At 54.2% G+C, this 103,263-nt stretch overlaps 5 protein-coding genes and 1 long non-coding RNA gene across 25 annotated transcripts in view; 4 read left to right on the top strand and 2 right to left on the bottom strand.

Moving 5' to 3' along the window:
• Positions 1–15,867: 15,867 nt before the first annotated feature.
• On the bottom strand, positions 15,868–33,464 carry IL12RB1 (interleukin 12 receptor subunit beta 1). Of its 2 annotated transcripts, none has more exons than XM_019963856.2 (16): positions 33,280–33,464; positions 32,079–32,141; positions 31,059–31,176; positions 30,493–30,662; positions 29,089–29,228; positions 28,645–28,678; positions 27,819–27,941; positions 26,977–27,059; positions 25,901–26,138; positions 22,473–22,640; positions 21,662–21,799; positions 21,024–21,179; positions 19,288–19,422; positions 18,020–18,125; positions 17,633–17,714; positions 15,868–16,882 (listed from the first exon to the last, which is right to left on the bottom strand). In XM_019963856.2, the coding sequence occupies exons 1-16, from the start codon at positions 33,338–33,340 to the stop codon at positions 16,517–16,519; spliced, it is 2,181 nt and encodes a 726-aa protein (XP_019819415.2). In that variant the 5' UTR covers positions 33,341–33,464; the 3' UTR covers positions 15,868–16,516. The 2 variants fall into 2 exon arrangements, with proteins under 2 accessions (XP_019819415.2, XP_019819416.2); XM_019963857.2 differs by having other exon boundaries at positions 30,955–31,176; positions 31,904–32,141; positions 33,280–33,403.
• Positions 33,465–33,509: 45 nt separating this feature from the next.
• Positions 33,510–41,936, top strand: LOC139184038 (uncharacterized). Of its 2 annotated transcripts, XR_011567462.1 has the most exons (4): positions 33,510–33,654; positions 34,168–34,305; positions 35,923–36,058; positions 41,179–41,936. It is a non-coding gene; the product is annotated as an uncharacterized lncRNA (long non-coding RNA). The 2 variants fall into 2 exon arrangements; XR_011567463.1 differs by lacking the exon at positions 35,923–36,058 and having other exon boundaries at positions 33,511–33,654.
• A 318-nt stretch (positions 41,937–42,254) lies between these two features.
• MAST3 (microtubule associated serine/threonine kinase 3) lies at positions 42,255–83,690 on the top strand. Of its 17 annotated transcripts, none has more exons than XM_070792528.1 (29): positions 42,284–42,344; positions 48,467–48,498; positions 51,636–51,725; positions 60,026–60,114; positions 60,203–60,272; positions 60,462–60,482; positions 60,979–61,057; positions 61,510–61,670; positions 61,854–61,929; positions 62,236–62,445; positions 62,556–62,657; positions 62,938–63,070; positions 64,575–64,642; positions 65,053–65,138; positions 65,910–66,118; positions 66,806–66,944; positions 71,517–71,649; positions 71,800–71,965; positions 72,801–72,902; positions 73,588–73,710; positions 74,803–74,912; positions 76,765–76,904; positions 77,427–77,671; positions 78,125–78,331; positions 78,817–79,043; positions 79,282–79,404; positions 80,167–80,303; positions 80,417–80,598; positions 81,613–83,690. In XM_070792528.1, exons 1-29 carry the CDS (start codon positions 42,306–42,308, stop codon positions 82,143–82,145), a joined length of 4,032 nt encoding a protein of 1,343 aa, XP_070648629.1. In that variant the 5' UTR covers positions 42,284–42,305; the 3' UTR covers positions 82,146–83,690. The 17 variants fall into 17 exon arrangements, with proteins under 17 accessions (XP_070648634.1, XP_019819410.2, XP_070648629.1 ...); XM_070792526.1 differs by having other exon boundaries at positions 60,200–60,272; XM_070792527.1 differs by having other exon boundaries at positions 42,291–42,344; positions 48,470–48,498; positions 60,200–60,272.
• Positions 83,681–91,682, bottom strand: LOC139184037 (uncharacterized). The gene is made up of 3 exons (XM_070792538.1): positions 91,517–91,682; positions 90,335–90,412; positions 83,681–85,124 (listed from the first exon to the last, which is right to left on the bottom strand). Exons 1-3 carry the CDS (start codon positions 91,572–91,574, stop codon positions 84,421–84,423), a joined length of 840 nt encoding a protein of 279 aa, XP_070648639.1. The 5' UTR covers positions 91,575–91,682; the 3' UTR covers positions 83,681–84,420.
• PIK3R2 (phosphoinositide-3-kinase regulatory subunit 2) lies at positions 84,776–97,461 on the top strand. Of its 2 annotated transcripts, XM_070792537.1 has the most exons (17): positions 84,776–84,914; positions 86,710–87,453; positions 89,149–89,304; positions 90,198–90,290; positions 90,625–90,666; positions 90,772–90,903; positions 90,993–91,206; positions 91,681–91,766; positions 91,916–92,024; positions 92,103–92,201; positions 92,339–92,519; positions 92,624–92,749; positions 94,000–94,142; positions 94,376–94,552; positions 95,516–95,587; positions 95,771–95,941; positions 96,254–97,461. In XM_070792537.1, the coding sequence occupies exons 2-17, from the start codon at positions 87,132–87,134 to the stop codon at positions 96,459–96,461; spliced, it is 2,331 nt and encodes a 776-aa protein (XP_070648638.1). In that variant the 5' UTR covers positions 84,776–84,914; positions 86,710–87,131; the 3' UTR covers positions 96,462–97,461. The 2 variants fall into 2 exon arrangements, with proteins under 2 accessions (XP_070648638.1, XP_019819413.2); XM_019963854.2 differs by lacking the exon at positions 89,149–89,304.
• A 2,472-nt stretch (positions 97,462–99,933) lies between these two features.
• IFI30 (IFI30 lysosomal thiol reductase) overlaps positions 99,934–103,263 on the top strand; it is a 3,393-nt gene continuing 63 nt past the window's right edge. Inside the window, exons 1-7 of the mRNA XM_019963855.2 lie at positions 99,934–100,114; positions 101,128–101,310; positions 101,398–101,472; positions 101,727–101,819; positions 102,633–102,785; positions 102,912–102,965; positions 103,055–103,263. The exon at positions 103,055–103,263 is cut by the window's right edge and continues 63 nt beyond it. Coding sequence (XP_019819414.1) covers positions 100,001–100,114; positions 101,128–101,310; positions 101,398–101,472; positions 101,727–101,819; positions 102,633–102,785; positions 102,912–102,965; positions 103,055–103,117 — 735 coding nt within the window. The 5' untranslated portion in view covers positions 99,934–100,000 and the 3' untranslated portion in view covers positions 103,118–103,263. The remainder of the gene's footprint in view (positions 100,115–101,127; positions 101,311–101,397; positions 101,473–101,726; positions 101,820–102,632; positions 102,786–102,911; positions 102,966–103,054) is intronic.

Genomic DNA, 103,263 nt, shown 5'->3' with positions numbered 1-103,263 from the left:
GCAAAAGAACTCTGCAATGACCTATGTGGGAAAAGAGTGGATATATGTATACATATAGCTGATACTCATTGGAAGGACTGATGCTGAAGCTGAAGCTCCAATACTTTGGCCACCTGATGCAAACAGCCAATTCATTGAAAAAGACCTTGATGCTGGGAAAGATTGGAGGCAGAAGGAAAAGAGGGCGACAGAGGATGAGATAGTTGGATGGCCTCACTGATTCAATGGACATGAATTTGGACAAACTCCAGGAGACGGCGAGGGACAGGGAGGCCCAGTGTGTTGCAGTCCATGGGGTCGCAAAGTCAGACACACCTGGTGACTGAACAACGACAACAGTCGCTGCTTCACTCTGCTGGACAGCAAGAAACTAACATTTTAAATCAACTATACGCCAGTAAAAAAATTTTTTTAAAAGAAAGAAAGATAGGGAGAGAGACACACACAAAGAGTGAGACAAAGATCGTGAGAGACAGACACACACACACATAGATAAGGAGTGAGAAGGTGAGAGAGACAGGAAGAGAGATATGGATGAGAGGCAGGGAAAGAGAGAAATGAGGAGAGACAGAGAAATGGAAATAGAGAAACAGACAGTGAGAGACAGATGGTGGAGAGACAGAGGGGAAAAAACAGAGAAGAAGAGAGACAGAGAAACAGTAGGAAGGACAGGGGGTGGGGAGAGAGATTTGGGGACATTAATCCCACCCTCCCGCATCTGGCCTGTGGGCACTTCCCCAGCCCCAGCCAGACTGGTGCCCCTTTGACATACAGACGGGGAAACCGAGGCCCCAGCTCCCGACCTGCCGCTGTGACATAGGCTGGAACCCTCAGGATAGAGAGGTGCCAGTAGGGCCCCAAAGGCTGGGAGGCAAGGAATGAAAGGGACCCTACTGTCTGGTGAGTTTCAGGGGTCAGGCTTGTCCTGTAAGAAGAAGTTCACATCTTGGATGAGGGGCATGACCTTAGGATAAACATGAATCTTATAAGGTCACGGCAGGGGTGGGTAGCGTCATGGACATGGGGAGAGTGTGGCCTGCGTCACTGTGAATCTGGGGATGGCCCTCGGGCCACTGTGCATTCTTAACTGTAGGGCACGTTTGAAAGTTTCCATGACACAGAGTGTTTTTAAATGAACTCTGGGCTCCTGAGGCTGATCCCAGGCCTGATGTCCAGGATCAAGGAAAATCTCAGCTCTTCCTGGAGACTGGCCCAGAGGCACCAGAGTGGGGGATGCTGAGAAAATTCTGAGAATGACCAGGGCCTGAGATGGAGGCGCCAGACAGCCTAGAGGGGGTGGCTGGGAATTCTGTTCCTGGCATCCCCCCACCCCCGCTGTGGCCATTGCAAGAACACATTATGCACACCCCCACACCTGCTGGCAGGGTGACCTGAGCAGGGGGCTGCCCCTTACCCCTGGGGAGGCACTTGCAACAGACAGAGTGGCCCCCCACCTCCCATCAGCTGCCTGCCTGGGAGATGCTGGAAGGGAAGCTGGAACTAGTGAAGGAGGGGAAGGGAGAAGTGGTGGCCTAAGGTTTCAGGGGACTTGGGGATTCATCTCATTGTCTGAGACTGGGGTACTGCAGCTGGCCTTATCATTGAGTGTTAGGTGCTCAGTTGTGTCCGACTCTTTGCAACCGCATTGACTGTAGCCCATGGGATTCTCCAGGCAAGAATACAGGAGTGGGTTGCCGTTTCCTCCTCTAGATGATCTTCCCGACCCAGGGATCAGACCCAGGTCATCTGCATTGCAGATTCTTTACCATCTGAGCCACCATTATTGTTGATGTTCCTGAGAAAATGGGCTGGAATCAAAAAGATCAGATTTGGAGAAACCCATCATTTCACGAGGAAAAAATTCTGAACCATGGCTTCCACTGAGAGCGAGGGCAGAAGGTCAGATAGGCCCGGAGCTTAAAATGAGCTCGAAGTGCATCCCAAACTGGGCAGGAAAATATGCCGGCCATGTGAAAGTGGGCCCATCTGCACAGAACAAAGCAAAATTCAGAAAAGAAACAGACAGAAATAAAAAATACCACGCATGAAAACAACCCTCAAAGTGAAAACAAGTAAGCTGTAGTAAAGCAGAAAATCAGATGGAGGGCCCGCTGCATCACGGAAGAGTAATAAATGAAACAACTGATGTTCTCAGCCCTTCAGGGAAACATAAACAGCAGTACTGAGATTCTAAGGAAGTGACAGGGATGGTGGGTGTACCATATTCATGGACAGTGAGATTGAGTCTCAAGATGCTGATTCTCCCCATCTGAAGTTTTAACAGCCCCAGTCAAATTCACAACAGGATTGTGACTCCCCCCTGGAACTGGATGAGTCAAATTTTTATCTAGAAGAACAGAGTTGCAAGGATGCTTCTACAGAAGAACAGAGTGGTGTTACCTGCCCTACCAGATACTGAGAGCCATTACAGAACCTATAATTGAGTAAGAGGCACAGGGAGAGACACATTGACAAATGGATTGGAATGAAATGCCTTCATACAGCCAATGCAGGTCAGAGATTTTGTTCCAAAGTGGAGAAGGTCTGTCCTAGTAGTGGGGAAGGGAGAGTATCTCATAAAAGAATCTGGGAAGTGAGAGTCCAATTAAGTTGGATCCTTATATCACACAAAACTCAGCTTCATGTGGGGGAAGGGACAATATGGGGGGAAAGAGCTTGAATAAAGCTTGAATGTCTTGGTAGGAAATATAGGTGAACTTCAGTAAAGAAAGATTTCCTTGTAAAGAGCACCAAGGCTCTCTATGTACATGTTAGTCACTCAGCTGTTTCTGAGTCTTTTGCGACCCCGTGGGCTATAGCCCATCAAGCTTCTCTGTCCGTGGGATTTCCCAGGCAAGAATACTGGAGTGGGTTGCCATTCCCTTTTCTAGGGATCAAACCCAGGTCTTCTGCATTGCAGGCAGATTCTTTACCAACTGAGCCACCAGACAAAGCCCAAGACATTGTATACTGTACAACAAAATATTGATCAACTTGTATATATTAAGACTTTTTGTTAATCTTTTTGAAGAAAGTAGAGACAAATTGTAAACAAGGGGAAGATATCTGCAACGCACTGGACTGACAGAGGAGTAGTATCAAACATATATAGGGAACTCCTATGACTAATCATAGAAACGGTTCCCAGGTGGCGCTAGTGGTAAAGAACCTGCCTGCCGACGCAGGAGACACAGGAGACGAGAGTTGGGAAGATCCCCCAGAGGAGGAAATGGCAACCCACTCCAGTATTCTTGCCTCAAGAATCCCCTGGACACAGGAGTCTGGTGGGTTACAGTTTATAGGGTTAAAAGAGTGGGACTCAATTGAAGTGACTTAGCATGCACGCATGCCTGACTCATCAAAAATAGTAGGAAGAAGCCAAAGAGGAAACCATGTGGCGAGATGTTCAGAATCGATAGGAGATAAGGAAGATGAAAACTGAAACTCCAGTGAGATGCTGTTTGATTGACAAAAGCTACAAAACCCAACAAAACCAGTGTTTCCCAAGTCACAGATTCACAAGAAACTCAGACTTTTCGACACTTTAGGAAACCATCTGGAGTTTCTACAACCCTGAAATCCCCAAAAGACACGCCTCTCTACTCCTGGTCAGAATGCCCCAGGGGTAGACACCCCTGTCTCAGGGCTGGGAGACCTGCGGGAAGACAGGGAGCAAGTTATTTGGATGAGAGGAAGTGTGGGAGTTTCCTGGGGAGAATCTGTCCAAGGCCTCTCTCCTGGCATCTGCCTGGCTGGCAGCAACGCTTAGCATCCCTTGGCTTATAGCAGCATCATTCCAGGCTCTGCCTCTGTCTTCTTTGGCTGTCTCTTCCCCCTCCTTTCTCTCATTTTATTGGGACACTTGTCATTAGATTTAGGACCCATCCTAATCCAGGATGAGCTCATCTCAAGATCCCTACCTTAATTATATCTGTGCTCAGTTGCATCTGACTCTTTGAGACCTTATGGACTGTAGCCCACCAGGCTCCTCTGTCCATGGGATTTTCCTAGCAAGAATACTGGAATGAGTTGTTATTGCCTACTCCAGGGGATCTTCCCCACCCAGGGATCGAACCCTTGTCTCCTGATTCTCCTGTACCAGCAGGCAGATTCTCTACCACTGAGCCGCCTGGGAAGCCCTGCAAAGACCTTATTTTCAAATAAGGTCCCATTCATCGGTACCAGGTAGACATGTCTTCCAGAGGATAACCATTCCGAGTCTCAGGGGAGACTCTCAATCTTCAGATCACACCCTAAAGTGAAACAGCCATCAGCCTGAGGTTCAAAAGCTGTGTCCCTAATATTGTAATTCTTGTTCCCCTCTGTGTCCCCAGCTCCTGGTGAAGACTTGGCACAGAGCAGACTGGAGGTGATTCCAGGACAGTGAAGTGAATAGATCTTGGCTCCAGCAGGCTGGGGGTTAAGTCCTAGTCCTTCAAATCAGCGACCTGATATCTCTGTGCCTCAGTTCTTTGACGTATAGAGTTGATAATATCTGCTTGGAGAGGGTTGAATCATGGTCCCCCCAAAAATATATCTACCCAGAACCTCCGAATGTGACCTTACTGGGGACAAGGGTCTCTGCAGATGTAATTAATTGAGGATCTTGAGACAAGATCAACCTGGATTAGGGACTTCCCTGGTGGTCCAGTGGTTGGGAATCTGCCTGACAATGCAGGGGACACGGGTTCAATTCCTGGTCTGGGAAGATCCTACATGCCGCAGAGCAACGAAGCCTGTGCACCACAGCTACTGAAGGCCGCCCACCTAGAGCCTGCGCTCTGCAGCAGGAGAAGCCACCGCAGTGAGAAGCCCAGGTACTGAAACTAGAGAGTAACCCCTGCTCCCTGAAACTAGAGAGAAGTCCATGCAGAGCAACAAAGGTCCGGTGTAGCCAAAAATAAATAAGTACATAATTTTCCTAAAAAGATCAACCTGGGCTAGGGTGACCCTAAATGCAATGACAGGTGTCCTTCTAAGAGACAGAAAAGGAGAAGACAGACAGAGACGGGGAGAAGATGGAGACAGAGGCTGGAAGGATGCGGCTGCAAGCCAAGGAATGCCAAGGGTTCCTGGCGGCCACCAGCAGCCAGGACAGAGGCAAGGGGTAGATTCTCCTTCAGAACCCTCAGAAGAAACCAGTCCTTACCCCAGTCCACACCTTGATTTCAGACTTCTGGCCTCCTGAACTGTCAGAGAATACATTGTTATTGTATTAGGAACCAGGTTTATGGCCACCTGTTACAGCCACCACAGGGAGCTCAAACATTGCCCCAGAGGATTTCGGGATGATGTTTAAGCGAGTGAGCACCGGGTACACAGCCTGGCATGCACATAATATATGCTCACGGGGAAAATAAAATGTGCCAATACAGCAAACATGAAGTATGCGATAGCTGTCGATTGAATGAAGGATCGAGGCTGAATGAGGATGAGGGGTCAGCGCACCCCCAGGCTCCTGACCCCTGACCACCCCCAGGCCTCAGCAGCACCCTGCCTCTCTGAGCCAGTAGGTTAGGTGTGCCCTTAGCTCAGATACTCTCCTGTAGGCAGCTGTCCAGCAAAGCTCCCCGGCTGAAGCAAGCAGTTGGACCCGGACGCTATTTGCAAACTGAAACCCAGGCCTGCGGCTTTAGCCACCCACTTGTGCAACCAGCTGCTGCTGCTTCTTCCTCATGAGAAAGTCCCTTGGTGAGGCTCCTCGGTGGAAGGGCAGGGCGCCTGGAGGGGGCGGGCTCTGTTCCCAGGGGACAGTACCTCCGTGCCTCAGTTTCCCCATCTGCAACTGGGCCGCATGGGGTGTGTGTGGGGGCAGGGAAGGGGATTTCAGGCTCCAGGCAGGGGAGATTGGACCTAGGGAGGCTTCTCTTCACATCTCTGAACCTCTATTTCTCTAGCTGTGAACGAGTAAGAGATACCCTGCCACCAGAGTGAGCACACGCGGTCACGTCTTTACCTTGGAGACACAACAGTCCTCTGCCTTTGCCCCCTGAGATTCTCCCAGGGTGCCTGCTTGCTTTTTTTTTTTTTTTTCTGGCTGCACTGTGTGGCATGCAGGACCTTAGTTCCCTGACCAGGGATTGAACCTGTGTCCCCTGCATTGGAAGCGTGGAGTCTTAACCATTGGGGCCAGCGAAGTCCCCACTGATTGTTTCTAAGGTAAGGACCATCACCCTGGGACTTCCCTGGCAGTCCAGTGGTTAAGATTCTGAGCTTCCGAGGCAGGGGATGCGGGTTTGATCCCTGGTGGAGGAACTAAGACCCCACATGCTGTGCGGTGTGGCCAAAAAAAGACAAAAAGAAAGACCAATAAACTCCCCATGGCCCTCAAGGTCCCATGAGGTCCAGCCCTCCTGCCCTTGCCCCATCATCTCACTCCACAGCCTCCTTGCCAACAAGCTCATTCCCGGGTCAGAGTCTTTGCCTCTGCTTGGAACCTTCTCACCACACTTCCTGCTCTCTCCTTCCCCTCATTCAGACCTGGACCCCAGTGTCACCTCTTCCAGGAGGCCCTCCACAACTGTTCATTCTGGAAAGACCCTCCCTCTGGTCCTGTGTCCCATTTTATCCGCTCTGTCCACCTCTCTCCCTTCCTCCAGATCTTGAGTCCCACAGGAGCATGGATGCCTCCACTGTCCCCAGCTACCAGCCCAGGCTTGACAGTAGGCATCTGAGTTGTGAGCTCATTAACCTGACACTGCCATGAAGAAAATCAAGACTCCTGAAGGCAGGAGAGGAAGAAAGGGCAGGTGGGCAGGAGTTGAGCCAAGACCTGAAGGAGGTTCAGAAAACACTTGAGTGACTCTGGGAAGATGGTCCCAGGTGGAGGCACTGCATGTGCAAAGTCCCTGAAGCACGAAAATGCCAAACTTATTGGAGGGGTTTTGAGGAGCCCGAATGTGACCAGAGCTTCTCTGGTGGCTCAGCAATAAAGAATCTGCTTGTCTATGCAGAAGACCTGCATAGGTTGGATCCCTGGGTCGGGAAGATCCCCTGGAGGAGGGCATGGCAACCCACTCCAGTATTCTTGCCTGGAGAATCCCACAGACAGAAGAGCCTGGTAGGTTATAGTCCATGGGGTCGCAAAGAGGGGGACACGACTGTGACTCAATCAAGGTTAAGGGGAGAAAGGAAGTGGGAGCAGCAAGACCAGCAGGGCCTTGCCATCTCAAGGAAGACTTCGGCTTTTACCTTGAGGGAGGTGGGAGTCATGGAGGTTCTGAAGAAAGGAAGGATGCGTCTGACTCGGGAAGAGACTACAGGGGAAGACGGCAGGAGTGGGGAGGACAGGGACGCCTGCGCTGGTCCCATCAATGATGGGGCTGGACTAGGTGGGGTTGGGGGGACTCTGGAGCACTTCACTGGTGCACGGGGGTGGGGGATGGAGAGTCAAGGATGCCTGCTTGGTCCCATTTCACAGATGGGGAACTGATGAGGCTCTTGATCTGAGTAAAGGAGAGGCTGAAAGGGTCACCAGGAAGTCAAGAGGCAACCGAGTCTGGGAGGGAGCCTTACACCCCACCCTCCTTTCCCAACCAAGTGTACCAGCTTCCTTCTGATGCAACTACTCTCTTTCGGTCTCTGATTTTATCTCTATAATTTCAAACCTTGTCACAGGAGGAGGTTTACCATTCACAGTTGAAGACAGGCCTGACCCAGCTTCACACAGATTCACTTACTCCCACAACAACCCTGAAACAAGGGCACCATGCCCATTTTACAGATGGGCAAACTGAGGTTCCGAGAAGCAAAATGGCGATCCAAGTCAATGAGTGACAGAGGCTAGATGTGAACCCTAACTTGGGGCTCCAGGGCCTGGGCCTGGGACTGCACCCCCTCCCCCCCCAAAGAAAGGAAGGATGCGTCTGACTCAGGTCTCCACACGGGGAAGAGACTACAGGGGAAGACGGCCGGAACGGGGAGGACAGGGATGCCTGCACTGGTCCCATCAATGATGGGGCTGGACTAGGTGGGGAGGGGGGAGGGTGGGGTGCAGATGGGCTCGTGTGTGCTGCATGCTTAGGTGTGTCCAACTCTTTGCAACCCCATGGGCTGTAGCCCACCAGGCTCCTCTGTCCATGGAATTTTCGAGGCAAGAATATGGGAGAGTGTTGCCATTTCCTCCTCCAGGGGATCTTCCCAACCCAGAGATGGAACCCGTGTCCCCTGCATCTGGTGACTTCCTGGTGACCCTTTCCTTGGCAGGCAGATTCTTTACCACTGCGCCACGTGGGCGGCCCGGGGGCGCAGACACACACCGTCAAATGTCCTTCCCTCCCTGGAATGTATTATTCACTTCAGGCTTCAGATGCAGGCTACAGTGGGAGCCCCTGGGGGGAGAGGGACGCTAAGAATTCCAGCTTCAGTGTTTAGGCCTACGTTTCCATGGTTCCAGGATGCATGTAAATCACGCGTTTGTTCACTCATTTGCTCACCGAGCCACCGTCAGGTACCTGCCTTATGCGGGTCAGTGTTCAAGGCCCCAGCTTGAGAGAGTCCCGGCCCAACACAGATACCCCCCGCAGGGGTACCTATGGTTCCATGGGGTCAAGGCCAGCCCAGAGGGACGTACTCAGAGCTGGGGGTCCCCAGGAGTTTGGGAGGCAGCGGGAGATGCTTCCAGAAGAAGGGACCCTCAGTCTGCAAAGTGGCTCCCTCCCTGCCCCACCCCTGCACACATCATGATGAAAGCCAGCAAGAGTGGGAATACTGTGGGACCCACCTCAGACCTCACCCTCCGGTCCCCATTTCCAGCTGGCACTAGGCAGCTGCCAATGCCACTGGGACACAGCCCGGGCCATCGGCCAGCTCTGCCACCGGGAAACCAGCTCTGGGAGGTGGGAGTGTCACTGCCTGGCCTGTCTGGGTGGAACCAGGTCGATTACCATTCACCGGGCAGGCCAGGGGCGGGGTGAAGAGGTGGACGAGGGGAAGGGGAGACTGGAGGGCCGCCTGAGAGCCACAGACCCTAGAGGCTGGACAAGGATGATGAGTGATGGCCCTGGAGCTGGCGGCTCTGGACAAGAGTCTTCATGATACAGGCCTTAAAGTCAGTCACTCAGTCGTGTCCGATTCTTTGTGACCTCACAGGCTGTAGCCCGCCAGGCTCCCCTGTTATGGGATTCCCCAGGCAAGAATACTGGAGTGGGTAGCCATTCCCTTCTCCAGGGGGATTTTCTCAACCCAGGATCTAACCCAGGTCTCCCTCATTTACTATCTGAGCCACCTGGGAAGCCCTATACAGGCCTCAGTTTCCCCATCTAAACGAATCATGGGGGAGGGGGAGTCGGTGTGTCCAAGACTGTGGGTTTTGATCTGTTGGGCTTTGGGGGGTTAGAGAGAGACTCTTAAGTCTGTTTGGGTGTTCCAGGCAGCAAGTGAGGGCCCCAAGCTGCCTGGATCCTCACCCTGAGGCCACGGGGGCGGGAGTCGGGGGCGGGGGGGCGGCTTCAGGGAGATTAGATTGGACCTTGTCTCACGGAAATGTGGGCTTAAGACACTGGTCAGGCTTAGGCTGAGCTGGCTGATGCAGGCCTGGTCTAGGGGATCTGGAGGAGATTTTAGGGAAAGCCAGAGACTGTGAGAAATACAGAGAGACAGTGAAAGCCAGAGAAATGAGGTTGAGAGAAATAGGGAGAGATGAGACAGAAGAGAAAGGGAGGAACTTGCCTTGTGGTCCAGTGTCTAAAACTCTGGGACCCTGATGTGGGGTGGGGTGACTGGGTTGGATCCCTGGTCAGGGAACTAGATCCCACGTGGCAACTAAGGAAAAAGAAGGAGGAGAAGGAGGGCGAGAAACAGGAGAGCTGGGTAGACAGAGACAAAGAGAGAGGGAGGTGGGCAGTTAGGGAGACACAGCTACCCCCACCTGGCCCCCTGTGCTCTTGAACAAACCAAGACTTTCATATTATTGAGGATGAGGTTATGGACAGCTTCCTAAGGTGTGTGCTTCCAGAGCCAGGCACCCTCTTCACCTCTCACAACACCCAAGGAGGGTTTTCTGTGTGTGTGTGTGTGTGTGTGTGTGTGTGTGTGTGTGTGTGTTAGTCAGTCGTGTCCAACTCTTTGCAACCCCATGGGCTGTAGCCCAACAGGCTCCTCTGTCCATGGGATTTCCCAGGCAAGAGTACTAGAGCAGCGTAGCCATTCCTTTCTCCAGGGGATTTTCTTGACCCAGGGATCGAACCAGAGTCTCTGGCATTGCAGGCAGATTCTCTACCGTCTCAAGCACTAACTACTCCCATCCCACCCATGGGGAAACACGGCTGGAGAGCCCCAGGCTGCACAGCCAGCTGGAGGCAGAGCAGAACTCGGCCAAGACCTGAAAGACGTTTCTCGGTCTTCTGTGTGACACTGCACCCCTCCAGCCTCCCACCTGAGAGCGCACCAGGCTGGTAAAAAAAACCTGCCCCGCCCCCGCTCCCCGCCGCCCGGCCCAGCTCGCCCGCCGCAGATTATTTTTCTTCTCTGCTCCTGGATGTTACGGTTTCATCCGGAACCGCCTTGCCCGCAGGCGGTTCCCGCCCGCCAGGGTCAGCCCAGGGCAGGGACCTGAGCCAGAAGCAGCTTGAGGGGGGCGACCTCCGCCATCACCCCAACCCGGGGACCAGGCCGGTTCCCTCCTGCTCCCTCCGTATCGTGGTTTCCCCACCTGGAAAGTTGCGGGCTCCCACGCGCGGCCATGGGGGAGCGGCGCTCGATGTGGCCAAGGGGCGGGTGCCTGCGGGCGGGGTTTCCCGCGTGGCTGCCAAGGTTCTGAGCTCTCCGTTATTAAGCACTGATGGCAGCTGCCCGGGTCTGCCAGGAGGCCTCCCAGTGCGGAGACAGGGTTGGACGGCTGATGCCCCAACAGGAATTGATGGGGGCGGGGGGGGGGGGGGGCGGGGCAGGTGGTGGGGAGGTCAGCGCTGGCCAGAGGGAGAGGCTGCACAGCGGTAAGTGTGTATCTGTGTGTGTGTGTGCGTGTGCGTGTGCGTGTGTGTGTGTGGATCAGTCGTGTTCAACACTTTGCAACCCCATGGACTGTAGACCCCCAGGCTCCTCTGTGCATGGGATTCCCCAGGCAAGAACACTGGATTGGGTTGCCATTTCCTTCTCCAGGGGATCCTCCTCACCTAGGGACCCAACCTGCTTCTCCAGCTTCTTCATCGGCAGGTGGATTCTTTACCACTGAGCTACCTGGGAAGCCCGTGCCTGCAAGAGGGGGCGTCAAAGACAAGGAGAATTCTTAGATACGAACCTAAAGCGCAAGGGACCAAACGAAAACACATAAATTGGACTCCGTGAAATGTAAGAGTTTTCTTTGATAAAGGACACTTAAGAGAGGGAAAAGCCAACCCACGGAATAGGAGAAAAGATTTGCAAATCATACATCTGACAAGAGATTAATATGCAGAATGTATGAAGAACACTCATAACTCGATAATAAAAAGAGAACCCAGTGAAAACTGCACAAAAGACTTGAATGGACATTTCTCCAGAGAAGATGTACAAATGGCAATATATACATGAAAAGATGCTCACCATCATTAGTCTTTGGGGAAATGCAAATCAAGCCCCCTGAGATACCACTTCACACTCACTAGGATGACCAGACTCAAAAAACAAACAAAAAAAAACTTGGAAATAATAGATGTTGATGAGAACGTGGGGAAATAAGGAGCCCTCACACACTTCTGATGGGAATGAAAAATGTGCAGGCACTTTGGAAAACAATCTGGCAGTTTCTTAGTCATTTAAACATAGAATTACAATGTGATCAAATAATTCTGCTCCTAGGCATTTACCGAGAGAATTGAAAATAGGTTTTCACACCAACCCTTGTATGCAATGTTCATGGCACCACTAGTCACAATCGCCAGAAGGTGGAAATAACCCAAGTGTCCATCAGTAGATAAATGGATAAACAAAACGCAGCCCATCCATACAACGAAATATTACTCAGCCATAAAAAGAAATGAAGTGGGGAATTCCCTGGCAGTTGGTTAGGATTCCAAGCTCTCAGGGCTGGCCTGGATTCAATCCCGGGTCTGGGAACTAAGATCTCGCGAACCTTGCAGTACCGGCAAAAAAAAAAAAAAAAAGGAATGAAGTTCTGATATGCACTACAGTGTGGATGAACCTGAAAAACACCAAGCTGAGTTTCTTTAACAAAAGAACAGACACAAAGATCACATATTATATGATGCCATTTATATGAAATGTCCAGGCAAATCCATAGAGACAGAAAGCAGATTAGCGGTGGCCTGGGGCTGGGGGAGTGGGAATGAGGGTGACTGGTCATGGGGTTAGGGTTTTCTTTTGGGGGTGATGGGAATGCTCTGGAACTATATAGTAATAATGGTTCCATAACATTGTGTATGCCCCTGAATTTTTCACTTTAAAAGCATAAGGGGACTTCCCTGGTGGTATAGTGGATAGGATGCCTGCCGGTGCAGGAGACACAGGTTCGATCCCTGGTCCGGGAAGATTCCACATGCCTCAGAGCAGCCATGCCTGTGAGCACAACCCCCGAGCCCCCGCTCTAGAGCCCTCAAGCCTCAAATGCCCTCATGGCGCAGCTACTGTAGCCTGTGTGTCTAGAGCCTGTGCTCCGCAACAAGAGAAGCCATGCAATGAGAAGCCCGTGTAGGGGAACAGAGAGTAGCCCCCACTTGCCGCAACTAGAGAAAGCCTTCGCACAGCAACAAAGACCCAGTGCAGCTGAAAAAAATCAATCAATCAATAAAAGCGTGAGGGAATCCCCCAGGGTCCAGTGGTTAGGGCTCTCTGCTTTCACTGCAGGGGGCATGGGTTCAGTCCCTGGTTGGGCAACTAAGATCTCCCATACCTCGAGGCCAAAATAAATTTTAACAAATGGAAGGAGATTAGATTTCCCTGGTGCTACAGTGGATAAGAATCCATCTGCCGATGCATGGGTTCGATCCCTGGTCCAGGAAGAGTCCATATGCCGTGGGCGACAAAATCCTATGAGCTGCAACTACTGAAGCCCGTGTGTGTCTAGAGCCCATGCTCTGCAATGAGAGAAGCCCCCATGATGACAAGCCTGGGCACCACAGTGAAGAGCAGCCCTGAGCACTGCAACTGGAGAAAGCCCTTAATGAAAGGGTGAATAGTGTGGTATGTGGATACAGCCTTAAAAAAAAAAAGATGAATGGGCAAAGATGCACAGTTAGGGGAAGGGCATTTCATTTCAGGCCAAGGGCCTGGCATCTGCAGGGTGAGGGCAGGGTCACATAACAGGCCAGGCCAGGGTTGTTCTGTGTCACCTCCTGCACCCCAGAGATCCCTGATATCCCAGCCCCATCCTGGCTCAAGGGAAGAGGCAGAGACAACATCTCTTTATGACCAAACTACCCAGAGGCTGCTGGAGTGACAGAAGAAGCAGGTTATCTGGGGAGGTAAACTGAGGCAGCCTGTCTCCCTGATGGAAATGTGCATCTTGATTCATGGGGGGATAAGTCTCTTTGTCTCTTGAGATCCTTCACCTCTCTTGCTCCAGAACCTCCCCTCCAACCCCCCACAAACTTAGGTCCCCAGGCCGCTGGAGGCTGTGACCTCTATCCCCACCCCCATCTATTCCCCACCGACCACATCTGCCACAGGGCCTCTGCTCCTGCTGTTCTGGCCTATCTTCACCATGTGGCCCCAGCACCACCTCTTCCAGGAAGCCCTCCCTCACTTCTCTTCCTCACACTTTCACTTATCACTCGCCCAGGTTTATTGTAACTCTCTTTGTGATGATTAGATTAGCTTTTGTCCTCCCTACCCAACCAGGAGCCCCTTATGACTAGATCGATTCTGACCCGTGCAGAACAGGAACTGGTATACGGTAGATGTGCGATACTGATTTCCTGAATCAAGGAAGGAAGGAGACCATGAAACAGGGTCTACCATAGTCTTGATTCCTGGAACTGCTGGGAGCAGCTGAGGAATCAACACTCAGAGAAGCCCTAGAATGATGAAGACACAGCAAGTGCTCAGTTAACACTGGGCCAGAGCTCTGCTAAGTAGGATCGCCCAACCCACGGAGGTAGGGCCCTCAAGCCAGTGCCCTGAGCCCTCTCCTATTACACAGATGGGCAAGTAGAGGCCCAGAGAGGAACTTCTTATGGGTCATTTTCTAGCAGCAGAAACAGAGCTCAAAATGCCTTTAACAACAAGAAAAACCAGAATTTTGGGCTTCAGGCATGGCTGGATCCAGGAACTAGGACGCCATCTCTCTGCGTTGCTGTCCTTTCCACAAGCTTCTCTTCCAGGCATGTTCAACCTTCCCTGAATACAAGCAGGGTGTTCATTTTCTCCATTCATTTCAGCAAGAATTTCCAGTGGTGCTCCATAAATATCAAACTCCTAACTCCATGGAACCAGGAGGTGAGTTTGCCAACTCCAAGGGCCACCTAAGTGGGTACAATACTGGGTCCCATACTGGGACGGCCAGCATGGGGGCATTTAGTTCCCTGAAGCACCATGTACATGTGTATGTTGGGTGAGGGAGAGGGGAACTCTGGACTTGAGTTTGGTAGCTCTGAGCCTCTGGGGGTCGGGTCACTCTGGTCTTTCTCATGAGGCTGCTGACCCAGTATCCCCTCTATCCTGTCCACTTGGTCCTGCCACTGTCCAGGCCTCCTCCTCAGGCTGCAGCCCAGCCCTCAGGAATGAGGAGGGCTGATCTTTAGGGGAGGGTTTATCTAGGGGAGGGTTTATCTAGCGGAGGGCACAGGTTTCCCCATCCAGATGGGGAAACTGAAGACCCCAAAGAAGAAGGGCCAGGACCTCTTGATTCTCGACCCTACCGGCTGCCAGACCTTCTTCACCCAGAGGTCTCATCTTTTGCCACAAAATTCAGTGGTTCTGAGTTTTAATCTCTATCCCGTCCGTGTTTAAAACCGGAAGAGTGTGTTTTGCAAACTCTCTGGGAGGTGGGAGGGGGCTGGGCGGACTGGGCGTGGGAGACACGTGCTGCTGCTGCCACCTGGTGGCCATAGAGGGAATCAGCACCAACTTGTTTAAGAATGAGGGAAGGTCTGGTCGGGGAAAGTATCGGAAGCTGTGGTTTCAGGTGTGTCTGGGGAGTAAAAACTCTGCTGCAGGTGTTCGATGTTAGGATGAGCGAAGAATCCCAGGTCTTCGCCGGAGCCCTGGACAGAGGAATGGGGTTGGGAGCTACCAAACCTCCTCCTGTTATTTATTTATTAAGCCTTAGACACCCCCTGCCCCACCAGCCTGTGAGGTCTACATGATCATCACCCTTATTTATTTTTTAATTTTTGGAGTTTGGGTGAATTTTATTCTAAATGGGGTAAGAAAACTGAATAGTAACAAAAGCAGTTAACTATTAAACTTAATTACTGATTCAGTAAGTTTAAAATCCTATCTTTTTATTTTTTTAAAATCCTATCTTTTTAAAATCACTCAATGATTTTTAATATTTAATACAATCAAATCCAGTGAAAGCTCTTTTTATCTAAACCTTTAAAATGACTGGAAAACTAAAACTTAATTCCCATTCATGACTGCATTGCATTCTTTGCTAATGCAATAATCTATAGCTTCCTAAAGACGTTGTGGCTTATAGCAAGGTAGTTTCTTCCTCTCCACCCTAGGTTTACTGAATTTTCTCCTTAGTTTTCAGTTTTTCATTTTCTCTTACAATAACTTCATATTTCTCTTTCAATTTTTCCAGTCCTAGGCAAAGCAGCTCTATTTCTGGATTTTCTGGGGTAGCAGCTCCCGAGTGATGCTTTAAAAAAAAAAAAAAATCCAAAGCACTATTAGGTTTCTCTGGTTCTTCATATATGTCCAGGACTCCCAACTTTTCCAAGTACCTCTGGAACTGCTCAGCAGTTTTGTAATGAGATATAGTGACAGCAGCAGCGACCTCCCCATTTTATTATTATTTTTTATTTTATATTTTCACCCCCACTTTACAGGCGAGACATCTGCGGCCAGGGAGGGGCCATCACCTCCCTCAGAATGTTTAGCCTTCTTTCCCCCACATCTGGGTCATCCAAGCCTGGAGACCCTGCAGTGCAACAGAGAATTCAGCACCCAGATTCCCCATTCAGACAGGACACCCAGCCCAGGATCTGGGATCACCCTGAGCCTCTTTGGGCCCCCCTTCAGTCTATCCCACACCCCCTCAACAGGCCAACCACAGCGCCCTACTCCATGGATGCCAGGTCCTGGCCCTGGGCAGCAACTTCCGTTTCAAGGTGGTTTTTAAGGTTCCCACCATAGGATTGTGGCAGCTGGTGCTGGGCAGAGTCAGCGTCTATGGAGGGGAGTGGCTCCAAAGCCCGGGGAGTAAGGATGGAGTCTGAGCCACTGGGCGTGGATCAGAGTCTTGCGTGTGCTGTGTGGCCCCAGGCCAGCCACTAGCCCTCTCTGAACCTCACTGAGGCTCACTAAACTAGGTCCATAGGACAGCCATGTCACTCAGGGGCATCACCTGAGTGTCTGGAAAGAGCAGGCTGAGTATGCAGTAAACAATAATCAGCCATTGTGGCGGCAGTCGTCAGGCTTCTCTGTAGGAGGAGGCAGACGCTCCTGTTTCTCCCTGGGAACCGAACCTGGGGGTCCACCCTAGGCCCCCCAGGATCAGCAGTGGGGACCTAGCCGCCTGGGCAAGGCTGTCCTCCACCAGACCGTCCTGCCAGCCAGGCCCCGGAGCCCCAGCCTCAGGGCATCCTTGCATCTGCTTCCTGTCCTTCAAGTCCAGGGCTGGCTTAGGGGCATGCAGAGGCAGCTCCGTCTTCTCCTTGAGAGTCCCAAGTGTGCCCATGTCAGCTCCCTCGCCTTTTTCCCAGGATATATTCACCATCAGGGCCTCTTGTGGAGACACCTCCTCCGGGAAGTCTGCTGGGCTGGTCCACTGCCAAACCTGGAGAGGGAGGGCGGGGTCAAGGCTGTGGGCGGGGCCTTATTTCCCATCCACACAAGGATGGAGTGGACCAGGTCCCTTCCGGCTAAATTCTCTAAAATCCTGAGGCCAATTCAAGGATCAATAGGAAGGGCTCCCCATTTCTCTTTGGAAAACTGTCTCTCTTCCTCTGATGAGTGATGTGGTTGGGCAGGGCAGTAGCCCCAGGCTGATTCCTGCCATCAGCATGTGATCCTGGCCCAGTCGATCAGAGCATTCCAGCCCCCTGGTTCCAGTGATAGGCTCACGGATGGGCATGTGACCCAAGCTGGGCCAATCAGTGATGGCCCAGAATTTCGCTGCAGTTAATGGGAAAAAGGGATACCTTGTTTCCACAAGAGGAAGGCTGAACCTGCCTGGAAAAGAAGCCTGCAGGGAAGCTAGCACCCCAGAGAGATGGAGTCCTAGTTCCTGGATCCAGCCATGCCTGAAGCCCACAACCTTAGAGTTTTTTTTTCCATCAGGTTATGTTGTGAAGTCATTCGAGTTCTGTTTCTGCTACTAGGAAATGATCCACATGAGGGTCACTTTGGGTTTCTATTTGCTTGTCTATAAAATAGGGTAGGGTTTTTTGTTTTTTTTTTTTTGAGTCCTTGCACCAATGGTTTGGAAAGAATAAAATGAGTTAACACATGGCCACTACTCTTCAGAGCCCTAATCCAGATATGGACCCAATAAACAAGACCTGGAATTAGAAAGAGGGGCCCTTACCTGCTTCCCCTGGCTGCCAGAGAACTTGATGGCAGTGCTGGCACCAGGTGTGGGCAGGGGTGGGCACAGGTGCCTTACAGCCCTGAGGAGAGAGGGGAACCAGTCAGTGCTTCTGTTTGTTCTTACTTTTTAATTGTTCTGACTTACTTTTTTCATCTCCATTAGGTTACAATAAGGGGAGTGAAGATGCGGCTGAGAGGTCAGAGCAGAGGGAAACTGGCAGACCCAGGTTGAAATTCCAGCACTGCTGGATGCCCTGGGCCTGACTATCTGGGCCTCAGTTTCCCCATCTTGAAAGTGGACATAAAAACCTATTTGGGGCTAACAATGATTATTATTCATACTATCACTATTACAGATCATCTCAGAGGAGGGGGTGCAAGTTACCTGTTCAAGCCGAGGTACCCAAAGATTCCCAGGAGAAGGATGCTCACGAAACTCCCCAAAGATGCGAGGAAGATGGACAAGTCGGACAACTCAGAAACCTGGACTTCTAGGAGCAGAAGAGCTTGGGCTGAGGGAGACACACCTTTTGCCTCTCGCTGAGGCGGGGCACTGGCAGGGGCGGGCCCCCCATCAGCTCACTGCTGACCCTGGCGCAGCGCGAGCTGCTCTGAGCCTCAGTTTCCTCCTCTGGAAAGCGGGGCCCGGCCTGCCCTGTGACTGTGGGATAAAGCCCTGGGACACTAAGTGCTCAGGACACCGTAGCGATGATCACCTGCAGGTGGGGCTCGTGTGGTTGTCCCCCTGGACCCAGACCTGTCCACCACACACCTAGTCTGACTCACTGCTTCTTTTACAACCAGATTTCACTGCGAGGACAACAGGTAGGGACTATGGCAAGAATAGGGGTCATTCGGTCCCCAAATCTCCCACTTCCACATGCCCCAAGACAGCAGAGCCCACCGACTTCCTTATGTTTATGATGAGACATGTTCATTCATATGCATTCATTCCCTCAATAAATACCCACCCCTGCTCCCTCCCTCTCCCCAGTAGCTCCAAGGTTGGGGGAGGCAGAGCCCAGAAAGACACCCCCACCTGCTCCCAAGGTGTCAGGCTAGGTAGGCGGGGCAATCACAGCTGGAGGGGAGGGGGATGCCGCAGAAGCAAGCCTGGAAGGCTTCCTGAAGGAGAGAGCTTTTGAGCTGAGTTATGAAGGGTGAACAGGAGTTTGACAAGGAGACAAATATTCTAGGCAGAGGCCTGCAAGGGCAAGAACATGGGAGTGTGAGAAAAGGTTTATGGGAGGAAGATACAGCAGAGGAAGCTGGTGAAGGAGGTGGGAGCAGGTTAGCCTGTGACTTGCTCCTGAGGGAGATTCATGGGGAGCATGGAAATCTGGAGGGTCAGGGCAGAAATGCTTGTTGATGTGGGATGTGGGGCAATGCATGCTGGGTGAATACAGGGTCCACCCCCCACCCTCCTCCATTCAGGCTTCCCTAGTGGCTCAGATGGTAAAGAATCTGCCTGCAATGCAGGAGACCCATGTCCGATCCCTGGGTTGGGAAGATCCCCTGGAGAAGGAAATGGCAACCCACTCCAGTATTCTTGCCTGGAGAATCCCATGGACAGAGGAGCCCAGCAGGCTACAGTCCATGGGACTGCAAAGAGTTGGACATGACTGAGCGACTGTCACTCACCCCCTCACTCACCGATGGTGAAACGCAGGGGCTGGCTCCAGGCGCCCCTCCGCTTGGCTGTATCTGCGCGAACCTGCACCTTGTAAGCTGTGCCAGCCCGCAGGCCTTGGAGGGTGACCTGGGTCTCTGTGGGCTTCACGTGCAGCTCTGTGAACGGGAGGCAGCCGTGAGTTCCCAGACCCCCTTTATTCTGGGCTCCACCCTGGGAGGTGAGGATGGGGGTGGGGGCTCACAGACATTTTGTGGAAAACTCTTCCCTAAATGCACCCATTCACCTCGAGTTCATTTGGAAAAATATTCTTCATCAGAATCTTCAGCAAACAATGCTGTTTTTCTCAAATTCTGACCAATACGCCCTTCCCCCACTCCTAGCCCACTCTCTGCCAGTCACGTGTGCCTTCTCCTCAGAGCTCCCTAAAGCCATCAGGTCCCATCGTCAACCTCAGGGCCTTTGCACTGGCTGACTCCCTGGCCGCGTTTACCCTTTCCCCCATGACTACATGGTTTCCTCCCTCACCTCTTTCCCATCTTTCAGGTCAGGGTCGAGGTTACCTTTGTCTAAGTTGTTTCCGCACAGTGTCCCCAGCACCTTAGCACACAGTAGGACCTCAACAATTGTTTGTGGAATGGGCTGACTTAAAAAAATAAAGCACCTTATAAAAATCTTTAAAATGAGAATACCATTGGTGGTGGTTGTCCAGAAGAAAAAAATTCCTAGAACCCTAAATCCGTATTCTTTGTAAATATCCACGAGGACTATTCTTCAAAAGAAATTTCAGGGAAGTCGGTACATTTGGCCAAATGGGCAGTTGGTGCATGAATCTTCAGCAATTTGGCTTTTGGCAAATCGGTTTTCAGCAAACGGGGCTGTTTCTGGCTGTGCCGGAATGTGTCACCAACTCCCATTAGGCTTTGTTTATCCCCTCTAAATCTACTTGTTGGAGATGCAAGAGATGCGTGTTCCATCCCTGGGTTGGGAAGATCCCCTGGAGTAGGAAATGGCAACCCACTCCAGTATTCTTGCCTGGAGAATCCCACGGACAGAGGAGCCTGGCGGGCTACAGTCCACGGGGTCGCAAAGAGTCAGGCACGACTGAGCAACTGACAGTGCATGCGCGAATGCACACTCCCTCTAAACATCACAGGGTGACCAGACAGGTGGCAGGACGTCTACGTCTGAATCTGGAGAGCCCCCATCCCCCCATCCCCCCTCCCCCCTCCCCTACCCCTGGCATCATGCCTTGCCCTGTGCTGGGCTTGTGCAGAGAAAGCAGGAAGTAAACCCATGGTCTTGCTGGCCTGTTGCTGCAGGAGATGGGTGGATGAGGCTGTATCTGCAAGGCTGTGCTACCCAGTGGGAGAATGAGGCTCCCAGTGCAGGAAATGACAGGAAGATCCAGCCTTGGCGAGACCTGCCCTGTACATCCTCATTTCTTTCCCTCTTACGGGGCAGGAAGGGGCACCTGAGTTCAAATCCAATCTTGCTTAACCTTTGGGCAGGTGAATCCCAGGTGGGCAGGTGAAACTGGGCAGGCCTCAGTTTCCCCATCTGTGGAATGGGGACAGTCATTCCTGCTCCATGGGAGTTGCCGTCAGGGTCAATCAAACGCTGAGTCCAACTCTATCATTTTATGGGTGGGGAAACCAAGGCCCAGAGAGGGACAGTGAGGTGCCCAGGGTCACATAGCAAGGCAGACTCCAGCCCAGACCCCTTCCCCTGCAAGCCAGGCCCGTGCTGCCTCACCTACCAGATACTTGGTTGCTGTCCTCCTCCTGGCAGCACACAACATACTCCTTCAGGACGCCAGGGCAGGTGCTCAGCAGAGATGGTGTCCAGTCCACAGACACCGAATCCTGGCTGAGTTTCCTCACCGACACGTGCTGTGGGCTTCCGGCCTCTGAGGCTGCAATCACACCATTGCCACAGTCATTTCCAAGGGTGCTGGCTCAGCATGTTCCGCCTGCCCAGCTGGTACCGTCCGGAGACCCAGGGAACCATGACCACCAAGTCAAGTGGGTCTGGGTTCAAATCCTGGCTGCACTACTCTGGTACCATCACTTCCCCTCTCGGAGCCTCAGTTTTCTTACCTATAAAATGGGGCAGTGCCTTTTGGGGTGTCTTAGAAGTCAGTTGAGTTGACTTTTTTGGGGTTTTTTTTGGCATGTGGGATCTTAGTTTCCTGACCTGGGATTGAACCCACACCCCCTGCAGTAGAAGCAGAATCTTAACCACTGAACCACCAGGGATGTCCTGACTGAGCTGACTTCTAAGTGGCTTTTGGGCAGCCCTAGATAGACAGTAGGTGCCTCTAAATGGTATTCCCCATTCCTTATATCCAAGGACCACTGCTCAGTGGAGACCACCCTGCAGGTTTGGGCCACTCACCATTGCCTCCAAAATGGTAGGTGGACAAGACCGTAGACCATGAGGTTGGCTTCTCTGGGTGTGCAGAGGCAAAGATGGTGATGCGGTAACATGCCTTCTGTTCCAATGCCCCAGATTCTTGGCTCCAGCTGTGAGTTGCTGGAAGAATAAGCAAGGGCCAGGCCAGTATATAGGTTGTGTCACCATCTTTGCACCTGTGCCATCTACCAGGAACTTTTAGAGCACTCCTACTCATGCCTCAAAACCCTTGCACCAATGTGCCTTCCTCCAGGATTCCTCCAGGATTCCTTTGTTTTGCCCTCTCCCAAAGCATCCCAGCACAGCTCTTACTCTGTGGTGCCAGGGGTGTCTGTGTCCAGCCTGTCTCCCCTGGCTGGAAGCTCTTGGAGGGCCAGGCTAAGACTGAGGATTTTGGGGGACCTGGCCAAGACCAGGGCAGAGAGCAAGAGGCTGCCTGGGCCATTCAGTACCCCCTCTTTCCCTCCAGAGGCCTCATTAATTTGCCACTAGCATCTTGCTAGTTGCCACCTTTCCTGGCACCAGTGAGTGTTTACAAACACCCCGGGACGTGAGACTCATTTCCTGCCAGGGTGCAACCTGCCCAGGGCTGAGCCCTGGCAAACCAGGATTGCAGCAGGAAACTCCAGACTTGTGCGAGTAGGAGGGTCTGACAGGTCTTGGCCTGTCTGTGTGACCTTGAGAAAGTAGCAAGAGCTCTCTGGGCCTCAGATACCCCACATGGAGGATGCCTATAGGTTTGAGTTGACTGGGAGTGGTAATGGAGGATGCAGGGTAACCAAAACTACGGTACCCGTCCCAGCAGCGTCCGGGTCCTGGGGGGCCGTCACGATGCAGGCGGCAAGGTTCTCCTCCTGGCCCTGGAGCTGCCACTCAATGCAGTACCTCATTCCCTGGGCCCGGGCTGGCCACCGTATGGTAGTCCCGTTGGCTCCGGCACTGATATTCAGAAGCCCTGGTTCTGGAAGAAAACAAGGGAGGCGCGTCAGACCAGGGGTCTTATGCCCCGCCCCCAACCACCCACCCAAGGCTCTGAGAGCCCCATCCCACTCGCTCGGCAAACTCTAACCCCCAGGGGGCCGGGAGTGTTTGTATCTGACTCTGTCTCCCCGCGCTGGGGGCTGCCGAGTTAGGGGCTGAGCCCCAAGGGGACAGCAGCGGCCGTTTGAATGAATCGAGTCCTCCCCCAGCCTGACCACGGGTTCTCTGCCAGGATGCCCACCATCAGAGCTCCCTATGCTGCCACTTCTACCCTGCCAGGCTGGTAAGCAGACGCTCCAGCAGATGCCTGGCCGCCCACCACCGGCCTCGCGCTGCGGCAGTGGGTGGCTGTGGTGGGGGAGGGGCCTCCTCATCGGACCAGCGCTCAGAGGACACACCCACTCAGCCCTCTTGGGCTCATCTCTGCCACTCCCTACAACAGGGTATCAGCACCAACCTGAGAGGTGGGTACTGCTTCCAGTTCTAGAGAGAACAGCTGTCATTGACTGAGTTCTGACTGTATGCACCAGGCCAGGGCTGTTTTACAGTCACCATGATCAATGATATAAATCGTATCACTATCATGCCACATCAATATCAAATTATATCAATGATATAAAAACTGAGGCTCAAAGACAGAGAGCCACCAGCTCAAGGTCACATAGCAAGGCCATGGCCCAAACCAGACCAGGAACTGACAGACTCCCTGATGTGCCGCCCTGGCAAAGTGGCTGCATCTGTCTGAGCCTCAGTTGTCCCATCTCTGGAATGGGGCATCATCGTAATCACCCTGCTGGGTGCTCAGCAGGATCATGACTAAGGTGAAGCAAGCAGGGCACTTATCTTGGGCATGAGATTTAAGGAGGTGTCAAAGAATTCAGTTATCAGTATCAATGTTCTTTTAATGCAATATTTTTTAAAATAGAAATGAATGGAAAAATATGTACTGAGTATTGTTCAGGGTTGCCAAACAATGGAAACAGCTTAAATGTTCATCAGTGGAAAAACAGATAAATGAAGTGTGGCCCATCCACACAGTGAAATATTACTCAGCCATAAAAAAGAATGAAGCATGACACACGATACAATGTAGTTAAATCTTGGAGACATCAGGCTGAGTGAAGGAAACCAGACACAAAAGATCACAAAGCATAGGATCAGTTTCTATGAAAAAAGCCCAGGAACATCCACAGAGACAGAAACGAGATCAGAGATAATCAGAGGCTGGGGGAGGGGATGGGAAGTCACAGCTAATGGGGCAGGGTCTCCTTTTGGGGGTGATGAAATGTCCTGGAACTAGATGAGGTGATGGTTGCATGACACTGAATGCGATTAGTGCACCAAAGTGTGCTTGTTAACATGGTTCATTTTGCCATGTGAACCTTTCCTCAATAAAATATATGTGTATATACATACACATAAATCTTGATTTTTAAAATTTTAGATTTATTTTTTATTGCAGTAATGCTGGTTTATACTGGAGAAGGCAATGGCACCCCACTCCAGTACTCTTGCCTGGAAAATCCCATGGTGGAGGAGCCTGATAGGCTACAGTCCATGGGGTCCCTAAGAGTCGGCTGAGCGACTTCACTCTCACTTTTCACTTTCATGCATTGGAGAAGGAAATGGCAACCCACTCCAGTGTTCTTGCCTGGAGAATCCCAGGGACAGGGGAGCCTGGTGGGCTGCCGTCTATGGGGTCGCACAGAGTCGGACACGACTGAAGCGACTTAGCAGCAGCAGCAGCAGCAGCTGGTTTATAATGGTATGTTTCATGAGTACAACATTATATTTCAACTTCTGAATACCCTACTGTGTGCTCACCATGGAAAATTTAGTTTCCATCTGTCACCATAGAGTTGATCTTCTTTACCCCTCCCCTCCCCCGTCTCTTCCCCTCTGGTAACCACTACTCTTTTCTCTCTGCCTATGTGTTTGTTTTGGTTTGTCCGTTTATTTATTTGGTTAGTCAGTTAGTTTGTTTGGTTTGTTGGGTGGTTTTTATATGCCACATCTGAGAGAAATTACAGCCTATCTGTCTTTCTCCATCTGACTTATTTCACTAAGGATAATATCCTCAGGGTCCATGCCTGCTGTCACAAATGCCAGCATTTCACTCTCTTTACGGCTGAGTGGTTCTCCATTGTATACATGCACTGCATCTTTTTGCTCCATTGATGATCATTTAGGATGTTCTCATATCTTGGCTATTGTGAATAACGCTGCAATGAACATAGGGGTGAATATGTTGTTTCCAATTATGTTTTTCTTTTCTCTGGATAAATACACAGAAGTGGAATTGCTGGATCATATAGCTCAGATGGTAAAGAATCTGCCTGCAATGTAGGAGACCTGGGTTTGATCCCTGGATTGGGAAGATCCCCTGGAGAAGGGAATAACTACCCTCTCCAGTATTTTTGTCTGGAGAATTCCACGGACAGAGGAGCCTGGCAGGTCCATGGGGTCGCAAAGAGTCAGACACGACTGAGCAACTAACACTTTCACTTTTCATGGTAGTTCTAGTCCTAATTTTTTGAGGAATCTACATACTGTTTTCCCTAGTGGCTGCACCAACTTACATTACTACCAATAGTGCGCAAGGATTCCTTTTTATCCACATCATCACCATTTATTTTTTCATTATATGTAAATATATGTATATGCCTGCGTGCATGCTAAGTCGCTTCGGTTGTGGCCGACTCTGTGACCCTATGGGCCATAGCCTCCCAGGCTCCTCTGTCCATGGGATTCTCCAGGCAAGAATACTGCAGTGGTTGCCGTGCTCTCCTCCAGGGGATCTTCCCAACCCAGGGATCGAACCTGCATTGGCAATCAGGTTCTTTACCACTAGCGCCACCTGGAAAGCCCTTAATATACATATACCTGTATATAAAGTGAGCAAATTGCCTAGATTTTAAATGAAGACAGGATCAGCCCTGTTCTTGTACAACCCTGCCTCACTTGACACCCTGATCCTGCCTCTGGTCCCAATAAAACTTTATTTACAAAACCAAATGTTTGACCTGAGCTGTAGTTTGCCCGTGAGATTATTTTTTGAACCATTCCATTATAACACTATGCCTTTTTAAAAACACTATGCATTTTTGATGACTAACTTTTGATACACTCCTAAATTAGACACCCCCTTAAATTTTTGTGCTTCACTTGTCTGACCTAGTCTAGCTGAGGTTCAGATGCGCTCAGCTCCAAGGGGCCCTCCCACCACCCAGCCAAAGGCACCTGAGTGGATGCAGGCAGGAATGTGCCATGTCTTATTGGGGCCGAGGCCAAAGCGATTCCGGGAAACGACGGCCAGATCATAGGCAGCACTCGAGAGGACAAGCTTTTTCTTCAGGCGCAGAGTCCTCTTGGCCCTGGTCTTACATGGGCAGGACAGCATGTGCAGATGGATGTGGTAGGTCACCTCCATCCCAGAGTCAGGCCCAAGGCAGCCTTCCGGAAGCTCCAGTTGGGGCAGCTGTCATGAGTATGAGAGATGGTATTTTGGGGACCTGAACATGCTCCTTGTCTCCATGGGTTGACATCAGGATTCAGCCCATGAACACAGACTCATCCACAGGCCCAGGTGATGACTTGAGCAAAAATTTACAAACTAGTAAACCTCAGTGCTGGCAAGACTGTTGGGAAACTGACACGTTCACTGATCGTTGGTCTGGGGGAAGGGGGGAATAATTTGGCAAAACCCACTGAAAGCCAGGGGGAAAAAAAAGTTTCCATCTTTGAACCCAGTTGCCTCAAGTCTGGAAATTTTTTCTAAGAAAAAGGATTCAAATTATAGGAAACCTAGGAAGAGAAGGAGCTTCCCTGTAACTTCACTGTGACAGGTCACTGGGGATCTGGCTGAATCAATTATGGTGAAATCAGAGGTTGAAACATATGTTTTTGCCCCTGACTCAGGCAGAAGACTTTTCCTCTGTACCTCGGTTTCCTTCTCTGTAAAATAGGTACATTTGACTATACTTAATGAATTGTTTGGGGGACTTCAAAGAAATTATCTCCCATCCAGACCAACTACAGTCAACTACTTCCTGTCCTCCCAGCTTCCACCTGAGCCCCCCACAATTTATTCTCCCGATGGCCACCACAGGGAGCCTGCGGACACCCGAGTCCAGCCATATTCTCAGCTCACACATCTACGATGGCTCCCCATTGCCCTCAGATTTCAACCTACAGTCTTTCCGGTCTCAGTCACCTTCATGGTTCATCTCCCTGAGCTTTACACATTTCCACTCTAGCCTCCTGTTGCCTTCTCTCTCTTCCCAGGCTAACCCACAGCCCAAGGACAACCCTGTTACCTGCTCATGCAGGGTCACCTGCCTCCTCCCATCTGGGCGAAGCTGCTCTACTGAGAACCTCACCTCAGCCTGTGGAGGGGTTTCTGCAATGAGACAGCAAGACGGTGACACTGGGGGTGGTGCCCTGGCTCACAACCTCCTGCAGACCCTGGATGAAGACATGGGACCTTTTCCCTCCCTCCCATGAAACACAGGATTCTGCGGGTTACATAGTTTTCAGAATCTGCAAACATGGAAATCCACCTCATGAGGGTGACTATACTTGATGCAATTGGCTAAAAATGGTTCAAATGGTCAATTTTATATCATGTCCTTTTTTTAAATACTACAGATTTTTTTAGACAAATCTGGAAACAACTACTGGAGCTGTTTCCCAGCAGGTACACTCTTGGGCTGACAGGAGGAAGCTCCAGTTCAAAGGGTGGGGGCCAAATATTGACAGTCACCCCTTCTCTCCCTTGCACCCCCACCTTGGGCTACATGTCCACTCTGGAACTGCCCAGCCTCCAGCTTCCCGTGTTGTTTGGGAAAATCCATCTTCACAGCACAGCTACATGCACCCATCAACTCCCTGTTCAGCTTTCAGAGAACAAAACCCACCAAACTAACCGGAAGGAGAGAAGGACTGAGAAATGTTTTCTTTTGAGATGACAGGTTGGCTGCATTATATAAAGTGAAACTCTCTCACTGCCCTGTCACCTGGCACCAGGTTCCCCTAATTTGTCCTGCCACCTTATTTCCAACACCCATCACCTTATTGCTAACACTTGCCACCTTATTTCTGATCCCACTACCATCTTTCGGATGCCTGTCTCCCTTCCTGTGGCCCAGGGTTTTCTCACCAGGGGGGATGCACACAGGGCTGCTCCAACTGCTCCAGGGACCTCTGGGGACCCCTGGCCCCAGACGCCGCCGCAGCTGGAATTCCTGGGCCATGTCCATCTCCAAGGGGCAGAGGCATGACTCTGAGGAGAAGCAGAACAAACTTCAGGCCAAGGGGCTGTCCCACAGCTAGCAGTACCCAGAGCTTGGGATGGTCACTTAGCCACCATGTACATATGAAGCGCCAACTGTATGTGCGCTTATTGAGCATCAACTGTGTCCATGCACTTATTGAGTGCCAACTGTGTTCATGCATTATTTGAGAGGTACCTGCGTGCCAGACCCTGGGGACAAGGACAGTCAGAATAGGCCAGGTCCTGTGCTCTGGGGCCTCAGGGATCACCCACTTCTTACACTGTCTGGGGTTCAAGTCTCAGCAATACCATTCCTTGGGATGTGACCTTGGCCTTGTTGGGCTTCTCAAGCCTGTGTTTCCTCCCCTGTGGGAATCATCCAGCATTGAACTACAAGGGGGCACAAGTCTACAAAGAATTTAGCACTGGGCCTACGACACAGTGGGGGCTTCTCCAGTGGCTCGGCAGTAAAGAACCTGCAGTAAAGAGATGCAGTTTTGATCCCTGAGTTGGGAAGACCCCATGGCAGAGGGCTTGGCAATCCACCCAGTATTCTTGCCTGGAGAATCCCATGGACGGAGGAGCCTGGTGGGCTACAGTCCATAGGGTCGCAAAGAGTCAGACACAACTGAAGCGACTTAGCACTAGCACACCGTGGGTGCCTAATTAGTGCTAACTTGCTGCTGCTGTCATTATTCATTATTATTCTCACCGAAGCCAGCATCATCCTGATGTCCACAGTCACCCTAAAATGAGATCACATTTATCCATGATTTTACATTTGGTGTTGAAAATATTAGTTAGCTCTTTTGAAATCTTCAACAATTATTTTGCTAAATGCCACACAGAACCCTGGACTGGATCTGGAACAGCGAGAGGACATCCTTGGAAAAGCAAATGAAGGACTTCCATGGTGACCCAGTGCTTAGGAACCCGCCTTCTAACTCAGGGGATGCAGGTTCAATCCCTGGTTTGTGTGAGCAAGGGCAGTCGTAATCAGATCTTCAAGTCAGAGACAAACCCCAGAGGCTAACTATGGGGCAAGAGTGGAGGCCGGGTGGAAGGGGTGATAGATACAGAGACTGCAAAGCTGATGGGGGAAATGTGAAGGTGCCCTGTGCCCTGTCCAAACCGCTGATCCGGGGAATAAACTCACCAGCTTCCACGGGCTGCCAGGTGTGCGGTGCCGGAACTGTACCTGGGCACCATCCTGGCGGGCTGGGGTCTCCCATTCCATACGCAGCTTCCCTGCTGACTTGGACACCTTGATGTTTTCTGGGGGAGGGTCGTATTTAACTGGAAGCAGAGGTGGGGGTTGGGGAAGGGAAGCAGGCGTGTGTGTGAGTTGCTGGTCCTGAAAATCCCAGAAAACCTGCACGTGATCCTCCCGGTCCAGAGAAAGCCCCAAGGCCCACCCCAGCAAGACCCCTCTATGCCTGGGCTTCTATGAGTCAAAGAGTCAAGATTCATACACAGGATCCTGTTAGTAAAAATATCTTTAAAATATTAATACTCATTGCTGGCAAAGCTATGGTGAGACATATTTCTGTAAATTGCTGATGAGAGAGTAATTAATTAACTGGTTCTATGTTTCTGGAGGACTATCGGGGAACTCTTGCTAGCTTTTTAAACTCACTTCAGGGAGCCTGACCTAAGGAGAGACATCTGTCACCCTTCCTGTCTTTTGGTCAATGGTGTTTGATTCTACCTCAGGGCCTTGGCACTTTGCTGCCTAAACCACACTTCCCTATCTTTATTCCTGCTGGATCTTTTTCATCCTTCAAGGACTCAGCTTGAACCAGGGGCCTTCCTGCTCTGCCAGCAGTATCTCATCATGTGTAATGATCATTCCCTGTCCATCACCCTATTTGAATCTGGGCTCCATGAAGCCTTGTTCATCACCCTGCTTGAATCTGGGCTCCATGAAGCAGGGATAGGGTTTGGATTAGGGTGAGGAGAGTGAGGCAGGGTTGTACAAATACAGGGTCAGATCCTCTCTTTATTTAAAATCTTGATATTTTGTTCGTCATGGCTTCTTTTTTTTTTTGCGTCAATATTAATTTTTTTAAACATTGCATCCTGATACCGTTTATCTGGACTACTGAGGTTTTTCGCCACCACCCCCCCTTAAGTTCTGTGGCCAAGGAGGGTGCCTCATTCACCCCTCCCTCGTCCCAGCCCTGGGCTCTGACCTCCTTTGGCCTTATCTGTGTCCTTTATGACTGAGCATGGCACACAGTGGCAGCTCAATACATCTAAACCAAGCGTGTGTTGTTGATTAACAAAAACAGATTCTAAAGACCCAATAGGATCTTGGGAGCATTACGGTATCAAGGAGAAACCAGAAGCTACCTAAATGTCCAGTAGTAGGGGATCGGTAAGGGAACCATGAAAGACTCTGCCAAGTCATAGGGCAGTGTTGGATGGGAAAACAGCTGGCACTATCCAACCCCTTGCCAGAGACCCAGAATCCCCCCAACCCCGGCTCAGGTCTTGGCTTGGGGACCAGAAGCTTCTCTGGGTGAGGAGAGGGTCGTGGGGAGGAGAGCAGGGTGCTGACCTGAGCTGTAGAGGTTCAGGGTAACGTTGGGGGACTTCTCTGTCCGGTTGGCGGCCCGGGATTCCACCCAGAGAGTGACATTGTGGAGCACGGATATGCCATCCTGGTCGGAGAACTGCAGCTTGGTGGCCGAGCCTGTGGCAAAGTAGCAACAGCGGCCAGACTGGAGGCTGCGGGAAGGAAGGTATTGATGCTGGGTCTCGGCGGCCGCGGTGGATGACGTGCATCACAACCCACTGTCCTTTCCTGCCCCTTCCACCCCTCCTCCCAGCCTGGGGGCTTCTTGGGGATCAGCCTGGGACTAAGGGTTTTAGAGGACCCCAGAGTCTCCTAACAAAGCCTGTCACGGAGGGAAGGAAGAAATGAATGGGTGGATGAGTGAATAGAAGTATGAGTCAGTGAGAGGGCGAGGAGGAAGGAAGGACAGAGGGGTCCTAACTGCCGCCCAAATTGGGTACCCACCTGTGCTGAGCGCCCACAACACGGAGCCCCAGCCAAGGCCCAGGAAGGGGCACAGACCCCGAGAGCAGAGGCAGCCGTTGCGGAGCAAAGGGTAGGGTCCTCACCAGCATCTGAGGAAGTGGCTGACTCCAGCTGCAGGGCCCTCGTACTCCCAGGAACATTCATAACCAGCGCTGCTGAACACCCGGTAGCAGCTTGGGGCCCTGGGGCCTGAAGCTGAGCCTGGAGGTTTGAGAATAGGCTACAGTGTCAGGGAGGGGTGTCCCCACACTGACTCAACTCAGGGAGGTATCTTTGTGACACTTATGTAACCCAGTAGTACCCCAGCTTAAACGCGCTGTGGCTTCCAGCACCTTCCACTGCCCTTCCCACCTGTCTCCTGCCATCTCCCCTGCACTTCCTGCTCCAGCCACTTCAACCTCCTCCCTGGTGTTCAAACGTATCGGACTCACCCCTACCTCGGGGCCTTCGCATGTGCTGTGCCCTCTGCCTGAAACGCTCTTGCCCCAAATCGTCACATTCCAATTTCTCCTTCAGAGTCACCGCCTCAAACACTAGGTTATTTGAAGCAGCCCCTTCCCTCTCCACCTCCCACTCTGCTCTGTTTATTTCATAGCACATCATTATACACAGGATATGCATTAGTGTGACTGTCGTCCACCCCCTGCACTAGGTTGTGACCCCAGAGGACAGCTGGGTTCGCAGCTGATTCCTTCACATCCAGGACTGTGTCTGCACATAGTAACTGTTCAGTAAATATCTCTTGAACAAAAGAATAGATGAAACGCCTGCCCAGGGGCAGATCAGTGAATTTGTTATAAGCATGAGTGTTCCAGCAATGCTTGCTTCAGGGGAGGCAAAATATTTAGCGGCTGCTTAACCCCACATGCTGACCAGTCCGGACAGACACACAGTCCTGTGACTCTGTTAGGGGGCAGACAAAGCTTACAGAGGTGGATGACTGCACTGAGTTTGATGAGGACAGGCTGTCAGGACGTCAGGGCAGGGCTCCCAAGACCCCAGTCTTGGGCTGAGCAGGAAGGAGCTAAGGGAGGGGCTGCTAGGGAGGAGTCAGTCAGAGCCCAGCAGCAGCCCTCCCTTCCACGATGGGGAACTGCCCAGACCTGAGTCTGCATCTGGGTATGGTGGGTTCTGAAAACAGCATCCGACGGTACTGCAGGCTTCAGCTGCAAAGGCAATGAAGAGATAATGACAGTCTCAGCCTTTCACTGCAGAGGGAGAGGCGCTCACCCAGGGGTCATCCACACACCTATCCACTTTCCCACCTATGCACCCCCCACCCATTCATCCAGCTTTCTATCCATCTGTCCATCCTCCCATCCACTTATCTATCCATCCAGTCATCTATCCGTCTTTCCATCTACCTGCACATCCATCATCCATCCACCCACCCACTTGCCTATACATCCATTCATCCATCCACTCATCTATCCATTTACTCACCCATCCATGCATCTGCCCATCCATTCATCCATCCATTCAGCCATCTGCTTCTCAGGCTGCTCCTCTAAAGCAACTCGGTGTCCTCTGCCCCCTCCCTTTTGCTGGTCTCTAGGCCTGCCTGACCTCCAAAAGTCCCAAAACCTTGCTGATCTCCAGTTTACAGAGAGGGAAACTGAGGCACAAGGAAGTTATCCAAGTTTATGCAACAGCAGAGTTGGGATCGGAGTCCAGACTTGGCTCTTAGAAAGGGCTGAGTCCTTTCCCGTTGGAGTCCACAAGATGGAGAGAGAGTATGTATGTTACATACACTAGATACATATCTATTATATACATACTTGCTCTTTTTCCCTTCCTTAGCTACTCCTCACTAAACTCTGGCAAGTGGGAAAGATTCAGAGATTTAGCCCACTCCACCATGGTAGCTCAGCTGGTAAAGAATCTGCCTGCAGTTCAGGAGACCCTGCTTCGATTTCTGGGTCAGGAAGATCCCCTGGAGGAGGGCATGGCAACCCACTCCAGTATTCTTGCCTGGAGAAACCCCAGTGGCAGAAGAGCCTGGCGGGCTACAGTCCATGGGGTCACAAAGAGTGGGACATGACTGAGTGACTAAGCACAAAATACAGCAGACAAAATTAAGACCGGAGAGGAAATGCCCAAGCTTGACATTAGAAGTCAAAAATTAAGACCGGAGAGGAAATGCCCAAGCCTGACATCAGAAGTCAAAATTACTGATGTCCCATTTGACAGAGGGAAAGACTGAGGCACAAAGACATGGAACTAACCCTGGAACTAGCCCTCCACATACACACAACCCCACCACCCCCAATAAGAAGAGGCGAATTGTCAGGGGAGGGGACTCACCGCCCTGTCTGTGGCGCAAGAGGAGAAGGAGGGCAACCAGCCTGAACCCCCATTGCCCCATCCGGTCCTTGAAGAGGGCAGCAGCCCCAGATGAACTTCTGCGCTGCCGGTGAGGCCCCAGCCACCGGGTCTTGCCTCACCCAGGAACACGCTGAAGCTGATAAAGAAAGACTAAAGAGATTAAAAAAAAAAAAAAAAAGTTATGAGACACGGCCCCTCCCAGGGCAAGTCAAAGTGAAAGAGAAACCCAGGAAGTCAGCTTGGGGGTGGTGGCCTCATCTAGGCCACAAACCCACCTGAGCCCTAGACCCTGAGCTATACCCCCTGAGGGTCTGGGGTCTTCTCTGCTGGCTCCAGACGGGAGCCGGACACCAGGTGAGAACCCCGTGGGTGGCCTGGGGCTCTGTGTACTTGGCTAGGTCTCCAGCTCTCTCTGAGAGAAGGCAATGGCAGCCCACTCCAGTGTTCTTGCCTGGAGAATCCCAGGGATGGGGGAACCTGGTGGGCTCCCGTCTCTGGGGTTGCACAGAGTCGGACACGACTGAAGTGACTTGGCAGCAGCAGCCAGGCCTCTCTGGCCCACTTCTGAGATCCAGGAGCTCAATGAGAGGCCAGGGGCCTTTGGACATCAGAGTTCGCTCTGCTGAAAAATTGTTATGAAGTGCATTCTGTACGCTGGACCCCCCCCAAAATGTCCACCTCATCGTTTCCCAGACTCAAACCTCAGGGCACCCTGGGTCCCGTGTCTGAAGAATTTCCTTGTTTCCTTTAGATTCAACTTAGTCTTTTCTCTGTATCTGTTTCTCTGCCAGAGACGGGGAGGCTGGGGACTGGGGTGGGGAGGCGTTGTCTCAGTTTCTGATCTTCTCTCCCCACTGTCAACAAAAGTCCAAAATGTCCACAGAGAAGAGCTGATTCATGTTACAAAAAGTGGATAGCACCCCCAAGCAACATCCTGAGTGGAAAAAGTCAGACCCAGCAGCCCACATGTTGTACGATTCTGTATATACGAAACGTCCAGAACAGGTAAATCCACAGAGACAGAAGGTAGAATGATTGCCAGGGGCTGGGGAGGGGATGAGGAGTGACTGTTCACGGGGATGGGGTTGCCTTTGGGGATGCTGGAAATGTTTTGGAACTAAATAGAGATGATCATTGTACAATATGGTGAATGTTCTCAGTGCCACTGAATTGTATATATTAACACAGTTCATTATATGTTGTGTGATTTTCACCTTTAAAAAAAAAAAGCTGTTCTCAGAACCCAGGTGGACAAAAAAACAGGATAAGGGTCTCTCCTGGGGAAAAGCATCTGGGGAAACTGAGGCCCGGGGTGGCTGGGAGGAAGCACTTTTTCTGAGAGCCAGTTCCGAGAGGCAGCTGGGCTGGCCAGGGTCAGGCGCCCAGCAGGCCATGAAGTCAGAGCCATTGGAACAAAGAGGCAGTGTTCCAGGCCTGGCACAGTGGGGACGGGGACCCTGTGATCCTGTACAGAACAGCCTTCACTGGCAGCAGGGCCCAGGCCAGGCCAGGGGCGGAGTAGCTGTGAGGTCTGGGGGAGGGGCAGAGACAGAGAGAGAGAAATGAGAGAGACACACAGAGAGAAATATAAAGATGGAAGAGACCACTGGAGATAGGGTAAATCAATGGGCCCCCCCCTCAGTGATCCTGAGACTCTTATCCCAGGCGCCCCATTTTACAGATGGAAAGACTGAGTCCAGAGACACTCAGCCTACTCAGGGCCCTGGCTAGAGGTAAAGACATAGATGCAAACCGAGGCAGAGCCCCCCACACAGTGGGGCTGAGCTTCCATGAGCAAGGCTCATGCCCTAGGGCTACCTCCTATCCCCAGGAAAGTCAGGCCTCCCATGCTTCAGCTTCCTCATCTGCAAATGGGCTAAAGTGAGGATAAATGGAGCTTCCCCAGGGGCTCAGTGGTAAAGAATCCACCTGCAATACAGGAGACACAAGAGACGCGGGTTCCATCCCTGGGTCAGGAAGATGCCCTGGAGAAGGAAGTGGCCACCCACTCCAATATTCTTGCCTGGAAAATCCCATGGATGGAGGAGCCTGATGGGCTGCAGTCCATGGGTCACAAAGAGTCAGACATGACTGCGCAACTGAGCCCAAGGATAAACAAGGCTTGCTGCCCACCAGACAGCCAGTACGATTTGTCATTCTTTGGGGGCTCTCAGTGACCTCTGCTCTTATCACACCTCTTTCCCATCCCCCCAAAGCTAAAGCAGCCACTGAAAAAACATCAAGGGGGTGGAGCAGAGCTAGATACAGATGCTCGCAGCTCCTTGGGGGTTAGGGGCTGGCTGCAGGGAGGGGTAGAGGTTGGGGGGCTCTGAGGGGGACCAGAGAGGGCTGCCCAGAGAAGGGAAGTATTAAACTGGCTTTGTAGAGCTAAAGGGCATTCCCAACAGAGGTCAAAGGAGAAGCAAAAGTCTGGGGGACGCGCTTTGGGGAACACCAAGATGAACTGGCAGGTCTGGGGCTCCATGTGAGAGATGAAGATGGCAGAGTGGACCAGACCCTTGACTGCTGAGCTGAAGGGCTGGGCTTTTCCCCAAGGAACTGTGGCAGCAGTATGAGCAGGAGTCCAGCCATGTGTGAGGTGTTGTTTCTACCCTTATTGAGGTCACAGTTGGAGGCTCACCCTGAGGTTCACCGCAGCCCACCTTCCCCGTGTCAAATCTTTGTACGCCCACCTCTCTTGGCCTGCCTGCCACCTACTTCAGGAAGCCCTCCCAGCTGCCCCAGAAGCACAACTGAGGTACGTCCCCAGCACCATCCCACTTTCAGATGCCCCACAAACTGAGGAGGGGCAGGAAGGATAGGTCATAGGCCCCCCCGCCCCTGCCCAGGAAATGGTAACAGGAGGAACCACAGAACTTCCCCACCCCCTCAGCTTCCGTCTTCTGTGGGGAGGGTGGGTAGTGACCTTTAGCCTGAGAAGAACTGAGCTACTCTCTATGTGGTCAAGAGATCTGATGCCCTTGAAGGGTATCTAAGGAGGATCTTGAGGGATGAGTAGGAGTTGGCAAGGAAACGATCCATTAGCTCATTTAACAAACACATTTATTAATAAGAACATCTTTCCCACCAATAAGAGCATTTTTCATTCACTCAGCCAGGACTTTCTGATGCCTCCAGAGGATCATTTGAGGATGTTTTAAAGGATACATAGTGGTAACCATTTTGTAAGGTATAGAAATATTGAACTAATATATATTATATTATATATGTATATTATATACTGACATAATGCTGTAGGTCAATATTTATTCAATTTTTAAAAAAACATTTATTTAATTTATTTGGCTGTGCTGGGTCTTAGTGGGTTCCCCCTGGCGGACTACAGTCTACCGTGTCACAAAGAGCTACTTAGCAGACACAGGTGTCACTCGTGGTAAAGAACCTGCCTGACGATGCAGGAGACGTAAGATACGTGGGTTCGATCCCTGGGTCCGGAAGATCCCCTGGAGGAGGAAATGGCAGCCCACTCCAGGATTCTTGCCTCGAGAATCCCATGGACAGAGGAGCCTGGCGGGCTGCAATCCCTGGGGTTGCAGAGTCGGACGCGACTGAATGACTAAGCCCAGCACGCGATGGGTCTTAGTAGAGGCATGTATGTGTATGCCAAGTCGCTTCAGTCGTGTCTGACTCTTTACGACTCTATGGACTGCAGACCACCAGGCTCCTCTGTCCGTGGGATTCTCCAGGCAAGAATCCTGGAGTGGGTTGCCATTTCCTCCTACAGGGAATCTTCCCGACCCAGGGATCGAACCCGCATCTCTTGCGTCTCCTTCGTTGGCAGGCAGGTTCTTCACCAGTAGCACCACTGAGAAGTAGCAGCACGTGGGGTCTTTTTTCAGTCGTAGCGTGTGAACTCCTAGCTGCACGTGAGATCTAGCTCCCTGGGATCAAACCCAGCCACCCTGCATTGGGAGCATGGAGTCCTAGCCACTGGAACCCCCAGGGAAGCCCCTCATTCATTTTTTATTTTTAAAGAATACATACAAAGTGTGTGTGTTGGTTGCTCAGTCATGTCTGACTCTTTGCAACCCCATGGGCTGTAGCCCCCCAGGCTCCTCTGTCCATGGGATTTTCTTGCCTGGAAAATCCCATGGAGTGGGATACCCACTGGAGTGGGTAGTCATGCTCTTCTCCAGGGGATCTTCTTAACCCAGGGATCAAATCTGGGTCTCCTGCATTGCAGGCAGACTCTTTACCATCTGAACTACCAGGGATGCCCATTTGCATACACATTATTCACTCCCTGATGCCCCTCATGGAGACATTTGAGGAGGGTTTTGATGAATGTGTAGAAGATTGCAAGGAAAAAAAAAAACAACATTTATGTCCATTCAATAAATGATCTCTGATGTTTCTCAAAGAGAATTTGAAGTGGATTTTGAAGAATAGGTGTTCACTGTGGGAAAATTGCATTCAGTCACTCCATCACTTTGTCAGTCAACAAATGCTGCCTGTTGCCCGTTGAAGTGGTCTTTCAGGAAGGAGTTTTGGGAAGGAGTTCTTCAGAGGGATCAAGGACATTGAGACCTCTCTGGTGGCTCCCCCTCTACTAGCTCCTCATCTGTCCACCCAACCACCTCTGGTACATGAGAGTAACAGGGAGGAAGGCCAGAGGTCCCCGAGCGGCAGGAGGAAATAAACTTTAAGTGGCAGACATTGTCTTCCTTCTCTACACAAAATTAAAAGAGGCTTCTTTTAACTATGTGTTGAGGACACCTGGTTCTGCCTTGACCTAACCAATGCGTTTTTCTTAGAGATGTTTTTCTTAAGCTATGTTAATGAAACTATGTATTTGTTTTAGAATCTGCCTTTCTTTATCTGCCTAAGACTAACTTTTTTTACTCTTCTCAAATCTTGGGCTGATAATGGCTCAACAAGCCAGTTTTCCTGGCAATTGTTTTATGGCCGGGGGATGGCACACCTCATGTCATCCTATTTTGAAAATACATATTGTTGGAGAGGGGCCTGGTGAAACTCTCTCAGCCTTGAGGTGTCTCTCTTATCTGATTAATAGTTTTCTAACAGACATAAATGGAGAAGGCAATGGCACCCCACTCCAGTACTCTTGCCTGGAAAATCCCATGGACGGAGGAGCCTGGTGGGCTGGAGTCCATGGGGTCGCTAAGAGTCGGACACGACTAAGCGACTTCACTTTCACTTTTCACTTTCATGCATTGGAGAAGGAAATGGCAACCCACTCCAGTGTTCTTGCCTGGAGAATCCCAGGAACAGGGTAGCCTGGTGGGCTGCCGTCTATGGGGTTGCACAGAGTTGAACACAACTGAAGCAATTTAGCAGCAGCAGCAGCAACAGACATAAAACACCTTGCTAAAAACTATCAAGGGGGCACTCTTTCTGTCCACTTCTGATGTCTGTGTCAGAAGTTTTCTCTATCTCTATTATACTTTAATAAAACTTGGCTACACAAAAAGCTTCAAGTAGTCAAGCCTCATCTCTGACCCCGGATAGAAATCCTCTGCTCCGGAGGTCACGAAACCTGGTGTAACATGCAGCTCGCAGCAACCTTTCATACATGGAACCTCTCCACCTCTGGATTCCGGCCAAGGTCCCAGGAAAGATACTGATTGGCTGAATTTGAGTCACATCTCCATCTTGAACCAATCACAGTGGCTGGATGCAAGACTCTAGGTCACATGTCCACCCCAGCCTGGACTACAATAGAACTTTTAGGTAGAACTAGCCAGAGACAGCCCACTCCAGTACTCTTGCCTGGCAAATCCCATGGATGGAGGAGCCTGGTAGTCTGCAGTCCATGGGCTCGCTAGGGGTCAGACACGACTGAGCGACTTCACTTTCACTTTTCACTTTCATGCATTGGAGAAGGAAATGGCAACCCACTCCAGTGTTTTTGCCTGGAGAATCCCAGGGATGGGGGAGCCTGGTGGGCTGCCGTCTCTGGGGTCACACAGAATCGGACACGACTGAAGTGACTTAGCAGCAGCAGCAGCCAGAGACAGAAAGTTGGCTATTTTAGGGCATGAGTTTACGATTACCTGGGTGTATGCAAGCTCCAACTGAAGCCCATTTAGTGTAGGGTTGTCAGATAAAATACGTGACCCCCCCCCCCCAGTTAAATTGGAATCTCAGATAAATGAAAGTGAAAAGTGAAAGTCACATCCAACTCTTTGGGACCCCATGAACTATACAGTCCATGGAATTCTCTAAGCCAGAATACTGGAGTGGGTAGCCTTTCTCTTCTCTAGGGTATCTTCCTAACCCAGGGATCAAACCCAGGTCTCCCACATTGCAGGTGGATTCTTTACCAACTGAGCCACAAGCGGAGCGCAAGAATACTGGAGTGGGTAAACTGTCTCTTCTCTAGCAGATCTTCCTGACCCAGGAATCAAACTGGGGTCTCCTGCATTGCAGGCAGACTCTTTATCAACTGAGTCATCAGGGAATCAGATAAATAATAGAGGGCTTTTTGCATACTTACATCCCAATTATTGTGGAGAGTAATATACTGAAAAAGTATTCATTGTTTATCTGAAATGAAATGTAACTAGGGGTCTGTATGAGTTTGGTAGAACTGCCATAACAAAGTATCGTAGTCTGAATGATTTCAACAACAGAAATTTTCTTCCTTATAGTTCTAGAGGCTAGAAGTTTAAGACCAAGGTGTTGGCAGATTTGATTTCTTCCAGGATCTCTCTCCACAGCTTGAAAATGGCATCTTTCCCTCCTGTCTTCACATAGTCTTCCCTCATACATATTTGTATACTAATCTCCTTTTCTTGACTATCTGAGCCCTCAGGGAAGCCTCTTCTTATTAAAATATCAGCCATATTGGATTAGGATCCACCCGTATGACCTCATTTTACTTTAATTACTTCTTCAAAGGCCTTTTCTCCAAGTACATTCAGAGGTACTGGGGGATGAGGATTTCAACTTACGAATTTGGGGAGAACACAGATCAACCCCTAACAGTGAGTGCTTTGGAAAACAGTTTGGTAGTTTTTTTTAAATATTTAAAAGCAGGGTTACCACGCATGCATGCTAAGCCCCTTTAGTTGTGCCTGACTCGTGACTCTATGGACTGTAGCCCACAAGGCTCCTCTGTCCATGGGATTCTCCAGGCAAGAATACTGGAGTGGGTTGCCATGCCCTCCTCCAGGGAATCTTCCTGACTCAGGGATCGAACCTGCATCTCTTCCATCTCCTGCATTGGCAGGCAGGTTCTTTACCACCAGCACCACCTTGGAAGCGCACGCGACTATAGGACCCAGGAATTCCACTCCTAGGTATATTCCCAAGATTACTGAAAGCATATTCATATCCACACAAAAGCTTGTAATACAGGTAATACATGAATGTTCACAGCAGCACTCTTCACAAGAGGCAAAACGTAGAATAACTCAAATGTCCATTAATGGATAGATGAATAAACAAAACACTCTCCATGCAATAGAATATTATTCATCCCTAAAAAGGAAAGGAGCAGCATTTGCTGCAATGTGAATGAATCTTGACAACACTGTGCCGAGTGAAAGACGTCAGACACAAGAGACCACACGTTGTGCAAGTCTATTTGCGTGAAATATCCAGAAAGGCAAATTCACAGAGATGGAAAGCAGATTGGCATTTACCAGGGGCTGAGGGGAGGGAGAGTAGGAGGTGACAGGTCACTAGTATAGGGGTTCTTTTGGGGTTGATGAAAGTGTTGCGGAGTTAGATAGTGGTGCCGATTGCACAACTCTGTGAATATGTCTAAAAACCACAGAATTGTACGCTTTAAAAAGGTAAACTTTAGGGTAGGCAAATTACATGCCAATTTCAACACATGTATGAGAAAAGCAAATTTTGCCTTGGAGTCCTGTATTTTTTTTTTTTTAACAGGCTTCCCTGGTGGCTCAGTGGTAAAGAATCCACCTGGCAATACAGGAGACATGGGTTTGATCCCTGTGTCAGGAAGACCTGCTGGAGAACGAAATGGGAACCCACTCGAGTATTCTTGTCTGGGAAATTCCATGGACAGAGGAGCCTGGCGGACTATAGTCCATAGGGTTGCAAATTGTCGGACACAACTTAGCGACTAAGCAACAACCACCACCTATATTTCTATGTGCTCAGTCTGGCTACCATAACTTGGTGGATCTTACAGTACCACACAGACGATTAGCCAGGTCACCTCCAACCTGAGAATGTACAGTCATGTCAGGTGGAACATTAGGGTAAACGAAGGAACCTGCGGCTGCAGAGACAGTGGGAGTTCCAGGGAAAGAGAGAATGCAGATGCCACCTTGGGACTTCAGGCTTTTTCCAGCCTCCCTTTCCCTTCTACAAACTCAGGTTGAACAATTACCATCAGATACCTATGAGGGGAGGTCTTCATGAAGCATTTAGTTGGGTGCTCAGTTGACACTCAGCAAAGGCAGTCATCATCAAAAAAGAAACTGACAACTATGGTGGTTGCTTATTCTTCTAAATAAAGTTTTATTGGGACAAGGGCCAGGATTGGAGTAAGGCAAGCAGTCGGGGTTGTGCAAGGGCAGAGTCTGATCCTGTATTTAAAATGTTGCTGTCTAGTTCATCATGCGTTTTTGCGTGAGCTTTGATTCTTTACACTATTGTTTTTAAAATGTTGTGTATCTTAAGGATTTTTGTGTGTGTGTGAGTCCTTGTTAAATTTTGCACAGCAGTGAATACCCCACCCACCTCACCCTTGTTGTGTGCCCCAGGCACATGGATCCTGAGCCTCAGTTTCCTCGTTTGCAAAATGGGGATAATTCTCTCTTCTAGGAAGATGTATTGCAAAGTGTTTACTTCTAGGCTCTAGGGGCGGGGCGGGGCCTGGAAGGGCGGGGCAGGCTCTCCCGAAAGGGGCGGGCCTTTCGCAACCAGCTCCTGGAGAGGGGCGGGGTCAGGCCTCGTCAGCTGACCAGCTTGGCCAATGGCGCGGGGTGGCGGGGCCTGGCCGGCTGAGGCGGGGCCGGGAGCCGGCCGGCTGTGCGGACTAGCGGGCAATGGACGAGCCGAGCCTCCTGCGGCGCCGTGGGCTCCAGGTGAGGCCCCGTGCGAGCGGGCAGAGATCGCTGGTGGAGTGAACCTGCCTGGGTGCAGGGTGCGGGATCCGGGCTTGGACAGACCAGGGGGGAAGCCGAGGCAGAGGGAGGGGCGCGCTCCGGGGGCTCCCGCTTGTGCACTCACATCTCAAAGTGCTTTTCGCTAGGTGAGAAGAGGGTATGCCCATTTGCCATATGGAGAAACTGAGGCTCCTTCGGGGAAAGGGGCTGAGGGTTTCGCTCTCTCCAGCAGGAGCTCTAATAATACGAGCAACGACAGCCTTTGAGCGCTCATCGTATGTTCATGTCGTTGGTGTTAATCCTTTTACTAGTGATATGTTGTATTAATCTTTTTACTAGGGATATAGTAATATTAATTAACGTGTATTAATATGTGCCTCGTGCCTTCGCAGCGCCATCGCACCCCTGTCTCAGCTCACCCATAAGGCAAGATGGGGAGGCTGGGGCTGTCAGGCAGCCCTTTCATCAGACGAGGAAATTGAGGCTCCAGTCTAAGAAAGTCACAATCCCGAGGTCCCCCAGCGGCATGTAATTTGCCCACGCTTAACCAGCTCTCTGGTGCACCAGTCACTGCCAACTGGCTGTGTGGCCTGAGGTGTGGGGGCAGGGGCGGTGGGAGGCACTCTTGCGTCTCCGGACTTCAGTTTCCCCATTCACTATAAGGGCCCTCCTTTTCTGACCCCTGGCCTCGGGTTTGTGTTGCGGAGGCTGCGCCACGAAGAGATAAGAAAAAAGGCATCACAGCTAGCAGAGGCTGACCTTCCGATGTGGGTGACCTCAGGCGGCAATTCCTTTGATCTCTCTGGACCTCAGTTTCCCCGTCTGTTCAATGGGAATTTAGACAATCTAGCCCTTTCCCTGGAGCTTAGACCACACATGTAGAAGCCACGAGTTGCAAGTGGGGAAACCGGGATTCATCATTTATCCAACAAACATTTATTGAAGAGGCAGCGGTGGTGGTGAGGGGTGTTCACCCCTGGAACTGCCCTCCTGGATCTCCCAGCTTGTTGGGGGAAATGAATGCCTGAGCAGCAGTGACCCTGCCGAGGGGTCAGGTGCCATGGGGCACCCTCAGGCACCCCTGGAGAAGGTACCTGAACTGATGGTTGCCAGTGGCTTTGGGACAGAGAAGGCAGCCCCTGGTGGCAGGGCAGGGGGTTGGTTTTTGGGGAATGAATGAGGCTGAGAGAAGCCAGAAAGGACAGGGGTGGGGAAATGGGCACTGAAGCTGAGGAGAATGGGGAAAGGCAGGCTTTGAAACTGGCTGCCAGACTGTGAACTTGTCTAAAGGTGAAGGGGCTGCGGTCACCTGGATTTGGGTTGGGGAACAGGGAGGGTGTGCGTAGAGCTACAAGGCAGAGACCCTGATGGCATGGGGAAGGAGGGGCAGGAGAAGGGCAGGGGTCATTGCCCAAGGCAAGAGTGGGGGGGCCCTGAGCATAGACGAAGGGGTGCAGCTGGACTAGTGAGCACTGGGGAACCAGGCCCCGCCCAGAGCCCCAGATAGATTTGAGCCCCGCCCACAGCCTCTTAAAATAGAGAAACTGCCTTTGGGTAGGCGAATGGGGGTGCAACTGACGTCAGAAAGTGGGGGCCTGTTCCATGGGGAGGAGGTACCCATTCCCTGAGGACAAATCCCACGTTACAAATGGGGAAACTAAGGCTCATAGACTCATAGGCTCTGTCCAGGTGTCCTGGTGGGTATCAGAGTCAGGATCTGAACCCACACAGACCTGGCTCTCCCTCCAGACCAACCCCACATTGGCAGGACTCCATCCAAGGAGGTGGAGGGACGAGTAGGGATTGCCCAGGTGAGTGAGGGCAACCTGAGCAGGGGGAACAGCACGTGGAAATGCTCAGAGGTATGCAAACATATGTGTTTATGGATCAACCAGAAGCCATTTCTTAGCGCTGAAACTGGGCACGCGAGATGGATTCATCTACTTCCAGGGCTTCTAGCGCTGATTTTGAAGAGGTCAGACTTTCTCCCTAGGGTGATTAGGAGCTGTGGAAGGTGCTGGAGCAGGGGAGGTTATGTCAGATCTGAGAGCTTTGAAAGACTCCTCTGGAGCAGGTGTGGGTCTAAAAAAGAGCCAGAAACAAGGAAAGCAGCTACAGTAAAGGACCAAGTAGGAGATACAATGAAAATATTTTTTAAAATAACAGTAGGAGTGTAAATAACTGCTCACATTATGCGGCACCTACAAATGCTAAATGCTAAGCATGTATTTAAGTTTCCAACAGCCCAGGGGACTATTAGCTTTATTTATCAGAGGGGGAAACTGAGGCTCAGAGAGGGAAAGTAACAGCCGGGAAGTCAGAATTGAAATTCTAACTGGTCTGGCACTTGAGAGTGCAAAGATGTTGAGGGCTTCGGTTTGGGGGATCAGTCACACACTCCTTTAATTGGAGCCCTGAGAGCCACCCCCCACCCCCAATCAGGGGGCAGCCTGCTGATCAGAGTCAGTCAAGTCAATCATTTATCCTGGAGGCTAATCTTTGCCACAGGTCAAAGAGTCAATTCATAAAAGTTTGAGAAAATCATGAGCTGATTGAGCAGTCCAGACAATACATGGAGGTGTCCTGGCCAATCTGACTGTGGCCATGCAGGGTATGCTGTTGGTTGAGTGGTTTTGTTGTTGTTTAGTTGATAAGTGTGTCCAGCTCTTTGCAACTCCATGGACTGTAGCCCAACAGGCTCCTCTGTCCATGAGATTTCCCAGGCAAGAATACTGGAGTGGGTTGCTTTTTCCTTCTCCAGGGGATCTTCCCCACCAAGGGATCAAGCCTTTGTCTCCTGCACTGGTGGGCAGATTCTTCATCGCTAAGCCACCAGGGAAGCCTGACTGAATACTAGGAGGTCATAAATAGGACCTGGCTTGGCCCATGGGCCACCAGTTTGCCTTGGCTGTGGGTAAAGGGAACAGGAGACTGGCTCTTCCTGGTTTGGGTTAGGCTCAGCCTCTGTGTAGCGATTGTCGGCGCCAGTTAACATAAGCTGTTATTACTAGGATTACTACCACTATTATTCTATCATTATTTTCATTTCCCATTTGGCCCTTTGCTTCACAAATGACAGAATTTTATAACACCAGATCCCCAAACAGAGCATGCAGGGACAGAGAAATTGGCCAGTCTGTGTCTGGACTTTGTCTCTTGTTGCTGCTGGGGAAGCTCCCTGGAAGGACCATCTGGCATTCTCATGGCCCAGTTCCAACTATTCTCCTCCTCCAGGAAGTCCTCTGGCTGGTGCCATGTGGTCCCTACTGGTCTCTCTCTCTCTCTCTGCTCCAGCTGCCATCTCCCCATGAGACTTGGTCCCACTGGGCTGAGTCCCACCTCCACCCTACTGTCTCCCATTAGCCTGCTGGTCCAACTTGAAGACCCCTCCAGGAAGTCTTTTGGCTCCCCACTCCCTCCAGCCCCTTCTCTTCCTCTGGGTCCTTGCTGGTGCCTCCAGTATGGGGGTGTCCATGCCTTCCCCTGTCTCCTTCAGACTGGGGATTCCTCCAGGTGGAGCTGAGGCTTCTGGTGAAGAGGCAGCATCACCCAGCCCAGAAGCGGATACCATAAATATTATCTTTAAAGGGCGGTTCCAGGGGGTTGGGCCTGCCACACATACACACCTCCACCCCCTTTCTAGGCGAGAACCACTCCCTGAGGAACAGCTGGCAAAGAGGAGGCTGAAGGCAGAAGCAGATGGTTCAGGGAGCAGAGGGTCCGGGGGTGGTTCCGGGAGAGTTCCATGTGGGCCCAGTGTTCCACTGAGCCTATGCAGGGGGCTACTGACCTTCCCTCATTTCTCTTTGCCACTTCTCACCTTTTTGTATTTTGGAAGTAAATTAAAATTTGTGGATTAATTGTGATTTATCAACCTCACAAAACAAGTGTCTTGGCTTCTTTTTATCAAAGCCTCCCCCAGCATCAGGCCCTAAGCCTGCTGCTTGACTCCTTCAGGGCCCCATGTAACTGGACCATTTCCAAACAAGGAAACTGAGACTCAAAGGGATGAAGTTGTTTGGAGGAGATCATACAGCCCAGATTGGGGAGCCAGACTGGGAACCAAGGACTGTCAGGGTTTTAGAAGGAATTGGCTGGGATGGAGGGTGTGTGTGTGTGTGTGTGTACACGTGTGGGCACAGCAAAAACCCCTGAGCTCAGATCCCAGCTCCCCACGTTTTGTGGGTTAGTAGGGGAAGGAGGAAGCTGGCAAAAGAACTCACAACAATTGGAGGGGGCCAATTAGGGGAGCCCCTAATGGTGGTGGGTCTGGGACCCTTTGCCCTGCACGATACTGAGCTCTCCATCCCCAGAGGTATTCAAGCAAACAAGGAGACCTCAGGTTGGCAAATGAGCCTCCTCCCATCTTGAAGGGCTCTGACTTGGTTTTCTGAGCTCAAGGTAGTCGGGGTCCAGCCTCGGGGCTTCGCCCCACCCCTGCAGATCCATCTCTTCCTCTGCCTGGAGACCCTGTCAACCTTTCCCAGCCCTGTCATCTCCGCGCCCAGCAGCTTCCGGCCCCCTCCAATTGGCAGCGGGGGCTGATGACGTCATTGTTGCCATGACGAACGCCCAACTCTAGATGTGGGCAGCCCTGAACCCACCGAGATAAAAATAGTTGTGCATCCTCGACGCTACCGCCCCAGCGTGTGTGTTTGTGTGTGGTGTCCAGAGACCTGGATTCCCGACCCTACCTTAGTCAAGAGATGTGGACAGCTGCTGCCCTCCGCGCCTCAGTTACCCTGCCTCTAAAAAGGCCTCTGCTCCTGGTACGTAGTAGAGTCTCAGTGATTGTGAGTAAAATTTAGCGAGTATTGCGATAGTCTGCGAAGGCCCTTCCTAAGTTCAAAAATAACACAACAACAACACACGACGGTAATAATTTCTGATCATTTTTACCCCAGACCCCGTTTTACATTATCTCCACATTACACGTGGGGAAACCAAAGCACAGGGGTACCAACCCCTTGGCTCAGGGTCCCACGGACAGGAAAAAAGAGATAATAGATCTGAACCCAGGTCTGAGTGTAAACTTGGGCTACACAGCCTTTTGAGAATTAAAAAGTCCTCTTGGGCAAACCACATTTCAGGGTGGACTCTGGAATCACAGTGGACCCCAAGCATAGGGATTTCTTGTATATGGTAAGGACACCTAGGATTGGTGCAGATCAGCTTGCTGAGCTCTGCATCTTCAATAGGGTTTGTGCCCCCAGCCCCCATTGATGACCAGGACCCAAACCTGCCTGGATTTTGCAGAGGGTGAACAGAAATAGGTTCAGATCTGGGAGGGCACAGGGTAAGGATGATGCAGGAATCTCCCTTTCCTCAATTGTTGTTGTTCAGTTTCTAAGTTGTGTCTGACTCTTTGCGACCCCACGGGCTGCAGCACACTAGGCTTCCCTGTCCTTCACTATCCCCCAGAGTTTGCTTAAATTCATGTCCATTGAGTCAGTGATGCTATCTAATCATCTCATCCTCTGCCACTCTCTTCTCTTGCCCTCAGTCTTTCCCAGCATCAGTGTCTTTTCCAGTGAGCCAGCTCTTCGCATCAGGTGGCCAAAGTATTTGAGCTTCAGCTTCAGCATCAGTCCTACCAATGAATATTCACAGGCTGATTTCCTTTAGGACTGACTGATTTGATCTCCTTGAAGTCCAAGAGACTCTCAAGAGTTTTCCAGCACCACAATTTGAAAGCATCAGTTCTTCGGCTCTCAGTCTACTTTCCTCAGTAGAATATTAGTATTAATATTTAGCCACTACTGATAGAGTTCTTTGTTAAATCAACTAATTTATTTTAAATAATGAAGTTATTTTTAATGTAAGGAGTCTGAGAGGGCTTCCTGGAGGGAAGGATGTTTGAGCTGAGACCTGAGGGATGAACTTCAATTAACTAGCACCAAAGGGAGGGAAAGTGGTCCTGACAGAGGATACAGCTGGTGCAAAGGCCCTGAGGCAGGGCTGAGTTCAGTGTATGGGGTGAGCAGAAAAGAGGCATTGGTTGGAACAGGGTGAATAAGGGGCCAACTGGGAGATGAGGTGAGTGGAAGGCTAGGGAAGTGAGGGGTTTGTCTCCTTGGGAATGACTCCTGTTTTCTTTTCAGAAGGAGCTGAGCCTACCACGCCGGGGACGTGGGTGAGTTCACCTGGGGCCAGTTGGCTGGGTGGAGCCCTATGGTTCTGGGCACAGATATTTCAGTGGCAGCATCTGAATTGTGAATTTATTTAATAATTACTACAAAGCTTCTCACCTTGATCCTGCCCTGCCCCCTTTTCCCCCTGGTGTTTGCAAGTGCTTCACAGGCACCTCACCACAGGCTGGGAGGTGAGGTACAAATCATGCCAGTTTGCAGATGGGAACCTGAAGTGCCTAAGAGTTGCATCACTGGCTCAAAAGCACCCAACTTGAAAGGGTGGTATCCAGGGTCCAGACTATAGAATTCCAATCTGGTGTCCTGGAATTGGCTTGCATGCCTCCCATGACAGAAAGCTCATTCTATTTCAGGGAACATCGGTGGAAAATCATACAATTCAGGGTCACATTAATGTTCCTGGTGGTTGGCATTGTGAGATCCCTCAAACTCAAAGAAGATTTGTTAAGTGTCTTCACTGGTTTGTTGATGTTGTTTAGTCACCAAGTTGTGTTCTACTCTTTGTAACCACCTGGACAGTAGTCCACCAGGTTCCTCTGTCCATAGGGTTTCTCAGGCAAGAATACTGGAGTGAGTTGCCATGCCCTCCTCCAGGGGATCTTCCTGACCCAGGGATTGAATCTGCATCTCTTGTGTGTCTTGCATTGGCAGGCAGATTCTTTATCACTGAGCCACCTGGGAAGCGCCCAGGTTTACACAGGTTTATGTGTGAGCTACCCTGGTAGCTCAGTTGGTAAAGACTTCGCATGCAATGCAGGAGACTGCCTGCAATATAGGAGACGCAGGATTGATGCCTGGGTCAGGAAAATGGCTGAGAAGAGAATGGCTACCCACTCCAATATGCTTGCCTGGGAAATCCCATGGTCAGAGAGCCTGGTGGGCTACAGTCCATGGGGTCACAAAGAGTTGGATATGAGTGAAGCCACTTAGCACACTTAGCAGCATTGGTGGGAAAACCAAAGTCCAGGAAGAGGAGGAGTTTGCCTTGTGTTGGTGGTCTGGGGCAGTGTGATGGCAAACACTCGCTCTTTGGAGGCTTGGAAGCTGTGTTGGCCTGAGTTGAGGGTGGGAATTCCCTTGCGCCTCAGTGAAATCACTCCCTCAGCAAACTTCTTTTGAGTATCTACTGTGTACTAGGTTCTGTTCCAGGCACAGGCGACAGGGTGAGAAGTCAATGCTGGATCCTGTCATGCAGCTTGCACTCTCTTGGACAAAATGATGAAGTGATGTTCTATAGCACTGTGTGTGTGTGTGTGTGTGTGTGTGCACTCTCAGTCATGTCTGATTCTTTGCAACCCCATGGACTGTAGCCTCCCAGCTTCCTCTGTCCATGGGATTTTTCAGGCAAGAATACTGGAGCAGGTTGCCATTTCCTACTCCAGGGTATCTTCCTGACCCAGCGATTGAACCCGTTGTCTCTTGGTCTCTTGTATTGGCAGGCAGATACTTTACCACTGTGCCACCTGGGAAGTGATGTTATACAGGGGAGAGATTAGAGGCAGACAGAGGGGGCTGGGGGGTGGCTTAGAGGAAGTGACATTTGAGACTAGATATGGAAGAGGAGGGAGAGAGGCCAAGGGAAAGGGTAGGGGGAACAGCATTCCAGGTAGAGAGAACAGCATGGTCGAAGGTCCTGAGATGCAAACCTGCTTAGTATTGGAGAAACAGCATGGAGACAGGAGTGGAGAGAGAGGAAAAGGGGTAGATCCTGGGGGCTGGATGAGAGTTTTAAGTCTGGTGGTGGGGCTGGTGTCAGAGTAGCCCCCAAGTTCAGACCCTCTCTTGTTGGACAGAGGGTAGTGCAGCAGGTGGGGAGGGACCTGCGGGCCCCGATAGGGGCAGGGAATGGACGCCGCCGGGAAGGCCGGCACTGTCCCCAGCCTTTGCCCAGGCTGGGGGCGGGTGGTGGGCGGTGAATCAGTCCAAACTGCAGAGGGCGAAGTCCGGGACCGCTGCGTAGGACCAGGACAAACACTCCCTGAAGGCGGTCTACTCTTAGCCACCTGCGGTGTGCCTGACTCGTTCTAACCAGGATTTCTAGGGGCCTGCGGCCAAGCACAGACAACCCCAGACTTTCGGGAGTCTGGGCTGGGCAGGACGGAGGCTGGGACTCGGAGCGCCGGAGGTCCACTTGTATTAGGGAGACTGGTGGGGCTGAATTCGGATATGAATGAGGGCGATGACGGTCCTGGCAGAGGGAATCCAGGGAAGCAAAGGCCCGGAGGCGTAGTCGGGGCCTCCGGTGTTCGGGGAGATGCTGACACCGGCTGTGGGTGGCTAGGGACGTGGGGCTGAGCCCCTGCGGCGGTGGCCAGTGGGAGGATAGGGGCGGGGCACGCTCAATCCCGGGTCCAGAGACGCCCCCCCCCCCGAGGGCGGGGCTCGGCGAGGGCCGGGTCTCCTCCGGGAAGGGGCGGGGCCAGTTGATGGAGCAATGAAACTGGTTGAGAAGGCAGTGACCGCCTTTCTTTCCGACTGTGCAGCTCAGTGACTCGAAGCCCGGCACCCTCGCCGGCCCTTCCTGGGAGAAGGTGGCACCGGTGCCTCCCGCCTCCCGCAATCCGATCTTTCCTGCTAGGCTGGGCCTGCGCGTAGGTGCAGGGCTCGGAGCCCCGCCCCTGGGCGGAGAGAACCCGCCCTCCCCGCCCCCCGCAGCCCAGCCCCCACTCCGCGTCCGCCTCGCCTGCTAGGCGTGCTGTCCTGGCGTCCTGTGTCTGTCCGTCCGATTGCGACACGATCAGGGCGGCCACGAAGGGGGCGTCAGTACTCGGTCGCGGTCGCATAGACGCGGCCTCGGCATGAAGTCCCGCAGGGACAAGCTGCACATCCCGGCGCTGACCCTCGAGTGAGTGCTTGACCCTGGAAGGGGAGAGGGAGGGGAAGAGGGACAGGGTGACAACCACTCTTCCTCCGCGTCTCTGTTCAAGTCGCCCCGAATCGCACCACCGCCTCCGGGGAGCCCTCCCGGCTCATCGATCTGGCCCTGCCCTCGTGGCCTACGGTAGACCCAGTATCCCCAGCCTCAGGCCCCTTCTCCCTAAGGGAACCACGCCCTGGTCCGTCTCCAGCCACACGCAGGGGCTGTTGGCAGGTTCACCGTCCCCGGCCTCTTTCTTTGCAGTCTGTCTCCAAGCAGCCAGAGCCCGTCCTTGCTGAGTCCCAGCAGCCCCTGCAGCCCCTGCAGCCCCTCGCTGGGCCTGCACCCCTGGAGGTAAGTGACCGTGCACGCGGGCGGGGCACGGACATTGCCCTGGCACCCCAGAGACTTGGAAGCCGCCCAGATCCAGCTCCCTCCCCCAAGGTACTGTGGGCTGGTGACTTGGACTCTCTGGGCCTCAGTTTACCCCTCCATAAAATGACACTGTGATCCACACTAGGACCATGATGGGAAAATTCCATATTCACTCAGAGCCAGCGGGTCCCCCTTCTGGCAGATGGCCAGGAGGAGGCCAGAACTTGAACTGTTGCCCAAGGACTTCCTTGAGACAGGTGCTGGGTTCCCAGCCTGTTCAGGGCCTTGATGAATTGGCCTGGCCTCCTGGGCTGTGACCCAGCTGAAGCTGGCCTGAAAACTCCTCCCTCTGAATGTACACACACACACATACACACACTCACTCACTCACTCACTCACCCCTAAGGCTGAGAGTCCACCTTTGGAGCCCTGGCACCGAACTTAACCAGGCAGAGTAGTATAGGGAGAAAAGAACCAGCTTGACTGAGCACCAGCTCTCTACCAAATGCCTTCTTTTCTCCTCCACAACCTTGTGAGAGAAGCGCCCTTTCTGATCCCATTTCCGAGCAGAGGAAACTGAGGTTCAGAGAGGAGACATCAGTTCTCCTGGTTCAGTATGTCTGGGGGCTAAGTGTCCGGACCAGCTTTGCCATCAGAGTCTGTTAAGGGTTTGAACTACCCTCTGTAACTGGCATCACCGACTCAATGGACGTGAGTTTGAGTGAACTCCGGGAGTTGGTGATGGACAGAGAGGCCTGGCGTGCTGCGATTCACGGGGTCGCAAAGAGTCGGACACGACTGAGCGACTGAACTGACTGAACTGACTGTAACTGGAGAAGTGGGTGTCTCAGGCTCTTGCCCCTGTACAGGAAAGAACATCAAGGTTATAATGGGCTCCTCGCACAGCGTGGGCAAAATTTAGGGAGGTGACAGAGGTATAGGTGAGTGATGTCTAGAATTTGATGGCCTATCGACTATTTACACCTTAGTATGAATGGGCTGCTCGGACTCTTTCCCTGGGCCTTTAATGGAGAGAAGAGAGAGCACCTTGGAGCCCACACAAGGTGCTGGGCACCTACTGTGTGCCAGGTGCTAAGGGCATATCTGTGAACCAGAGGTGCATAGTTTCTTCCTCTTGGGGCTCTCAGTCAGTTCTCAGGCAGCAGGCAATGAACAAGGGGATGAGCTAACAAGACGCATTCAGGGGGAGACCTCTGAATATGGTGTCTGAGCCAAGGCCTGAGCAGAGCTAGGGGAAGGAGGGCGCCAAACAGAGAGATGTGAACATGCAGAGGTCCTGAGGCAGGACCAAGACTTTTTGTTTTATTATTTATTTATGGCCACGCTCCCCGCACTATGTGGGATCTTAGTTCCCCAACCAGGGATCTAACCCACACGCCCTGCAGTAGAAGCACACAGTCATAGCAACTAGACCACTAGGGAAGTCTCAGGACCAAGATGTTAAAGCCTCTGTGGCCACCTTGGGGAGAGAAAGGTTGGCTGGGGACAGGAGATAGGAATGGAGGTGACAGAGGCAGAAAAGTGGCTAGGGCAACATCCAGGTAGGAGATGGTGTGGTCTGGACCAGGCTGGGGTGCCTCAGTGGAAGGCAGAGATGGTGTCGCCCCCTGTTGAGCAGAGGAGGCGATTACAGCTTAGGACCTCTGAGTGTGTTGTCCAGGGGCACCTTGGGAGAGAATATCAGGCCAGATCTGACTCTTGAGTCTTTGGCCTCAACCCCAGGTGAGGACCGGATGAGGGGAGGGACCTGTGGAAAGCAGATAAGCCAGTTTTACCAGGAGGAAATGGAGGCAGAGAGCTTGGGGCCCAAGCTCAGTCCGCCGGTCCCCTTTCTCGCCACCGGGGGGCAGCAGAGCCGCATTGCCTTGGGCCAGGCAAAGAACTGGGTCCTGGTCTCCTGGGCTCTGAGCACTTTAGGAATACGCCCACACTTGTCCCCTCAGCCTCCAAAGCCCTGTGGGTCCAGCCCATGGTGTGCCAGTAACTGTGTAAATAGGATAGTGTTAGGTGGACACAGTGATGCACCCCGCCACCCCTGCCCATCCATCTCTCTCCGGAGCTCACCTGACTACTCATGTGGCTTCCTGGACTGCCATAGTATAAGCTGGTCCAGCCTCAGGGCCTTTGCATTTGCTGCCCACCCTCTGCTTAGAGCTCCATTTTCTCTATTTACTCTTTTATTCATCTGTCAAGTCTCCGTCAAGCTCTCAGATAGGAAGCCTTTCCTTACCAACCCTCCCCGCCCCTGCCCCCCCATAAGGGCCCCAAGCCCCACTTACATTCATGTTGTACATCCTGACCCCCCCCCATGAGTGTGACGCGGCGGGCCTTAGTTACAGCACTCAGGCTCCTGGTTGACGCATGCGGGATCTTTCATTGCAGTGCACAGGTTTCTCTCTAGCTGTGGTACTCGGGCTCAGGATGTAAGCTCAGTAGTTGGGGCGGGGTCAGTTGCCCCACAACATGTGGGATCCCAGTTCCCCAACCAGGGATTGAACCCGTGTCCCCTACATTAGATGGCAGATTCTCAACCACTGGACCACCAGGGAAGTCCCTCTATGTTTTCTTGTGTGATTATTGGGTTTTTTTTTTTCACCCAAAGGTTTGGGAGTCCCTTGAGGGCCTGACTTCATCTGTCCTGGTCATCCTATAGCCTCAGGCACAGCCTGGTAGACAGCAGGTGCTCAGTTAATGCTTGGGGCACAAATAGGAAGCGGCTGGGAGGGTCCCACCCGTGTTGGGGTGCAGGGAGCAGATTGAAGAGAAGGTCTTGAGTTGGGTCCATATGGCCAAGGGGACAACAAAGAGGCTGTTCCAAGCAGGAACAGCGTTGTCAGATGAGGGTTCCCTCTGGCCTTAGATACCAAGGACAGGAAGATTTTGGATTTTCTACTGAGGGTACTGGGAACCCCACAAGGTATGGAGCTTGGAGGGGTGTGGACAGCTCATGGGCAGGTGGAAGGGGCTGTGATCGTCTGACCGATGTGGGGTCAGGAATGGGGGTCTGTATGTCCACCAAGGGCTTTCCTGTTTACACAGTTACTGGCACAGGCAGAGAGAGGCAAAGCCCTAGACAGAAAGCTACGATCTGAGCTCTAGGAAAGGGATTAACCCAGGAGTGCAGATTTGCTGTAAAATGAGGAGCCATGGAGGGTGTGTGAGCAGGGGAGGACCTTGATCTGGTGGGCAGTGGGCTGGTGCTGGAGATTACTGGCTCAGCCAGCCTTTCACGGGAGGTCTTTGCCATGGCCATGGGTCCCCTGGATTGCCAGCTGTGGCCTGGTCTGCAGAGGAGGAAACTGAGGCCAGATGGGCGTGGGAGAAGCAGCTGCTGGGGATGCCAGTGCCGTGGGCGTAATGGGAGGCAGGCAGGCGGTGCAGGCTGGGAATGATGGGCAGCTCCTTTCCTAACTGTGTGCAGAAGTGTTCCTGGCACATGTGGTGGTGGTGGTGGGGTGGGGGAGGAGCTTGTGGATACAGCGTGTTAGCGTATGGTGCATGAGACTATGACTTCATCCCCACTTGGGTTCCTAGACCTATGGGACCCCGAATTCCTCCCAGGCAGGAGGCTCTGTTTCCTGTATGTGGCTCTGGCTAAATACCTGAGGATCCTGGGTGACCTCTCTTATCCTCATCTCTTCATCCGACCCCTTAACAGCACCTCTTCTTTAGCCTCAGAATACATCCAGAATTTACCCACTTCATTCTATGGCCCCACCCTGGTCCAACCCTCAGTATCCCCCTCCCAGGCCCTGTTACAGCTCCTTACTAGCCTCCTGCCACCTTCCACTCTTGCCCCAACAGCTCCTGTTCCCCATGGCAGACATGAGGGAGGCTGTTTTACAATAGTCCGGATCACACCCTTCCTCTGCACACACATCCTCCATGGCTCCCTATTGCCCCTGCAGTAAAACTGCCATCCTCCCTGCAGCCCACAAGGCCTGTGTGGAGAGTCTTGCTGGTGTCTTCCTGTCAGCCCTGCCTCAGGGCCTTTGCATGAGCTGTGCTCTCTGCCTGAGATGCTTTTTCTCCATGGCTGGCCCCTCTGCCTTCTCGGTGTGTGGCTGGCTGCAGTGTCACTTCAGAGAGGCTAAAGTTGTCTTTTGCCAGTGTTGCCCCTGTTCTTTGCCTTCCTTGACTTCAGAAATTAACTGGTTCACATAAGTGTTTCCTGTCTCCTCTCTGCCTCCTGAGTCCCCAGACTGGGGACCCTGGCTGCAGGGATTATTTGTGTCCTGCATCCCCCATGTCCAGTACAAAGGGTGTATTTTTTTTGAGTGAATGAGTGGCTAGGTATGTGTTGTTTGAGCCTCAGTCTGGAGGGCCTGGGGAGACACTCAGCAATATCTGGGCCACCTGAAGGTGACACCGGGCTTAGAGGGAGCAAGGTGGGGATTCTGAGAGAGACTTGAGAAGCAAAATCAGTGGCACGATGGATGCACAGGGTTAGGGCTATAGGGCTATGTACCAGGCAGCAACACCCTCTGTAATGCCTTGGTTTTCTCAGATGTGGGGGCAGGCTCCAGGTCAGTCCTGCCTGGGGTAGTTCCCAAAGTGTTGTATGGCCTGTGGAGGGTTCACCTTCAGGGTGACACTGTCCCTGATTTCCGGGGGGGCTGTCATGAAAGGAGGAAGCATTAACTCAGTCTGCTGTGTGATACATTACGTAATGAAGGTGATCTGTGCCCCAGCTCTGTACCAGGCACTTTCTGTGCCTCTGATTTCGTTGTTATTCAGTCGCTAAGTCCTACCCGACTCTTTGGGACCTCATGGACTGTAGTCCACCAGGCTCCTCTGTCCTCCACTGTCTCCCAGAGTTTGCTCAAATTCATGTCCAATTGAGTTGGTGATGGTATCTTCGGCCGCCCCCTTCTCCTTTGGCTTTCAGTCTTTCCCAGCATCAGGGTCTTTTCCAATGAGTCAGCTCTTTTATTGCATTTTCACAAACAGACATGTGTAGATGGGGAAACAGGCCTGGAAGTTTACCTAATGCTAACATTGATCAAATGTTTACCAAGCACTCTTGGAGACACAGAGTAATCTTCGTGTCAGCCCCATATTCCTCCCATTTTACAGTTGAGAATACTGAGGCTTGAGAAGTTAAATCAGGTGTCTGATTCCTGATAGTAGCCAGGCTGATGGCCTTTCCTGTCATACAGACAAGAAGAGGATATCAGGTGCTCTACTCAGTTTGCTAAACACGTCCACTATTGGAAGATGCTGGGACAAAGAATCCCAAGTCAGGGGAAGACAGAGCTGGACAGACACAAGAGAAGTCTTCCTGGACGAGGGGGACACTGGATTTTGCCAGACAGGAAAGGCATTCCAAGGAGTAAAGCTAGCGTGGGCGTGGTAGCATGAGCTGAACCTGGCCACTGGATGGGTCTGAGTGCCACACTCCCTCCCGAAGGGCTTAATGCCTAGGGAATGGGTAGAGGGAGAAGCTGTCGTATTTACATTTTGCTGGAAGAGAGCCAAGTTCCAAGGCCCTGCATCCAGGTACCGCCAACGCCCCGCCCCTGCCGCCTGCAACCCTGGCAATGTCCCGCCCCTCCGCCCGCGGCCCTGGCAACGTCCCGCCCCTCCGCCCGCGGCCATGGCAACACCACGCCCACTCGCCAGCACGCGAGTCCGCCGGCCTGGCTTCCGAGTCGCTCACCCCTCCCAGCCAGGCCAGGCCCCGCCCCCGCGCGGTCCTGGGCGGGGTTCCCGGCCTCGCTCCCGGGCGCGCGCTTCCTCCTCTCCCTATACCCCCAGCCCCGCGGCGCGCCCCCCCGCCCCTCACCGTGGGGCTCCGGGAGCAGATTCCACGGTGAAGGTTCGCGCCCCGCCGCCGCTGGTTGCGCCCCCGTGCCTCTCGGGCCTCTAGCGGCGGCGGCGGCACAAAGGGAAGCAGCATGTCCGACCCCAGCTACTGGACGGCGGTGGCGGCGCCCGGCCACCGGAGCCGCCTGGCCAAGGGCGCGTTGCTGCAGCGCTCCAAGAGGTAGGGGGCTTCGCGCGGACCTAACGAGTGGCGCGGCGGCCGATCGAGCAGACACGAGTTGCTGAAAGTGCGTCTCGGCAGCGTGGCGAGGGCCACAGTGTGCGGCGGTGGGGGGAAGTGGGAGGATGCTTTGGGATCTAGGTATCCCCTGGGGTCCCAGGTACCCTCCTGTTACCGCTCCTTACCCAGACTGGAGTGTCTGTCCGCCAGGGTCAGCTCAGGTGGTGACAGAGGCTGTAGGGATTTGGGACTGAATCAGGATTCGAACCTAGGTCAGTCCTCTGGCCAGACCTGGGGAGGAGCTTCTTGGAAAAACTGAGACTCTTTGGTCCTTGGGGCCCAGTCAGCGGAAATGTTGGTTCAGAAGTAAACATTTGCTGCAGGAGGCTGGTGTGCATGTCGGTTATCAGGCGGGGGTGAAAAATCACTTCGTTCTATACAGAGCAAAGTGGAGTCTCAGTTTCTCCTTCTGAAAAGCAGAGAAGCTAAGTGAGGGCTGTGAGCCCTGCTGGACCTATGTGGAAATTCCAGCTCAGCCAATGTCAGGATATGTGACCTCAGGCAGTTCCTTAACCTCTCTGTGCTTAAGTGTCTCACCAGTGCTTGGTCTAGGCATTCCCAGAGGGAACACAGGCAAAGGCTGAGTAATGGGACCAGCAGCAGAAGGACCTTGAATGCCTAGTTTAGGATTCAGGCTCTTCTTCCAGAACCCGGGGAGCCGCAGAAGGCTCATGGGCCCCTCAGGGATCAGGTGCCAGAAACTGACCTCAGGCCCCTCTTTTCTAACATACTTCTCACTCTCTGTTGAACCACAAGGGTGATTCTTGAAAAACTAGGCAGCTTCTTGGGGTCCTGCGCCTTCTCCAGGAATGGCTGAGCAAATAGTTGGGGCTCAATAGATGCTCAGGAATTGAACAGAGGATGCCCAGATCCCCTTTGAGAGCTCAGATGTAGCTGTTTTTGAGAAGGCCCTGCCTGAGAGCAAGAGGGAGGAGGCCAAGTGTTTTCCCCAAATGCTGTTGGAAGTGAAAAACGATGCGTCGGAATGAAGAGTCCGGTGAGGGGTTGGAAGAGGATGTGGGCTGTGAGTGTGTGTGTGTGTTGGGGTGGGGGGTTGACAGGAAGTTTTGCAGGAACCTGTGGGTTTCACTTTTGCTTCTGCGCCTCAGACTAGAGGACAATCTCTGTGGCTGGTGACATCTGTGGCCTCAGTTTTCCAGGCTGGGAAATGGGTGTAGCCTGTCTCTCCCTCCTCTGGGCTTATTGGTATTGGTGAATGCTGGTGATTTCTCTGGCGAGTCATTGTCTTCTCTCCCACCATGCACCAAACCCTGTGAGTAATGGATACGCACCCGCCACACTTCACCCTGTGCCCCGCCCAAAGCTGAGAACTGTGTATGCACCTTGCAAGGTGTACAGATGGGGAAACTGAGGCTCAGGGGGGCAGCGGCAAGTACAGCAGTGGGTAGGCGGAACCCCTCCTCCCTATGCATTGAGTCTCCTGAGCGGGTTGCTGACCTCGCCTTCCTCGGCCTGCATTGTGCCTCTGCCTGGAACACTGTTCCTGGCCCCGCGAGGCCCCAGCGTTTCATCTCTCCCTCTCTACGCAGTTCTGCCGAGGCCGGGCTGCGTTGGCAGCTCTGGCTGCGTGGGCTGATGCACTTGTCGGGCGAGCAGAGCCGTTGCCAGGCGACTGCCAGGGTTGGGGGGGGGAACCATGTTGCTCGCAACTTCCCTATGCCAGGGCGGGGGCTGGGGCCAGGGCCCAGGTGGGAGAAACTGGGCCAGGGATCTGGTGGCCAGGAAGGAGCTGGGATGAAGGGAGGAAAGCACGTGGGCCAAAGTTTGGCAGAACAAGATGCAACTGTGCATGATGCCGGCTTTAGGGTTTCCAAGGGTCACATTGACGTTTTAGGGGGGTCTCAGGGGAGGGGATTGGCCAGGAGATTGGAGCAGTGGTCCTGGGAAGAGATGCTTAATATGGAGTAGGGGATCTGCCTTAACCCCTCTGTGGGTTCCAGGGTCCTCTTCACCCTCTGTCTTGTCTGCCAGTGTTCCTGGCAAGGCTCTGGGAGTGGGACTGTGAACACAGAAGCTGGAGAAGCAGGGCCAGGGGCTCCCAGGCTGAACTCAGGACCATGGGGGAGTCCACCTGGGGAGCAGAGAGGGCACAGTCATGTCCCTGAAGCTGCCGCCCATGGGCTCCCGGTTGGGCATGTGGTTCTCTGAGCCAGGAGGTCCAGGTCTGACCTTATCCCCCCTCCCCCAATAGCTGCCGCAGCGGGAACCGCAAAAGCCTGGTGGTAGGAACACCCTCGCCCACCCTTTCCCGGCCCCTGTCGCCACTGTCCATCCCAACAGGTGAGTGCGGGGCGGGGCAAGCGGGGTGGAGTGGAGGTGTCCTGTCTCCACTCCCGCTGACTCAGTTTCCCCACCTCCTCCTCAGCAGGCAGCAGTCCCCTAGATAGTCCTCGGAATTTCTCAGCTGCCTCTGCCATCAACTTCCCTTTCGCACGGAGGTGAGTGGTTGCCAGTTTTGGGGGATGGTGGCTGATACCATGGGCAAGGGGCCAGGCAGGGGCCTGCTCTTGGTGGCTGGACCTGCCTCCTCATCAGCCTTTTTCCCCCCTCCCCTGGCCTCTGCCCTGCGGTGGTCCCCCCTCTGGCTCCCGCCCCTGGCAAACGCATGCATGCACGACCTCTTACAGCCACATCACACGCACAGACAGGTAATTTCTAGGAGCCCTTGGGGAGGGGGTGGGGGTGGGGGTGGCATGGCCTGGTCCAGGAATCTCACTCCCTGAAAGTTATTAATTCACCTAACAAGAGCTGGTGGAGGAGCTGTTGTGTGCCAGGTGTTTAAATGCCGCTTATTCATTCAACAACATTTATTGCGTTCCCGTGCCCTCCGCTGGGGGGCTGAGGAATGGGAGGCTGGACTTTGGCCCTCAGGGCATCCTCAGGCTGGTGGGAGTGGCCAGCATGTACCCTAGCAGCTGTAACTCAGAGAACAGCTTTGATGGCAGCTGGCATCAGGGAGCGCTTCCTGGAGGACGCGTCTGGAGAACAAGGAGAAAGACACAGTGGACTTGCTCACACTGTATTCGTGTTCTTGGCCTTTGCAGAAGATCCTTCCTCCGGCGGGGCCAGCCATAGTTCCTGCCCTTGGTCCCCACAAACCACAGGGGCCATGCTTCCCTTCCAACGTCTCCTTCTCCTCCCCAGGGCCGACGGCAGAAGATGGTCCCTCGCATCACTCCCGTCTTCTGGCTATGGAACCAACACGCCCAGCTCCACTGTCTCGGTACACACAGTCCTACCTTGGCAGGCAGACCAGGGAGTGCCAGGTTGGGGGTGGGGGAGACACATCTTTGTTTTGTTTTGGTTTTTTTAAGGTGTTGAATAGTTGTCTAGTCAGTAAACATCCTGACTTCCCCCCTCTGTGCTCCATTTTGAGTGATGTGGGGGTCCCAGCCTTGGCCCAAAGGGCTCCTGGTCAGGTATACACAGATATCTGCATCCTTGTGTGGTAAGGGAAGGTCTGGTTAGAGGGGGTCTTGGAGTTGCCAAGGAAGCAGCGAGGGCTTCCTGGAGGAAGGGGCATCACAGCTGGAGTTTTGAAGCATGCACAGGAGAGAGGCAGGAGAGGTACCATGTTGACCGATAGACAGCTGGGCCTTGAGAGTTAGGATAATGCTGGGGTCCTGGCTGTGGTGCTGACCGTGAACGCGTGGCCCTGATACCCCCTCCTGCCAGTCGAGCTCATCCTCTCGGGAGCGCCTCCACCAGCTTCCTTTCCAGCCGACGCCGGACGAACTCTGCTTCCTGTCCAAGCATTTCCGCAGCTCAGACAGTGTGGCTGATGAGGAGGGCGGCCACCGCTCACCTCGCCTCCGCCCCCGCTCCCGCAGCCTCAGGTGGGCCTCCGCCTCTGACCCCAGCCCCAGCCCTTCCCTGGGCGCAGCTCCTCCTCCTCCACCTCCGGTCCTGACCCCACCCAAGCCTGGCCTCTAGCCCTGCGCCCTCAGTCCTGGCTCAGCCACCCTTCCCTGGGCTGTGTTTCGGGTCCCGTGTCTTAAGCCAGTTGTCCCCTCCTTCAGCCCCGGACGCACCACAGGGACCTTCGACAATGAGATCGTGATGATGAATCATGTGTACCGGGAGAGATTCCCCAAGGTGGGCAGCACCTGGTGGCTGGACCAGCCGCAGCTCCGCCCCCCTCGGTTGTCCCTCTGTGGTGCGCGCTGCCCTCTTGGTTGTGTCCGTCTCCCCATCTGTGCGTTTCTGTTTTTCCCTGTCACTCTGTCTCACGCTGCACCCCCCGCCCCCTCGGCATCTGTGCACATCACTTCCTCCCCTCCGATCCTTGGACCCCATCGTCACACCTTCTCTCTCTCCCGCCCCCATCTACACACGTTGCTCCCAGGCCCCGTCCAATGACCAGGTCGCCCCATCTCCCCCCCGCCCCCCACTTCTTCCCAGGCCACAGCACAGATGGAGGGCCGTCTGCAGGAGTTCCTGGCCGCCTTCTCACCCGGCGCCCGGCTGGCACTGGCTGACGGCGTCCTGGGTTTCATCCACCACCAAATCATCGAGCTGGCCCGCGACTGCCTGGCCAAGTCTGGAGAGGCGCTTGTCACCTCCCGCTACTTCCTGGAGATGCAGGAGAAGCTGGAGCGGCTGCTGCAGGATGTGCGTGGGGGTGGGACCGGGGGGGAGTGGATACAGGGTTTTGGGGTCCCCAGGCAGGGCAGGGCAGGACCAGGGGCTGGTGTATGATGCTACCATCCATCTGCTCCCAGGCCCACGAGCGCTCAGACAGTGAGGAAGTTGGCTTCATTGTCCAGCTCGTCCGGAAGCTGCTGATCATCATTTCACGGCCAGCGAGGCTCCTCGAGTGTCTGGTGAGTGTCCTGGCATATGGCCGGTGCAAGGCTCAGACCAGGCCCTCAGCAGTCCTGCAGAGATTAAAAAGAGACAGTCCCCATCGTGTAGGGCTTTGTGAGGAACACTGGGGGCCACCAGACTCGGGTGGGCTTCCCAGAAGAGGGACCAGGAGCTAGGATCCCAGGGACAAGTCAGAGCCACTGGTAAAATGCTTCAGACAGAGGTCGGTGGGGGGAGGTGTGCAAAGGCCTGAAGGTGGGACCAGGCCTTGACTGACCAATCCCTCTGCATCCCCAGGAGTTTGACCCCGAGGAGTTTTACCACCTGCTGGAGGCTGCCGAGGGCCAGGCCCGAGAGGGCCAGGGCATCAAGACTGACCTGCCACAGTACATCATTGGGCAACTGGGCCTGGCTAAGGATCCGCTCCAGGGTGAGCTGGAGTGGGGGCAGGGCCAAAAGAGGAAACTGGGGTGAGAATGCGGACGGGCCAGGGTTCCAGCCTATGCCCGTGTGGCTGCAGCGTGCGCCACACTGTCCTTCCCCTCTGGCCCTGTCCTCAGCCACCTGCAGGGCACATTTTGGGTAAGGTGCCCAGGATTCCAGGGTAAGGTGGCCACATGTTGGACCCCCTGACCTGCCAGCTGCCTTGGAGCCTCAGCTTTCTCAATGCTAAATCGAGTTGGGCCAGAGTGCCAGGGAACCACTGTGAGCAGTGGCATTCACTTGAATTCCAAAGCACTTTCCCAATTTCTTCTGACTGTGGCCCGGGAAGTGGGACACGGAGTCAGACAGGGCAATCCATGGGCACAACTGAAACAGCCAGGAACCTCCCCCAAACAGTCAGGACAGGGAAAAAGATATGGTGCTGGGGGAAGCATTGAACTTGAACCTGGCCTGGTCTCGGGGTGGTCAGGGGAGCTCTGGGGAAAGATTGTATTCAAACTGGGGCCTGGAGGATGGAGAAGCGACCGGGTGCGGATCTGGGGGAGAGAGGAAGTGAACCAGGCAGGGGAACCGTGAAGGCAGAGGTTGCGAGACAGGCGAGTGTCTGGCCTTTTGGAAGAGCAGTGAGGAAGGGGTGTGGCTGAGGAAGGGGCGATGGGGTCAGCAGGACCCAGCCGCAGTGGCCGGCACCCACGGGGACCAGGCTGCCACTGTCCCATTTGAAGTTGCAGAGACTGAGGCTCTATGCTGTTCAGCTGGATTCAGGTCCAGGCGTGCCCAAGGCCGGACCACGCTCAGACTAGCTGTCTGGCCGAGACTGTGCTCCGACAGCGGGGCTGTGGCTGGGGCGGGGCCCCAGTGACGGAGGAAACGGGAAGTGGCCAGGCAGACAGGTGGCAGCTGAGGCTGAGTGCAGATCACCCGCCCAGCGCCGCAGGGGGCCCTCTGAGAGCATGAGGGGCTGCATCAGACCCTGGGCCTCGCTCACCCGAGGCTGTGCTGCCCCGTCTCAGCCTTGCTCTGTGACCATGAGACACTGTCTTCATGGTCACCGTCACCATTGATGTTCACCAGCTGCTCACTCTCACTCAAGACTGCCCCTGCTAAACCCCAGCTGAGGCTGGAGACTAAGGAGGCTCCCCCGGGCCCTGCCCCGAGCTGAGGAGCGTATCAGCCACCACCTAGAGGGCCTGCGTCACAGCGGGTTTTCACGGCCCCGAAGCATGGAGCCAGGATTCAAGATAGCCAGAGCAATCAGAACCTGGGCTTCCCACTGGCCCGTCTAGAAGGTTCCTCAGTCGTTGCTCAGTCCAGCCTCCTGGATTTGACTGAAACCTGGACGCAGTAGGGACTCAACAACAGGATCATGGGAGCTGGTCAGGGGAGGCACTGTCTCCCCATTCCAAGATGAGCCCTGGAGGCCTCAGGAAGTCTCTGGTGGAGGGGCCGCACTCAGAAACCCCATCTGAGGCTCCTCCCACATTTTACAGAGATGGTGCCTCTGAGTCACCTCGATGACAATGGAGGACAGCCACCAGCACCAGAGGAGTCCCCTGAGGTAAGACAGCATGGAGCTTTAGAGCCCCCACGTGTCTTGTTCTTTTTGATGGTAGACCAGGTGGCCCTGAGAGGGGCTAGGTTTGCCAGTTGCTGAGGGTTTGTATATAGTAGGTGCTTAATGAATGCCTGTGACTTTGGGAGAAGGTGGGGGCAGGTGAGATTGCCCTGCTGGGAAGGTTGGGCAGGGCAGGGTTGGAGGGGGCACTGGAAAGTGGGATTTTGCAGGCTGTGTAGGAGTTTCCTGGTAGGAGGGCCTGCATGGCTTCAGCTAAAATCTCAAACTTGGAGGGTGAGTTTGAGAAGTATGTACAGAAGAAGTAGCATTAGGTGCCAGCTGGGACTTGAGGGCAGGAAGAACACAGCGTGCTCTGAGCTGGGGCAGGACCCTGACCCCTGTTGCCCCACCAGAGTCGTGCCCTGGTCGGTCCTTCACGGAGGAAGCCATGTGAGAGTGACTTCGAGACTATCAAACTCATTAGCAATGGGGCCTACGGGTGAGTCCTTGGGTTCCCCGTAGACCCATTTCTCAGATGCCCTTGGGGATGACTGACGCCCACACAGCCCCTGAGTATGTAGACAGAGAAATAGACCTGCAGAGGGAAGTAAAGGCACAGCCCAGCAGGGACATGGCTTGGAAGGGTTCATCCATGATCTCGGTCCTTACTCGCCCCGAGTGTAGGGTTCTAGGAGTTTGGGGGCTGAGCAAGCGATGGCAGTAGTGCGAGCATTATTTAAATGCCACTTTGACAGATTTGCTTTGGCAGAGGTGGTAGGGGGGAATCCCTCATAGCATAAGACTGTCATGTGGGGGAGGGCGGAGGGGGAAATTACAGAGGGGGCTTATGCATCCAGGCTAAAGTGTTAGCAACGCGGTGGGGAGTTGCTGAGTCAGAGAGCTCCATCAGGTGGAAGCAGCTTGGGGTTTTCATAGCCCCAGCATTTACCTTATCTGAGGGTATGCAAAACCAACAGGCTCTAAATGGCTAAAAATCTGCTTATTTGAGTTGTAATGGACACAATTTGAGTTTGTGCCAGCGAGGCTTCTGAACTAACGGGTCTCAGTCAGCTGTGAAGAAATAAACAACCTAGGAGCTGTCTTTGACTCTTCATATGACACCAGGGAGTGTGGCTTAAACCCTCGGAGAGGCTGCCTGGGTGGAGGGCACAGGCCAAGGCATGGCGTGTGGGCTTCTGGACCCAGGTCAGGTCCCGGTGCCTGCCGGGGCTTCAGCAGGCCCCCCACCCCCGCTGCAACCCCACCCCAGGGCCGTCTACCTGGTGCGGCACCGGGAAACGAGGCAGCGTTTTGCCATCAAGAAGATCAACAAGCAGAACCTGATGCTGCGCAACCAGATCCAGCAGGTCTTCGTGGAGCGTGACATCCTCACCTTCGCCGAGAACCCGTTCGTGGTCAGCATGTTCTGCTCGTTCGAGACCCGGCGCCACTTGTGCATGGTCATGGAGTATGTGGAAGGTGTGGTCACGAGGGCTTGCCTGCCTCCAGCAATGGGGAGCTCACCCCTTATCCAGGAGACAGTCTCTTCTTTGACCCAGCTAGAGTCTGCTCTGTCCTCCATGGGGTCCCAGCCTGCCTTGGTGAGAGGAAGGGCTCAGTCTGCAGTGGGGGACCCAGCAGTGGGGTTGGAGATGGGGAAGCCCAGAGACGAGTGTGAAGGCAGAAGCCTAGGGGATAGGGTAGGGGTAGGATGGACAGCCTAGGCAGAGGGGACTGGTGGGCAGAAGCTTGGAGGCTGGAATAAAAGCAAGGGAGGTCAGGAGGTGTGGGTTGGAAGGACTAGGATGGTTGGAAGCCAGGCTGAGGAGTTGTAGGATCAGGTTTCCAGCTCAGGAAAGAATAGTATCTTCAGGTAATGGCAGGAACAAGCATTTACCAAGGTAGCTGCCAGTCAAGGAGAGGGAGCATGCACTCAGGAGGCACCAGCTCTGTGCAAGGGAAGGGGCTGTGCACTTAACAAAGCTGCTGCCTGCCCAGGGCAAATCAGAAAGTAGGGTCTGCATCCCCTCCTGCCCCTACCAGCTCCCCACCCCAATTCAGGACAGACTGGGGACACTGTGCCGGAGGTGGGGAGGGCAGGTGGGTACAAGTCTCGGCACAGCTGCAGAACCAAGGATCTCTGCAAGCGTGTCCACGCTTCTGCAGGTGGCGACTGTGCCACGCTCCTGAAGAACATGGGCCCGCTGCCTGTGGACATGGCACGCATGTACTTCGCCGAGACGGTGCTGGCCCTGGAGTACCTGCACAACTACGGCATCGTCCACCGGGACCTCAAGCCTGACAAGTGAGTAACGGGGACCCCGGGAGCGGGGCCTCTGGAGTGGGTCTGGGGCTGCTCGGAAGCACCATTATCTGGATCCCGCTGGCATCATGGGGCCCCGGCGGCGAGCAGATAATTAATAGATGCCTGCTATGTGCAGGGGAAAGACAGTGCACTTATGGAAGTGCTCTGGCAAAGAGGGTGCCCATGCACTCGAGCACTGCTACAATGTAACGGAAGTGAACTTGACTATATGAGGCACCAGCTGTATACAAAGGGCAGGGCCATGCACTGTGCAAAACCTCATGTGTGAAGAAAGGGACTATGCGTGTCTTGAACACCTGGTGTGTACTAGTGCAGGGAAGAGAGTCTGGGGCTGTTTATTTCAGTCTAGCGTCTAGTAAGCATCTATTGAGTGCCAGGCCCTCTGTGAGTGGCTGGAAAACACGCGTGTGAGTGTGAATGACCCCTCAGGCTTTGTAACCCCTCCATAATTTTCAAAGCACTCTCCTCCTGCATTAATTGAGCACCTGCTGTGTACACAGGAAAGGGCTGCTCTTATATCAAGTACCCTCTGGACATCAGGCAGGACATGCGAGTCTCAGGTACTAGCTGTGTGGAGGTGTGAACGTAAGCATCAAGAGTCTACATTTTTAGGACTTACTTTCCTGGTGGCCCAGTGGCTAAGACACAGCACGTCCAGTGCAGGTTACACAGGTTCGTTCCCTGGCTGGGGAACTAAGATCCCACGTGCTGTGCTGCGCGGGGTGGCCAATGATTAGTTAATTCAGAGAGTCTGCATGTTTTCAGGCCATCTTGTATTTTGCAAATGGCTTAGAAAACAAAACACATGTGTTTGCACTTGCTGTCTACCTTGGGCCCAGATGGCGGCATAACTGACTCCTCACACACTGATGACTTTTGAGTTTCTAAAGCGCCTTTTTTTGCTGGTGTGTATTTATTGGTCACCAGCTGTGTAGAGGTGATCAGAGCACCTCTGCTTAATAAGTGTGTTATTAAGCGAGGACTGCGGAGAAGGACATGGCACTCCACTCCAGTACTCTTGCCTGGAAAATCCCATGGACGGAGGAGCCTGGTGGGCTGCAGTCCATGGGGTCGCTAAGAGTCGGACACAACTGAGCGACTTCACTTTCACTTTTCACTTTCATGTATTGGAGGAGGAAATGGCAACCCACTCCAGTGTTCTTGCCTGGAGAATCCCAGGGACGGGGAAGCCTGGTGGGCTGCCGTCTGTGGGGTCGCACAGAGTCGGACACGACTGAAGCGACTTAGCAGCAGCAGCAGCAAGCAAGGACTGTGTGTCAGGCCCTGAACACTGCAACTGTCTTTTTATATGAAGTGTTTATGTTGAGGTCAGCATGGAATGAACACCTGCTGTATACTGGGGACAGGGGTCCTTTTCTCCAATGAAGGTACTTGCCGTGTGGAGTTGTGAACCTGAGCCTTAAGAGCCCTGCATGTTTTCAGGGCATCTTGTAGTTTGCCAGAGGCTTAGAACAGCGGTGCCCAGCCTTTTTGGCACCAGGGACCCATTTCATGGAAAATAATTCTCTCACGGACCAGGGTGGCACGGAACGGTTCCGGGGTGATTCCAGTGCATTATATATATTGTGCACTTCATTTCTATTATTACATCAGTTCCACCTCAGATCATCAGGCGTTAGATACTCGAGGTTGGGGACCCCTGGCTTAGGAAACAAGGAAATGTGTAGTTGGCGCCTGTTGTATACCTAGGCCTCCATGCTCCATGTCCTCTGGCTGCTTGCTTTGTGCCCATCAGACCTCTCTGCGATCATCCTGGACTGGGGTCTTCCCAGTGTTCCCGAGGCAGGACTGGCCCCTCCCATGCTCACGACCCTCATCTGCAAAACGGGATGGGAAGGGGTCCAGCCCCAGAGGGTTCAGGGAGGGATAGGTCCCCACAGTTGGTGCTGGAGATAAATAATTTTTCCTTTGCAGTTCAGAAAATTTCAGGTACACCCCAAGTCAAGAGAAGGTGCATTCATTTGCTAGGGCTGCCCTAACTAAGGGCTTAAACAACAAGAAATTTATTCTTGGGACTTCCCTGGCTGTCCAGTGGTTAAGACTCTGCACTTCCACTACAGTAGGCGTGAGTTCGATCCCCGGTTAGTGAACTGAGATCCCACATGCCGTGCAGTGTGGCCAAAAATAAATTAACTAATTAAAGTTTTTTTTAAAGAAATTTACTCTCTCAGTTCTGGAGGCTAGAAGTTCAAGATCAAAGGGTCAGCTCCCTTTGAAGGTACCAGGGAAGGATGTATCCAGGTTTCTCTCCTGCCTTCTGGTGGTTCCTAGGCTGTGGTGGCATAATTCTAACCTTTGCGTGGTGTTCCCCACTGTGTGCAAGTCTGTGTCCAAATCCCCGCTTTTTATAAGGACTCCAGTCCTGCTGAAATTGTGGTTACCTGGTGGCACAGCGGGCAACGAATCTGCCTACAATGCAAGAGCCTCAGGAGACGCAGGTTCGATCCCTGGGTCAGGAAGATCCCCTGGAGGAGGGCATGGCAACCCACTCCAGTATTCTTGCCTGGAGAGTCCCTGTGGACAGAGGAGCTTGGCGGGCTACAGTCCATAGGGTCTCAAAGAGTTGGGCACAACTGAGCGACTAAGCACAGCATAGCACAGCAGCTAGCAATGTACTCCAGAATGACCTCATCTTAAGTAATGACATTTGCAGTGACCCCTTGCCCAGATAAGACCCCATCATAGTTCCTGGAGGTTAGGAGCTCAGCGTGTGAAGTTGGGGGATACACAGTTCAGTCCATAACGGAAGAGGGGTACAGCGTCCCACCCCAACAGCTGTCAACATTCATCCAGTCCAGTTTCCTCCTAAGCCATTCAGTCCTCCCCACTGGGTGAGTTGAAGCAAATTCCAGGCATTGTCTCATTTTCTCTGTGACAAGGAAACAAATTTTTAAATACCACATATAGTCAACATTCAAGAAATGAACTTTTTAAAAAAGATTTATTTGTTATTTTATTTTTATTTGGCTGCACCGGGTCTCAGCTGCAGTTTGTGGGATCTAGTTCCTTTAGCAGGAATCGAACCCGGGCACCTTACATTGGGAGCGTGGAGTCTTAGCCACCCGACCACCAGGGCAGTCCCAGGAAATGAATGTCTTTGAGGCAGGGACATGCCCATAGGCACTCAGGAAACATTGGTTTGTCTTAGCAGAGGATGGCCAAAGGCCTGCTATGAGGCCTTGGTTTTTGGAGGGAGTTGGCTTAGCTGGTAGCTACACCAAAGTGTTTCTTCCACAGCTGGTATACACAGTAGTTGCTTAAGAAGCATCATTTTAAAAAACAAACAAGAACCAGCAGAGGCATGGAGTGGGCACACAGAATTGTTTCTTTCTAGAGTTGAGGTATGCAGTAGGTGTCAAATAAATGACTCCTGCGACTACTTGGATACAAACAGTGAATTCTCCAGAAATTTATTTATTTATTTTAAAATACATTTTCAAATACTTGTATTTACTTATTTTTGGCTGTGCTGGATCTTGGTTGCTGCATGGGCTTTGCTCTAGTTGCGGCGAGTGGATGCGCCTCTCTAGTTGTGTTGCTCAAGCTTCTTCTTGTGGCGGCTCCTCTTGCTGCGGAGCACAGGCTCGAGGGCTCACGGGCTTCAGGAGCTGCAGTTCCCGGGCTCTAGAGCGCAGGCTCAATAGTTGTGGCGCCTGGGGTTAGTTGCTCCATGTCCTGTGGGATCTTCCTGGACCAGGGATCAAATCTGTGTCTCCCGCACTGGCAGGCAGGTTCTTTACCTCTGAGCCACCAGGGAAGCCCCTATTTATTTGTTTCTCATTTTATTTATTTTTGGTTGTACCTTGTGGTATGCACAATCTCAGCGCCCAGACCAGGGACTGAACCCATGCCCTCTGCCCTGGGGGCACAGAGTTTTAACCACTGGGCCACTGGGGAAGTCCTGCAGATATTTATTTTTAAATGGGCAGGTGTACCCAGGAGGTGCATGAAAACATGACTTTATAAAGCTGATGCATGTGATTTTTATCACTTAAAATATTTATATATTTAAACTTGCAAGAGAACAGGAACAGCAGCGTACATGATAGGTGTGTGAGTTTTAAATAACTGGTGCACCCATGAGGGGCACAAATATTTCTGTATATAGCAAGTGCTAAAGACATGTTCACTTCACAGTAGGTGCTTGCACAATATTTAATTTGTTAAAAATAATGGCTGTAGGTACAAAAATATGCTGTAGCTCTCCTGCTAGGAGGTGTTCAGGACATGTTTTATTGCCTAGTAGGGAAATGCCATGATTCTCAGGAACTTGATTTTTGCACAGCATAGTATACCGTAGGTGCTCAACGGTAATACCCGATGCACCCAGAAGGTGCACAGAGATGTTTGCCAAATTTGTAATGTTCCCCAAGAACCTCTGTTTCTTTCAGTAATGTAATCAGGCGTAGGACGTGTGTTCCGACCCTTGGTGGGGTTGGGCTACCTTGGATGGGACTAAGTTCGTGATGGGGGGCGGCAGGAGCAGCCAAGTACCCCCCAGCCCTGAGCGCCCCACCCACCTGCCCACAGCCTGCTCATCACCTCACTTGGCCACATCAAGCTCACTGACTTCGGCCTGTCTAAGATTGGGCTCATGAGTATGGCCACCAACCTCTACGAAGGCCACATCGAGAAAGACACCCGGGAGTTCGTGGACAAGCAGGTGGGCAGCCTCCCCCTGCCCAAAGCCCAGCCCCGGGCCATGGGGAGACTCTGCAGCAGAAAGGCGTATGTGAACCCTTCCCGTGATTCTCCCCACCCTCCCTTCCCCGACTGGGAGCCGCCCTCAGTTTCCCTGTCCCGCCCGGCCCAGGTATGCGGGACGCCTGAGTACATCGCCCCCGAGGTGATCTTCCGCCAGGGCTACGGGAAGCCAGTGGACTGGTGGGCCATGGGCGTCGTCCTCTATGAATTCCTGGTGGGCTGTGTGCCCTTCTTCGGCGATACCCCCGAGGAACTCTTTGGCCAGGTGGTCAGTGGTGCGTTCCCCACCCCCGTGGCCCAGGTTTCATCCCTGTGTCGGGGAGGGGAGCAGCCCCCATGTGGATAGATTGGGCACCTTTGGCATGCCAGGCCCTGGCTGAGCACTGGAGATACAGCCAAGGGCAAGATGGACAGTAAGGGAGATAAATAAGCAAACTATGGAGGGACTTTCCTTGTGGTCCAGTGGTTAAGACTCCACCTTCCTGTGCGGGGCTAGGGGTGGGGGGTTCGATGCCTCTCAGGGAGCCAAGATCCCAAATGCCCCCCTGGTGTGGCCAAAAAAAAAAAAACTGTAGAACAATCAGAGGCAAAAATGCAGAGGAAGAAAAGAAGCAGGAAGAAGGGAGGGCGTGGGGTGGCAGGTGTGGGGTGGTTAGTCACTCAGTCACACCTGACTCTTTTGCGACCCTATGGATTGTAGGAGCCCAAACGGGCTCCTCTGTCCATGGGATTTTCCCAGGCAAGAATACTGGAGTAGGTTGCCGTTTCCTCCTCTAGGAGCTCTTCCCAACCCAGGGATTGAACCTAAGTCTCCTGGGTCTTCTGCATGGCAGTGCAGGGAAGCCCCAGGTGTGGGGTAGAGGAGCTGTATTAAAAGAGTCACAGAGAATGACACTGGGGTGACATGTGAGCAGAGTTTAAAGGAGCAAGAGATGGAGGAAAGGAAGGTGCTCAAGGCAGAGAGCGTGGCCAGAGCAAAGGCTGTGAGGGACCAAAGCTGGAATGCTGAAGGAGCAGAGCAGGCTGATGGCTTGGAGTGCAGAAAGCAGAAGGGCTAGGAGATGCTAGGAAGCACTAGCCCAGCTTCCTCACTCTCTCCTCTCACTTCAGACGAGATCATGTGGCCAGAGGGAGAGGAGGCCCTCCCAGCCGATGCCCAGGACCTCATCACCAGGCTGCTCCGACAGAGCCCACTGGACCGCCTGGGCACTGGTATGTTGGAGTGGGTGGGCCGGAGGCTGGAGTAAGCATGAGCTCTATTTGAGAGGCTGCATAGAGGAAGGGGACTTGAAGCTGGGGTTTTGAAGGATGCATATGAGCTCACTAGGAACTTGTATAAGACTGAAAGTAGCTGGGTCTAGTGCAGACATGGGGCACTGAGGCTGTATATGGGAGCCCGCCAGGTCACCATGGGCTGTGTCCTAAGGTCCCTAAGGACCAGCGCAGTGGGTCCCACTGTCCAAGTTTCCCCAGCCACCAAAATGGTGATAAGAGGATTATTTAATACTGATGCAGCCACCCAGTATGTGGCCACTACGGATCACTTTCAGGATGAAACTTGGCCACTGGAGAGGACCACGAGCGCTGAGGTTGGCGAACAGGATACATTTGTGCATTCGACTCTGCTCGTTGGGGTAGAAACATGTGGACAGGGGCCCTGGAAGGAATCTCTCCTGAGGTCCTGGGGTTTCTCCGGGCGTTGGGATCTCAGAATCCAGCCGAGGGAAGATCAGGGCCTAGGTTTTAGCCCTACCTTGGTTCCCCTCTGGGCTCTTAAACGATGGCTGTTTTCCCTTCCCATCTTTGTGGCTCTGCGCTGGCCAAGTTTGGGTTCATAACTGGCCTAGGGGGTCGTGGGGGGTGGGGCCCAGCAGGGCTCAGCCGGCTTTGTCTGCAGGAGGCACCCATGAGGTGAAGCAGCACCCCTTCTTCTGGACGCTGGACTGGGCCGGGCTTCTGCGACACAAGGCCGAGTTCGTGCCGCAGCTGGAAGCGGAGGACGACACCAGCTACTTCGACAGTAAGCGGGGGCCCAGGAGACGGGCTGTGCTGTCCCGTACTCTCCTAGGGCAGCAAGGGGTCTCTGCCAGGGTCCCCATCCCAGCTCGGCGCCTCACACTGGGCCTGGAGCTTCTGACTTGCTGAGCTTTCCAGGACTCTGGGCATATGTGTGCTGGCTGCCCCACCCCCCATCCCCCCCACACACACCCCCCTGCTAGGATTTCCTTTGCATCTGAGCTCAGGTACTGCAGCACCCCCTCAGGTTGCAGGAGGGGACACCAAGCTACTTAGGGTGGCAGACCCTTTTCTGGGATCCCGCATGAGGTTCGGCCTCCTGAATCTCAGTCCTGACCAGGCATGGAACCTTGCCTGTCATACAAGAGGGTGGGCTGCCTCACTCAGCTTGGGTGGAGGTGCTCCCCTCAAGCACTTCAGATGGGCTCAGACAAATCTCCCTCTTCCTACTTGGGGCTCTGGCCAATCCCAGAGTAAATGCTCTTGGCTTCCAGCGCCTCCTCCAGAACTGGATGTGTGACCTTGAGCATGTCAGAGGTCCTCTGTGAACGTCTGTTTCCTTTTCTGTAAAATGAGGAACATCTTTTATGTTTGAGCTGTGCAGTGTTACCTAGCTCTAGGGGACCCATCTCAAGAGTGAGGAAACTGAGACACAGGAATTCCCATCCACGGCCCCACAACTTTTAGGGACACACCTGAGATTTATTCCCAGACACTAAATCTGCCAGGGGTTCCCTGGTGGCTCACAGGTAGAAAATCCACCTGCCAATTCAGGAGACGTGGGTTTGATCCCTGAGTCGGGAAGATCCCCTGGAGGAGGGCACACAAACCCTTCCAGTATTCTTGCCTGGGAAATCCCATGGACAGAGCAGCCTGGCAGGCTACAGTCCATGGGGTCGCAAAGAGTCGGACATGAATGAGCAACTAAACAGCAGCTGAATCTGCCACCCAAGTCTCCTCTGCCCTTAAACATACCAGGCATAGTCCCACCTCAGTGCCTGTGCTCTGACGGTGTCTCCCCACCCGGGAGCCCTCCCCACATCACCCCTGTGTCCACCTCCGGGGATCAGGTGGGTGATGCCTTTCCCTCCTGCAGCCCGCTCGGAACGTTACCGCCACCTGGGCTCTGAAGATGACGAGACTAACGATGAGGAGTCATCCACAGAGATCCCCCAGTTCTCGTCCTGTTCCCACCGCTTCAGCAAGGTGAGCCCGGGATCCTGGGTGTAGCTGGCACTCAGGAAACAGGGCAAGGTGTTTGTTTGGGGTTGTTTTGTTTCTTTGGGCTGTGTCAGGCCTTAGTTGCGGCATGTGGAATATTCACTGCAACCTGTGGGCTTCATCTCTAGCTGAGGTGCACGGGCTCAGCAGCTCACGGGCTTAGTTGCCCTGAGGCATATGGAAGGTTAGTTCCCCATCTTGGGAATCAAACCCGTGCCCCCTGCATTGCGAGGGGATTCTTAACCACTGGACCATCAGGGGAGTCCCTGTTTGGGTTTTTGGTTTTTTTTTTTTAATTTTTGTTTTCATTGTAGTGAAATATATATAACATAAAATATACTATTTTAACTTTTTTAAACTGTACAGTCCAGTGACATTTAGTACATTCACAGTGTTGTGCAACCATCACAACATTTATCTGGTTCCAGAACATTCCATCATGCCCAAAGAGCAACTTTGTACCTGTGGGCAGCCACTCCTTATTTCCTCCTCCTGTCTCCCCCTCCCTCACCCCTGCTTTCTGCTTCTATGCATTTACCTGTTCTGGACATATCACATACATGATGTATGTATGTGATACATATCATGTATCACCCAGTCCAGCGTCCAAAAGAAGGGGTGCTGCTTCACCTCGTGGGTGCCTCCTGCAGACAAGGCCGGCTGAGCCCTGCTGATGCCCACCCCCCACGACCCCCTGGGCCAATTATGAACCCAAACTTGGCTAGCACAGAACCACAGAGATAGGAGGGGAAAACCAGCCGTTGATTAAGAGCCTGGAGGGGAACCAAGCTAGGGCTAGAACCTAGGCCCTAATCTTCCCTTGTCTGGATTCTGAGATCCCAACATGAGGAGAAACCGCAGCACCTCAGGAGAGATTCCTTCCGGGGCCCCTTTCCACGTTTCTACTCCATACACTCTGTGGGCTTTCGTGTCTGGCTTCTTCTTCTTCTTTTTTTAATATTTATTTATTTGTCTGTGTGGGCTCTTAGTTGCAGTGCGTGGGATCTAGTTCCCTGACCAGGGATCAAATCCGGGCCCCCTGCGTTGGGAGCTCAGAGTCTTAGCCACTGGACCACCAGCCAAGTCCCTGGCCTTTTTTTTTTTTTTTGGCTTCCCTGCATGGCTTGTAGGATCTTAGATCTCTGACCAGGGATTGAACCCAGCAGCAATGAGCACTCGGAGTCCTAACCACTGAATCACTAGGGAAGTCCCTGTTTCTGGCTTCTTAAGGCTGATCTACGTGACAGCGTGTCAGTATTTCACTCCTAGTTATGGCTGAGTAATATTCCACCGTGTGACTGGACCACAGTTTTGTTTATCCGCTCATCAGTTGATGAACCATTTTGCCTTTTTCCACTTTGGGGCAATTGTGAATAGACCTGCTATGCTGGGTGTTACTTTATAGCGTCATTAGTTTCACTCAAGTTCCTTCCTTTGTTTATAATTGGATCAGAAAACCTGCACAGGGACTTCCCTGGCGGCCCAGTGGTTAAGACTCCAAGCTTCCACTGCAGGGGGCATGGGTTCAATCCCTGGTGGGGGAACTAAGAGCCTGCATGCCGTGCAGCATGACCTAAAAAACCCCCCAAAGCCTGCACTGCTTATGGGCCTGGGCCCCACGGGTGGGAAACTTCAGCCAGGGCGCCTTGGTAACCAGGCCTGTCAGAGCCTCAGTCTCTCCATCTGTACAGTAGGGTAAAGACACTGTGTCTTTAAAGAAGTGGTGAGAAAGGATTTGAGGAAATGACTCAGAAGCGTCAGGCATGTAGGAAGCACTCAACTGAGCCATCCCCCAGGGATGCGGTTGTTGTGACTGTTATTTTTAATTGCTTCCCAGGTCTATAGCAGTTCTGAGTTCCTGGCCGCCCAGCCCACCCCAACCTTCGCTGAACGGAGCTTCAGTGAGGACCGGGAGGAAGGGTGGGAACGCAGCAGCGAGGGGAACTATGGGCGCCGGCTGAGCACCACTGAGGTCCGGTAGGTGGGCTGGGGAGTGGAGCCTGCTGGGAGGTGGAGCCACCAAACCCAACATTGGAAAGAGCTGCCCAGTGGCCCAGTAGAAAAGGGTCACACATATTGGCCAGCCTATCAGACCCCTGCCAACCTGGCCTCTATCATCTCTCCCTTTGGATTTGCATTCCTAACCATACTAAAGGTAAAAGCAGCCATATACCATCATGCTTCTAGGCTTTTGCTTGTTTCCTCTGCCCAGAATGCCCTTTGCTTATGCTCATGAAGTCTCATTCATCTGTCAAAGTCCAGACTCAACACAAATAATCAGTGTCTGTTTGAGGAGGGGCATTGGAAGCTGGGTTTTAAAAGATGAATAGGAGTTCTCTGGGCAGTCACAGAGGATGGAGCAGGCACAGGGAGCTCACTTTGTCTTTACAGATTACCTCTGACTCTAGGCTGAGGGTTAAGATGCAGCCACTAGAGGAGACTGGGTGCTCTGGGGTGAGGGCACCAGGCAAGTGTGACACAGGCTGTTCCCCACTACAGGCTGAGATCCTGCACATCTTCTGGTTCATCTTGCCACTCATCCTCCTCCCAGCCTGAGCGGGGCCCTAGCCCATCTCTCCTGAACACCATCAGCCTGGACACGATGCCCAAGTTTGCCTTCTCATCAGAGGATGAGGGAGCTGGCCCCGGTCCTGTGGGCCCCAAAAGGCCCATCTTCATTCTCGGGGAGCCCGATGCTCCCCCAGAAACCACCCCAGTGATACCCAAGCCCTCCAGCCTTTCTGGTAGGTAGAATCCAGGATGGGAGCAGTAGTCTTATGGCAAATTTCCCACAGGAGGGACTATTTAAGATGGGTTTTGAAGGATGAGTAGGAGTTCTCTAGAGAGAACATTCACTTGTCTAACAAAGGCCTCAGTCTAGGAATGATACCCTCAGCTTCAGTGGATCAGGACAGGAGAGAGGAATTGAACTGGGGAGCTCTGAGAGTGGGAGTAGGGATCTAACTGGAATGAGGGGAAGGCTTCGTGAAGGAGGGGACCTGAAGAATGGAGGTTCCCAGGGAGAGCAGTGCAGGAAGGGTGTGCAAGAAAAGGGAACAGCCTGTGTAACAGCCAGGAGACTGGACCGTGTGCATGCCGACCAGGAAGGAAGGGGCTTTGCCTTCTGAGGGCAGAAGGGCCACATGGTAAGCTGGAGGGTGGGGCAGACTAACCCCCGACCCTGTTGTCCCTCACAGCTGACACCGCCGCCCTCAGCCATGCGCGCCTGCGAAGCAACAGCACCGGTGCACGACACTCCACGCCACGGGCCCTGGATGCTGGCCGGGGCCGCCGCCTCGGGAGCCAGAGAGACTCTGCCCCCGAGAAATCCAGGACCTCCCCCAGCGGAGGCCGCGTGCCCAAGTCAGCCTCGGTGTCCGCCCTGTCGCTCATCATCACAGCAGGTAACACCCATGGCCCAGCCTTGTCTTGGAGTGCCTGCCCACGTCCATTTTTAACTACAGGGTGGAGGCAGTTTTGGCCAGTGGTAGCTGGCAGGAGTCCTTCCAGGTGATGTGGGGGCTGCTGTTTACGGCTGAGCCCAGGAGAGGGGAAGCAGCAGGGGGAGGGGACTGGCATTCTTGGCAGTGGGCACTGCATGTGCCAAGACTTGAAGGGGAGGGGGAAGGTGTCTGGGGGCATTGAAGCAGCAGCAAAGCAGCCAGAGTGATCAGTATGGGAACTTCCCTGGTAGTCCAGTGATTAAGACTCTGTGCTCCCACTAGAGGGGGCATGGTTCGATCCCTGGAAGGGAACTAAGATCCTACAGGCCGCGCGGTGGTCAAAAAACAAAAACATGAAACAGCCATCAGTGTGCAGGGGGAGGGGAAGGTGCCTTGTGAGGGGCCCCCCAAGGCAGTGACCCCCTCCCTGAACCTTGTCCCTGCAGATGATGGCAGCGGTGGCCCCCTCATGAGCCCCCTGTCCCCACGCTCACTGTCCTCTAACCCATCGTCCCGCGACTCCTCTCCAAGCCGAGACCCTTCCCCCGTGTGTGGCAGCCTGCGGCCCCCCATCGTCATCCACAGCTCAGGCAAGAAGTACGGCTTCAACCTGCGGGCAATCCGCGTCTACATGGGCGACAGTGACGTCTACACTGTGCACCACGTGGTGTGGGTAAGTTGGCCCTGGGATGGGCAGGAACAGCCGGACCTGGTTGGAGTCCAGCTCTGCCCTGGTGCAGGGCTTTCCTTGCAGAGCTGCGTTTGTTAGTCTGGGAAAGCTGGGAAACCAGGCAGAGTGGAAGCATCAGCTTGCTGGGGGCCCGAGGCTGACTCAGCTGGGCTGGGGTCTCTGTCTGTGGGGCCCAGACCACTGACCGTCTGCCCCCCGTGCCCCGCTACCCCCACCCCAGAGTGTGGAGGAAGGAAGCCCTGCCCAGGAGGCAGGTCTGCGAGCTGGGGACCTGATCACCCACATCAATGGGGAGTCCGTCCTGGGACTGGTGCACATGGACGTCGTGGAGCTGTTGCTGAAGGTGCAGCCCTCTTCCCCCTACTCCCACCACCCACCCCGGCCTACCCATAGGGCTCTGAGCCCCCACCCCTGGTCCATCCTCAAAGTACCCTGATCTCCCCGCGCTGCTCCTGTAACCCCCGTCCCCTCCCCTTTGTCTCAGGTGCCGATTCCGTGTGGTTCTCCCCCTCCAACCACAGATTCCACTTGGGCCCTGCATTCTTCTCCCCTCTGCTTCTTTCTTCTCTTTTTCTTCCTTCTTTTTTATTTTTTTGGCCAAGTGGCATGCGGCATCTTAGTTCCCTGAACAGGGATCAAACCTGCACCCCCTGCAGTGGAATTGCAAGTCCTAATCACTGGACAGCCAGGAAAGTCCCAGCTTCCTTCTTTAGCCCTCTTATATCACCCCTCATAGCCACTCCTCCAGGAAGCCCCCTGGGGCCCCACTCCTGACCTTCCCTCTGGCCCACCTTGACCCTGTGGGGGTGGTATCTGGGCCATCTTTGCCTCCTGCCTCCTTGAGGGCTGAGGCCCAGGGGAGGAAAGGTGGGCACAAGTGAGGAGGCAGGCCACTGGTTGGATAGCTCCTGGGACCAGTGGGTGAGTCGATGGCTCATTGGATGGATGGACAGATGGCACACATCCATCTTTGGCCCAGTGAGTGCGGAGGCCATTAGTTGAGAAATGGGTGGTTAGGATCCAGGGCTTTTGATGGACGAGTAGGTGGGTGGAGGTATCACTGGCTAGGAGGCACACTGGCGACCCCTCGCCATCCTTCCTGCAGAGTGGCAACAAGATCGCCCTTCGGACCACAGCACTGGAGAACACGTCCATCAAGGTGGGCCCCGCGCGGAAGAACGTGACCAAGGGCCGCATGGCGCGCAGGAGCAAGCGGAGCCGAAGGCGGGAGACACAGGACCGGTGAGCGGTGGGCTGGCCCCCATGGAGGGTTGATGCAGGACGCATGGCATGGTTGGGCAGCCCCAGCCACTGGGGGGCGGGACTTGTGGAGAATCTGGGTTTCTAACCCCTAGGCGGAAATCGCTCTTCAAGAAGATCTCAAAACAGTCGTCCGTGCTGCACACCAGCCGCAGCTTCTCCTCTGGCCTCCACCAGTCCCTGTCGTCCAGCGAAAGCCTCCCAGGCTCCCCCACCCACAGCCTGTCCCCCAGCCCCACCACACCCTGCCGCAGCCCGGCTCCCGATGCCCCAGCAGGTGGGTGCACCCCCCAGAACCATCCTGGGAAGAAGGACCACACGGGGCTGCAGTGGTTGGCCCAGGGAGGGGGGGCGAACAGAGTTGGAAGGATGAAGTGACGTGATGAATGACTGCCTCAAAGGCAGCCTGGGGTGGGCAGGGCGGGTGTGAGGGCAGGGAAAGGCGTGTCCAGCAGAAGGGAACATCACAAGCAATGGGCGTCTAGATAAGAGGGATGCGGAAGCTAGAGGGAGGCTAGGCAGAGGGGATTGGGGGATGGATCAAGCCAAAGAGCTGGGCTTAAATTGGGGTGGGGGGCAATAGGGAGCCACAGAGAGTGAGTGAGCCAGAGAAGATATGGAAGGATAGTTCTAGAGCAGGAAAGGATGGTCCCCCTGAGGTTCCCCAGTCTGTGAGAGACAGCCAGAGATGGACATCCCTGTTTCCACTGGGTTAGCATCAGTCTAGAGGGAGAGAGAGACAGGCTGAGGCAGTCCACAGAGGAAGGAAGGCATCCTAGAGGAGAGCCACAGAGCTGCTCTCCCAGGAAGCCCTCCCTGCCTTCTGAGGGCCCCACTGCTGTCTCTCTCTCTAGCCTTCCCTGACCTCAAGGGGCTGGGGTTATCTATGCCATCGTTGCCCTCCTTAGACCCCTAGACCAGCCTCTGAGGCTGAGGCCTAGGGGTGGAGAGTGGGTACAGGCAGAGGCAGGGCCCTTATTGGATAACTTCCTGAACCAGTGGGTAGATGGCTCATGGGATGGACAGATGCACAGTGGACAGGTACCTTTGGCCGAATGATTTGGTGGGACATTTAGATAAGAAGTGGGTGAAAAGGTGCTAGAGCTTTGATGGTTGAATAGGAGTTTACCAGATCTAAGCCAAAGGAAGAACTCGTGCAGACAAAGGGAAAACCAGGCCTGATAGGTGACCACATGCCTGGAAATGATATGGGCTTTGCAGTCAGTCCCAGGGCCCACCTCGAGGCTGGGACATTGAGACTGGTGGCCTGACCCTCCGCTGTCACCCGCAGACACAGCGTCTCCACCCAGTATATCCCCAAGCTCCAGCAGCCCTGCATCTCCAGCTGCCGCTGGCCACACCCGCCCCAGCTCCCTGCATGGCCTGGCCGCCAAGCTCGGGCCACCTCGCCCCAAAGCCGGCCGCCGCAAGTCCACCAGCAGCATCCCACCCTCCCCACTGGCCTGCCCACCTGTGCCTGCACCCCCACCCCGCTCACCCTCACCCCTGTCAGGGCACCCGCCTGTGCCTGCCCGATCCCCAAGGCTGCGCCGAGGCCAGTCAGCTGACAAGCTGGGTACAGGTGAGCGACTGGACGGGGATCTGGGGCGCCGCAGCCGAGGGCCGGACTCTGAGCTGGTGATCATGCGACGGCTGCATCTGTCTGAGCGCCGAGACTCCTTCAAGAAGCAGGAGGCTGTGCAGGAGGTGAGCTTTGATGAGCCACTAGAAGAAGCCACTGGGCCACCCACCTTGGTGCCGCAAATTGCCGTGGAGGGTGCTGAGGCTGTGTCAGGAGCCCTTGGACCCTCTGGGAAAGACTAATCTACCTGGCCTCCCCCTGGCCTGGCAGTCAATGCATTTTCTGTGGAATGTGTTTTCCATAAACTGACACCTGGATGGAGACTGAGCCACCAGCCTTTGACATCTGAAAGAAGAGAGGTCATCGCAGTTCTTGCTGGAAGGTGTAGACAGTGCCTCCTTAATGTCCTGGAGCTGGTCGATCTGGGGCCCCTAGGGGCAGGAATGGGAGACTAGGGTGGCATTGTAAATAGCAGCAAATCCCTGCAACTAATTTATTACTTTTTATAAACGATAGTCAGACTGAGTCGCCACCCTTAAGGCGGCTGCCCGGGTCTTGCCCCAGGCACCTGGGACCCATTTGTAAACCCTGCCCCCCTGGGCTGAGAAGGAAGCACTTTGGACAAGTCAACGCGTGTTCATGTTTTATGGTTTTTCTGTTCTTTTAAAGTTTTTTTGTGTATTGTGTTACTTAACCCATCCCTGACTTAAGACCCATACATTTGAAGGGATGCAGCCTAGCTTATCAGTCCAGGCCCAGTTTGGATGACTTGGAGAGTCTGTAAACAATTCCCCTCCACCACAAAACGAAGTAATTCTGATGATGGACTGGATTCTGCAGGCCACTTCCCACCATCATGGCCTCCATCTCCAGGCCAGCCTTGCTCGAGTCTGCCTCCAGTTCTGTAGGCTTAGGGGTTGTGGGAACTGGGGCTTTGATGTATGAGTAGAAGTTCACCAAATATAGACAGAGGAGTCATGCACTTCACAGGCAGACACTGATGCCCCAGGAGGCAGAGGCCTCAAAGGGCACTGCCAGGGTAGGGGAAGAATGTCCACCCTGGACAAGATTGTTTTGTATTTGATGCCTACCAGGGTGAGAACTTGACCATGATGTGTCTAAAACACCCCCTGGGAAGTGCCCTCGATATGTCAGAGCCTTGCTGGGATGAAATCCGAATAAGAAAATCCAACTGGGGGTCAGTGAGGCCCAAGTTGCAATCTTGGCTTCACTGGCTCTGGGAAAATGGCTTCCCCACTCTGTGCCTCAGTTTCCTTGTGTTTACAAAACTAATACTAATGACTATTTATTAGGCACCTACTGTATGCCAAGCGCTTTTACTTGTGGCTTCTCCCTCAGTCAGTCTTCAGAAGGCTGGAGATGGTGTTGTCCTCCCCATAACTAAGGCCTGGCAAGGGGCACAGACGTGCCCCACACTTTCCTGGTAAGAGTCATGCAGCCAGCCCCTGTCCTGGGCATTGTCAAGGGAGCTGTGGAGAATTTGTTGTCAGATACAACAGACTCCAACTCCAACCCTCTCCCCTGAAATGCTGTGTGACCCACCGGGCATCTCAGAGCCTCCATTTTCCATTGGGAGATGGCTAACGTAATGGCTGTGTCCCACATGATAAGGGCACTTTCCAGGCTCTGCAGCCCACTCTGCGTTCCTTCCGGAGACACCCACACAGCACTGCCTGGTGTTGGAGCTAGATCAAGGCTGTGCATGACTTTTGCTCCCGCCTTCCATCCTGGAGCTGACAGTGAATAAAAGCTCACATTTACAAAGAGGAGGTCCGATGTCTGGATTTCTGAGGGGGTGAGAAAAGGGTAAGGGAAGAATGGGGTGGGGTTGGGATGAAAATGGACCCTTGGCTCAAAGTCACCTGAAGTGGGTTTTGAAGGCTGCTGGGAGTTCACCATTGAGATCCTTCTTGATGGATGCCTTCTCTGATCCAGGGCTCCTGCTACCCTCTCCCGGTTGAGTACCTATCAAGGGCTCTGTCCCTAAAAGCTTCATACAGACACCGTCTGGGCCTTGAAGCCGTGATAATAAATAAGCCATCTTTGCGACCTTTTTATACTGGTCTTCGCTTGGGCTGTGCCCTAAAATTCCCCTCACCACGTCGGAACCCAGCCTGAGCGCGTTCAGATTACTTCTGAAGTGTTAGGAAGGGTCGGAAAGCTTTGGCCACGCCCCTTGTCTCCGAGTGTCTTCGGCTCTTTCCGGAAACAGTCGTACGCCTGTGGGCCGGCATTGGGGTAGTTCTCTCCGCCCGCGAGTTCAGTTGTTTCTAGACGCTCTGGGCTACCATGGAAACCCCGGCTTTGAAGCCTGATCCCTTCTCGGCCCTCAGCTTGTTTCCTGAAAGGTTCAGCTTTCTGTGGCGAGCTCCTTCCACCTAAATGCCACCTTCAGTTCCTTGAGCTCAGGGCCACCTCACTTGCTCTCGGGAGCCGTCCCTGCTTCGGCAGTTTCTAGAAGTGGGTAGTCGCCTCTGGATCTAAGTTCTCAGAGCCTCATTTGAGGTCAAGCCCATTTGGTTCTTTCCAGTAAGTTTCCGAAGTTTCGGGGGCCAGCCTGTTTTGCGAGTCCGGCTGGAGAGCGCTCAGCCGTTTCCACAATCTCGGGCATCTCAGTACAGCCGAGCCTAGCCGAGCCCAGCCTCCGAATGACTCATCTGACCCGATTGTGTTCGACTGTTTCCGGAAATGATCGGCTGTCTCGGGGCACGTTCGCCCCACAGCACCCTCCAGTCCCGCGGGAGTACGTTCGGCTCTTTCCGGAAGCATTCGGGCGTCCTCTGGCCCCGTCTCGGTCCCAGAGCACTCGCCCGGCCCGAATGCACTCGGCCGTTTCCGCCGGGGGGCGGACCCGACCGTTCGGAACCGCGGCGGCAGCGGCGGAGGCGGGGATCCCGCGGCTGCGGCGACGGCGGCCGCGGTGAAGCCACGGGTCTGGCTCGGTTCGGCGTGACGGTGGCCGCGGCGGCAGCGGTGGCGGCTACGACCAGGTAAGTGTGAGCTGTCCGCGCGGCAGGCCGGGTTAGGGGTGCGCTCAGATGCGGGGCGCCCAGGCAGAGTATGGGGCCGCGGTGGAAGCCGGAACGCGAGCAGGGCTGCATCGGGCCCCGCGGGAACTGGGGGCCGCAGGGAGCGGGAGGCCTCGGGCTCGACCTGGCCCTGGTGCAGCCTGCCCTGGAAGATGAGGGTGGAACGGCGAACTGTAGGCAGAGATAAGGGGTTGGAGCCGCGGCCCTGAATTGAGGGAGGCCCTGCCGGGAGTGGGGCGTCGAGCAGTAAAGAGGGGTCGCCCAGGCATTGTGTGGGGCACAGTGGGGTGGTGGGGTGCAAGACGGTAGAGGGTCGACTGCGCTTCCGGCCCCCGAGCTGGGCTTCGGGGTCCACGCAGGCCCGAGTGCGCGTTTGCACACGCGTGAGCGCGCAGGCCCTGCGTCCCCCGCCAAACCCCCAGCCTGGCCCCTCCACCCCGCCTCTTGGATTCGGGGAGCGCTGGTTCCCAGGCGCGCACACCGGGGCGTGTGCAAACGTGTGCACGGCGGGGCGCGGAGGCGGGCAAGCAAGCGGATTCAGGCGGTTTTCTGGACGTCCCTGTCGCCGGGCCTCAGTTTCCCCATCTGTAGAATGGGGCGCCAGGGGCCAGGGAGCGGATAAGTTGGGGCGTCCTGGAATGTGGAGCTTGTGCCCAGTACTTGGACACCTCTAGCGGTTCCCCGCGGTCCACGGATAAAGCCTGACCCTCTACCTGGACCCCAAGGCCTGCATGGCCTGTGGCTTTAAGGCCACTCTGAACTCTTGACAAGTATTTCTGGCTATCCAGCCTTTGCCTGTACTAGTCCTTCTGACCAGTGCTCCTCCTGTCCTCTGTGAGGACCCGCCTTTTGGAAAAGCACCGCCCCCCACCCCACCCCACCCCCAATCTCTCAGGAAGACCCAACCTGCAGGGCTGTGATTGAGAATGTGTCTGTGCTGGGCTGTGTCTCCTGAGATTGGTGGCTCCTTGGGGGTGATCATTGCCCCTGCATACAGCAGCCACCCACTTGGCAGCTGCAGTGCCCTCCTTCCTTCTACCGTTTCCCAGCTCCATGTCTGTTGTGGGGCTAAGGCCCTCTTGGCCTCCCACCAACCCTCTTCTATTTTAAGTACCTACTGTGGGCCTGAAGCTGAGACATGTCAGGGACCCCCACCACCACCGCCCCGTTCTCTCCTCCCCCTTCAGAGATCAGAGATCCGTTTGCTTGGACTCACCTTTGCTTGTGCTATGACATCTGCTTGGACTTCATTCCTATCCCTTTGGCCCCTGCAGCCTCGGACTGCACTCAGCCATCACAGCCCCTCCTCAGGGCTCCACAGCACGCTGAACATCATCACCCATTATGCTCTGAGCATTCAGGGTTTAACTGGCCATTTGGGATGGATGCATCCTGGGCCTTGTGAAAATGGGCAGCTCTGAGCTTTTCAGTCCTGGCTTCCTGGCCCACTGAATGTCCAACAGAGACCTGCCTACTCTGAGCCTTAGTATCCCCATCTCTAACAGGGGCGAAGAAGAACTTGTTTACTGAACTTGCAGTATGCCCAGGACAGATTCTTGGGAGCTCTGCCCCCAACAACCCCAAGGGAGGGCCATTCACCCATTTTACAGCTGGGGAAACGGAGGCCCAGAGAGGTGCAGGGACTGACCCAAGGGTACCCAGTTAGGGGATTCTAACCTGGGATTTGGGTTTGGCTCTGAATTGAGGGTGGCAGGAGTTCAAACCGACTCATGCTGCCCCACCCCTCTCCCCCTAGGTCGGTGTCCCGAGCCGAGCATGGTGACAGCCCGTGCCCTCGGCCCCCTCGCCTGGCGCAGCTGGAAGAGCCGCCAGCCTCGGGAGCCGATGGCCCCCCACGTGAGGGAGTGAGCGACCCGGCCCCGCCCTACGGATTGAGGGGGGACGCAGCAGCTGAGTGACCTGAGATCAGGCTGCCGAGCCCCTCCCACCAGTTGACGAATGGTGGACAAGCAACGAGTGACCCTTGTTAGGGTCATGAAATAATGGTGGGAAGCAAAGCGTGAGCATCCCGGGTGGTCACCTGTAACTTCTTGGTGAAAATCGAAGCCTGAGTCCCCAAGCCCTCCCAGCGGACCCTCCCGGCCCCCCACCCGGGGCTGATGGGGCCACTGGGGCCCCAAGCAGCCACCTGACCATCCAGACCCCACCCCGCCAGCCATGGCTGGCCCTGAGGGCTTCCAATACCGTGCATTGTACCCATTCCGCCGGGAGCGGCCGGAGGACCTGGAGCTGCTTCCGGGTGATGTGCTGGTGGTGAGCAGGGCCGCCCTGCAGGCGCTGGGCGTGGCCGAGGGCAACGAGCGCTGCCCGCAGAGCGTAGGCTGGATGCCTGGCCTCAATGAGCGTACCCGGCAGCGCGGCGACTTCCCTGGCACCTATGTGGAGTTCCTGGGGCCCGTGGCCCTGGCCCGGCCTGGCCCTCGCCCACGTGGCCCCCGCCCACTGCCCGCCAGGCCCCGAGACGGGCCCCCTGAGCCAGGTGAGCAGCAGACTGGGCCCCTGGCAGGAATGAGGGAAACCGGGAGTGCCCGCAGAGCCTCAGTTTCCTCTTGTTTCCCATGAAGCAATGGTGCTTCTCCCCGGAGAGGAGGAATGAGGATATCTGATTGGTTGGCAGGTATCAATTACACTGCTATGGAGGACTGGGTGCTATGGAGGACGTGGCTGGGCACCCAGAGGCGGACACACTAGCCTCGCCCTGCTCTCATGGGGCTTCTGGTTCAAGAAGTGAGAAGAAGGTGATTAAGTGATGACAGATGCCGAGAGAAAGCAGCCTCTCAGAGAGTAGGGGGAGAAGGCAGCAGGCAAAGCAAAGACAAAGGCCCTGAGGGAATGTCACAGCGGGTTCAGGGAACCAGCCCTGACAAGTGGAGCCGAGTGAGGAAGGGGCAGGGTCCTCACCTTGGATTTCATGGGATTGATTCTGAAGATAATAGGGAGTGTCCGGGAAGATTCAGAGGCTCAATTTAACTTCATCTTGTGGTTTGCAGACGGAATCCCTTGAGAAACCCGCCCCCTTTGTTATAACCCTGGTTTTCTGATTTCCAGAATGATGGGAGCCAAAAAGCCCAAAGGTGGGCTACTCAGTTGAGGCCACACAGCACAGTGGCATGTGAGGATGCTCCGTCCCTTTCAAAGAGACCCTCGGCCCCCCCTCCCTCCAAAGAGCATGCTCGGAATGGAGAACCAGGACACTGAACGTACATTGTGACTGCATGCCGGCCTGTATGCTGGGCAGAGAAACGAGGCACAAGTTGTAGGAAGGAGGCTGATGAGTGCTGAGCACCCAGCATGGTCTGCCTCATCACTCACAGTGGCCCAGCGTGGCCCTGTGTACACATAGGGAGACCAAGGTGCTAGGGAGTCAAACCACTCGCTCAGGGAGTCCCAGTGAAGGCTAAAGCCTTGAGAGGCACCATGGCCCCTCCCAATGGCCCACCTGGTTTTGTGCCCAAGGGACTCTGATGCCCAAAGAGGGTCAGCCCAGAGTCCCCATGGCGTGGGGTGGGATGGTGGGGTGCCGAGGCGGCATGCTGCAGGCTTGGGCTTTGCAGCATCTGGTGTCTCCGGAGCCTGTGCCTGCGTCCCGCCTCAGCCTGGAGGAGCAGGAGGCGGCCCCATCCGGGCTCCCCGCCAGAGTCTGCCTCTCCCCCTGGTAACAGCCGCCTCCCTCCTCTGCCTGGCCTGGGTCCAGCCACCACACACATCCCCACTCCCAGGCAGCCACCCAGCTCCGCCCTCCCAATATCCCAATATCCACGTGACATGGGTTAGGGCCAGCCCTCTCCAGGCCTCGGTCTCCTCATCTGGAAATTGGGGGGTATTGGTCCTTCTGTTCAAGCCCTGACCCTCTGAGGACCACTAGGCAACACGCTGTAGCTGCCTGCCTTCCCTCCATGCAGCTCTGCACAGGGAGCTTCATGCCGAGCCCTGATGTGACCTGGGCCCCCACTGGCCTGTGCATCTAGGGGAACTTGCTCTTTTCCTGAAACTCGGTTTCTCATCCATAAAATGGGGGGTGACACCTATTCTAATGGGACCTCCCTCCCTGCGTTGCAGACAGGCCGATTTCAGAGTGGAGTTTCGGAACTGGGGCCCCCTTACCAGCTGGATGTCACCCACCTCCCCTTGTTTGCTCTTTTTTTTTTTTTTTTTTTTTGCATTTTTGACACAGCTGGGCCTTTCTGCAGTTCAAGCACCACCTGGCCCATCACTCAGGGAGGCCCCACAGGCCCTGGCTTGCCCCTGCTGTGTGCCAGGGCGTCCCCGCCAAGGGCCAAAGCTGCATCAAATGGTGGCTGTGCCGGCAGAGAGCGCCTGCACACAAAAGGTTGGGTGGGGCGAAATGGGGCCAGGAGGGGCTGGGACAGGGAGGGGGCCAGCATTTTTAAAAGGGGGGACTTTTTTTTTTTTAAAAAAACAAAGTGACTTAGAAAATGGAGATTTTTCTTGGGATGAGATGTCCTGACCCCGATGAGATATTTTCCATTTATTCTTTTCAACTGCTTTGTTGTTCCCGCTAAGAAAGGAGAGATGATGCCATTGACCAGTTTCTCAGCTGCAGGATTCAAGGCACAGAGAGGGTATGTCCTGTGCCCGAGGTTGGCCAGCAAGCAACAGCAGAGTCCTAAACCTGCTGCATGAGTGTCCTGTGGCTGCTGTAATGAACTGCCACGAGCCAGTGGCTGTTCAAACAACGGGAGCATGTTCTCATGGTTCTAGAGACCAGAAGTCTAGACCAAGGTGTGGGCAGGGCTGTGCTTTCTCCAGAGACCTTAAGGGAGGAGCTTTCCTTGCTTCTTCCAGCTTTTAGGGGTTCCAGGCATACTTTGGCTTAGTGCTACATCACCCCAATCTCTGCCTCTCTCTTCAGATGGCCTTCTCTTATAAAGACACCAGTCCTTGGGTTTAGGACCCTTAATCTAAGATGGTCTCATCGTGAAACCCTTATCTTCATTATATCTGAGAGATTAGGAAGTGGACATCCCATTTGGTTGACACTGGTCAATCCACTCCACCTCATGTCTGAAGTTGTGTGAACTGATCTTTTAACCCAGAACACTGTTTCCCACCAGCTCAGCCCTCCCAGCTCCACCAGCTGGGCCTTCTGTCTCCCCCAGGGTAGTGGGCCAGATGCCAGGCCCTTGGGCTGAGATGCAGCAGGCAAAGACGGGGCTGGGGTCCTTCTAGGGACCCTGCCAACACTGCGTCCCCTCCTGCCAGGCCTTACACTCCCTGACCTACCCGAGCAGTTCTCCCCCCCTGATGTGGCTCCCCCTATCCTGGTGAAGCTGGTGGAGGCCATTGAACGGACAGGTGAGCCTTGGCCTGCCTGCAGCCCCTGGATTCTGCTTGCTTACCTCTGGGGATGGGCAACTCATCCTCTTCCCTGGGCTCAGGTTGCATGGAGAGGCTGAGTCTGGATGCTCTGGGTCTCCCTGTTGAGTTGGGGAAGGAATAACTCCCTAGGGAACGTGGACCCCTGCATAGCATGTGCCGTGCCCTCTGCTACCATTTCCCTCCCCTCCCTCTGCTCTTACCTCTGGGAGGTTGAGTAGCCACCCCAGACCCCACATGGGGTAGAGGCAGCATTTGAGAGCTGGTCTTGGCACCTAGGGTGACGCTGACCTACCCCATCCCTTCCCCCCAGGGCTGGACAGCTACAGGCCTGAGCCACCCGCCGTGCGCACAGGTGAGGGCAAGCTTCAGTGGGTGAGTGGGAAAGGAACCTGCCCTGGACGGATGTGTCCCCTCCCTGCGCCCGCCTTGGACCGAGGTATCCCTCTTGCACCCACAGACTGGTCCCTGAGTGATGTGGAGCAGTGGGATGCGGCAGCCCTGTCAGATGGTGTGAAAGGCTTCCTGCTGGCGCTGCCAGCGCCCCTCGTGACACCCGAGGCTGCGGCCGAGGCACACCGAGCCCTGCGGGGTAAATCTGGAGGGAAGCCCGGGCTGGGGAAGGCATTGGGCAGGCGGGCTCAGGCCCTGGCTCACTCAACCCTGGCCATCTGTCCGCAGAGGCTGCGGGGCCCGTGGGGCCGGCGTTGGAGCCCCCGACGCTGCCACTGCACCATGCGCTCACGCTGCGCTTCCTGCTCCAGCACCTGGGCCGGGTGGCCGGGCGCGCCCCAGCCCCAGGCCCCGCGGTCCGTGCCCTGGGCGCCACCTTCGGGCCGCTGCTGCTACGCGCGCCGCCGCCGCCCTCTCCGCCGCCAGGGGGCGCACCCGACGGGTGAGAGGCCGATGCTGGGGGGCGGGGCTGAGTCGAAGCAGAAAGGGGTGGCCGGAGACGTAGCCAGGGAGGGGTCTAGAAAGGAGAGGGGAGTGTGGATGAGGGCCCCATGGGGAAGAGGCCAGAGCTGTCGTGATGGGCGGGCTAGGAAAGATGACTGGGGGTGAGACTTGAGCTCCAAGAAGACTCCATCAGGGCTTGGGACAAGGCGAAAGGGCTTGGACGAGAGAGCAGGCAAGTGGATTGTGTCTGTTCTTTCTGCTTCCCCACCCATGTGCTGGACTCCTGTTGTTTGTTGCATGAGACTTACCCATCGCTTGCTGTATGTGCAGAGACAGTAGTGGGTCTCCCACGCCTGCCTGCAGCATCTACTCTTCTTCCACTCGCGTGCTTTCACACATACCCCTGCCAGGTGTGCAAGCACACAGAAGGCCATGTGCACACCAGCACTCACCACACTCCCCTTCTCCCTAGGACCGAGCCCACCCCCGACTTTCCTGCGCTGCTGGTGGAGAAGCTGCTTCAGGAACATCTGGAGGAGCAGGAGGTTGCCCCCCCAGGTGACCCCCACCCCCTTGGATTAGCTCTTTTTGTTGGGGATGAGAATGCTGACTCGGGGCCCTGCCTGTATCAGCAGGCTCAGTTGCCAGGGGAGCTCACCCTGGGATACAGTTGGTGCTCAATGCGTATTTGTTTTCCTGTCCCCCAGCACTGCCACCAAAACCCCCCAAGACAAAGCCAGCCCCCACAGGCCTGGCCAATGGGGGCAGCCCACCCTCCCTGCAGGACGCCGAGTGGTACTGGGGTGACATCTCCAGGTAGGACTGTTGGGCGGAGCCGCAGAACCCGGGGGGGCAGGGCCTCCCAGCGGGCACCCATCCCGGCTGTCTCCACAGGGAGGAGGTAAACGAGAAACTGCGGGACACGCCCGATGGCACCTTCCTGGTCCGAGATGCCTCCAGCAAGATCCAGGGAGAGTACACGCTGACCCTCAGGTGGGGGCCCATCCCTTCAGGGAGACTGGGGCGAGGGGTGGGAGCGGGCCACTCAGGTCAGAGGACTGGGGGTCATACAGGCAGTGCCACACAGATGGACCTGCCGCTGGGCACTGATACCCCCTCACCCACCCCAGGAAAGGCGGAAACAACAAGCTGATCAAGGTCTTCCACCGAGATGGGCACTACGGCTTCTCGGAGCCGCTCACCTTCTGCTCTGTCGTGGACCTCATCACCCACTACCGCCATGAGTCACTGGCCCAGTACAACGCCAAGCTGGACACGCGGCTCCTCTACCCAGTGTCCAAGTACCAACAGGTCGGGGGCTGGGGTGGGCGCTGGGGTTGGGGGTTGGCGATGCCCAGCTGGCGCTGGGCCTCAGTTTCCCAGGTAGCTTGCCTGATGGCACCGGGTATTCCCAGGACCAGATCGTCAAGGAGGACAGCGTGGAGGCGGTGGGTGCCCAGCTCAAGGTCTACCACCAGCAGTACCAGGACAAGAGCCGCGAGTACGACCAGCTCTACGAGGAGTACACACGCACCTCCCAGGTACCACGGCAAGCACACCCCAAGGAGGCCTGGGCGCAGGGGCAGTGCTGAGGTCGCAGTGCCACACGTCCACTTCTAGGTCACGAGCAGGCTCTTAGCACCAGGGACTGACTGAAAACATAGAAGTCAATGCGGGGGTGGTTTAGTTGCTGAGTTGTGTCTGACTCTTGTGATCCCATGGACTGTAGCCAGCCAGGCTCCTCTGTCCATGGGATTCTCCAGGCAAAAATACTGGAATGGGTTGCCATTTCCTTCTCCAGAGGATCTTCCCGACCTAAGGATTGAATCTGTGACTCCTGCATTGCAGGCAGATTCTTTACCAACTGAGCTCTGAGGGAAGCCCAGAAATCTATATATATGATTCTAAAAACAAAAACACAGATGAGGAGGTACCCAGCAGCCTCGTGAGCGGCTGAGCCGTGGGAGGCGTCTTGGTTGAGCCTCTGGGCCTCAGTCTCCCCATCTGGAAACTGGGACCATGAGTTTCAGTTCCTTTTCTTCTCCATCCCCGTCAACCTGGATGTTATCAAAATGATGGTAACCACCTCACCAAGAGTTGCCTAAGACAAAGGGTCAGGGGTCATGGGAAACAGCAGTATCTTTTAAAAACAGGCAAGTGGGGAAAGGTTTTATCACTCCAGGACTGTGTTAATAAACTTCTTTTGTAAGTTGAGATGCAACTTATTCAGATTGAACATCCCATCTCCATCAGGGAGTTTCTCTGTCTCCCCTGTAATCTCTGAGCAGTCTCTTTCTTGTCTCCTTTCTAAAGACAGGTTACCTGAGGTTCTGAGTGGACAGGACAACTGTCTGGGATCAGTTAGGAGCATCATGACCTTGGAAATGGCTTACGCCTCCCAAGCCTCAGTTTCCCCATTAACAATTCTGACTTTGTATAGGCTGTTGGGAGGTTTGATGAGAGGATGCATGAAAGGGGCTTGGTGCAGCATCTACCCTGAGAAGGAGCCCCACGAATTGTAGCAACTAGATTTATCATTAATTCTGAGCAGCGCTCACGCACTCAGTTGTTTTGTAAGATGCCCAAAGGAGAATCTAAAAGAAGAGTGGGTTGGGGGATGTGGGCTTTGAAGGCGGAACAGGAGTTCGTTCGGTGCAGCTGGAAGAACGGTGCCCCTGGTGGAGGAACCAGCTTGAACAGTGCCTCCACATCAGAGTTGGGATCTGCCTTTACCTCTCATGAGGGATTTGCCGGGAGTCCCAGGAGGTGCTCAGACTTACCCCTCTTCCAGGAACTGCAGATGAAGCGCACAGCCATCGAAGCCTTCAATGAGACCATCAAGATCTTTGAAGAGCAGGGCCAGACGCAGGAGAAGTGCAGCAAGGAATACCTGGAGCGCTTCCGACGTGAGGGCAATGAGAAAGAAATGCAGAGGTGAGTCCAGTTCCTCTTCTCTGCCCTACCACACCCTGCTCCAACACAGCTCAAGTGGGGAAAGAAAGGAAACAGGGTGGGCAGCCTGGGTTCCAAGGTGGGGAGAGGGTCGGTTGAAGTGGACTTGGAAAGACGAATAGGAGTTTGCCAGAAAGAGAACTCAGGGAAGCAGCCTGTCCAGAGGCTTAGAGACTGGGAGCCAGTCTGAGGCCTCTGAGCCACTCCTCCCACAGGATCCTGCTAAACTCGGAGCGGCTCAAGTCTCGCATTGCCGAGATCCACGAGAGTCGCACAAAGCTGGAGCAGGAGCTGCGGGCACAGGCCTCTGACAACCGAGAGATCGACAAGCGCATGAACAGCCTCAAGCCAGACCTCATGCAGTTGCGCAAGATCCGAGACCAGTACCTTGTGTGAGTGCCTGGCTCTGCGCTTGCCTGGGGGGGTCCCCCCCTGTTAATGCAGGGGCACCTGGAGCAGTGACCTCTGCATGTATCTCACTTTCTCCACCAGGTAGTCCCATCTACCTCCCTACCCCATTATCTGTCCACCAGCCCCCTTCCCTCTCGATCAGGCCCCTCCTGGCCCACTCAGAAGGGCTTTTGGACTTCCCTGGTGATCCAGTGGTTAAGACTCTGTGCTTCCATGGCAGGGGGCACGGGTTTGATCCCTGGCGGAGGAACTAAGCATGGTGCTGCCAAAAAAAAGGGCTCCCTGTACAGCAGCTCCATCCAGCCTCAGCTGTGAAATGGGAGCGCTGCTGCAACACGGCTGAGTCACTGGGAGCCCCGGCAAATGCCGACTCCGTGACCTGGCATGCAGTGCCCAACCCGAGCCCCAGATCCCGTCTCTGAGGCTTCCCCCTCCCACCTGGACCTTTGACACTTGTGTGCACCTAGTGTGTGCTGAGCACCGTGCATACATTAGCTCACTTGGTCCTCTGAAATATTGTAAAGTTTCTCTTTTGCAGGTGGGGGAAACTAAGGTTCAGAACAGGCAGCTGCCATGGGCAAAGGCGCACTACTGTGCAGCCCCCTGGACTGAGCTTCTGATGCTGATAACACCTTGTGATGGCACAGTCTGGGGTCTCAAAAAGTGTTAACAGAAACGTAATAAATGGCGGCGGCGCGGGTAGCGGGGGCAGAGCGGGGTTCCCTGGCATAGCCTGGGGCATCCACCTGAGTTGAAGCTGTCCTTGCCCTGGCCAAGGCTGACCCCTTGTGGTAACCGGGGGTACTGCACCCAGAACCTACTGCGGTCAGCCCTTGCCTCCAGCCTGGCTGGCCAGGACCACGGAGGGCTTGCCTTTCCTATGCTGCAGCCTCTGTTCCCCTCCCAGCCAAGCAGCAGGAGCCCACCTTTCCTCTTCCCTCCAGGTGGCTCACTCAGAAGGGTGCCCGGCAGAAGAAAATCAACGAATGGTTGGGGATCAAGAATGAGACTGAGGAGTGAGTGACCACTTGAGCCAAGGGGTGGAGGGGTTGGAGGGGTGTTCTTAGAGGAGGGGCCATTTTGCGTGGGTTTTGCAGGGTGAATAGGAGTTCACCAGGGAAGGAGCGTTGTCCAGGTGACAGGGGGACCTTGGAGGCTGGTGAGTAGGTGACCAGGGCTCCTCCCTGCCTCCTCCACAGCCAGTACTCACTGATGGAGGATGAGGATGACCTCCCCCACCACGAGGAACGCACCTGGTATGTAGGCAAGATCAACCGCACCCAAGCTGAGGAAATGCTGAGTGGCAAGCGGGACGGTACCTTCCTCATCCGTGAGAGCAGCCAGCGGGGTTGCTACGCCTGTTCTGTGGTGTGAGTGCCTGGCCAGGGAACTGAGAATGGCTGAATGTTGGGAGGGGGATCTACCCATTCCTTCTGAGGGCTCTCATTGAGCACCAGCTGTATGTTCGGCCTTGGGAGACAGCCGGGAAGAAGCCCTGGGTTCTTGGGGACAGGGGAGGAAGCTGGGGCAGGATCAAAGCAGGGTCGGGGCCTGGTCAGCAGCCAGCACCCAGGAGATGGGGAAGTAGGGGTCCCAGGCAGGGTCACCTGAGAGGAGCCGTGGGGCGGAGTTGGGAAAGCCTGCGAGGACGGGCGCCCTTCTGACCCAGCCCGCCCCCGCAGGGTGGACGGGGATACCAAGCACTGCGTCATCTACCGCACGGCCACCGGCTTCGGCTTCGCGGAGCCCTACAACCTGTACGGGTCCCTGAAGGAGCTCGTCCTCCACTACCAGCACGCCTCGCTGGTGCAGCACAACGACGCGCTGACCGTCACGCTCGCCCACCCCGTGCGCGCCCCCGGCCCTGGGCCCCCGCCGGCTGCGCGCTGAGCAGGCGCGCCCCCCGGGCCTGGGCCCCAGCGGCTGGGCCCAGAGCGGAGCCGCTGCATCTGGAGTCTGTCTGTCTAATCTGTCTCTTCCTTGGGTCTCCTCCGCCTGTCTCTTCTTTGTGAATCTCTCAAGGTGTATCTGTTTTTCTCTTCCTCTCTCCGCAGTTCTGTCTGTCTCTCTGTGTCTGCCTCTCTCTCCATCTTTCTCTGAGTCTTTCTGTCCCCTGCTGTCACTCTGTCTCTTTCTAGCTCCATCTGTCCGTCCCCCCTCCCTCCCCGTCTCTGTGTATCCGTGTTGGGGGTCCCGCCTCCCCAACTCCACAGCCCTTGCCCCCACAATCACTGCCCTCCAACGGCTCTGGCCACCCACAACCTTGTGCCCTGTCCCCCACGGGCCTCCGGGGGTCCCCAGAGCCCCACCTGGCTGCACCTGCCGTGTTTACAGAGGCCCCTGGGCTGCGTGGCCCCCGCCTGGGTGCCCCCATTTTTAAGCCATAGACCTGGGGTCAGGGCAGGAAGGAACTTCGCTTGGCCACTTCCAAGAACCTCAGCCGTGACGTTTGGGGCCAGGCGGGACCTGCCCCATAGACCCCAACTTCCCCTTCAAACCCTGAAGTGAAACCCGGCCCCGGGTTGTCCCCACCTTGGGGCTGCTGCCAAGAAGTACCCCTGAAAAAGAAAATAATTAAAAATAAACTCACAGGCTGACCCCAGGCCTCCCAGGAACTGAGGCCACCAGCACCTCCGGGCAGCCGGCACATAACGGTGCCAGCACCCTAGTCAACGCAGACTCAAGGCTTCTCCATCATGTTGGGCTCTGGTTTCATTTTCCCTCAAGTGTACCTAAAGCCCTCTTTTCTCTCCTCTTTTGGGACGAGAGCCCTGATTTTCTATGCCACCCACGGACCCCACCCCCCTTTTCCTGCCTGTCTGGCTAGGCTGGCAGGAGGGTTTTGTATGGTACGTTGATACTGATAATGGATATAAAACATTGAACTCGATGGACGCTTCTGTTTTCAGTGACAGGCTTTAGCTCTGGGCTGCCGAATGGAGGCTGCCAGCCCCTGCCTTGTCCCCCACCTCCCTCGCCATCGCAGCTTAGATTGCTCATGTGCAGAGAGATTGAGACCTGCCTGAGGTCACACGGCAGAGAGTCTCAGATCCCAGCCTCTGCTGCAGGGACCCCAGGCCATAGCTCCCAAGTTTTGAGTTTGAGTTTGAATTCTGACACTCAGCCACCATCCCTGGCCCCAGAAAATCGCCACCCCTCTAAAGTGCAGCTTCCTCGTGGCCAAGCAGAAAAGACTGTCACACCCACTCCCATGCCATCCAGAGGGGCCTCCTGTGTCCTGGATCCCCACAGTGTCAAACCCCTCTTCTTCACACCTGCCCAATGCGGCCTGCCGTGGCTCTGGGGACACTGAGCTGGGTCCTCATGGTGGCACTGACCCGGACTCAGTCACCATTCCCTGCTGCCCTCCCCTCACATACCCCCAGGGCTGGGAACCTCCTCTCCTCCCCAGCCCAACGGCACCTGTCAGGACCCAATGTGGCTGAGACAGCCCCCAGGGATGAAGGAGCCGCTGTCTGATCCATCTCTCCCCTGGGCTCTCAGAGGGACAGGAGTTACCTTCCTTGGCCTCAAAGCTTCGGTCCTCCAAGCACTGTCCCCACTTGAGTGACTGACCAGTCAGGAGGCACCCTCTAAATAACTCCAGCCCAGACTCGGCCCCCACTGAGGGCTTCCCCAACGCCCTGAGTGGAAGCACGGTAAAGCTCACCTTCTCAGTCCCGTGAGCCCAGCCGGGTGGAGCCTGAGCACAGAAGAGAACGTCCCACATAGCCTCTAGCTGGTCTCCACACTCAACCAACTGTGTCTCCTTGGGAACGTCACCTCCCATTTCCGTCCCATTTCCTCTTATCAAGTAAGGCCAACAGTCTCTACTGGGCATCTCTGAGGATTTCATGCTCAAATGGGTGAGGTTACCTTTAGGAATTCCTCCAAATAAGGCTGGTGCTTAATACCCACTGGAAAAATTGTAGCAATTATATTTATTGCTATTTCTTCAGCCCAGTACAGGACTGAATACAGACTAAGTTCCCCAAAGCCATGTCGCTTAGCCTTGCAGAGGCTTCACAAAGGAAAGGGGTTCTGCGAAGGGTTCAAAAGAATGAGGTGGGATCTTCCAGCCATGGGGACTTCAGGGGAACCCCAGCACCCGAACCTGCTGCTATGAATGTGGCCATGTGGGCTGGGGTTTCCCCAGAACTGGAGGGGGACCTGGGCTGTGGAGCTGGGGGCTAGACTGATTTCCCGGCAAGGGTGGGGAGCGTTTCCTCCCGTGGGGCCCAAATCTTTGCCATGCAAAGTCTGAATGTGTTGGTTCCTTCCCTAACACTCCTAGCCTCCAAGCCTTTATCTAGGTTATTCTCTCTGCCCAGTCTGCCATCCTGCAAATACCTTCCACCCTACCCCCAGCCTGGGGCAATTCCCTCTGTTCCGAGCCCTTCATGATAGCTTTAGTCCCTAAACCTCACTTCTCCTACTTTATAGAAGGAGAAGTTGGGGCTTCATCACCTGAGGTGTCCAGCACAGTCCTGGAGCAAACCTGGGTCTGCCTGATTCCCCTGGATTTGGGTCCTACAGGGCCACTCCCACATCCCATGTATTAATACATCACACAGGCTTCAAGTAATGATTGCTCCAACCCAGGCTTCTCTTCTACCAAAGGAGCTGGCAGAGGGCAGGGGTGCACCCCTCCTCAAGCCTGGGAGAGCGGCAAGAAGGAAGACCAGCTTTCTCTTCCCACCCTCCAGCCAGGGATGGGGGTGCCGAGGGAAGTGAGGTGCCCCTCCCAGCACTGGCTTCTGCTTTCTGGCCCTGCTGTGGTCAAGCCTGAGTCAGCCCCACGCGACCACGCTGTCCGGGTTGCGGGGGGGAGCCTGAGAGGGGGAGGGGTGAAGCTTGGGAATGAGGAGGGGTATGGGCCAAGCTAGGAGAGGGGGCCTGGCTGCCCACGCCGGGGCAAGGGATCACCTCCCGTGGGAACACAGGGTAGGGAGGTCGGAGAGTCGGGTCCATGAGCTAGGTCCGGGGTGGGGGCGGGGCAGGGCTGCTCTAACGGCCCCCAGAGGAATCCGTGGACGCATAGAGACCTCCTATCTCTCGATCTCTCTGTTTCTCTGTCTCTAAGCCCCCACCTCACCTCTGCTCGAGGTGCTCAGCCTCAGCTTCACAGGGCTGGGCCGGGCTGATTGCGGGGAAGGGTTGGGGGAGACGGAAGGGCAGCGCGTTGTTCAGGTAACTGGGGGGCCCAGCACCTGGCGGGGAGTGTGGGGGGGAATGGGGCTGGGGTGGGGTTGGGATGGGAAGAAAGACCCAGAGAGAAAAGTAGAGATACCCAGAGGCACCAGCCCGGGCCCCCGAGGGGCGTGGGCACGGGAGGCGGGTTCCGCCTGGGGGCCGGGCCACCGCCGAGTTAAAGGCGGCTTCTTCCCGGGGCCACGGCTCCCCGCCGTCGCGTGTTCGCCGCCGCTGTGATGGCCTCGTCGCCTCTCCTGTTCGTGTTGCTGCTGCTGCTGCCGCTGGAGGTCCCCGCCGCAACGCGGTGGTCCTTGCTGGAAGCACTCCCCGAGGGGGCGGCCCCCTGCCAGGTAGCGTCGGCGACGCGGCGGGCGGGCCAGCCGGGACCCGCGCCCAGGTCGGGGGCCGGCCGCTCCTCTCCTCTCACCACCCCCCCGACTTCGACGGGGACCACCCGGGTCCGGAGAGGATGCTACACGGGGGGGAGGGGAGTGGCGAGCCCCTCCCCAAACCCACCCTTCAATCCGGCACTTTGGCCATACTTTCTTTTCCCTTTCGCTTTCCTATCTGGAGTCCGAGTCCCTCAGCTGTCCCCCACCCCATCCTCCCGCAACTCCCTCCTCCCCCCAAGGTGCACTGAGCACCAACTGTGTACATCTGGAGCGAGAATCAGAGTCCCCTCTTTTAGGCCAGGGGAAGGAAGCCCAGACTCGCTGAGCTGCCGGCCCCTGGCCACGGGCATTCATCGAGGGTGCGTTTCGTTCCGGGAAGAGCGCGCGTTTTTGTGGTCCGGAGTAAACAGATGCCCCGGAGGCTAAACCACTTGCTCACAGACTCGGCCGCCCGCACCCCTCAGCTGGAGCCGGAAGTCAGCACCTATTAGGCGCCGCCTCTGCAGTAGCCTTGGGAGGAGTTCAGTGGGCTGGTGGAGAGGAAGAGTAAATAAGGAGTCAGTGAGGTGTAGGGCCTTGCTCAGCCCGGGGCCATGGCTCGAGGGGATGAAGTGGCCACAAAGGAGCAGGCGGTGGTGATACACACCACCGGAAGTCAGGGCTGACCCGCAGTGACCCAGGCGGGTGAAGGCCATGAATTCTTCCACCCTGTCTCCTCCTGGGTAAGAAGTTTCATCTCTGGAGGAAAGCAAGTCTTGTGCCTCCATTAACTGCCTACTGTTTGCAAATCTGTGTCACATCCATCTTGCAATCTGACTGATATTTAGGAAGATTTAGGCTTTCGGTGAAGCCTCAGCATCAGACTCCCACCTGGCAAGGTGGGGAAGGAGTGTGAGATAGAACACCTACTGTCTGCAGCTTCCTTCCTCCGAGAGGGTTTAACTTGACTCACACCCCTTTCTCCTGTGCAGGTCGGTGAGCTGTGCCTGCAGGCATCGCCCCAGAAGCCTGATGTTCCACTGGTCAACGTGAGCCTCTACTATGAGGCGCTGTGCCCTGGCTGCCGGGAATTCCTGATCCGAGAGCTCTTCCCGACGTGGCTGATGGTGTTGGAAATCCTCAACGTCACCTTGGTGCCTTATGGGAACGCTCAGGTGCCTGGGGACCAAAAGGGAGGCACGTGGCCACAGGAAGGAGGTCTGGGGGAGGGCCAGCCAGCACTCACCTCTCTTGTTTTTCAGGAAAGAAACGTCAGCGGCAAGTGGGAGTTCACATGCCAGCATGGCGAGCGGGAGTGCCTGCTTAACAAAGTGGAGGTGAGCAGCTCCCTTCTCCCCCAGTTCCCAAGGGAGGGGCACAGAGGCTGGGGCGACTGCCCTGATAAGGAAGGTGAAATCGTGACTCAGAAGGGATTGCAGACAGCTCTGTCCCTTGCCTCTGTGCCTCCATTTAATCATGTCTTTGTTCTCCACTTGATTGGTGGACACCTCGTGATTATTCCTGGGGTGGTCCTTGGGGTGGAGGGTGCTCTGAGCCATTCACATCCTTGCCTGCCCGCTTCCACCCCCAGGCCTGCCTGCTGGATCAGCTGGAGCAGAAAATAGCCTTCCTGACCATTGTCTGCCTAGAGGAAATGGATGACATGGAGCAAAACCTGAAGCCGGTGAGTAGCACCCCTCATTCAGCCTGGGTTGGGGGGCCCTGGCCTCCCTGCATCCAGACAGACCCAGGCTCAAGTCCTGGCCCCAACTGCCACTCTCTGTGCAGTCCCAGGAATACAGCCTCCTTTCTCAAAGATTCAGTCTCTGAATGGAGAGAACCAAGATCTTCTGCGGGCCTGCCTGATAGATCAAGGAGGGCTTCCTGGACGAGGTGCCTCTGAGCTGGGCTTGGTTGAACAGGAATATACAAGGATACAGACAGTGATCCTTCTCTGGGGTATGGAGATGACACATCTGGCCCACCTCCCTCCCTGGAGGATTATGAAAAAGAACTCCCAAAAGGGTGACTCATCTGCCCTGATTGTTTGTTTATTCATCAAGCATCTGGGCCACCCAAGAGACCTGAAGCCTCCCTGAGACACCTCCAAGCCCTGCAGAGTCGTAGTGTGGCTGGGGGTGTGCAAAGGAGGAGGGAACACTCAGGAGACTCAGAGGAAGGAGGAGGAAAAGTGTTCCCGGCAGAGGGAACAGCGACTACGGATGCTCTGGGGAAAATAAAACACTGCAGGGGTGGGGCTGCAGGTCTGGTCTTCTTGGAGGCAGCCTGAGCCCCTGCCCTGGGGCCTCCACTCAGGCATGTGTTAAGCACTTGCTGTTTAGGAGCCTTGCTGCATCCCTGGAAACCACAGTCGTAAGTGAGGAGGCAGAAACTGGGCTTGAGGGCGTGGGGGTTGCTAGAAGGAGGACCGTTGGGGAGATAGCAGGGAGGAAGCTGAGGCAATGCCCCTGCTGATCAGCTCCCCATCTGCCCTCAGTGCCTGCAGATCTATGCGCCAAAGGTGTCCGCGGATTCCATCATGGAGTGTGCTACGGGGAACCGTGGCATGCAGCTCTTGCACATCAACGCTCAGCTCACGGACGCTCTGCGGCCACCCCACAAATACGTGCCCTGGGTCGTCGTCAATGGGGTAAGAACTCTTGGGGCCCCCCGGCAGGGACTGGGCTGATGGGCATGTACATTGATCTGGGAGGCAGGAGGCAAGGGCCAGACTGGGAGCCAGTGGAACTTTTAACCCCCTGTCTTGCTTGTTCAGGAACACATGAAAGATGAGGAACATCTCCTACACCTTGTCTGCCGGTTGTACCAGGTAAGCCAGGCAGGGAATGGAGGGCTCTGGCTAGTGGGGGTAGGGTAGGGTCTCCTTTCAGGACCCCAACTCACAGCCACCTTCTCCAGGGCCAGAAGCCAGATGTCTGCCAACTCACAGCTGAGCTGTCCAAGGAAGTCCACTTCAAGTGACTGACAACCAGTGTCCTGGGAGGGAGCTGGTGCAAGAAGAACGAAATCACACCTGTCCTTGTTTTTTGATCCCTGACTCAGCAAAGCCACTACTTCCACCTATTCTACGAAGCCCAGACTCAAAATTCTGCCCCAGGATCAAGAAT

Source organism: Bos indicus, chromosome 7, assembly GCF_029378745.1.
Source record: "Bos indicus isolate NIAB-ARS_2022 breed Sahiwal x Tharparkar chromosome 7, NIAB-ARS_B.indTharparkar_mat_pri_1.0, whole genome shotgun sequence".
NCBI lineage: Eukaryota > Metazoa > Chordata > Mammalia > Artiodactyla > Bovidae > Bos > Bos indicus.
The sequence above is the reverse complement of the archived record's forward strand: the minus strand, read 5'-3'. Positions and strand labels throughout refer to the sequence as shown.

Bases quoted from the DNA above. Each gene is read 5' to 3' on its own strand.
- IL12RB1 (XM_019963856.2), bottom strand. From the start codon at position 33,340: ATGGGGCAATGGGGGTTCAGGCTGGTTGCCCTCCTTCTCCTCTTGCGC. The intron at 27,942-28,644 runs GTGAGAATAATA...GCTTCTCCTCAG, and splicing joins TCAGGATGATGCTGGCTTCG to AGTCATGCCTCTGCCCCTTG. The intron at 21,800-22,472 runs GTACCGTAGTTT...TTATTCTTCCAG, and splicing joins CCCGGACGCTGCTGGGACGG to CAACTCACAGCTGGAGCCAA.
- MAST3 (XM_070792526.1), top strand. From the start codon at position 42,306: ATGGACGAGCCGAGCCTCCTGCGGCGCCGTGGGCTCCAG. The intron at 60,273-60,461 runs GTGAGTGGTTGC...GACCTCTTACAG, and splicing joins AACTTCCCTTTCGCACGGAG to CCACATCACACGCACAGACA. The intron at 62,658-62,937 runs GTGAGTGTCCTG...CTGCATCCCCAG, and splicing joins CGAGGCTCCTCGAGTGTCTG to GAGTTTGACCCCGAGGAGTT.
- PIK3R2 (XM_070792537.1), top strand. From the start codon at position 87,132: ATGGCTGGCCCTGAGGGCTTCCAATACCGTGCATTGTACCCATTCCGC. The intron at 91,767-91,915 runs GTGACCCCCACC...CCTGTCCCCCAG, and splicing joins GCAGGAGGTTGCCCCCCCAG to CACTGCCACCAAAACCCCCC. The intron at 92,750-93,999 runs GTACCACGGCAA...CCCCTCTTCCAG, and splicing joins AGTACACACGCACCTCCCAG to GAACTGCAGATGAAGCGCAC.
- LOC139184037 (XM_070792538.1), bottom strand. From the start codon at position 91,574: ATGCTGCAGGCAGGCGTGGGAGACCCACTACTGTCTCTGCACATACAG. The intron at 90,413-91,516 runs GTAAGTCTCATG...CCAACTCAACAG, and splicing joins GCACATACAGCAAGCGATGG to GGAGACCCAGAGCATCCAGA. The intron at 85,125-90,334 runs GTAAGCAAGCAG...CTCTGCCTACAG, and splicing joins TGAGTTGCCCATCCCCAGAG to TTCGCCGTTCCACCCTCATC.